The 104,308-nt window shown below is 36.2% G+C and overlaps 3 protein-coding genes across 3 annotated transcripts; all 3 read right to left on the bottom strand.

Annotated features, from left to right (window-relative positions):
- Positions 1-9,152: 9,152 nt before the first annotated feature.
- TMEM174 (transmembrane protein 174) lies at positions 9,153-11,246 on the bottom strand. Its single transcript, XM_070934550.1, has 2 exons — positions 10,633-11,246; positions 9,153-9,255 (listed from the first exon to the last, which is right to left on the bottom strand). The coding sequence occupies exons 1-2, from the start codon at positions 11,244-11,246 to the stop codon at positions 9,153-9,155; spliced, it is 717 nt and encodes a 238-aa protein (XP_070790651.1).
- An 11,279-nt stretch (positions 11,247-22,525) lies between these two features.
- TMEM171 (transmembrane protein 171) lies at positions 22,526-25,444 on the bottom strand. Its single transcript, XM_070935818.1, has 3 exons — positions 24,779-25,444; positions 23,721-23,862; positions 22,526-22,612 (listed from the first exon to the last, which is right to left on the bottom strand). Coding segments are annotated over exons 1-3 (771 nt in total). The 5' UTR covers positions 25,407-25,444; the 3' UTR covers positions 22,526-22,611.
- Positions 25,445-32,878: 7,434 nt separating this feature from the next.
- FCHO2 (FCH and mu domain containing endocytic adaptor 2) lies at positions 32,879-100,581 on the bottom strand. The gene is made up of 25 exons (XM_070938809.1): positions 100,473-100,581; positions 93,013-93,104; positions 82,750-82,824; positions 81,937-82,078; positions 81,699-81,851; positions 80,232-80,336; positions 79,735-79,833; positions 77,467-77,563; positions 70,222-70,266; positions 67,815-67,887; positions 66,593-66,617; positions 65,092-65,149; positions 64,144-64,322; positions 61,426-61,450; positions 58,537-58,579; positions 52,023-52,117; positions 49,917-50,020; positions 49,696-49,825; positions 48,155-48,266; positions 47,149-47,304; positions 43,565-43,697; positions 39,835-40,034; positions 37,572-37,636; positions 36,386-36,550; positions 32,879-35,754 (listed from the first exon to the last, which is right to left on the bottom strand). Exons 1-25 carry the CDS (start codon positions 100,503-100,505, stop codon positions 35,732-35,734), a joined length of 2,427 nt encoding a protein of 808 aa, XP_070794910.1. The 5' UTR covers positions 100,506-100,581; the 3' UTR covers positions 32,879-35,731.
- Positions 100,582-104,308: the final 3,727 nt, after the last annotated feature.

Below are 104,308 nucleotides of genomic sequence, written 5' to 3'. Positions count from 1 at the left end.
GCAGGCGAACAGAATGAGTAGCAGATGAAGTGAGACATCTTCAGGCATCAAGAGGAGGAAGAAGAGAGGCACCCTGGAGGCAACCAGCCCATAATAGGTCCCACACTCTCCTGGCCTGATATTGACAAAGCCTCACCCACACTCCCAATTCCATCCATTTCAGCCCACTAAGTCCTAGTGAGGATACTCCCAGGAAGCACCTTTAGAAACAGCCACTTCCCTGAAGAAAGTGGGCAAATCACGTGGATGTTTGGAAAGGAGTCCTTGGCTTTTGTGAATTTCTTATTTGGACTTTTTCTTTGAGGTTTTTGTCTACTCCATGTTCACTGGGGAATTCTGGGAAGGTGTGAAGTCCACACATCTTAAAGTTGCCAAATTTGAAAAGCACTGCTTTAAAATAACAACAGTAACAGGATAAAGAGGTTTTCCATGCAAAGCACATACCAAGCAAATGACTGCTGTTCCAAAATACCAAATGCATCACAAATATTGGTTGTTTGGAAATCTTGGCAAGTGGAGAGGAGACAAAAACAGATATTCTGATTTAGGTAGAGGAGGCATCAAATATCAAAACATGTCCCTAAATTTAGGCCAAAGAAAGATTAAATAATCCATTATTAATATTTATATTGAAGAAAGGAAGTTTGAAAATGTAAAAACCCAAGATGTTTAGGATCAATAAAAGCAAATCGATACTTTAGCAGAGAAGTCTTGAATTAATCAAAATGCTTTCTATCAAAATTTGTGCAGGACAGCCCCAAGAAAAATGATGGCTAACATCTGAGATTACACATCCCAAAACATTTTCCAACTATTGCTCTCACGAAATAACATATTCAATTTTTAGATGCTCTTTGAGTGTTTTTTTTTTGTTTATGGGAAGATCTTTTTTTTAAAAAAAGAAAAAGCTATATATGCACTGGATGAAATTCATAAAATATTAGAATCAGATGATCCTTCCTTTTAAAGAAGGACTATAGATTCTTCCAAATTTTGAGTTGAGTATCTAGTCATTTTGGACCAATTCTGTCATTTCATGAGTAGAAATATAGCAACGCAAACTGAACTAGGATTGCACAATTGAAGCTTTTGAAAACAGGGAATGTTCCCTGTATTTGCACAAACATTAGACTAAAATGTACATGACAACTCTGTGGTTTGGTGATTGGATACATGCTACTGAACACATGAACCACAAACTACTCATCCATATATTAGCTTAGTATGAATCCACTTCTTTCTTGTGCTTTAGTATGTCTTACGAACAGAAATTTGAATTGAATAAACCATGGTTCAGTAATCAAGGAGCTATTGTGTGAAACAAACTGCACTCCAACACCCCTGAATATTTAGCTTCGATCCCATCCTCACTGGAAATGGCTCATCATAATTAATTTTGCTGCAAATATCATCTAATAATGTTACATATTTTTAAAACTGAATTACATGTATAAAATCCTCTTTATGACCAACTTTTTGCCATTTTAAACTGTACAAAATACAAATATAAGGAATAATAGGTATGGATAATACAATGACATTACAAAATTATGAATTACAATTAATCTTTTAAAAAGAAAAAGTTTGTTAGGGTAATATAAGGAAAATGAAAAAAAATTAAATATATATTAAAAAGTTAAAATCACCATTATTAAAAACTACTTCCTTACAAATTGTGCACTTCCTTCCCATTATACCCTGGCTGTTGATTGCAACCAAAATATTAGGAAATATTTTTGATTTCTATTTGAATCCTTTAGTTTGATTTTTCTTTCTCCCTAAAAATCATGCTCTAGATGTCTCACATTTGTCTTTTGATGTGGTACATGATACATAAGGGATCATTCTTGTTTTAAACTTCTGTTATGAATATATTTTGTTACTTTCACCATTACTGGATATTCTCCAAAGTTTCTAGCCTGATGTGGTCGGTGAAATAACTCTTTTCCAACTTTTTGCCAAATTTGTTCTTGCAGCCATCAACATGTAATTTAATAAATCATATATATTTTTGTCTTTATATTCTGGAACAATCCTAGTAAAAATATTTGAGGTTTCAATTCAAATTGTGTGTGTGTGTGTGTGTGTGTGTGTGTATCTCCAATGTTTTTATATTTACTTTAAAAAAAATTGGTAGAATTATCTACCATCTGTAAAACATTTTTACCCATTTTCCCCTAGGTTATAACTTGGGGTAAATGTTATTTTTTAAAAAAAACATCTTCCAATTGTTGTACCACTCTTGCTTCTTTAAAAACTTGCATCCCCTTTATCATGCAAACTTTGACTTGCTCTGTCTCTATATATTTAATAACAGCTTATAGATTTATTCAGATATGCGATCTTCATTCTGTATGAATATTTCAAATTCCGCACTTTTCTTCAAGTCCCTCCTTTCTCAAGGTCACTTTTTTATTTTTAATAATTTGTAAGCATCTCAATTATGATACATTCTTAACCTCACCGTGTCATTCTTGCTGTTGTACCATTAAACTATTTCTGCACTCTTAGTACGCCATATCGGGATACTAATTACACCTGTTGTAATTATCCCTGCAAGCATCCGAAGGTGAGGCTAGTGATTCATCTTAAGGAGTTCCATGGTTTCGTCGAACTTCGTCTTATAATATGTCCTGTCAGATTTCCGGAGTTCTCCAGTCTTGGGCAGGAACGAGTGCGGCGACTCTCCAGCATTGCACAAAACTACCCAACTTCTCCCAGGCGTCAGTGGTTTTAAGGAGCACCGCTGCAAATAACCGAAGGGTGCTTAAAGCAGCGGCAACTTCGCCTCTGGCCGGATCCGCTAAGATGGCCGGGGCAGGGCAAGCAAACGAGGCGTACCGCCCACGCCCACCAGCGACCCTTCGCTCCCCGGCCCCCGAGACGGCATCTGGGGGAGCCTATGGCAAAAGTGATGGGGCTAGGATCAGCCAGATGGAAAGGCACTGGGCAGAGAGGGCCTCCCCCCCCCACCTCTGCCTGAGAGAGGCGACCAGCGCCGAGCCCCTAATCACCGCTAGTTTCGGCCACCGAATTGCCTGCGAAACGTCGGTCCGGAGAACGAGGAGGGCCGGCGGGAAGGAACAACGCACGCGCACATGCATCTGCGGGGTTCCGGTTTCTTTGTAGGCAAATGCAGATCAGATGGGGACCGTGGATTCATCAAAACGAAATTACACTCTGCAGCTTAATGTATACAATGGCATGCGAGCTTCATTAGGAGAGCCACATCCGATTTGGGGAGCGGGAGGTGAAGCCAGCTGGATCGCAGATTAATACATGGAGCAGCAGAGCCGCCCTTTTTCTTTTTCCTCTCTCCCCTTACCTCTTCGCAAATAGGACACTCTGAATCTGTTTACCGGAAAGAATTCCATCTGTAAATTGTCAGAGGCTAATTGAATTGAGGAGATAGGCCTAGAAATTGGATATGGGGTCTTTCCGGGAACCAGAATGGAGGTGGAAGCTGATGGTTCACTCCTATCGAATAAATCAGTGTTCTTCTTTTAAAACCTGCAAAGTCTCACTTGCTAAACGTTATTCTGATGATTTCCCAAAGCCATGTGTTTTTGCCAATACATTACATTTTGTAAACTTACCCTTTGCTATCATTGTGGTTCAGGAATCTCAGCTTAGCCTACAATTTTGAATTTCTTGGTATTTATCACCTCAGTATTAACCATGATAAGACAATATTATTAAGATCAAAGTTATTGGATTATCACGGAGACACCTACAAGGAATAGTGTTGAAAAGATCAGTAGACAACATGTGTTCGCATAACATGTTCTTTTTTCTTTCTACCCTAGAGCTAAAATCTGCTGCATCTTTAACTGATGAGTAAATTCTATTAACTTAATGGGATTTAGTTCTGAAGTAAACATGTGCATATATATATGTTGCACAAATGTAAACAGAGGGGAAAAAATCTAATTGTTTTGTTCTGAATATACTGCAGGGGGTATGGCTGGCAGGCAATGCTTGACGATATCCTACATTGCATATATGCCCATATCGCTCAGGAAATACACACTGTATATACTGTAATAGTGAATTCTCGCTACTGCAGTATAATGTGTATTGTAAACTGTCATATAACGTGCATTGTTATTGCTTAGTGGCAGCCATTCAGACAAGCCCTAGCAGAACAGAGAGGGAGAAGACAGAAGCAGATGATGCTATGGGCCTTACTGAGGCTTCTCTGCCTTTCGCCCTCCACAGCTGCCACCTAGTGGCATCCATCAGGCTGCTGAATTCTTTCTCTCAATTCTTGTTAAAGAATTTGTAACTTGAGGAATGAGGGCCTGAAGGCTTTTCTTTGTGGAAGAATGGTTTGTGTGGGGATTCAAAAGGATGGCCTATCTTGGCCTCCTTATGGACGGGTTTAGCACGCTTCAGGAATAGCAGCACCATTGAATAACGTGATGTGAGAACACTGGCGCAGTAAACCCCTGTCCGAAAGAAGCTGTTGGATTACCATGCAAAACAGTTCTGCCAGGCCAAAGCAAATTGGCAGGCACCATTTGAATACAGGTTTAGCGTTATCCCAGAAGTGGGTTAGAGCTGTCCCAAAGCCCCCCAAACAACAACTGATATGTATGGGGAGGGTGTGACCTAAAGAAGCACCTTGCTGTCTCTCCATTGTACTTGGTTGCATACTAGTAAGGAGGAAAAGCTCCACTTGGAGTCCCATTCTTGATGTGAATGTATACAAAGGATACTCATACCACTCACATATAACAAAACTACCATCTCAAACAGTGATGGTCATAATCCTAATCTGTTGGAAAACAGTGTGTGTTTTCAAGACAAAACGAGCCAGTCTTATCATTAGGACAGGCCAGCAAAAATTCATGTGGAGAAGAAATATAGAGAAAAAGAGAAAGGGAAAAGTGATATAGAAACACTGGAGAATAGACCTGTGCCATTTCAAGGACAATGCAGCATTCCTTAAGGTAGTATGCTACCATCAGCTATAATGGACAGTGATGCCATGGGTATTAAAGGATATGTTGCCAGGATCTGCACAGGGGATTGAGAGGAATCATATTGTACTTTGCTTTAAATCAGTAATTCTCAACCTTGACATGTTGGCTGTGGAATTCTGGGAGTTGAAGTCGACCCATCTTAAAGTTGCCAAGTTTGAGAAACACTGCTTTGAGCAAGAAGATATAACTTGGCCTGGCCATGTAATGTTTACAGTAATATTATTTTAGACTTTTCATCTTCCATGTTCTATACCTACAATTCCTAGGGAATTGCTATGATCCCTGACCACTGTCTTATGACTTTAGAAATAGTGGTCTAAAACTGGCCTGCCTCCACTTCACATCAATATATCATTAATTATTCTTGGAATAAATTCAAGTGATTATTTTGTCAATTTGTTCTCTGGATGTTGTTTTGGGTTGGTTAATGTATGGCTTTTAGTATTGCCGAACAAGTAACATTCAAAAACATCGCATCGCTTCAAGTCATCTTAGCAACAATGCATGGATGAACTTGTGATATTTGATATGCTACAATCCAGATGTAGATTGCTTAATTGAGAATTAGGGCATCATGTAAGATACTTAAAACTTAAAGATGATGTCATTCGACTCACTGCTTCCCAGTCATTAACAATGCAGGAAAAAAGACAAAATTGAGTATTAATCCTATCAACACTTGTGAATGCTGTTTGTCTACATGGAAAGGGATCTAGTCCTATAAAATGAAGCAAATTTTCACTGATGTACTTTCCAAAGTTTTTACTTAGCAGTAAAATCTGTAGAAGATTAAGATGATGTTTTCAATTTACTACATATTCTGGCAAATGGTTGCTAAATAAAATATAAAACCAGTTGGTTCCTTTCTGCCTAGGCTGCAAGCCATTTCCTCCCCCCAATCTGGTGCCCTCCAATCATAATGGGATTGCAAAATTCTGAAATTCTAAGATTCTCAGCCAGTAGGGTCTTCAGTGTTCTCCATATGAAGAACACTAAATTGATGAAAGTTGCTCTAAGTTCTCTGGCTTTACATGATGGGATCCTTTTAGAAATGCTGGATTCACATGTTTATTACAACTTTTGTCATCCTCTTGGGGGGGGGGAGGAAGAGCCCATGAAAGTACTTTGTGGATGTGAAGTATGTGTGTTTGGGGAGCAGTTTCCTTCTGTGGGACCAGTATGACTAAATACAGCAAAAGATTTTGAACTGTAATAACAAGAAGATTTTGTGGTAATCTCCTGACTATACAGAAAGTTAAAATCAGAGCCATATGCAACCAATCACACCAATGATGTATTACTTGTCTAATCATTAACTTAAAGTGCCATATAAGAATTTGTAATCCATAATAAATCATTTTGCAAGAATGATTCAATGTATTACTGACTAATGCAAAACAGGCTTCTTTTCACAGGCAGGGGTCTGCCAAATATTAAGGGGGTGCTGGGCAAAACAGAAGAGGAAAAAGAGGATTTGGGATCTTTAATGACATAAATTATAGCAATTGTAGAGCAACAATACATCAGTTGTGGTTTGAAGATTATTGGGTTTTAAATTTAGGAAGATGAAATAAACTAACTAGAGCTGTGCCAGGATTGCGGTGTCATTATGATTTGCAAATATGGATTCAGCTGTTTTTTAAATGCCTACAAATGGAAACTTTTGGTGACAGAATTTTGAATATTGGAATATTCCAGAATGCCAATGAAAAGAGAAAGAAAGCACAGGAAGAAGAGTTTCCAATCAGTTTGCTGAGTGTTTTCCTGCACAAAGTTTCATAGACTACTGTTAAAAAGAAAAACTGAGCAAACTGGTTTTATTTTAAAATTTAACTACATGCCAGTTGGCTTGTGATAATCTCTGTTCCACTTCACTATAAAGATAACAAGAGGCAGGAGATCAAGAAACCAAGGTGACATCTGGGTGCTGACAATGGCCTTAAAGATTAAATAAGTAAATAATAGGGAGCAATGAAAGAGACTGGACTCCATTGGTTCCTAATGTATGGTTCCCAGATGTTGGTGAATGGCAACTACTGGTAGCAGAAACATGGGCAATAGTTAAGAAAGATGGAAGATATAATGTAGTAACATCTGGAATGCTACAGACTATGGTGAACTATTCCTCAAGTATCTCTGTAAATACCACCTTCTGATCTGAGGTGAACTCCAACGATGAGAAGGTGAAATGCTCATACTTCTTAGGTGTTGGTACTTTTTTCTTTTACTGATCTCTGAATGCTTTTCATATTTGTTTGTTTCAACTCAGATTCTCTTTTTTTTACCCCCACACACTTGGCATACTTTGGTTTCTTTCACATTGAAATCTAAACTACACCCTGCCCCCACCTGCCCAACAGTGAAGTAACAAGAATGGGAGAAAACAGCCTCAACCCAAAATTAAACCCCAATGCCAATCCATCCCTAGGCACTCTGATCTAACCTTCAGCAACTTCACAAGACTTAAAACTTGGGGAAGAACCAGTATGGGATAGTGGTTAAGACACCAGGCTACAAACTGGAAGACTGTGAGTTCTTGTCCCTGTCTTAAGCACAAAGTCAACTTGGAAGGAGGCAATGGCAAACCAATTGTGAATAAGCTTGCTAAGAAAACTTCAGGGTCTTTTCCAGGCAGTCTCCAAGAATCAAACACAATTGAATAGAAGGGGGAGGGAACTGGATTCAGGATATAGAAGATGTTCAGCCTCTGTACCATCACCCATCTCTAGATAAGCCAGATATATAGCTCACGAATGAAGGAGAAAATACGTGTCCCAAGATAATTTTGCAGGATCCAATCTGGATCAGTCACTGGGACCGGAGATTTTTTCTTCCAAGCTTTTGGACTCGTGTGGAGCCCATCTTCAGATATATACAGCTTTTTCTTGCTATTTAAAATGTTATTTTAAAAATGAATGTTTCATCACCATCTTCCTAAATATTTCAGGTCTGGCTGAATCCTACAATAACACTGTTAGACTAATAAAGTGGCAAAGTAAAATGTATTTTTAAAAGTTTTATAAATATAAATTAGTGATATTTTGCCAGCAGCCCACATCCTTACATACACACACACACCCCTTTACACCCTTATGGGTGGTCTGGGTCTTCCTCAATCTGAGTCCTCTTATATTTAAATGGGGCTAAAACCTAGCATGCCTATATCCCTTAGAAGAATTCCCATCAAACTATAAGGCAAAATGCCAAACTTGCAAGAGAAATTTATCTGGAGCCCCACTTTGCAGTGCCTGGGCCTGACAATAATCCTTGACCACCCTGAACAATTCAGGTCTCATGTCCAAGGCTTGTGAAGCCAGGAAGTGAAGGAATTGTTACTTGGGAATAATAACCCTTCAACCCCATTTCTAAATAGCCCCTCTAATTAGCCAGTCCTTGAGATCCAGCAGCAGTGGCTAAGGTAAGTTTTGAAGACAGAAGCATGAAAATGTAGTCTTTGTTGAGCAGCTGCGGGGACAAATTTTCATTAGTCATCCTGATCTGCTTACTCAGCTCTTAATCTTCAACTTCTTTCTGCCTGCCTGATGTTCTGGACCTCTAGACAGAGCTTTTCTAATATCAGTCTGGCATTGATTGATGTACATTTTAAGTACAATTTTTAAAAGAATGCCTTTAACTTATGGGTTGTCTCTTGTTCTATCCTTCCATTTGGCTCAAGAATTGCTACAATAGTAATTGAACTTGTGAGTACTATCTTGTTTTTGATTCTCCATTTGCTGACTTGGTAACACCTAAAATAGAAAACAGTATCCCCACGTGCTCATTCCTGCTTCTTTATATCTTCTTGGGGTGAAAAGCACTGGTCATTCCTCAGACTATTGTTTTGTTTTTTAAAAAATCTGAATATCTTCAATAAAAACTGAATATCCATTTGCATATTATTCAAGAACCCAGGGGGTAGAGGGAGTAGGTGAACTGGAAAGGCTGGGTGATTTTAGAGATGGAATCAAATGCAAAATGTTACACACTTAGAAGGATTATGTCCACTTGCATTTAGTTCAGCTGCCTGATGAATGAACAACTGTTTTCAGCCAAAATAATTGTCAGTAAAATTCATGTATCTGGTTTATACTTATTAAAGTTAGGTAAGTATGTTGGTGGTCTTATCAAAGTAGACGCAGTCCTTATGGAGATATTAAGCAGGTCTGATTATGGCAAAGGTGGGAATAGCTTCTCATAAGGAGGAGGTAAGGAATCATTGCAAAGATCTTCATCCAATATCTCTTCAGGTTCCGCAAGACTGTTAATTGACCTAGAAATGTGATGGATGGATGAATGGGGAAAGAAGCATTTTATAAGATGCAACAACCAGCAAAAGAAACAAAGGAGATATGAATAAAAAGAGGTATTTTGAAACATAACACAAATGTATTTTGCCATCTAGAATGATGGGAACAGGCAGGGGGTCTTGGACATTTGTACTTAGGGCAGGTTTTATATGCATGTCCAAAATGTGCTTGCATTTCTCCCTGCAAAAGGCAAGGGAGAGACAAATGTGCACTTACTGTACAAAAGCTTGATGATGCAGAAAGGTCAATAGAGATTAGTGTGTCTCAGTATTGTTAACCTTATGCTTTTGTTTGAAAATGTGTTATTTAACAGCTGGTACCTTAGTTATTGCAGCAAATTCAATATATGACCAAACGTCAATTAAGTAGGATTCAGATCATATTGAAATACATTGTTGCACCATAAAATGAAAAGGTCCAACATATTATTATAAGAAAATTGGAGGATATAATTGTTTCGTGCGTAGAACGCAACCTTCTCTTTACTTTATATATTCCAAAGCTCCAAAAAATAAACTCTGGGTCCGAAACCCATGAAGATCAGGTTGTGATAATATATATCCAGTAATCCACTCCCTTTATTCTGATAAAATTATTATGCACATTAGCTGAAAAGAAAGTTCTTTCAAAGATACCCCAACTGAAGAGGAAATACTACTAAAAATTTTCAACTGCGCAAAAATGGATAGACTCACCTTGGAACTCAAGGATAAAAGCGAAACATTGTACTATAAAATCTGGGCAAAATTCTACGAATGGTTAGGTAAAAGGAGGATAGGCGAGACAAATGTGTAGTGTTAGATTAGAATTATATACGTTATTATAGAGAAATATATATGTGAATTGTATAGATAGGTATATGTAAGTATAGATACTGTATGTATAATTGTATAGGAATAAGGTATAAATGATTAATATTATACTATGTTTAAATAACATATAAGGTGTAAGGAATATATTATTATATCATCATTAGTATATTATATATTAACTTAAAGTGTTGGAAGATGCTTGGGACCAGTGATGTTATATCTATGTCCAATGTTTTTAATTTTGAATTACTAATAAAAAACTTTTTTTTAAAAAAAGAAAGTTCTTTCAAGATAAGAGAGAAATGTACTTGAGAAAAACACCAACACTTGGAAAATTAAAGCTGCATGTCAGTGAATTACTTAAGTGGAATAGCAATAAGCTGTGAAACTGAAGAGCTTCAGGCAATACTTTCACTTAAAGCAGTAACTGGAATTTTACCCAAGGAATGATACCAACTCTACTTCCTTAATACCTTTATCTGGGTCTTGTAGTTTTGCCCTAAAGTGTAATAATTCCAAATAACTTACCTTTCACTTATGGTGTCCACTGTAAGATAAGCAGAATAATTCTCTTCTAAAAAAGCTGAGCTGCCCATGGGAGTGACATTATCAGAATGAGGATGATTAAGAATAGGAATTATTGATGAGGAGCCAGGGAGAAATTCAGAATGGCTCAATACTTGCTGCCAATTGGCCAAATTGGTAGCAACCCTTTCCTGGGTTGGAGAAGGCAGGTAAGGAACCATTGCAGCTCCATGAAGAGTGATGGGCTGCCTAATTCCAGCATAAAGCCCATTATATGCTCTTTCAGTGCCAAGTGAGCTCTCTTCATTCTGGTTGCAAGCGTTGCAGGAGAATATTTTAAATTTGAACCCAGCAATCAGCAGAAATGTCACACCCATTAAAAACACAGTGGGCCCAAGCAATCGAGTCCATTCAAAGTGAATGACTCCTTCATATTTCACCCATCCAATCACAGTAAAGGTGATTCCTATAACCCCCAAAAAGATTCCAGAGAAAAGTAATGCTGCACCAGCTTTGTCATCCTCAGATGCAGGAATTTCAGAGTGATTTTGCTGGCAAGGAGAGATAGAAAACCCATTGGTAGAGATAGCTTCTGCAGTGTTGTGGTTTTGTTCCATTACACAGGAGACCAGTTCTGAAATAGTCTGGAAAAGGAGATGTTTATAAAAGTATTCCAGGCTGAATGTTCCTATTTGTTACACAAGAACTTTGTTTACATTAACATAGTTAAACTACTGCAGACTCTGGACTTTCTGGTCCTAAAGGGGCCCTTCACTTTATACTGTGTGTTATTCCAAGTTTGTCTTATCCTACCTGCCCTGTCTCCAGAGATAAATACTGACACATAACCTCAAGGTTACATCTAACCCAGGGTTGTCAAACTCGCGGCATCACATTGTCGACACATAACATATTGTGACATTTTCCCCCTTCGCTAAATTGGGGGTGGGCGTGGCCAGCACATGATACATCTGGCCCACAGGCCACGAGCTTGACACCCCTGATCTAACCTGTGCATCTAACCTACATCTAACCTAAAGGAAGTTCATACACAAATTACAACTACCCCCGCATCTTCAAAAGTAGAAAAGATACAACTGATAGTAGACCAGACGGGGTGAGGTAGGTAATAAATACCCTTCATACTTCGTTGTTATTACATTCTCACTTAGAGCAAAAATTCAAAACTAAATGGGAAGTTGCCTTGTCTTACCACTCTTCTCTTTGGCAATTTGTGTTATTAAATTTTGGATATCTTCTGTAGGGATTCTGGATTATTAGAAGTGGGAATAAGAATGTGATCACACCTCTACATTTTACAATGTTATCCACCTATCCTTGAGTCAACAGAAAACTATGCTGGTTTGGATTTTGCTATCTTATCCCAATCCTGACCCTATGACTTCTCTTCCCAGTTACTTCAGTCACCTGACTTCTTTTCAAAGTAGAGTGAGGAACTGTGTAATGAGTGAGGAACTGTTATCCACCTTAAGGCTGATCTTGGATGAAGTCAGAAGAGGAAAATATTACTTTAACAGAGGTACAGCTGAGAATGACTTAAGGCTATCATTCAGGGGTTGAGAATGAGATGAAGGCAACATCATAAAGACACAGTAAAAAAAAAAAAAAAGAGCATCTGTAGCAGGGAATATGACCTGGTCCTGCATTTTGGAATCATTTTAGGCAAGTCACATTTCTCCCTAGAATATAGTTATGATTAACAAAGAAATCCTATAAAGGATCTTGCCTAAAGGATTCTTTTCTTTAAAGAGTAGAGATCTGAGAAGTGATTTTTGATTTCTCCCAATTGGTAAGTCAGGTTTAAATAGGTAAATCAGGTTTACAGATGGGACGCTGTTTACAATCTAATTGAATATGCTTCCTATCAGATATGTAGGTCTTTTGAACTATTTTTCTTCCTTTGTGCTTCTTCCAAGTAATGTTCCCAGAGTCTTTGATTTGGTTTTTTATAAAATATGTGCCAAACAACATTGTCACAACTAAAATAAGCTGTTTATCTGGATATACTTTTATTTTTAAATCTCATACTACTTGCTTTAATAATTATAATACAGCCACCAGGATCTGTTTATGCTTACACCTCTTATTTCTTCTCTGTGCCTGAATCATAATTCTACTTAAAGTTTTAAGCTTATGATAGAAATTCAGGGATTAGCTTTTGGATCAAATAATATACCATTTCACAAACAAAAATAAGTCCTAACTGAAATAGATCTAATTTAGGCTTCTTCCTGAGCCAGCTTGTTTTGCATTAATGCCTTGCAGAAATCTAATTTGTAGCAGCAGATGAAGAAGACAGAATCATGGACATGGATATGGCTGTGTTACCAATATTCTGTCTCTAAAGTCCTGGATGAGCATAAATGAGTGACATAAATGAGCTGGAAACTGTTTCATAATCTGGCGAATGCATTTTTACATAGTAGCCTGAAAACTTGCTTCCAATTTGTCATATAACTTTTTAAAGAATTATTATGGGCTCCCAAAATATTAAATGATTTCTAACTGTTTCTTACAACAGCCTCTTTCAAAGGAGCTTGTAAAGGTAAACTCAAAATAAAGAAACTGGCTAAGCAAAATCAGATGATGTTCACAAAAACATCATCCTGGTGGTGCATAAACTGTGAATGCTTTGTGAGGACACTTGTAGATTGCTCCTGTGGCAGGCATCAAAGCAGAAATAACATTAAAAATAGTGTAAAAATCTTGTGTGTTCGGAAGTTATCACTCAACATTTTGCAAATTTTCAGGTAAGGGATTTTGGTGATTCCACAAGGTCTTAGCCACTGCACTTTTAAAAATGATTTTAATTTGAGAGAATCCAGAAATATCCTTGGGTGTATGGTGAGTTAACACGTGTGCCTGCCGATTCAATGTTATAAATCCTTGACTTAAATGGTAGTTCTCAAAAAGCTTTCAAAGACATTTGAGTAGTCACACTGAGGAAAAAGAGTAGAAATTGCAATTGCAGAATGTAAGTATCAGTCTGGGGCTAAATGAATAATGAGGGAAATGAGGGGGGGGAATCAAAATTCTTTATTGCCATCTAGAGGTTGCTTTTATTTTTTGTTTGGTCAAATTTGATTTGGTTACAAAGATCTGGACTCTTCTGCTGCCCAAAGCAGAATATCCTTGGATGCTAAGGGGTTGGAAGAGCTGGTGGTATGTTGGCACCAGACAACATGGCCAATAGGTGTGTATTGATCCCACCCTCTATGAGTCATTTGACCATGGCACCAACTGAATGGTCAGTAAAATATGTCAGGCTGTATCCACAGGTAAACAATTGTGACTTGTTAATTGCTTAATAGGGAAAGCCCTAATTTCAATTTGAAACAGTTTGGGATGACTTTAATCTGACTCAAATATAACCTGGAGTGAGAAGAAAACATTGTCATGAGGATACTGTAGGAAAAAAAGAGGTGATCAGATATACAGGTAGTCCTCGACTTATGACCACAATTGAGCCCAAACTTTATGTTGCCTTTCTTGTCACACTTCAGCTGTTAAGTTGCTAATATGATTGTTAAGTGAATCTTGCTTCCCCAATGACTTTGCTTGTCAGGTCACAAAAGGGGATCACATGATCCCAGGACACTGAAACTGTCATAAATATGAGTCAGTTGACAAGCATCTGAATTTTGATTGTTGTAATTCAAGGACTACCTGTATTCATGCTGTTGTTAATCAAAAGTGGGGAAAGATTCTTAGAATATAATGAGCCAAAGGAGGTGTTGAGTTGTTCTGCTTGTTCATCTTCACAGAGCATTTGGTATGATGATTCCTTTTTCTTTATTTTGAATACATTCATAAAAGTCATCTTCGTTGTTTATCATACTTTGCCAGCTTTTGCTCTTTCAGAGCCTTAATTTTTCTGACACAATTTCTAAAAATATAACTCTTCGAGGTAACCTATCCCTCTTTTCACTTCTGATGTCTTTTTGTTTTCAGATTTTCCCTAGACATTTTGTATAGCCAGTTGAGTGACTTTCTATGAACTTCCTCCCCACTTTCTTGTTAGAATGTGCAGTTGTGCCTTTTTAGGAACTCCCACTATTCTTTTCCTATTAACTTTTGCTACCATGGAGTGCTACTTTCTAGTATTGCTTAGATTGTCATTAACTTTTCTTTCAGTAAACTAACTCAGCTTTAAATTCCTTTCACATCAGGAATTTCAGTCGTGCTCCACTGTGTCCTGTTTAATGACTTTCTAATGGACATGTCTAGGCCTGCGGTTTTAATTCTTTATTAGAACTCAACTTCATATTGTCACGATTATGAAGGTAACAGATATTTCTTAACCCCAAATCTTTTCTGGTAATTTCTGATAAGAATATGAGTAAATAAAAAGTTTAGCAAAAGAAGTCAAGCTCATACAAGAGGCCAGGTGAAAAATAAACAACTGGTTGTACAATAATCACAATTCCTGTAAAATTAGTCATTACACAGTTGCAGGGCTGAAGCATTAACTCAATTTAGTTTTAACTTAGTATTTTTAGCCATTGTCTAAGTAGGCTATTTATCTAAGGACTATAAATACTTTGAACAGATACCGTTTATTAGTAAGTGGGCAGTTGTAGAGTCCACCTCAAAGCATTACAAATTATTAAAGCAGTACTTAAACAACTCATAAAGTTGCAATGGTTCAGTGTAACTTAAATTTAGGCTTCTCTGCCTGTCAAAGAATATGTTCCTATGATTGCAGATCTGGATCTGGGAAGCTGCTCTCTGCATCTTTTCACATAAGTAGCTGTATTATTACTCTACTAAAGTTGTTATTAATGCTACTATATGTTGCTATCTTGCAAAGGAGAACTGCCAGCATAGTTCTATACAGTCACATTTGACTACAAAAAGGGAAACTTTACCAAAAAGTGTGGCTTGTAAAAAAAAAAGAGATGGAAAAGAAAAATAAAGAGGGCAGTTATAATGCCTGGAGGTTATTTAAGTAATAATTCAACAATGTAAGAAAAGATGAGTAACAATAATAGAAGAAAGAAAGAACAGAGAAAGAGAAGGAATTAAAAGAGGATGAGGAGGAAAAGCATGGTGAAAAAATTAAAAGGAGAAATAAACAAGTTAGTGGGAGAAATGGTTGGACATTAGACAACAAAGAAATAAAAAGGATGATCATTGAGAAGGCAGAGAAAGCTATCAATTGTTTTAGTAGCTGTCTTTATTACAGAAGACATTATAATATACACAACTAACCCTGTATTGACTTTCTCAATACTAGAAGACACTGAGGAAACAAGAAAACAAATTAGGACCTAAAATAGAAGATCTTGATGGCATTCACCTGAAAGTTATTAAATAAAAGTAAAATTGCTGATTTTCAAGAAAAAATGTGCAGTTTGTCAATTAAATAAAGTTCAGTGCCAGAAAGCTGATAAGTAGTAATTGTTCAAAATGCCCATGTCCAAAGATAGTCCAGCAGATAGTTCAGTGCAATGATGGGTGAAGTGAGAGAACTCACATAGCATATTGAAAAATACCTTCCTGTTTCATTCCTGTCCTCTACCTCACTGACATATTAACCAGGCTCTTTTAAAAAACACACTGGTCACCACTCATCCAGGTCAGTACATCTTGGTTCAAAAATACCCCACCTGACAGATCAATAAATCTGAAGGAGGGTAGGAGGGAGTTCATATGGTTCATTGAGAGGTCTCATCCTGATTCATCGTCTGCCCCAGCACTTTCCAGCTAGTCAGTCAGCTGGACTATTTTGTTGGAACATATATTTATTCAGAAGACAAGTTTTACCAAGCTAATAAAAACAGAAATTGGCTTACTTTCCCTGTTTAAATCAATCTTCTGTGAAAAGACAGCTAATTCTATTTTTGGAGATAGTGGTAACTCTGTTGTTGTTGTTATTTTAAAGAAAAAGTTTACCACTCTTTTGAAAGACCATTAAAACATGTTTAAATCAGGTGTAAATTATCCCTGAAGAATGCTTGATTTGTCTATGTGAGGAGTTCATATAATTTCTTATTGGTGCTCTACCAAGTAATAGTCAGACATTACCTGTGCCTGATCAGACAAAACTAGGTGCTGATCTCTGAAACCAATGCCAAATTGGACTTGGAAGACAATGCCATGCAATCAGAGGGAAGAGGGCATGTCTACAACAGCTCAGGATGAAAAATCAAATCTGAATAGATTCTAGCCCCTGATCATTTCATCACTAACTTGTCTGATAAGATATAGCTGAATGTTTTTATGGCAAGGCTTGCATTAGCAGAAGAGGAAAAACACAGCTTTAAAGCCAACAGCTATTGGTTGAAAGCTGCCTCTGTTGTGGGCTAAAGATGAAAGACCTGCATAAGGAGACGTATCATCTAAAGACATTGGTGGAATGTAAAAACAACCCCCCCCCAAGATTCATTTCTTCGCATAGTGCATAATTATCTTGTGAAATTCTTCACCATGAGACATAGTGATAGACATTAACCTAAATGGCTCTAAAAGGCGACTGGCTACATTTGTGGAGGACAATGATTATGGTCTTGAAGATGTGTGCCATTTATTGGCTGATTTCAAGTGCTTGAGCAAGAAAATGGTGGGATAAGTGCCTATACTTCCATCCTTCAAAGTACAAGCTGTGCTGTATATTCAATACAGTATTACCAGCACCAATATTTTCGTAGCTTAGCCCGAACACAAGTCAATTCGAATTTACAATGTGCATTTATAGTGAATGCCAGACCTTTTCTAACATTTTAATATTACTTAAAACCTTTTAGAGGGGCAAAGTAGCACGAGTAAAACTAGATCCAATGATTATGCAAAACAAAAAATCAATTTCAAACCTTATGTTAAAAGAACAGCTTTACTTAATGTAGAATGAAAAAAATAATTGTCTTAAGAATCATTGGCCCCCACGGAGAGGGCTCGCAACTTGGGCGTCCTCCTGGATTCACGGCTGTCTTTAGAAGAGCACCTGACGGCCGTGACCGGGAGGATTTTTCATCAGGTTCGCCTGATTCGCCAGTTGCGTCCCTTTCTGGATCGGGACTCGTTACGCATGGTCACTCATGCCCTCGTCACCTCCCGCCTGGACTATTGCAATGCTCTCTACATGGGGCTCCCCTTGAGGAGCACCCGGAGGCTCCAACTGGCGCAGAGTGCGGCCGCGCGGGTGGTAATGGGAGCGACATGGCGCTCCCATGTAACACCTCTCCTGCGCGAGCTGCACTGGCTCCCGGTGGTCTTCCGGGTGCGCTTCAACGTTTTGGTTACCACCTTTAAAGCGCTCCATGGCTTAGGACCTGGTTATCTACGGGACCGCCTACTACCACCAATAGCCTCCCACCGGCCAGTACGCTCTCATAGAGAGGGACTCCTCCAGGTGCCGTCAGCCAAACAGTGTCGGCTGGCGACCCCTAGGGGGAGAGCCTTCTCTGTGGGGGCACCTACCGTCTGGAATGAGCTCCCCCCAGAGATATGGAGGATCCCGGATCTGCGCACCTTCCGCCGCGCTGTGAAGACCTTTTTATTCCATCAGGCGGGCTTGGCCTAATCTCTTCCCTTTTTTAAATATGTAAATTTTAATCTGTTTTTAAATTATTGGGGTGTTTTAATCTGTCTGGGCCAAAATGATTTAATTTGATTTTATCTGGTTTTTAAATTTTTTGTATCTATGTATTTTATTTTTTGGCTGTTCACCGCCCCGAGTCCTTCGGGAGTAGGGCGGTATACAAATCAAATAAACTAAAACTAAACTAAACTTAAGAGGGGAAAATAATGTTCTTCTATACCTGCTCTCAAATATAATATTTATGGCAGATTGTAATAAGCATTTTGTTAAAGATTTGTGACTCTGGAGATTCAAGAAGGGGAACAAAGAAAGAGTCAAGTTTTGTTGTTCATATAGTGTATGCACAGAAATTATTCATAAATATTAGATTTGGGACTTTTTCTGTAATGGTGAATAGGAATAATTGTTTTCCAAACAACATTTCAACAACATGAAATGTCCACTCCCCAAACCCTACAAAGCAGTCTGAAATTGGTTTACTGGGATATTTTCAATCTTGGAATATGGAGAACAGTTGAATAACACAAGCATTCAAAAATCAATGTTTTCAAATTCAAAACAATTCAAATTCAAAAATAAAACCAACCACTTCTTGTAAGAACCATTTAATCAGTCCCACCAAGGCCTTTATCTCTGCTCCATGAAGGGAAATGAATTATTTATGCCAATCCATATTTTCACTAAAAGCTGTATTTGCCTGCTTCCAAAGGGAAAACAAGTAAATCTGAGTATATGTAATAGCATAAAGCTGCTTGGCTACTACAGTCAATCATTATCCCTTGTTTAAAAATACCATTTTAAGGATATCATCATACGTTCTAACAATTTTGAAAACAAGTAATGTTCCTAATGCTTAATTCATAATGGTTATAGGTTCTAAAGATGACTGAAGAAGGGAATTGCAAACAAAATGCATAATTTTTAAAGTGCATAGAATTCATTGCAAGGTCAATTTTATTAGGACTAATAGATCTCATCTGCAAAAATCCAGATGATCACTAGACATAGAAAGCTAACTCAAGTGGTTAGTTTATCTATTCTTTGATTAGAGTTTGCAACCAAGACATGTTAGTCCTAAACTTCAAGGAAAATTTGGGAATAGGTTGGAATACACAGGGCACTCACATTATGTCCCAATAGCATATCCTTAAAGATGCTCCTGATATGAGCTCTGAAATATGCTTTTCTTTTCAACTTGAGATCATTGCACAGATCCACTCCTAATGTCATTACTGCTAACCCCAATAGCAAGGCAACCTTGAAGGTCCTGGAGGAGGATTTGAGGCTTAGGAGTCTGGAAGAAGAACAAGGCAAGTTTTTGAAGAACAAGGCAAGTTTTTTTCCAATTAGAAAAGTTTATCTACCAAGTATATATATTCACCTTTCAAAAATAAAGACTGCTTTCAGTCCAGCAGCATCATGCAGAAGAGGTCAAAACAGGCAAGATGGCATTAAATTGCTGCAATTAAAGCCCTATGCTTTCATAATACACACAGTATTGAAACACACGCAAAAGGGACAACTGGCATTTTGTTTGTTTTGACCTCCTCTGAATATGCCACTTTTCTTTCCTTCCCTTCCTTTTTTATAATGCGTTACAAAGCCAGAAATAAACTTGTTCATCAGCTGAACTCAACCAACTCCTTGGGAATATAGACCTGGCAGAGTCTTCTTAGAGAAATGCTTTGGGTTAAGTAGATGAGAAGCATTTTCACTGGAATTATTCTAAACACAATCCATATGCAGGCAGGAAGTTAAAAGAAAAACAGGAGCTTGAACTTCTCAGAAATGACAGTAATTATATAAATGTGTACGTTGTCTAGTATCATTTAATTTCTATTGGAATTTTTGTGAGATTACCTTTAGTCTAACCAGTACAGGATAAATGCTGGGCATCAAATGTACGTTAAGACAAAATACTGAATATAGTACTGTCTTCTTTTTATGCTTGTTTTTCCAAACTTTGTCCAAAAGAAGAGGGGTTTATACACACATATTCAATAATACTGTTTTTATTTGGTATGCACTGATATCTAAGCATAGTACAATACCTATTTTTCTCCATCACAGATACACAGCATTGAGCTTGGAATGAGTAAATGGCCCAAACTGCCCTCTAGATACTTTACTAGTTAGCTTCCACATATAATTCAAGTTGCCACTATATTATAGTTGTCACTATAAAGCCCTTTATACCTTGAGGCCTGGACGATACAATTTTTCCCATTTTTACCTGTCCAATAAGATCTGGCAGGATTGGCATGCTCTAGGTCCCTTTGGCAAAGCAGTATCATCTCATGGCATCCTGGAGTTGTTCTTACCTTTTAGAATAGCTTCTTAAATCAGCATATTGCATTACAGGAAAGCCTTGAGATAGTCCTGGGTCTTTTAGCAGACTCTGAGAGTGCACTTGTGACGTATGTTTGTACATTGTTGGTTTCCTGATGTGATTTATCTTTTTTATTGTTAGATTTCTTTTTAATATATTGGTATCATTGTACACTGCCTAGACTTGGTTTGGTAACCAAGGCAGCCAGTAATTCAATTAAATAAAGAAAAGAACTTTCATGGATGAACAGAATGGACTTGAATTTGACTTGAATCTCCCCACTCCTGGTCCAACTCCTTAATCTCCACATTATGGTTTCTTTCAAAATTATTCCTCATTACTACACTGAGGCCCTTAATTCTGGAAGGTGAAATGTGTCATTTGAGGCATCAAATGTTTAAGACACTATATGCCACTTTGCATCATGATATTTAATAAATTAAAATGTCACACTTATAGATACCTTCAGTATCTCATGTCTTCTGGGCCTTTACAGCAGGGAAAAAAGAGGAAAAAGACATGTAAACTTTTCAGAATTTTTTCTAGTCTAAGTTGAACCTAACAATTGTCAAGATAATAGTTGATTTGTTCTGAGTATTTAAATCTCATGCAGGGGTGTTTATGATGGTTCCTTTCTTGAATAATTCTTTAGAAATTGGGAGTTTACCACTTACAGGCATTCTGCCCTGGCTTTTGCTGCAGTATGGTTGGCCTCTGAAATGAAAGTGTGTGGCCTGTGGCTCATGAAGAGTGGGCCATCTACTACTACTAGTGGCACTAGCATATCCCAGCATTGTCAAGGATTGTCAGAGGTTCATACTTCTTTGCTGTCCTTTTTCTGTGCCCTCTGCTTACCTTTGAAGCATAGCACATTGAACCAAGAAGTCACAATATGTACCTGTTCCCTCACTTATTTCCTAATTCTCTATTGCTGCCAAGCCTATGAAATATCAATCTCTTCAAGAAGCACCACAGTGCACATCTTCCCACCACTGCTATCATCGCACATCTCTTCTTCCTTACCTTCCATAGAGGAATGTCTCTCTCCCTTTACTTGGCTGCTTGGTGAGCAGTCAGGTGACTTTTATGGCAGCAAAGCTTCCAACTCACTTGTTTGTCCCTCAGCAATCCTTTCTTGCTCACTCAGCAAATGAAGTTTCCAAAACGTCTGGAGGCTTCATACTTCCCTGACCTTTCTAACACCCATGAACTGCTGGATTATAACACCAGCAAATAAGCCTGTAAAACTACTGTGTTGTCCATTTTTTTTTCTCATTCTGTCTTCTTACTTCAGCAGGGCATTCAGCCAACTTCCTGGTTCCCCCCTTTTTTCCCTTTTTTACTCAAGATGTCAAAGTATCTTTCAGCATATCCTCTGGATTTCAAGCAGCCTCCATGAAATTGAGCTGCTGCTACTGCTACTATCCCTGCCGTAGGAACAATAAGAAAAATGGATGTGCAAGTTAACAGATATACATTTGTTGTAGAAGTGGCCTGGATGGCAAAGTATCTTACAGGTAAGGGTACAATTTATTTTACACTAACAATCACTAACGTTTCCTTTGTCTTGTAGGAAATAAATGTAGCCACTTGTTTCTGGGCAAACCCATTTCCCCCCATTCATGTTCCAGCCACTTTCTTTGTAAAACCCCCAAAATATTCTATATGTCTGGAGGAAGCCTTTGACTTGAAAAAGGTTGCACATTCCTAATGTACAACCTACTGTTCTCTTTAATGGGTTGAGGAAATGCAGGTGTAGCTTTTTTCATTCTTCTTTCATCTTATTTTTATCTGGAATTCCTGTAGTTTTTTCTTTTCTTGTCTTTGTTTATACCTGTTCCTTCCCCTGTCTTTCTGCTTCAGCTCTGAATATTTCTTATAGTTGGTGATAAGCAGATGGTAATGGATTAGCTGAGTATGGAAGGGAGAGGAAGACAAGACACATTCATTATTTACAGCTGCTTCTTTTGCCTTGTAATTCTGAGATGACTCAGAGGAATGACAATGAACTGATTAAGTTTTAAAAGGCAAACTGTTTTCTGATACAGTGGAACTCATTCTCTCTGTAGGCCTGTTGTTCACAACTCAATACTCTGCAAAAACAATAACAAAATTAAAATGTTAGACATAGACATATTACATATTTCATCTAAGATGGTTAATGCTGATGACAATAATACTAACAAGTATAAAACTTTATAATAATACAATCAATATAACAATAGTGTAAACATTATGTACTTATTGTTAAGAGCAGTGAGAAATATATGAGAAGTTAGTGAAAATCTACCTAGGATCTTATAATTTGGATTGTTATACAATGTAGGTGGTTGGACTTGATGGTCTAAATCAATGGCTCCCAGCCTTTTGGGCACCAGGGACTGGTTGCATGGAGGGAGATTTTTCTGCGGATTGGAGGGGTCGTGGTTTCGTGTGCTGCCTGCATCCTGCGGATGGGGCCTTGTTTGTGCAGCCCAGTTTCTGGCATGCTGTGGCCCGATGTCAGTCCACAGCCTGGGGGTTGTGAACCCCTGTTCTAAATGGCACCTTCCAACTCTATGATTATATACACTATATGATAGAATTACATCTGGCACAGATATTGTCATTTTAACACTTCCTTTTTCTAGTATGCAAAGACTAAATATAATTTTACACCTGATACATTTGTCTATATAGATCTTCATCTATAATTAATTATAATTAATTAGATGTCTTTTTTCCAAGTAAACTTCACTTATACTCATACTTTTCAGGAAGGTCACGACAGTCTTGTATGCTGGTGCTTATTTGATTTAGTTTTGCCTATATATAACCGTAAAATATTAAGCCCAAACCAGACATGATGTGAGAGATCCATTAATAGATACTTCAATTATTTTAAAAACTTGAAAGCAGGTGCACTTAATAAAGAATTAATAAAGAATCAAGGTTGGAGTAGTAGAGGAAGGTAGTTACTCTGTGCTAAGTGGGATTATCTTTCTATCGTTACATGACTAATAGCTGATTTAGATATAGATAATAAAAATAGGAATTAATAATTACTGTTCACACCAACCTAATTCCAAGTCTCTCAATGGCTTCTTTTAGTTGTTAGGGGGAAAAGTGTGCAAGTCTATTTAGGAATCTCCCAAGTCATGCCTCATTTGTTGCTTATTTTTAAAAGTTAAGTATCTAAAATTAAAAGCAGAATACCCTTACCAATTAATAAAAATACTGTGATATGGTGGAGGATTTTCGTTTAAAATAAGTTCGCTTGTTACCAAGCTAGGAGTTATGGTTTGTGATGAACAATCAGAAAAATAAGGTGGTGGTGGTGGAGGAAAAACCATTACAGTATCACCTGCAAAAGAAAGGGAATGCTTTAAAACCAACATCTTCTGCAGATTTCTTTGGAGCAGTAAATAAGAGAACCATGCTTCCAAAGTATATTTCACTAGAAATTCAACATGAGTTGGAATGTTTAATTTATATCTTTAAACTAATTTCAGTTTTTCAATATAATTACAGTATATTTTATAATGTACAGGCAGTCCTTGATTTATGGCCACAACTCAGTCCAAAAGTTCCATTGCTAACCAGAGCAGTTAAGCAGTTGAGTTGCACCCCATTTTACAACTCTATTTGCCACAATTGTTAAGCAAATCACTGCAGTTGTTAAGTGAATCATGTGGTCATTAAACAAATCTGATTTCTCCCATTGGCTTTACTTGTCAGAAGCTGGCTGGGAATGGTGATCACATGACTCTGGGACACTGCAGCTGCCATAAATATGTGCCAGCTGCAAGAGCCTAAATGAAACCCATTCATAAGTCACTTTTTTTCAGTGCTATTCTAACTTCGAATGGTCACTAAATGAATAGTTGTAAATTGAGGACTACCTGTATTGAATATGGTTGAAATACAATATAACTGAATACAATTGAAATAAAAATGTTCTACCCCCAAGACATACAAAAATATTTATATAAAAGTATTATGTTTACTTATGTCTTTCAAACTTTTAACCAATATATTCACTTACTCAAACTCAATTAATGGTATCCTGGAAAATGGCAAATCTCTCTGACATTTGTGAATCCTTTGTTTACTTATTTGTATCCCACTGTTTTATCCCTTTCTTTTCTTCTTTTTTCTTCCCTGTTTATATACTTTCTCTAAAATTACTAATAAAACATATTAGAAGGAAGGGAGAGGCATGATATCTATGGTTGCCTTCTAATAACTGATAAAAATATCTGGCTGGTTTATTTACTTACCTACTGTAACTTGAAATGATTCAGAGTTCAGTTGTTCTTCACTGACCGAAGATTCTTGGATGAGGTTTAAATTTTGTTTCTTTTTAATGTGAGCTATTACAAAGAAACATAATCCAATAAGCACAATTAAAGGGCCCATAGTTTGAACAGAATGAAACCCACAGTCCTGGAGTTCAATGCCAGATGTATTGCTATGGTTAAACTGCTGATAGCGCCATCCTGGACTGCATCCCGGAATCCATATGCCAAGGACACTAATGAGCATCCCACTTGTTAAAAATAAAAACCCAAAGACGAGGAACTGAGCAAACTGACAATTTCCTCGACAAAAAACAAATCCATATACTTGATCGTCTTGCAATTGCACATCTCTGAGATAATCTTTGGCTCTCGATTGTGCCAAAATTATACAAACTAGTCCAACAACTGCAAGCAGAGGCCCAATGATTTTGAAAGCTCCCTTACAGTCACCAAAGGCTCCACTTGGACATGTCTGCAAAACAAACATTGATAGCAAAAATCCAGCACATAACAATGTAATGCCAAAAACAAAAAGGAAAGAGATAAATTTCCTAGGATGTCCATTATCTCCTTCCATTCCAGATAGGGAGCGAGGAACTGAATACATTATTATTGTAATATGAAATCCTCCTTCAAACTGAAATAGAATCTGTTTTCTTCTATGAAGATCAGAATGACATAACTCTTTAGTAGGCCTGGAAATTAAAACAAAAAGATAAATATAATTAGGCCATAAAAGGAAAACACACTGATTATTCTTGCCATAGAACTGCAAAGTTGAAATAAGGTTAACTGTTCCTGCTTAGTTTGGTGGACACCAAAAATATTCCAGTGCAATATTATTAGGTCTAGAACAAAAACAAAGAACAGTCAGAAATATGAGATATGACAAAAGGAAGTCAGTGGAAATCTTTTGCACATTCTGGAAGTGAGTCTGCCTTTAATAACGACAGTAAAAGGAAGCTCAGATTAAAACAAGTTTTACAGTAAACAAGAACTTCCAAATCATTCCTTCCTTCCTTCCTAGTATCAGCACAAATAGGAAACACAGGGAGACTAAAACTACTTTTGCTGAGACCGTGTCAAACCTAAGGAAACAGGTCTACATTTCTTTATTGTTACAATGCCTACTTACAAGCATCTCACCAGACAGACTGCATTCTCTTGGGAATGGTGAGCTAAGGCTTCAGGGACTGTGGGAAAGATAAGGCCTGTGGTCATGGGTGAAATCCAGCAGGTTCTGACAGGTTCTGGAGACCGGTAGCGGAAATTTTGAGCTATTCGGAGAACCGGCAAATGCCACCTCTGGCTGGCCCCAGAGTGGAGTGGGAATGGAGATTTTGCAATATTCTTCCCCCAGGAGTGGGGAGGGAATGGGGATTTTGCGACATCTTTCCCCTGCCACGCCCACCAAGCCACACACATAGAACGGTAGTAAAAAAAATTGGATTTCACCATTGCCTATGCTGTTTTCTGCTCTGCAAGGACTCACACCTCCACACTCTTAAATGGAGATTCCACCACAAACTAGCTATTATCAGAATCTTTGAACTCTGATTTTTATTAGAAAATTATAAGGTAATCACACTGAAATCAATCCCAGAGAATTACTACAAGTATAAGCTCCCTTTTTATGACCCTATAGTTCCTATTCGAGTAGAGTCGGGGCGACTGGATGGAGCTAAGAATTTACTGATCAGATACCCTTCCTGACGCCTACATGGAGTTCGCAGAAAATATTGTTTCTTTGTGCTCTAGAACAAAACATTTGCCACTGTCTAGGATTGAACTCTCAACCTTCCGAGTGGCAAGTGAATGTCGTCATCAATATGCTAGCACGCTGCTCTTGCTACAAGAATAATATAGACTAATTAAGCAGATACACAATTAGAATGCAAGTAGGGAAAGAGACTTTTTAGACTGGAAGAGGAAACAATATAAATTAACCTAAATAAGAAATCAAAGAACATCATCTTAGTTGCTCCTATTAAAATAAATTGCAGGGACTTTGTTGTGTATTAGCCACAACACTAGTTAAATACAAATATCATACCTTTATGTTTTTCAAAATTTCTTGTATGATAAAGTCTTATTTGAGTCAAGCTTGCTAGCTTCTCATGTACTTTTCCTGACAGTTGTCTGGAAAAATTTGTCTGACAGTTCCTACATTCTGTGTTTTTGTTTTTACTTCCCATTTTACCTTACAGCTCTGACTATTTCCTGGTGGTCTATCATCCAGATCAGTCTGTCAGTCATTCAAGTACTAACCAATTAGATCCTACTTAGCTTTTAGCTTCTTCATTATTATTCTTACTCTTTGAGGCAACATTACATTTCATCAGTAATTACATTTTATCAATAATTCTCCATATAGATTTTAAACAGATCTATAAGCTCATATATGTGATGCACAGAGACTACAAAGAAGCAGATTTATTTCTCATTATTGTAAATTGTGGAATTGGGAACATGAAAAAAACCTTTAGCCTATCCCATTGTAGTAGTCTTCGACTGTAAGTTTTTGATCCATAAATAATGAGTTTTGTAGCTGAAATATCTGGAGATTGTCTTAAGGAAAACAAGACAGATTGAATTTTTTATTATATTCTTCCTTCTTTCAGAATAGAATTGACAGAACTTAATGAATTTGTCAGATTCTAATCACATTTATTTCTCATTAATCCTTTTTTAAGCAAAATTCATCCATAGAAAATATACATTCTTGCTGATTTTTTCTCATTCTGTATCCAATATGTATAATTGAGTTTACATATGCTGTATGCAATTATTTCTGAAATCATATCAACATTAACTATTTAGTTGGGAAGTATATTTTGAATTAGTGGGGTTTTTAAACTGTACCATATATAATTTTCAACAACTTAGAGATGGTTATACCTCATGTTAACTACCAAACTTGTTATAAATGGAGCTGTCCTTAAAAACTATCCAGAATCCAAAATTGTGAAAAAAGGCAGCAACAAGTTCCTAATAAGTGCAAGATACAGGACTATATAATTCATTGGTTTACAATTGTTTAGCCTACCGAAGTTAAAGCCCTGGTGCAATCAGATTAGTTTATAAGCTATGCAATTCTTTGAACATCTACTTAAAATTAAGTTTGGAGGCAAAGGACTGAAGCTTTAAACTATTAAAAAAGTAAAAATAACATAGACCTTCATCCAGTTTCTTCTAATCTAGACATTTTATATTTTTTCTGTATTTTGGTAACTGTTTAGTTCAAAGACAAAAACAAAGCATTAAAACATGGACCTTTTAATTACATTTATAAAATGGGTCTTTTCTGTATCAATCTTGTAGTGCAGCTACAAAGACAGATAGATACATGAATCAATCCACCAGCCTCTTTATTGAAAATTATGGACCATAATCTGCATGCTGATTCAATATCGATTAATAGATAGATGTTTCCAATTTACTAAGCTAAGGCTGAAAGTGAATGTCAGGCTGTGAATTACCCAGCCAATTTCTATACAACCTGGATAGCTTCACTTCTAGCTTAGCATTTTAATTGCAATACTATACTGGCTCTCCTACATATACATTCTATCATCCATCCATCCATCCATCCATCCATCCATCCATCCATCCACATTTTTATAATGCTTTCAGAATCAGGGAAAAAAAGAATACAAGCAATTCATGGTTGTGGAATTAACCAATGAACTTCTACGCTAGAAAAGCAACGTCTATGTTTATTATGAATTCTAAAAGTAAAATCATTGCACAAGTAATGTACAAGTACATTAATTAGCTTGAAGTTCTGTCAAAATGTCAAACATTCATAATAAAAGTTTGATAACATTCTCAAAATCATCACTATTTTAAAATTATTTTCAAGAAATTCACTGGAATGATGAAATGATCTGAAACATATCCACAATTTTAATGGTACTACACCTGTAGAAAGTATTACAGGAAGAGATTAGGTACATTAATGATGCGGAGGCCAGAGAGAAACCTTTCATGGGAGAAAGCCATTGCTTTATCTTGACTGTCACTTCATTCCTATATATATATGCTTATCCAGAAACAAGTCCAATGCAATTAACTCCCATGTAGGCAAGTACAAGATCACAGCTTAATTTAGCCAAGAACTAAAAATATGAAACACGATTATCACCAATGAATACCAACAAAATTAAAGCCAAGCTTTAAAAATCTTGTAGACTACAGTATAATGCCTATATACATTGTAATTGTATATAGGGTTTCAGTTTGTTTAAACTGTATGAAATATTAAAATGATGTGAGCCAAAGAACGTATGCAATACTCTGCAACATTAAACATTAAAAGTGATTTTGATTCCACCCCAAATAGAAAAAGGTTTAAATGACAGAAGGGATACTATACATTTCTATCTACAAATAAAGTAGAAGAACAGAATGTGTAGTTTTCAAAATATATAGTAAGTTAGGCTATAGAGTTGTATTATCATAACCAAACTATCTGCCTCTATCAGGGAGCTATCAATAGGATCAAGATGCTAACAGCCACTATGCAACTGTCATATATAGCAGAGCCAGTTATTTAATAACAGAGACTGAAACCGGGGACAAACAATTGTAGCAAGCAGTAATTTTATTCTTAAGAAATAGTGCATGAGCATATGCCATACTTTCCCTCTGATATCTGAAGCTATTCTTAACTAGTCATACTACAACATATATTTGTTTTACGCTGTCAGCAAAAAGAAGCCACTTAAGAGCAAATTCCTGTCAGCAGATATTTTTTGTAAAATTACTGCATACCTTTTTCTAGCCAGGTATATCAGAAGTATCAATCTAGGCTTGTAGGGCATACCGAACACCAACCACATTTTAGTCTATTATACCATGTGAATTTAGCACATATGTGCAAGGGGAACCTTTACGTCTTTACTGTTCAGTGTGTCATGGAAACTTATAAAACTGGGTTATTTTAATTAATCATGGCTAAGTTGATCAGGTAGAAATATCTGGAACACAACCTCTTGAATAATTTTAGGACAGTCATATCAGCTTTTTGGAATAAAATGAGGCATCTTGCAGTACTCTTGTTTTATCTACTCTATCCACTTCCAGTTTTGAAAGATTGGAATCCATTTCATGAGATGTATAAAGAGCAATCTATACCATCACAACAGGAGATCCAGCCTCTGAGTAAGAAAGGCAGCCTTGTGCCAAAAACACCACTGGAAGCAACAAAACATAAATACGTACACACACACTTGGCAGATAGCAGTAGTCCGAAGGCATAGGACAAGCAAGATACCACCGCATTCTGGAATGGTTGGATCACCATTTCAACATGAACATTTATTTGCAGGGAGCAGGATCTGCAAAATGGGATACTGTACGTTTTGAGGTGGGAATTTTTCCTCACTGGAATAACACTTGTGAACTAGGGCATCCCCCCCCCCCACACACACAGTGAAAAAAAGCATCCCCAATTTCTGGCGTTCCAATTCAAAAACCCCCACCAACCATATCACCAATCCCACTGACAAGTCAGCTGCTCTCCCTTTACCTGATGCTCTCCAAGCTGCCTTGGGCCAAAATTTCAATTTCCCTCACCCCTTCCCCTCTCCAGTCAGCATGCCCAATGGCTGTGATGGCTATAAGGACAAAGAGTTCGAGTGCAAACGCAATACTTGTGGAGCGGAGATAACCTGTTTGAAGACTAACTTGCACGTACGGAGTATACAAGCTCCTCAACCTTTCAAAGTAAAAAAACCAAAAGCAACAACAACAAAAACCACCCCGCCGGCTTTTCTTTTTATGGCGTAGGGAAAAGGATGGCGGCAGCGCGAAGAAGCCGCAATCAAGGAGTTTACTCCGACACCGGCTCCAGCATCGGCCTCGGTCTCAGTAAAAAATACTGAACGGGGTTCCCAGTATCCGAGGGGGAGAAGAAGAAACAAAAAAAAAGCGTCTCCGCACCAGCCGCCATTCCTGCCTGCAAAAGCCCAGCCGTTCGTTTCTCCCACCCTTCCTTCGCCGGAGGGGAGGCGCCCCAAGGCTGGAATTAAGAAGCCTGGCTAGGACTACCTTACACCGGAGAGACCCTTCTCCTTTCTCGGCGGGCTCTGCGTCGTGGGGTCCGGGAAGCTGGGCGCTTTCCTCTGGCCGCGAGTGCCGGTTTGCTGACGCCCGGAGTGACCTTGAGCCGCGACGCTCCCGCGGTTTTCCTCCCCGCTTGGGTCCTTCCTCCGCAGCCGCTACCGAATCTTTTTTTTCACCCCACCAGTCGAGTCCCAGAGGCCGCGCCGGGTGAGCAAATCGCGCGCGCCCTCTGGGGTGAAGGTCCTTTCCAAGCAGGCGGTGCTGAAGAGGGAGCCACGGAAATGCTAGAAACCGGCCTCTTCTTCTCCCTCCCTCTCTCTCTCCGGATGGGGAGGAAGGCAGGAAGGCGGCATTTTAAAGCGTGACGTGCACGAGCGGAGTTTGCAGGTGCAAGCTAGCAACTGCGTGCCCAGGAGAAAACTTTTAACAAGGTGCATCACTTCCCCCAGAAACAGCTTTCATATTTTTCGGATTTTGGGAGGGAGGAGGGGAGGCTAAAAACGTTCAGTATGTCCAGTGCAGAAGGAAAGAATTATGTAACAGAATATAAAAAACAAAAAAACCTTCCAACTTTTTTCTGCCTCGGGATAAAATTAAAGCTTTTTACAGTATTCAACACCAAACAACTTGGATAATTGCTGAATATTGGTTTCTTTGGACATTTTAGAAATATTAAATGTTGGTATGACAGATAACATACCGACAGATATTAGCTGTAATTGAGGCTGGAATGTCATTGTAACTATAGTTGAGGAATCCCAGGAGAAAATCCCAATGATAGCTCATTATAAGAGGAATATCTTCTTTGTTGTCTATGTGGGTCCCATGAAATTGCTTCTCTGCATGGAACTGAGGCCTAATTTAGGGGATTTTGTTATGCTTAAAATCATTCAAGCTGCAGGTGAAAATTCTACAGTTGTGCACAAGAGAAAAAATTCTTGGTTTACATAAATCAGAACTGAAAAATAGAGTGAAATATTTTGAGTTTGGATAGGAACACCAGACATGTATTTCATAAATATTAAAAAAAATCATTTGGAAGATGCTAATACTTGCAGATGTCTGTCTAATCACTGCAGGTCACTGATATAACTTTTATATCAGGCAAATAATAAATACGTAATTTTCTAATATGACAGCTATAGATAGATAAATTATTTAGCACTAAGTAAGTCTAGGGCATTTTCTGATGGAGGTTTTCAGGACAGCTACTGTCCCCCCAGTCATTCTCAAGAAAATTGTTTTGGGACTTTTATTTTTCATTCTGCTCTATTTTTTGGCAAACTGCAGTAAATTTTGTTTTGAACTGTGAACGATCCATCTTTCTACTGGAAGCAATTCTCCCCATACCTGTGGCTCAATTCACTCATTATCTAGAGGCCACTTTCTGCATCTTTAACAGAACTTCATATAATCCAGTCAACACAGCAAAATGCATCTATAGTTTCAGTAGTTGGAGAAAGATTCTTGATTGCGAAACTGCTCACATATTGTACTTTTGTATCAACTTCATGAATTGTACACTATTGTATTACAGTGAGTATTACAATGGAGGAAAAAACTATTGGGGAATTACAGTAATTAGTTTACATTTTAAAATGTATATTTTACTACATTATCTTCATAGCTGCACATCCAGTTGTTTTCCCAAATCACAGAGAAATACAAAAACGTTAAAAAAATTGAAGGTGGTGGGAGTTTAGCCATTTCTTTTTTTCTGTATATAATGGGGATGAGAGGACTTTTATTATTCCACAAACAACTAAAAGAAACAGGAACAGACTATTTTTTTTCTTACATTTTGATACTAGTAAACTGGAAAAAGAGCCTGTGAGCACTGATGTTGTCTGGTAGTAGTAAGCTCATAAACCTATAGCCGTAATAGTGCTCAAAAATATGTAGAAAAGGAACAAATTGTAATGGTGAAGCAGAATCAAATTATATTTTATCTGAAGACTGTCCATGGAATGCTTCTGCATAATGTATGAAATCATATAAACAGCAACAATCAGATTATTATATATTACATGTTTATTATAGGTGCAATTTTTAAAACATTTTTGTAAAAGATCAGATGTATTTACAATTTCTCTAAGATTTATATTGCTCTAATTTACAGTTTGTAGAACCTGCAGACCCTTCATATTTGAGCTTACAAATTCTCCCCAAGAGGCAGCTACAAAGGCGATATCTTTATAAACAAGCAAGGTCCAGCTTGCTACATGAAATTTCCACGAGATAGGTTTTATTTATATACATCTGTATCTATATTTAGATATAGATATTTTTTAAAAAAATTATAAAGTTGCATGGCTTCAAAATTATAACCTGCAGCATTTGTGAATATGTATTTGAGAACATTTGGTAGTAAGGCTAGAAGGTGCTGAAATTTAGCACTAATTTAGAAAGAATACATGATTAAAATGGAAGATAAAACAGACTGACTTTCAAAAGTTATTGAACTGTTCAGATAGTTGTTGATTGCATTAGCAGATTACGATTAAGAATCCATTAAAAGTCTGTACCATCTAAATTTAAGTTAAAAATTCCATCAAAATGTATTATTCTACAATATAAAAATTCACTGTATAGTACTCTAATGGAACCTTAGATTTTTATAAAACAAGGCAAATATGTAAAAACTAATTTTTGACTGCAATTCTATAATCAGTTATTAATCTATGAATTATTTATGCTTTTCAGTATTTGTGTTTATGTCTGAAAACAATTACAATTGGATTCATTTTTGGATAAAAATGTGAAACTGAAGAATTTTGAGTGAGAACCCAGAGTTGAAAATCAAAGATAAAGTGGCTTTTTTTTCTTAAGGAAAAAAAAATTAGTTGCCATTTCCCCCCATCCCAATAATGAGCCAAAGTATCTTGTACATTACAATGTCATAATGTAGTATCTTTCTGAGAGACATTTATATCGCAGTTAAAGAATGAATGTTGCTGGGCTGCTGAAGGTATATCTGCACATGAAGTGATGAAAAAAGTTTATTTCTTTTTAAAAGCAAAATAAAAATAAAAATAATCCATGTATCTTTAAAAATAAGACGACCACATCTGATTCCCCCCCCCATCACTGATTTTTCTCTCCACTTTTTGTAGGAGATTAATGGTCTCACAAAAGGGAGGAAAAGATATCCCATTTATCCTAGGTAATGGTATTCATTACTTTGATGTCAATAGAACAGAATACATCTAACTTTATTTTTAGTGTGCTAAAGATTCAAAATTTAGTGACTATATAGAACACTGATATATTAATCCACTATTTTATTAGAGTATTATCCACTTAGTTAGTGATTTTCATGTATGCTTTTGTTAGGAACTAGAATTTGAAAAAATATTTAATCTCTGGTGCTGTTGACCATATAATTCACCCACCCTAATAACTTTTGACTTTTACATTTAATCTTTTAAAGGCATATAGATAAGTTCTAAAAACAGGATTTGTATTAAACTTATCTAAATGGGTCACTTTCTTTGTATTAGGGCTATTACCTGCTTCTTTATTTGTGGTAAAAAACATTTATTGAAATTATCAATAATTATTTTTGTCTTACTCAAAATAGACTTTTAAAACAACATTGCTGCTCATAAGCAACACTTTAAATCCATTGTATATGTTTGAAAGCATGTGAAATTTAGCTTTTGTAGCTAGAAGAGGAAATTCTACACTTTTCAGAAGTGTAGAATTTTTTTATTATTTTAAAATTTAACTCACTTTCAGGATTTTACACATCTTTGGTAATATTTTAAATGTTGATACTATATGGTAACTGACAAAAGTTAAAAGGTTTCTTTTGTAATGGCTGCATTTATTGCATTTAACCCAACAGAAGTTATTTTAAAGGCTATTTTCTGTTTTGATTTCCAAATGCCAGGTTATATCCAATTGTGCCTATCTTCCAGTGAAAGAGATTGTAGTGTGCTGGTTGGCTTCTCCTTCCCACTTTAAATGCCTCATGACCCCACAAAATTAGCATCAGAAGTCCTGAAGAGCTTCTCTAGCAAATTTGAGGGGTACATGGAAGATAGAACACAATTGATTCTTCCATTCTGTAAGCATAAGATTACTGCCTTCAAGTTTACTAATTGGAAGATCTAGATAGTGAAAACAAGAAATGAGAAGTACATAAACATTTGACAGGCACAGCTTTGAAAAGGCACAAACATTACACATTTCATATAAAAATAAATAATCTACAGCATTAATTAAAATTACAACTCCCATCATGTTAACTAATGGCAGAAGTAAATAACTCTGTTGTACATTGCAATTAAAAAAAACCCATTGCACTTTACATTAAAAACCATCTATTATAAAACACTGGTCATTTAATTATGTATGATATATGGAAATAAAGTTATTTTTATAGATAATCTCTAATAAGATATGACACATGAATATACAAGTGTGAAAACAAAAAATACTTTGCCACTGTTTTGTTTAATGGAATGGCAATATTGAAAATTGAAAAATATACTTCAGTAATATTTATAGAAAGTTAAAATATAGTTTTGTTTAAGGTATCACAAAGCATCACACACTTTAAATACCACACATAACTGCTATTTGGCTCCGAAGCTACATTACTACTAAGTATTTCAGTATCTTGTTTCCCAGTATTGCAACTGATTTTCTATATTGTTGGAGTTCATTTCAGTGCTATTTCAAAACAGAATATTTTTAAAACTGACTTATTTTCAAAAGTGCATTTTGTTGGGTATAAACTCCAAAAACTATGTAATGTGTTTTCAAAAATTAATGCATGTTAAAATAGTGTTGGAAAGATAGTAAGAGAATGAATAAACTTCTTATTCATTGGAAAATAACCTAGTTTTCTTAACAGGCTCTTCAGCAATCTGCCATATATCGTCCTGAAAGACATAAAAAGTTCCAGTTAGTATCTCAATAAAAAACATTAATAGAAAAGTAATTTTTTAAACTAGGCTTCCACATGTTTTGCTATCCTGGGCTGTTTACTTCAGTTCTCATAGTGATGATCCCCGACCTTCCTTCTAAAATTAGGATTTCATGAATTGCATGAATCCTCCCACTTCCTCCCAGGCTCCAAGGATGGAAGAATCCTTGGAACTGATTGGTTGCACCCAAGGAACCTGGTGTGCTTTATCATGCAAAGCCCTTTGTTGCCCTTACACATAGAGTTTTCCTAGGTGTAGAACTGTTGCATGAAGCAGAAGAATGGGCAGAAAAGACTACTTACTACCTGTATTACACACAAGACACACATGAACATGTTTTAATCAAGATGCAAAATTAGCATTTTTTCAAAGTAGAACAATTTTAACAACCTTGTTCCACACCACCCAGTGTCACTTTTTTATGCAGTGGGTGGCCTTATAAATTTGATAAACTGATAACAGGATTATAGAACTGCAAACACCTATTACAAAAAGTTTTACACTTATGATTCTATATCACCAATGATTGTCAGACATTACAAATTAGCTCTATAGGTTATCCTTAGAAAAACATTATCCTTCTTACCAGCGGCAAACCTCTTCTTAATCAGGGAAAGCCGATAGCCAGTGCCTACTAATTCAACATCTACTCCAGAAAGGGTGCTTCCCTCACTGATAAATTGCACTGCAAGTGTTGTTGGCTTACTGGGTCCTTCAGAAAGGTCAAATTTAGCTCTGAGAGAGCCAGAGCCTATTCAGGAGGAAAAAGAGAGAGAAATAATAAAGAAGTCTGCTTATTAGCATAAGTACTACAATACAATTGATCTTTGATTATTGATAATACATTAAAAAAAATCCATAAAAACTTCTCCAGTAACATTTCTTTTCACGTTGAAAGTGCCTCAAAATTCTTCATTATAATTTGCTGCAAAACACTAACACAATCAGCCAATTTTATTACAGCGACATAACAGTGGATGATATTTAGTACAGTGTTCTTATAAATAGATGATATTGTGAGAACTACCCTTAAAATATATTGTCGTTTTACAATAATTTTTTTATTTACTTGGCTATTCAATTGACTGGAATAATTTCATATATTTCCTATTGAATCTCATGTTTCTATTAGCATATGTATTAATTACATTAGCATATATATCAAGACTTGTTCTTGAATCTTTTAAAATATGTAAGAACTAGTTATACCAAGCTTTATTGTGGCTCATGCATACATACAAACATACACATACAAGTGTATAGCAGTAGATCAATCTGGTATAAATTTCAGATCAAAACTGACATACAAAAATGTCTGGTTGATCTACACACACCTATATCACATGCTTAAGAAGATCTCATTTCAATATGATGAACCAAAGCATATGTTTCATTTTAAATTGACCATAGTTTAAATTACTTCATTTTTTTCTTGTGTTTTTAAGGCTATTCTGTATTGAGACAGATTGACAAAACTTATCTTTCTGCAACTCAATATAGTATACACTCATAATTTATTATGCTGTAATGACAAAAATAGATAAGGCTCAATGTCAGTTTTGATATATAAATTTTCTAAATAAAATAAAATATTGCAAAATATGATAGTGTTGATGAAAAAATCCATTATAAAACTATTTTTGGGGAGAAAAATAATTATTTATATTTCCATATATCAGAATATATGCTGTTCATTTTTAATTGTTTTTTTTTCAAAATACCAGTGATAGTTTTCTAATCTATAATAGTTAACTTAAAACATTTCTTCTTACCGCCATTTTCTGATTTTTCTGAAATACTAGCTAATTTCCACAAAGCTTTCATCTGCTCTGAGTTCCTATAAGAAAAAAAAATCATATATTGGCAGTTCTCCATACTGCTACTCTGCATCTATTCTCTTAGGCAAGTTTTCAAGTTATTAAAAATATAATTCAAGTATGCATCAGACTTCAGCCTCAAACAGATTTTAGATATTCCCCCTGGAAGAGACAGTCCTTAATGTCACCTAGGAGCCAAGCTATTCATGGCTTTATGAGTGATAACAAGCCTCTAAATTAGGTTCAGAAATTAACTGGCAGCCTATGAGGCAACCAAATAACTGGTGATACATGACAAATACAGTTCTAATATCCTAACTGCTATATTGTGCACTAATATTGTTTCCAATATATGGTCAAAGGCAGCCCAATATTGATATAGATGGTAATGTGGGTATAGGTCTTACAATTCCTATAGGACTGCAACAGGTGCATCACTTTAGCTGAATGAGGAATACTTTGGCCATGGCTTTTATGTGTTGTCTCAATAGGAGCCATGAGTCTAAGGTAATCCCTAAATTGTGGACTTGCTCCTTCAGAGAGTAATGATCCCTTCTAGAGAAATCACTAGGGTAGCCAGTGAACTGAGATATTTTTGCACGAACAGGAATTCTGTCTTGCTTGAATGGAATTTAAAATTGCTTTGGCCCATCCAGGACCTTGCAACCTCCAGATACTAATTCAAGGTTTCCAAAGCATCTCTGGCTAAGGCCAGGGTGCTGATATATAATTCACTACCATCAGCATACTGTTGGCATTTCAACCCAAACTAGTGGAAGATCTTTTCTGGCAGCTTCATACAAATGTTAAAGCCTAAAGGCACACAACACTGGAATAATTGTAAATCATAAACAAGTGTTTTGCACAAGATACACAGGAACCGAGATCGTTTAGGACAGGAGTGTCAAACTGGATTTCTTTGAGGGCCAGATCAGCATTGTAGTTCTTCGCGGTCTGGCCAGGGGGGAAGGGAGGGATGCCTCCTGTAGCACCCTGAAGACCAAAATGGGGGACACTCCCCGTGCCCCATTTTGGCTGCCAGAAACACCGTGGGCCAGTCCTTTGCTATTTTCAGGCCGGCCCCGCGGGCTAGATTTAAGAACCCCATGGGCTGAATTCAGGCACGGGCCTTGAGTTTGACACCCCTGGTTTAGGACAAGCCCATGGGTGCCATGGAATCTTAATCACCTTTATACTCATCCAATGACAATGAAGTTATAGACTCCAGTAGTAACAGCATAGAAATCTCTACCAACAGTCCTATGATAAGATTCAAGAATTTAAAAAGAACTATTGCTGGGTGTTGGATACTACACTAGCAGTTATCTCAACTTGTCCTTACAGTTCAGTGCCACATAAAGATACTTTCATTCATTGAAAAGAATGAGAATGGGGAAGGAATTATCAAATTGTTAAAGGGGAGGGAGGGGGAGGAACTTTCCAAAAAGACTACACAGTCCTGAGAAAAAAGCATGTGAAAATAACTCAAAATAGCCCAGGTAGGCTTTCAATATTCTGTTTTCTATCCTACAACAATTTTAAAAAGGTTACTGGAATCCCTGCGATGCCTGTTTCTTGACCATGCCTAGGTCAAAAGACTGACACCAATCTTGAAAATCTGTCAAAGCTTTTTTCTCAGGACTGTGTAGTCTCAAACTTTCCCCCTCCCCCACAGGTTTGCTTATTTCTTCTTCCTCATTTCCAAGGCCAGGTCTATATTATTCTGCATCCATGTACCACTACAGTAGTGCATCTCATCATGCAAAGAGCAATCATTCATGCCTAGACTTCTGCAAGACCTAAAATCCAGAAAATAAATCTCTGACAAGGCCAATACCCACCACTAGGTTTCAGTTTTACACACCAGATATGGTGGTTCGCATCAGGTAGGGTGGTATTAAAGTATTGTGAATGGATGAAGTCTTATTCCAGACAGATATAGTATCAACTAGAAGCAGCAGCTGACCAAAAATTCAACAATCCAGTAACCAGACCTCCTAGAAATGGACTGGCAGCAAATTCCTTTTTGTGCATCAACCAAGCTTCTGTAATACCTACCCCATCATAAAGTTCCCATTGGTCTCCCACCACTTCCCTCTTTCAGTTCCACGAGAACTGCTTCAAGCACCAATAATCAATGTATTTCAGAAATAGTTTTAGAAGACACGACAAGAATCTTAATATGAATTTAATGCAGTATCAATAATAAAAAAGTTACCATTTTGCTGGTGGAAGTGACTGCATGTTTATTACACCTCCATCAACAGGTACGATGACTTGTATATTGGATAACATACTTGGCATTGCCATAGATGCTGGGTTGTATTTGTAATCAACTCTTACATCAGTTGTGCTAGCATTACATTTCCAATATGTGGCAAGATTCAGAGGTGTAGACTGGATACCGTTTGACAATACCTTTGAAAATAATAAAATAACTACTTTTAGGATCAATCCTGAAAAATCTCATGCTTTCCAAAGTTCATTTTTCACTTCATACACTTTTGGTCTCTAAACAGCCAATTATTAATGTTAATTTCATAAAAATAGGGATTTTGAGATGTTTTCATTATTGGTATTAATAATTATTTAATTATAATTGTATAGTTAAATGCCCTAGGTTGGAATTACTTAACCTATGTTATGTAATAAGAAATTGTTAAATATTGTAAGCTTCAAAGATGGTTCTTTGGGGTCTAATCACTTTGATTGGCCTAGGAAATGATTAAACTAGGAACTAGTAAAGAGAAGTTGTGATTCTTCTTTTATTGATTCTGTTGAACCTATTGGATCTTCTCAGCAACAGTATTCTTAAACTATTGTTGATGCCCCCACCTGACCATCTAGCCTGGAAAGGGAGAATTCTGTTAGTTCTGCTTTTTCTTGAAGTGTTCAAAATATAGTTCTAAATAGCTACTGTTAAAAATTGAGTAGAAATGGAAAACAAAATGTCAAGATGAGTGCAGTTTTAATCAATATCTAATGAACATCTAATAAAACATCTAATGAAAAGGGATCTAACTGTTTTTATGGGGGCTGCACACATTCCATTCAAAAGATCAGATTCATAGACTGCAAAAATTCCTGTACTGTTTTGCTTTTGCTCCAAGTGCAGTTATGATTAAGAATGCTTTTGTCCAGCTGATACTGGTATACTAATTGATCCTTTTTATCTCCACAGATGCCTTGTTACTCAATAAGTATTACTCACAATTAGGACTATTGTGGATAGTCCTATTCTAGGACTACCTTTGAAAAATTCACCTAGTGAAAAATACAATTGCTTAAATTTTAACTGGACTCTGAGAATCTGACATCTTTCTTTCTTTCTAAGTAGTTTATTAATCATTTGCAGACTCAGTTCAAAATGTTGCTTATTTTTAAGACCCGGAATACCTAAAATAATGTGTGCCATATGACCACTGAAGTCAGCTGGAGGATTGTTTTGTGCATTCCGCTTCATGTTGAGGTGTAGTTAGGGCTAGGGTCAAATCTTCCATGCTGAGTTGTGTGCTATAACTAGACTTCGTTTTGTGACTTTTAATTAATTAGCCTTTGGTTTTCACCACAGGTTGTAACATCCCATCAGGCTAAGTGCTCCTTATTGTAAATACACCTCTGCTAATATTTGTTGAAATTGAACGAAGTAACATGGATAGATTTGGGATGCTGGAACCTTCTAGGGCTACATAAATATACAATACAATAAATATACAATGCAGATTGGAAAACCAGTATGGCGTCTATTGCTAATTTAGATTGGGTGTTGTGATCAATCAAGCAACTATGATTAGAGCGGTTTACTATTGTTGTTCATCAGTATCTGGATGACTACCTGTTTCAGACAATACCATATCCCTATATTCTTATTTCAGAAACTTTTAAATATTCTTCTGAATGTGGTTTTAAAACTGTGTATTGTGCAGATTGGCTAAGAGAGATTCTGTCCCTTCTTTTACATTATAGCTAAAAAATAATATTCTCATTAGTACAAACTACTGTATTTTTCTTATTTAGGGAATAAAAATCTTCCAAATTACATAGTACTCTATGTATACAGATGAGGCAGCAATTATATGCTAGCCTTTTTTTCAAACTCAGGCTTCCTTTTATGATTCAATCATTTTATGGTTCTTCCCTGAAGTTTAGGGGACATCCATCTTCTCCACAGTATGGAAATATTACTTCCCAAGCCATGACTGTGGAATATAAAGACATATTACATATGGGGGTGGGGGGGTGGGGGGGCAAGATCTGCTGATAAAGGAAGTCAAGAGACTGAGACATATGGAACATTTTAAGGTTAGTGCTGAGTTGGCACTCCCTCTAGCAGGAGCAGAAACGGCATGATGCTGATTTTTTTTGCCATGTCAGCCCATTCTCTTTTGTTAACAGCCCAGGGGCTAAGAGTAACAGGAAGAAAAGGGACAGTTTCCTTAGTAAATCTGAGTCCACAGCTGCCGCCAATGTTGGGAACTTGGAGGAATCAGCAAATAACTCGCCACCACTAATGAAGGTACGCTGCAGGCCAGAAGGCAGTGTAGCATAAAGGTACTTAAGGACTTTGAAGACCTTGCATGCTGCTTGCAAGGACTATGAAATACAAATCAGCAGGAGCGAGAACACGAAAGCATTTTGATGTTAGGGATTCCTAAGTATCTGCCCAGGAAACATCCAAGCATTCTTGCTACTTCTGGCAACATAAAATAACCCATGCTACTGATTAGCAACAATGCACCTGCACCCAAGCACAGTCTGAATATCTGAAGCAGAAGGTAAAGTGAGCAAACAGAATATTCCAAAAGTATCAGACATGATGTGATATATGGTGCTGATGACAGTTTTGGATGATAACTCATCAGTGTACTGGATAGCTCATTAGCCTACCTCTGGCTGCTTGCTCCTAATGACAGAATCCTGCTACCTACTTCAGCCTACAGATGGTATCTTTCTTCCGAAGGCTAGTAAGATGGTTACACCCAGAAGTCCAACATAAAAAGAGAACATGCAATGAGATGCTCTTCTCCAAAATCAACAACCATAGGAATCTTCAATAAGATTTTTAACTTTCTCTGCTGGTTAAGTTTTGGTTTTGGTTGATTAGCTGACCAGCTAGTTAAATAGCTTGATTCAGTTTTTAAAATAAATTTAAAAATGCAGACTCTATGTTAATCTGCTATGCCATTTTGGAATAGGCTTATTTCTGTAAGGCATTCAGCAATCTGATGGTGCTTTCACATACACAGTAGGAGGGGTAGGGTATACTGTATTTTTTGCAATAAGACGCATTGGACAGTAAGACATACATTAGCTTTAGAGGACGAAAACAAGAAAAAAAATTCTGCCTCTGCCTCCCAGCATCTGGCTAGCATCCTTGCAGCAAATAGCAAACAGCCTGGTCAGCTTCAGCACGTTATCGCAGCCCCAGCACGTGGCTTGTCAGGGCTCCGCTCCATTGCGCCCACCACCGGTCAACTGAACTGAGCTGCTGCCACCGGGAAACGCTGGAGACTTCACTGCCAAGTAGCTAACTGGCGGTTGGATCGGCCTCCCGGAATACTGCCAATCAGCTGTTCTAGATGGCAGGGATTGCCGTTGCCACGCCAATCGCCGCCAATCCCTGCCGCCTAGAACAGCTGATCAGCGGGATTCCGGGAAGCCGATCCAACCACTGATCAACTCTGCGGCAGTGAATGCTCCAGTGTTCCCCAGTGATGGTGAGTGGCGGCAGCGGTGACAGGCGGTGATGGCGAATGCCGCTGCCACATCAACCCCCTCCCCCGCCGTAATATTCGCTCTATAAGATGCGCAGACATTTCCACCCACTTTTTTTTGGGGGGGGGGAGAAGTATGTCTTATAGTGTGAAAAATGATAATTCATGCCAGCGAACAATACAATCTAGACTTGTTAAGATCTTAAACTCACAACACAAAAATACAAAAATTACCTGATACTTCAGAACTTCTACGTTGTAATAAGAAGCAGAAGGATTCTGCTCGGATAGCTTTTTGAGGTAGACTGTGACAGCTTGCATATCCATCCAAAAATCCCTTGTACTGGAATCACTTTGTGATGGATCACTGTGAACAAAATATAGGAATGAAAACATATATTTAAACTTTGTTTAAACATATATTTAAACATCTGTGTTACTAAGATTGAAAAGATTCCTGGCTGTAGATAACAATGTTCTCTTTTATTTTGAAGGAGCGTAAGAAATCACTTTTGAAAAAAATGGTTTCTTGAAACTACCAGAAGATATTTCTATCTTCCATCATTAAAAGCAAAACAATAAATGCAGAGACTCACAGAATTTATTTATGACAAGAGATCTTACTGCAGACCAGATGGAAAGCTAGTATGTTAACTGATGTCCAAGATTAGAAAGCTATTCAATGTCAGAAAAGAGAGGAAACAGATGGTAGCAGAATTGACTGATTTACATGAAATTTCAAGACCACTTTGGACAGAAAGATAATTTCTAGCATAATATATTTTTCTCTATGGGGTTGTAAATATGTGTTGGTCTAATCTCCTGATACTTGGGATGACATGACTGTCACCAAGAAATCTTTAAAGTCTATGGTCATGACATTGTGCAGTGGAACTGCTGGAAATGATAAATGATCTAAGCCAGTGTCTCCCCAACTTTTTCCTTCATTATCCAAAACTGTTTATCAAATGTTCCTTTTAACTAACGTAGGTAAAACACACTTTAAATCAATTTAAATGTCACTGTACTGATAGGATAATGGATTCATGTATCATTACCCAAAAAACCCTCCACTTTCACTCAATTTTGGGTAATTTACTTAGATTTGGGAAGCAGTGATATAAACTGTACAAGTTCCAAGGCTTTCAGTGCTGCACAGAGTTTTAGACAAATGATTGCAAGGATCAGTTCAGTCTTGAGGATTTTGGGTTTCATATGCCAATGTTCTCTCTATGATTTCTGAAGTTTAAGTGTACTCCAAATGTTTAATTAATAAGTAGAAAATGTCTTTCTTTGCTAAATTACTGTTATGTATGTCCAAAAAAGACAAAGAAAGCAAGTATCAATCTTCTCTTTCTCCAAGAACAGTATCTCAGAGATGAAGTTGAAGAACAGCTGAAAGCTAAGTTTATTTCTGACCTAAAATTGAAAGTAGCTAGACAGCAAAAGACTATACAGAGTTGCTCTAAAAGTTCTAGATCTGATTTGTAGCCTTTTAGAATGACTGACTGTATAAAGATAAAAACTGCAATTACCTATGTTAGAAATTCTGAGGAAAAACATGCCACAGATTTTGAAATAATGTTAAAATAAATTAAGACGTTCAAGATAAAATGACAGGATCCAGATTGGAGAAATAATTTACAATTTTGAAAATTTTTTACAGTGCTGAGCAAAATCAATCTTTAGAAGTCTTTATGAAGAAAGTTGCACATAAGATTTCTTCACTGCAGTTGCACTGCTGATCATGTGAGTTTGCATTTAGTATAGAAACTTAGTCCTGTGGAATCACATACCGCATTTCTGGTATGATTTTTTTTTTAAAAGATCTACAATCTTATTCTTCATTTATTTCTGCAAGTTGCATTTCAGGTCGCTATTCAGATTGTAGATTATTTTTCCAGAGCTATTTCCACAAATAATTCAGAAACACATGTTGTTTTTAACTAAACTTATTTTTCAGCAAAAACAAGAATATTGTACTTTTTTCCCCCCCGTGTATCTCTTAGATTTTGGACTAAAGAAGTTTTTGTTCTGGAAGCTGCAGTAATCAAAGTTTTTTCTTTTAAAAATTAGTTTTTCATTTTTAAAAATTTTATTCCTTATAAATATTTTCAGTTATAATTATTTTCCTTGGCCTACAGAAATTGTTTTTCCCTATGTGCAGTTTTATTTTGATTTTCAATTAAGGCATCTTCATTAAGTTCCTGAAATGTGAAATGCCTAGATGTCCTTATGCAAAGAGACAGACTTCCTAAATTAGGCAAAATAATTATGGTTAGAGTTTTTTTAAGCATAACAGATCCTTGTTAGACTGTAACACTGATCTAGCTAAAAGGAAGACAAATATGATAATATTGATGCCAAAGTAATATATGTTGCAATAAAGCAACAATCTCAAGGTAGAAACTGTAGTCTTTCTGTACAGAAACTGTAGACATCATTGAAGTCTAGAGTTTCCAAAATGAAGGAAAGGGGCAGAAGAGCAACCATGTGAAATTTCAGTCCTGACAAAATAATTTAGTCTCCAATTAGACAGAGACCCTCCTCCTCCTCTGATGCTGTAAAATAACAGGAGAACCTCCTTTTCATGGGAATGTGCTTTTTCATTTCTGAATCAAAGCTTCCTGAGAAAAATCAGCAGACATGAAAGAACAACAGAACTTAACTCAGAATCAAATAATGATAAGACCTATAGTCTTCTGAATGTTCAACTATTTGTATCTGCTGCTTCGAGAATAGATATGCTCAGTAAGGCATACATTACTCTTTCTTGTTGTCAAGGAGATAAAAGAGAAAGGCATTTTCTCCCACAAAAATATGTTAATAGTACACCATATGGTTATGATGACTGGCAATTTTAAAACAAAGTTCCACCCAATTTATGTCTCTCTTTGTTAATTGATGCCAGGTGTCCTGATGGGTAACACTTATATGGAGTTGCTTCAACCACACTAAAATTTAGGGAAAGTTGCTAAAAGATGAACATTATTCTCTCGTGCCTTGCCAATATCCTGAATTATCTGGAAAAAGTTTATAGATGTTGATATCTGCAAAGTAATCCAACTTTAAGTAAAACTGGTAGTTGTAGAATGGCTTCAAGATAATTGTCAAAATGTATTCTAACAAAAATGGGGCCATATGTAGTACATCGAAGCTGGTGGACCTTTAAACCTAACCCATTAACAGTTGTTCTGCTTAATGCCTAATTTCCTCAATTAATGACAGAGCAGATCAAGCTTCAGTAGCAAAGAAGAGCAAAAGTACTTCTTGAAGAAGTTATAAAATAAACTATGAATCAATGAGCAATAATGTTTCAGAACATTACAGCAACACTTAAGCATCTAATTTACATGGTTATAATTTTTTTTCACTATTTCCTTTTATGTTAGATATTTTTAAACTATAATCTGAGATCAGACATTACAATGTTCAATTTATTCTGTAATCCTCTCTAGACATATTTCAAATTGAACAGTAATAAGTATATCATAACATAACGTAATGTAACATAACATAACATAGCGTAACGTAACTTAACATAGTTTAGCATAGCATAGATGGATTTTATAAAAAAATCCATCTTGAAAGCTGGATTAACATTATTTAGAACAGTTTTCTGAAATGAAATACCTCTATAAAATTAAGTTAATTGTAATTAGTCACTATCATAAAATGATTTTTTATTAAATTATAAAACTTAAATGCAAGTAATATAAGGGTATTTATGAAAGAAGCATACTTTGCAAGTCAAGTAGAATGAAATCATAAAAAGATAATAAAAAGTATGGCTTTATAATAAATAAAAGATACTAAACCTGTACACAAGTTGCACATTTGGAAGAATCTGCTCTAGTTTGCTTGTGTTTTTTACCCTAAAGCAAAGCACAGCAGGAGATGGATTGCTAGTGAACACTTTAATAATCCCACTTGGGAATGAGACTGTCATATCACCAGTTATTTTCACAATACATCTAGAGAAAAATGTAAAAAGACAAATGTTACTTTTACAGCTATAATTATTGAAATCACAGTATTTGAAATGTACATATACTCATTTATACATTTAAACTGTAAACAAGTATTAGCTGCCATTTTTAAGTTATTGAGCTCAGTTGCCTGCCTTATCTTGTAGAATTCAGATGAAGCAAAATGGGGAGCCAATTTTCCTCACATAAATCTGCCCAGAACAACTTTGCTCTTATTTTCACGAAGTGCTGAGCATCCAAAGCATAGTTACCATCTTTGGAAATGCTCCCAATAGATTTCATACAAATGCCATTCCATACCTTTGGGGAAACTTGAAATTTTGAAACTTTAAGATGTGTAGACTTCAGCTTCCAGAATTCCCCAGCCAGCATGTTGGTTTAAATCCACAACTTAAAGTTGCCAAATTTGAAAAATAGTGGTGGAGACAGCCTATCCCATTCATTCCAACCAAGTACATACAAATACTACCTTAGTTATAGAAGACAAGGGTAAGTTCTGGTCAGAATTTGGAGGAATGGAATGATTAAGTTCCATAGAATGTACATTTTTCTTAAAGTCCAGTCCACAGTAAGTATATAAATAAAATGCATTTGATGTTTTGTTGAAAGAAGGGATTTTTAAAAAAGTAAACTTGAAAGGTCTATAACATAGTCCAGCAAGAGATGAAAATGTAACCAAAATGTAACTTGTTTTAAAATGTGATACAATTTACTATTTATTGAAATATATCAATAAGTATTGAAGTGTCAAAATTTGCTCAAAACTAAAAAGGAGACCTTATCTGCTTTTTAAATGCAAAATATGACATTCAAAATGAATTACTATTTTACTAACTTTGTGGGATCTGCTCCTTTGAAGTAGGCATTTACAGATTCAGTTAGGGCTATTGCAACAGGCAACGTATCTTGACTTCCTAGGCTGACAGGGCTAGGACCACGTGAAGTTCCTAGAATATATAATGTTATAGGCTTCAATTAAGCAATATTAACTTTGCAGTTGTTAACTCTAGTTACATTAAAAACCTTTGTTTTTAAATATTATGTATAAGATGATACAGAATTCTGATACCATTGATTAGTGCAGATACTCAAAGCAAAAATATTTTTAAATGTCATATCAAAGTTAGAGTTATTAAGTGCAATTATGAAAAAGAGCTTAGAATCAATTCCAACACCAAAGTAAGATCAGATCATAAGGGGAGAAATTATAAAAATATTTTTTCCCTCACAACAGTGTAAAAATGAAATGAGAAATGAAATGAAACAAATGAAATGCAGTGGTTCTCTGTGGATTTTTATTTATAAGTTCAGAAATGTGGACCTTATATGTGATGCAAATCTCACCTACTGTGAGTGCAAGTGATTGAACTGTTGAGAGCTTTGGTGTCTAGCTGCTCCTGAACAATACCGTGTCCATCTACAATACGGGTGTTTATAATCCAGTGATGGTAGAATGGACAGATTTGGTATGTATCATTGAGGTCTAGTTAGGTGGAGACAGAAAAATAGCACTGCCTGAAATCATTCTGGTTGGGTTTTAGGTCCTGCAATTCCTGTTTTGGAAAGTTGGGGAAAAAAAAAAAAAAAAAAAGCAGGCCTGTTACAGCAGGCATTTAGGCATTGCCTATCTTTTTGTTAGTAGGGATGCGGTGGCTCAGTGGCTAAGACACTGAGCTTGTCAATCGAAAGGTTGGCAGTTCAGCGGTTCGAATCCTTAGTGCCACATAACAGGGTGAGCTCCTGTTACTTGTCCCAGCTTCTGCCAACCTAGCAGTTTGAAAGCACATAAAAAAATGCAAGTAGAAAAATAGGGACCACTTTTGGTGGGAAGGGAACAGCGTTCCGTGAGCCTTTGGCGTTTAGTAATGCCGGCCACATGACCACGGAGATGTCTTCAGATAGCGCTGGCTCTTCGGCTTTGAAACAGAGATGAGCACTGCCCCCTAGAGTCAGGAATGACTAGCACATATTTGTGAGGGGAACCTCCACCTTTACCTTATTTTTTTGTTTGTTTTTAATTCTGGTGATAAGTTTTTGATTTTTGAGAGATTGATTGCATTGGGTAAATGGGTGCCTGCTTGGATGCTATATTATATATTCAGTTATAAACCACCTTGAGACAATGAAACTGGGTGGCATATAAAATTGTCATTTTAAATTGGGGCCAAATTAATATATATCCTTTTAATTGTTTTTAATGTTTGTATTGTATGTTTTTAGCTGGCTGTACACTGCCCTGAGTCCCTCGGGAGAAGGTGCGGTATATAAATTCGAAATAAAATAAAATAAAAATAAAATATACATTTTTGTAAATAATAATGTTTTTCCAGAAACTAAAAAAGATGTAAATGTTATCATGGCAGACTATAAACTTACCAACTGTGGGTGTATTTGTTGCACTTAGTGAAGCAGATGATGATAATGAGGAAGAACTCTCTGTTCGTGCCAAAGGGGCTGATGGAGGTGGACTGGAATTGGAGGTCAAAGGAGGGCTGAATGGTCTTGGCTAACAAACAAAATGTAAAAACATTAATTTATTATTCAAATTAACAATGTTATGATCAGAGATCATTAGGGTCAAGATGTAATGAACCTACAATTTCATTAATTCCACTGAGTTTCCCTGAAGTCAACTTTGGTCTAGAAGCTGGTCTTGGGGGAGGTACTAATGTTCCTGCTGAAAGAGGAGTTGTTGGTCTTCCTGGAAGGCAATTACAGAATATTAATGTATTTGTACAATGAATTAGTAAATAACAGCAAATTGTTCCAAAAATATTTAAATCTAAGATTTATTTAGCAGTATTTCAAGAGTCAGGAAACAGCTCAACTAAAAAATAGTTCAGCCATAGGTACCACACTACTGGAATTATATAACTATAAATTATTATCCAATGTATGCCATATGCTAATTATATAACTATAAATTATTATCTTATGAAATGTGAAAAATTCCCCTTATCTTGTTTATAGCTATTGTATATTCAAAGCATAATATAATAAGATTGTAGAAATAATTACTACTCAGTTAAATTATTGAGTTTTGAAATATAGAAAATATTTTGTTGTTGAAACTGGTAAAAAATATTACTTTAATACAGTGATTTTTCACTTCTTTAAAGAATATTGCACTATTAATTTTAACAATTAACACTAAGGAAATGTGGTGCCGGAGTGGCTTAATGACACTGGAACTGCTGGCCAGAAATGATCTGCACTCATGTGGTTCGAGCCCAGCTCCATTGAGACAGAGGGAGCTCTTGCTGCTTGATTCCTAGCTCTTGCCTACCCAGGAGTTTGAAAGCATGCAATATTGTGAGTAGATACTTGGGTACCACGTTGGTGGGAAAAACCTAGCTGCATTTGTGTGTGTGTGAAAGAGTAGAAGCAGAAATGGGACCTGGCCAGATGCGAAGCAATGCAACCTGAGGTGAGGTGCGACTGGCAGAGAAGCTTGGAAGAGACAGCAACCTGAATGCTGCTAGTCAGCTGGTGTAAGCTAGTTCGTTCCTTTGGTGCACCAAAGATAGGCATGGAAGTGCCAAACATAAAAAACTAGCAATTTTCGCTGTCAGGACTGCATTGTGTCAAGCATGTAGATTTCTCTGACAGATCTAGGACAACTCAGCATGACCAGCTCTGCGTGGCCTGCTCACCACCATCAAGTTCGCTCTGTCAACTCACCACCAAGTTGTTGCAGGACAACTCAACATAGCCAATTCGCCCCAGGGACAACTCTCCGCAGGTAGCTGGAGGAAAGAACCAAGTGGACAGAGTGCAGAGTGGCAGTGATGGTGGCCAGGGACTTCCCATTTTCACACCAGGCTGTTTGGTGGTGGCAGCAGTTTTTGGACCATTCGCCAGTATAGTGGGCAGGGTGGGTGGCAGGGAGGCTGGGCACGTTCCATTTTCATACCCCCTTTCATACCCCACTGCGGGCTGTTTAGCAGTGATGGTGTGTTTGGGCAGATTGGTGTTTGGGCCATTCAGCAGTGGGTGTGAAAATGGGACGTGCCAGTCCATTGCTTCCTTGCTATCTGCCCTGCCCACCGCTTAATGGCTCGTAACTCAGCACAGTGGCAGCAGTGGGTAGTGTGAAAAGGGGAAGCCCGCAGCCGCCGGTCTGGGCTGTAACCACCCACTTGCTCACCCACCAGCTTGGCTCTCCCTCTGCCTGGCCAAGCCAAGTTGTTTCATTCCATCCCTGACAATGTATGCCATATGCTAAATAAATAACAATTCACGTTATTTATTTCAATTCAATTCAATTCAAGTTTACTATGCATCTGAAATAGTGCTTGATAGCATTATGGCAGGGCTGTCAAACTCACGGCCCATGGGCCAGATGTGTCACGTGCTGGTCACACCCACGTCCCATTTAGCGAAGGGGAAAAAAGTCACGATACATCACATGACAATGCTGTGACAACGTGAGTTTGACACCCCTGCATTATGGCATGTGCAAGAGCTTTTATCAAAAGACAGCTTTGAAAAGACGGAATAGCATGTTTAGAAGTTATAGAAAGTGTAAAAAGATTCCTAGAGTTATCTTACTCTTCTAAATAACTATGCTATCATAAAAAAGGTAGAGATTTGAATGACTGTAATAGTATATTTTATAATACTTTTACATAGCACACATTGAGTATAATTGTTTATTTAAAAAAACAAGCATAATTTCAATTTTTCATTGATTAAAATGTTACCAGATGAAGAAGACGACATTGTTGAGGTCAGGGAAGATGAATCACCAGAATTTCTGAAGAGTGGATCCCATGCCAAGAGGTCATTGTTGCTTTTCCTAATGGACAAGACATTAGAAAATAAATTTAAATTATACATATATATAAAATGTATCTTACTACAATCAATCAAGCAATCAATCAATCAAAATGTTATCACAGTCATGGGCCAGCATAAAGAGGGTGGGATATAGTCATTAAAAAGCATATAGAATCAAAAACACACATCAAGAGTAAAACTAAAAGAAAAATAAACAAAAGATACCTTGATTAACAGAATCTAAAAGAAGGTGTAGAAGCTTTAGATGGGTGTAGAGAAGCATGAATAATTTATGGAAAGCTATATCCTTATAAGGGCACTGTAATGTGGCAGAACTAAATGTTTATTAAATTTAGTTTGTAGAGGCCCAAGTACAAGTAATTTATCAGACAAATTTTGAGTACTACTGCACAGAACCTGATAATGTGGTATATTGATCAGGGCTGGTATCTGAAAGCAACAGGGTGATGCAAAATTGCCCCATCCACCCTGGATCATCTTACTACAGTATGTGGTATAATTATAGTTGACAGTGCATGAATTCATTAACAACTAAAGAAATGTATTCTTAGTTAGCTGGTTAATATTATTATGATAAGTACAACTGAGTACAGTTTTAAGGCAATTAGAATAAAAATAAAAGTGAACATTATAAAATTATAACATTTAAGCAAATTCAAAATACACTGAAATAATTTACTGAATTGCTAAAATTCTTAAACAGGGATGTCAAACTGGATTCCTTCGAGCACTGGATCAGTATTGTAGTTCTCTTCTGCAGGCCGGCGGGGAGCGGGGGGGAGACAGGATGGATGGCTCCTGCAGCACTTTACCGGCCAAAATGAGGCACTCATTTTCAGCCACCCCAGCTTCCAGCAGCACTCTGCCGGCCAAAACCGGGCCGCATGGAGGCGTCCTCATGGCCTGGTTTTGGCCGGCAGAGTGCTGCAGAAGGCCAGGGAGGCTGAAAACAGGCTGTGCAGGGGCCGCCCTTTGTGGCCCATTTTGGCTGGCAGAGATACCACGGGCCAGTCCTTTGGTATTTCCAGGCTGGATTTAAGTGGCCTGCAGCAGGGGTGAAATGCTCCCGGTTCGGATGGTGGTTCAGAGAACCGGTAGCAAAAATCCCTGCCCCCACCCACCCATGCCCAGCTGAGCCGCACAATCGTCAGAGGCTTTTTTTTTTTACTTTTAAAAGCATTTTTTCTACAACCTCTTCCGATGAAAAAATGCTTTTAAAAGTAAAAAAAAAAAACCTCTGATAATCGCGCGGCTCAGCTGGGATCATCAGAGGCTTTTCAAAACATTTTTTCCTGCAACCTCTTGGCCGAAGAGGTGGTAAAAAAAATGCTTTGAAAAGTCTCGGACGATCCCAGCTGAGTTGCCTGATTGGCAGAGGCTTTTCAAAGCATTAGAAAAAATGCTTTGAAAAGTTTAAAAAAAAAAAGTTGGCCACGCCCACCGACACATTTACCCCAAGCCACGTCCACAGAACCGGTAGTAACAAATTTTACATTTCACCCCTGGCCTGCAGGCCTTGAGTTCTTAAACAACTTACTATGTAAAAACAAATCAATAAAATACTTTAAATTTTAATTCACATATAGCATTTGTTTTAGGTCTGTGCAACATCTGATTCTTGATCTGATCTGCCCTATAGAATTAACAGCTTCTTATATGGTACCTCTTGGAAGATAAGCATCAATAAATGAAGATAAATTTGTTAACTATAATTAATTGTTATTCAATATTGTTTTAAAATTCTGCCCTGAAATTAAATAGGATTCTAAATAGGAAAAACCAAATTATTTTGTGAAGAACAGCATACAGTTTTGAGCAGAACTTAGCTTCTCCTGAAAATCACATCTAAGATAACTGCCAAGAGAGGAAGAAGAAAATAGGGACCTGTTTTCCTATTATGTCTGGTTGTTTAGAGATCTAATTAAGTCTTAATGATAGTTTAAATACAATTGACAATATAAGAGGTCATATACTATTGATTTCCAAGGTATTTTAGCATAAATAATCTTGTATAAATATACCTTTGAACCTCCCTTCCAGAAAACATAAATGTAAGAATAGGAATCTTCCTAATTTCCTTAAAGAGATTTTTATTGGTCCAGTTCTCCAACTGGAACAGTCACTAACTGGGACTGCATCAGAGACAAGACAACTCACTATCTCTACTTTGAAGATTTTAATTGTGGCAATGATCTGCCTAGTATTATTGCAGATTGTGGATCAAAGGATAGTCCTTCTCATATATTGAGCTTTGAAGGAATAAAAATCTTGACTGTTCAGGCCAGATCCTTATTTAACATAATGCATGAAAAATAGGGTTTTAAAAAAATCACACATACTTATACACAGCTACAGTTACCCCTATCTAATCTAAACATTCTGTCCTCTTCAAAATGGCCTTTGATATATAGAGTGCGATCTTACAAATGATACGTAGATTCATTCCCTCCAAAAAAAAAGAGTGTTTCTCTTGGGTGCCCCAGAATTTTTAGTTTTTAAACAAAAATATAAATAAGCAGCCCTTTCTACAGAATACAATTTGCAGGCAAAAAGAATACATCCAACCAGTGATTGGTACTCCACAAGTACATTTTTCCTTCCAATGAAACTTCACACATGCAGTCAATGGGGGAAGCTGGCAGGAGTCCATAAATGGCAATCACAAGACATCACACTTAATGACTGTGTGGGATTTGCTTAACAACCACAACTGCTGTTGTAAGTCAGTGTGGCTATGTGACATCATGCTTTAGGACCATGTCACTTAATGATGGAATTCCCCATCCCAATTACCATTGTTAACTGAGGACTACTTGTAAAAGTTTCTGAAGCTTTCTGATTTAGCATTTATTTTGAGAACATGAATGAGAATATATTTGAGTATTATGAATCGCACACCTATTTCCAGAGTGAAACCATTAGGCTGACTGAGGGAACAAAGAGAGGAAGAGCCAAGGAAGGGGAAAGTTGCTGAATGATTATTGCTGTTGTTTCTCGACTGCTTATTGACTGGAACTTTTACTTCTACAGCTGCCTTGAATTGCAAGATGGACCTTTAAATTTAATAAAATAAAAAATATGATCCTAATTATAGAGAAGAACAATTTGAAGAAATAGAATTAATGCCCAATTTTGGAAGAAGTAATGATATAATCATGAAGTTAGATACTACAGGAAGAACAACTGGGACATAATTTTACTCTACAGCAGATTTCAGGAGAATCGATTTCAATAAATTACTAGGAAGATTTTCAACTAGAGAAATCCTCAATATAAGGGAATCCAAAGGGTTAGGAAATGTTCTCAAACACAGGTGTCCAACCTTTTGGCTTACCTGGGCTGCACTGAGTGAAGAGAAATTGTTTTCAGCTGCATATAAAATATATAATATAGTGAATGTATATAAATCACGGAATAATGTTAAAGGTTTATGATTCTGTGGGGCCACATTACTAGCTGTCCAGAGCCACATTCAGCCCATGCCTGCTCTTAAAATAAGAGCAGGCATAAGAACATGCCTGCTCTTAAAATAAGATATGGAAGCACATCATTCCAATGAGAAGAAAAACTTAAGAAACCATTGTGGGTGCTTAGAGATTTTTAATTTTTAATCGAGTTAAGAGTTAAATGGGGTATGTATAGGAAATGAAAGACGAATGATTGCAATCATCAAGAAGTATACCAGCATGTAACTAATATGAGTAGAATGCCCAAAAGAATTTTGGGAATTTGGGTTTGCCAGAGAAGATAAAAGCAACAAAAAAGGCTCATTTACCTCTGTCCATAGAAGTAAGAAGAAACAGGAAAGGTTGGGCCTGATGTTTGGAGAATATGGTAGGACAGCAAAGGAACAGGGAGAAAGTAGAGTTCCTCAGTTACTACTTTGCTTCAGTCTTCTTCGCAGAGAACTGAGTTCAAATGGATCTAAGCAGAACAACTGATACAAGGAATAAGTAAGTAAAGAGAAAATAAGCTACCTGGCTACCATGAACAATTTTAAGTTGCCAAGATCAGACCAGTTACACCTAAGAATGTTTAAAGAGGTTGAGATGTCATCTCTTCCTGACAGAGGTAAATGAGCCTTTTTTGTTGCTTCTATAATTGAAAGATCACAGAAGGCGGGCATTGTGGCAGAAGAATGGAGAAGGACAAATTGTGTCTTTAAAAAATGAGGGGGAGGCAGAAGGGAACAAAAGCAGGAACTGCAACTATGGACTGATCAGCAAAACACTGATTAACAGGCAAAGCTCTGGCAGGGACAATTAAGTAGCTAGTTTGTATATTTTTTAGAAAAGACTGGTTCGAAGGAAGCACCATGAATGTATCAAGAACAAATCACAGTGTACCTTAATTTCGAGAAATCAATAGCAAAATATGCTATCTTTAGTTGGACACAAAACTACCTGAAAAATTGTAACAACAACAGCCACAAACATTTATATCAATGTTTAAGTTGGAAGTGTTGGTCTTAGTTCTAGGTCATATATTGTTCAACATATTTTCGAAAGGCTTAGATGAAGGTTGCAGGCTCACAAGATAGACGGACAACAAACATTTTAAACAATATCAATTTTCAAGAAGATCTCAGCATATTGGAACAGTGAGCATAAACCAACAAAATGGATTTAGAGTCAAAGAGTCAAATGCAAAGTCCTTCCATTGAAAAAAGTTTACAAAAGTCAAAGACACAAGTAAAGGAATATAGGAAGCAATACATGCAAAAAAAAAAAGGATCTGAACATAAATGGAACATGATGTGACAAAGATACAAAAAGAAAACAAAGTTTAGGATGAATCAACAGATGCATAGTGCTAAGATCAAGATAAATCATTATTCTGGATTCTAAATGTGATTTTGTCATGCAGAAGATGAGGAAGAATTGTTCAGACTATCTCCAATAAACAGAACAAGAAACATGTTGAACTGTTAGAGACTGGACGTTGGTCTTACCTGATACGTCCGTTCTCTATGAGGAAGAAACTGTTGCAAATAGTTCTATTCTCAAACAAATTTTAGAAAGGAGCTATTTTCAGAGCTACTGGCTATTAAAGAAAAGCCAATAAAATGCCCTCATTTGACATAATAGAATAGAGAAAAATGCAAAAAAGCTCTAGACTAGGGGTGTCAAACTCGCATCGTCACGTGACGTATCGGGACTTCGCTAAACTGGGCATGGGTGTGGGCAGCATGTGACGCATCCAGTCCATGGGCCGAGAGTTTGAGACCCCTGCTCTAGACATTTGGAATTATGACATAAAAAGATTATGTCATTATGACATAAAAGGATTTTTTCTCTTTTTCATTAGTTTAACAAGCAAAAGTAATTAGAGATACTATGCTATGAGGACTTAAGGAAACCGAGTAGAAAAGATAAAGTCACACTTCCCTAAACAATGAAACTAGGGGTGCAATGCCACCAAAACTCTTAATTTATTTTTATAAAGAGCCAAGTACAGCTAGTCTTCGACTTACAAAAAATAGTTTAATGAGCATTCAAAGTTACAACAGCACTAAAAAAAAATTATTTATGACCCAGTTTTCACATTTATGTCCACTGTAGCATCCCTACAGTCACGTGATCAAACTTCTGGTGCTTGGCAACTGGCATGTATTTACAATGGTTGCAGTGTCCTGGGGTCATGAGATTGTCATTGCAATCTTCTTAGGGAGCTTCTGACAAGTCAATGGAGGAGCCAGATTCATTTAACATCTGCATGATTCACTTAACAACCATGCCACAAAAGTTCATAAAATGAGGCCTGACTCACTTAACAACTGTTTCGATTAGCAATGAAAATGTTGGGCTCAATTGTGATCATAAGTCAAGGACTACTTGTAGAGACATACATAAAGAACCATATGTATGATTGAATAATAATATTGCTGTCACAGGGCTCTAAGTGTATTTGAAAACAATGCTTGTAATTGTTTATAATAAAAGTTTGCTACCTTACAAAAGCAAAAAAATTATATTTTAAACAGTGTTAAGCTTATATTTTACACAGTGAAATGATTAATCACTATAACATAGCTAGTTATTTTTCATTGTATAATAATAATTATTATTATTCTGCTGGTATTGTAGATTCCTGTATTTCAGTACGAAAATGATAAACAAAGGTTTAAAAAAATAAATGTAAAATGTAACTCTATTTAAAATTACCAAATTCAGGTTACAAATGCTTTTTAAAAGTTAAACCAAAGTTAAACACATATATTTATTCCAATCTGAGCACAAATTAACAACAAAACAGAATGAAGGATTGAATTTTAAAAATGAAAAAAATAAAAACATGTTTCCTAATGTCTAAACTGTAATGTTAACTCAAGCTGTGAATGCTGCAAACTGGAAAAAATCTTGCGAAATAATATTCAATGCCTTTCAAATAAACATGAATATCAAATATGAAACTTACTCATTAGATGAAGCAGAAAACTTTGGTTTTGTTAACTCTTCACCTATTTAAAAAGATATACTTGTTAAAAATATATTTAACAATAATATATATTTAATATATTAAAATATAATATATTATATATTATAATATATAATAGTAAATTAACAAAATCAGCCAGGTTTTTATAAAAAGCACAATATCAATTGATAAAAGTGGAAACAAAAACTCACTCAAATGTTCAAGAAAAACTGATATGTACTACAATTTAAATTATTTGGTTTTGTCATATTTTGCTGTGATACGTTTCCTATCTAATACAAATTCTCACATGGGGGATATTCCAGGAACATGAAGGACAACATCAGATCCATAAGATCCATAAGACGATCCAACCGTCCTGTCGAAAGGCAGCCCCCAAAATTAAAGAATTTGGTTTTTTTCTTCTCCAGCAGATCTGATATTGTTTGATTACAATGTTAATGTAGTCATTTATAATTTACCCATTATGTGTCATAAATGCAGCATATGTATATAACTTCAGTGGAAGAAATGGGATATAAAACAATGCAATAAATAAATAAAAGTTGAAAAAAAACTTTACAGAACAGTTTTTCTGAAAGGCAATTTAAACGAAAGCTTTGACTTTTAGGTTGATAGATTCTGGATTTATATGCAACATGGGCAATCTTTCAAATCTGTATTGAATTAGTGATCACTCCTTGCTTACGTGAACAAAAACCTCTGGCTTTTCAGATATTGCTGAACAGCCCCAACAGTTCCTGAAGAAAGAATCAATTTCCTTGATATCCCAGGCCACATATCAAAATGGCAACAAATTGATTTTTAGTAATTAACAATAAAAGAATTAACACCTTGAAAAAGAAAAAGAATTGTCTTAAATTATTATGTTGAAATATTTTTCCCCTTGGAAATTCAACACATAAGTAGTATAGAAACTTTTGTAAGGAACAAGGTGTAAATGAGATGAGATGTAGCTTTCAGATATTTGAAATTTTAAAAAATGATCAGAAGTATGATATTTAATGAGAGGGTCATTTAGATTAAGTTTTCCTTTCCTTTTGTGCCATTTTTATTTTTTTCAACCTAAGAAAATGCTGGAAATAATGCTGGGCCAAATCTGACCAGGGGTTTTAGAAAAAAGAGAGGCATTGAGGAATGAACTGAAGTCTTGCCAAAACCTTCTCTGTAAGTCATTCCTTCAACCTTTCCTGATCAAATGACTCAGAGGGGATTATTAAAGGATTGTAAAATAAAAAAAATAAATAAATCTGTAAATCATGCCATATTTGCCTTTCTTACTTAACTATTGTTTTTAACTCAACAGAATGTTGGACATAGATTATAAAAGAGGCTCAACAAGTAGGGTAACTCTCCAAAACTAGAACAAAATGAAATAAAAATTGGTGTTATTGAAGAAACTAACAAAGGAAAGCTTGAGTTTGAAAATGGCTAGAGTTAAGAGTCTGAAAATGTGGTTATGGAGAAAGGCATTCCAGAATTTTTTTTCCCAAGCACTCTTATGGAAAAAATACAGTGATGATATGCTACTGGTTCACACCAGTTTGGGCGAACCGGTAGTGATAAAAGCTACCAGTTCGGGCAAACCGGTATTTCCAACGATCAGCTGTGCCACACGATTTATATTCGCTAGAAAGCAGGAAATCCTACTTTCTAGCAAATCTAAATCCCGTGGCACAGCTGTTCCCCCCCGCTGTTCTACTTACCTTGTTAAGCCTCCTTTTTTCGCACGCATGCGTTTCGTGTGCACTGCGCATACGTGCATGTGCTTTTGGTGCGCACTGAACATGTGCGGGCAGCAAATCAGTGGCAATCCGCGGAGGATTTCACCACTGGAAAAATAGTTGGGCATGACTTGGAATACTGGTGATTCATCCATTAAACCCCTTCTGTCCTGATCATTAACTCAGAACAGAGCATATGCACCCTGCCTCATGTTTCTTAACACACATGTAGAAAACATTGCATGAATAGAATTAAACACATTCATATACACAATATACACAGGCATCATGCATGCAAAGCATACCGCTTAATTCCTGAGGATTCTATATCTATTATATCTATATCTACTGTATATCAATATACAGTATCTCTCTCTCTCTCTCTTTCACACACACACACACACACACACACACACACACACACACACCCCATATAGATGCAACAAGCTACTTAATTACTTAAGAGGGGAAAAATTGTGATCATAAATCAAAGACTACTTGTAGAGACATACATAAAGAACCATATGTGTGATTGAATAATAATATTGCTGTCACAGGGCTCTAAGTGTATTTGAAAACAATGCTTGTAATTGTTTATAATAAAAGTTTGCTACCTTACAAAAGCAAAAAAAAATATATTTATTTTAAACAGTGTTAAGCTTATATTTTACACAGTGGAATAATTACCTGTGGCTAGCAAAGTAGGCCTAGTGCCTATGGGGACACAGCAGGCAGGAAGGGGTGGAAATATGCAGGGGGCATGTTGCAGTTCTATGCATTCAGTCATAAGGGCGAACAACCATTAGGGTGCTGCAACATGTAACTTTGAAGTACTTTGTGGGGAGGGGGGTTTGTAACTTTTAACTGTTGCTAAATGAACTGCCATAACTTTAGGACTGCCTATAACTATATTTTGAGTAAGTGGCAAAAGATATATCCTTTTAAAGTTACTCATGTTGGGGGGAAAAACCTGTGTTGAGTACTCTCAATACAGAAGGGAACTCAATTATCCTGCACTCACATTATACATACATTTGCATACATACAAAAACTTGGTTTACACAAATCTATTTTCATAAAAAAGGACATTTAATCTGATATAAACGTAAGAAAAAAGTCACTGATAGTCACCAGACAAACTTACTAGATGCATTCCGGTTCATTTGTGCCTAAATGTACAGTAATTGAAAAAACAAATTTTAGTAAACATATATTATTTTCTTTGTAAATTAAGGGAAAAGTTGAAGGCAGGAAATATTCCAAAGGCAATCTCAAATATTAGCTTTAGCAAAATGAATGACGCATATAAATAAAATATATAGGATAAATGTTTAGGCTCTTAAGTTTGGAACATCAGATGGCATCATTACCTCACAATTGTTTTATGCAATAAAATCATCCCATCTTGGTTGCTTAACATTACTACAAAAGTCCTCCACTTTTTTTTAACTGAGTTAGTGAAGCTGGCAAATATTATTTCTAAGTAATAAAAATAATAAATGCAACTATGGATGATTTTAAAAAATCAGCTGGCACTCTATACTGAAAGCCAATTTTCTAAACCTGCTGTAAAAAATGTGCACTTAACAAATGTGAAACTAAAAACGTGGAAAAGATAAAACAAATCATAATAGCAGCTTATATAAAGTTGATATACAAATTCACTCCCTTGGTATGAGATATGAATTACTGAATTGCCAGTTAAAAATGAATAGTGATTACTGGAACCATTTTGCCTAAGGTTAGGTGTCTGTCATAACGACTCCAAAAGCTGTCTTGGAAATGCAGCTTGTAAACAAGCCCCATCCTAGTTTTGACTTGGCAAAGACCTGGGACATTTTATTTTTTTAGGCTTAAACTTATAAGGAACAAGTTTTCAGCTCTAAGGTAAAAAGAATGGCAGAATTCATTGTTCAAATCATATTGATCTTAAAGAAACATCAGGATGGTCACAGATTAGTGCTTTTACACAGATGTTACATTCCATCTTTTATAGGTTTACGACTGGGAAGGTAATACACCATGGTAGAACATTGATATTATCAAGAAAATTAGCTTCTTTACAGCTCCTAAAACACTTCTGGCTGTTGTAAAATACTGCATCCTTTCCATGATCCCATGATCCCATTTCAGGCTTGGCAACCAGCTTATACTTAAAACTGGTTGTAGTGTCCCATAGACATTTGACCCTGATGTGCAACATTTTTTGCTGATTTCCAGTGTTTTTTGCTGGTTTCTGGGATGTATTTTGACTTATGACTTGATTCACTTAATGACTGCTTTAAAAACAGTCATAAAATCAAGGCCAGTCACATGGGTGCCTGATTTATGACCTTCATGGCTTATGATCGAAATTGTGGTCCCAATTGTGATTGTAAGTCAAGGACTATCTGTGAATCAAATCCTGTTCTTATGGTGTGAGGCTAATTAGATTCCACGTTTGAAAAATGTTGATAAAAGATTACACTAGGATTTCATTGGTTGTCTTATTATTAATTTATTATTACCAGGACAAATAATTTTACAATTTTCATGGCATAAAACTAACTGGCAGCTTCGAGTGAACTGTGTATTACAGAACATCATAGTATATAAAATCCATTACAATATTCTAGCTACAATTCCTTATCAAGCCGTATGATACTGCTAATTAAATATGATTTAATACTTACAGGACTATGTCTCTGTTAGCATAGAAAATAAAATAAGGAAAACATAATTACACACAATTTTGTACATGCTATATGTACAAAAGGATATTCTTTTATAATTTTCAAGGCTGAAGCATCAAACCACAGTGTTAATAAAGTTTTAAAATAATCCTGTTATTTTGATGGGAAATATTTCTTTAAAAAAAATCCACTGACCTAATAGTAGCACTTTTTGTTTGATTGCATTTTGTAACTGTTCTTTAACGAAATGTTCAAAGTTGCAATTATATATCCTAGAGTAAATTTGGGCATCTAGAGTCTACACTATCGTGATGTTCCCACAATTTATATAAAGTTGAAAGTTGTAATAAAGTAGTCAGCACCATTTAACACAACAATATTGGAGTTTTATGGAGTTTTGAATATATGTTGTATATACTGTAAACCTCTGGGACTCCTTGATTAGGTTGTTTATAAATATTCAACAATTAAGATAAATAAATAAATTGGAATCTATGGACTATTCTGGAACATCTTTCATTTCTTTTCCCTGGGAGAAATAGATATCTGGGAGAGCTTCCCATACTTGCAACAGAACAAAAGCCAATGGATAATGGGAGTGAAATATTGGATGATAGAATGATTTTGCTTCCTTGACACAAATTCAAATTGGGAAAAGATTTGCTGTTATTCAGGATCATCCCTACAAAATGTAGGCTATTCTGTAACTGGCTATACTGAAGAAAACCTTTGTTTCTCATATTTTAGATATAAAATAAATAAAGGAGCCCAACAAAAAACCAAGAAAATGTCTAGCTCTTATATGTCACAAGTAGTTTAAATCTCTCTAGCTGAACATAATTAAAGCATCTGACTTCAAAATACAAATGATGCCAGTTTGAACTAAATGACTACATGTTTATGATATAGGGCTACACAAATCTGTAGAAAATAGGTTTAAAACAGTACAGCTAACCTACTCAGCTGTACTGTTTCTTTCTTTGATGTTGTTTTTCTGACTGCTGTTTTGTATTCATATATGTTCCTTGAATGTAACATTAATTGCTCCATTCCTTCTCTAAAAAATCTTAATAAAACATTCTAAAATATACTAAAAGTTATGCCAAATGAGTTAACGTTCCTATGAAAGTATTAACTATGGTATATTTTCCTATTACTATATACTAAATAGCCTATAAAAGTTTACTTACAGATATAGCTGGTGAAAGTGTGATGTTTCCTATTGATTCTTTTAATTCATCCAAAGAAGGCACTGTATAATGAGAACTAGAGTCTGAATGCACGGGTTTGATTTCCACACGGAACTTTCTGGGTTCATCATCTTCAGAGTCAGAATCACTTGAGGAATAAAAGTGGTTTTCTTTGGCATGTTATTTGCAGTTAAGGAAAAGGTTGATTGATCGATTAATGCAAGGTTCCCAAACACCACTAATGACAAATGTATCCCAATCCACTGAATGAATAAAACTGATAATTCACTGGGGTTAGAGCTGAGGAATAAATTAATATACTCCTTTTATTTAATAAATTGTAGTCCATATATCATGGAAAAGAAAGGATGTCTTATTGCCTTATACCAGTTTTCCATAAAACTCATCATAAAATACTGCAGCTTACGAAAGACTACCAGGTTGTAAGTTGCTTTTGGCACTCTCACAGTCAATGAAGCTGCACTGAGATAGCAGTACAGCATATCTCTTCTGTCCCTTCCAGCCTAGCACTGGGTATCCCTCCCAATACTCTTGCAATTTCTGCTTCCTCACAGCGGTCTCTAATAGCTGTCTCTGCAGAACAAGGATCAGAATTCTGCATAATACCCTTCTCCCTCCAGACATTATCACCCTTTCTTTTGAAAGGAAAAGTAATGTGCTAAAAAGAAGGGGGGGGGAGGAGAGAAAAGGGTGGTGGAACTGTTCTGTTGTTCTCTGTTCAGAACACTTATGTATCAAAACGACCAGCTTGTGAGGAAAACTTCATTATTTTGCAATCAGCACTCCTTCCCGGGGGTTGAGATCCATACTCTGAGAATACCGAGTTACTGGTAATTAATATTGTATCCAACTACTGCAGACAGAATGATTTATAACATCATTTAATGCTTTATATAACAAAATACGAAGTATAATGACAACAAAGGATATTCTGACAATCTTTAGGTTTAATGCTATACCCCTCATCATCGACATCTGGAATGTTCTGGAAGGAAAAATAACTTATTTTAAAATATGTTTCAGTGGAACACATACTCGATAGAAACAGCTAAAATACTACATGGAAAACAGTTAAAATGCTATATATATAAAGACTATATGAAAACAGTTAACTAATTTAGGCTGAAAAGTCTTGACTGAAGACACCATTATCAAAGCAGAAATAGTGAGGGATAAGTACAACTGTCAAAATTAACCTTCGTAGCTTGGAAGCAACAATCTTTGCAGCATATCCATGACCTTTAACTGCCTCTTTAAGGCCTCATCCCGTTGCTTAATATCCTGGCAATTATATAATTTTTCTTACGAAAGTAATTATTTTATTTATTTTATTTGTTAAATTTATTTGACACCATTCTTGCAATGGCACTATTCTAGGCAGCTTACAATAATAAAAAGGAAGAAAAATGAAAAAAGTGCAAACAGAAATAAAATAGAATAAACAAACCATGACAAAGGAACACAACGAGAATAATAATCAAAAGGATGGGCAAAAGGATGGATGGGTGGAATGGAGTGTGTGTGTGTGTGTGGGGGGAGAATAGAGTCTGCCATCAATCTAGCAGCCATCTCCAGCACGGAATTCCCTCATCTGGTCCTCAGGCCAACTGGAAGAACCAAATAATAAGAGTAAGATCTTTAAAATAAGAGGGCAGTGCCAGGGACACAGTCATTAGTGCAGCTCCTTGTAGGTTAGCCACCAAAGACAATCATCCTTTGATTTATGACTTGCAGGAAGAGGATAATCTTGACAAAAGTTATGTAAAATGTTTGAACATCAGAACATTCTTACTTTTCTTCTTGGAAGCTGGCTAGGAAGGTCGCAAATAATGTCCACATGACCCCAACATCTGTCATAAATACATGCCGATTGCCAAGCACCAGAATGTTGATAGGGTGCTGTGGGGACTCTGTGACGGTCATAACATTCTTTTTTCTTATATTTTTTATACTTTCTTAGTATTCTTTTTTCTTTAAGTTTGTATTACTTTTTATTATAATAATCAAAATCCTTAATAAAAAATATATGCAAAAAAAAGAAAGAAAACGTCTGCCTATCTGCCATCTTGAGTTAAATTCTGATAAATGGCCAAAAATAGTTAGAAAGAAAACAGATGATAAAACTGACACTTGCTTGAAACTGTTTTATTATAACTGAAATTATTCATATACACCAAAGATGCTTTTTCAAGAGGCAACTGGACTTTCTAGGTTTTTTTCGAAGATGTTTCACTCTGAAGAAGCTTCTTGGATGAGAAACGAAATGTCTTTAAAGAAAAACCAGAAAGTCCAGTTGCCTCTTGAAGAAGCACCTTTGGGACAACCATGACCTGGATGAATGAGAATTTCCATTGACATCATTCATTCATTCATACACTAATACACACACACACACACACACACACACACACAATTCATATATACTTACTACTGAATCTGCATCTGGACATTCTCTATAATAAAAACAACACACCAATAAATCAGGTAATTGTTATAAATATATGAATTGTGTAACTTTATTTTGCTATATACATAACCTCTATCATCTTAGAAAACAATGAGTATATATTTTATTTAGACTGTCAATTTCAATCAAAATTCTTAAAATTACATATATATAAAGGCAATATTAGCATGCTTAATGTAGTAGATACAGATATAAATCATCTAGTAATGAAATATGAGAGGATTTGAAGTCTTGCTGGCATTAACATTGTTCCATTTCCTATTATTCTGTTATAAGTGGATAGGGGCTCTTAGACAAGTGAATTCCATAATTTTAATGTCACACTTTTTTTAACCATTTAGTATGTTTTAGAAAATGGTAAAAGATACTTAAAATATATACAGTTGATCAAAACTTTATTTTATACAGGATAAAGTGTTATTCAAATGGTATGTGGATTAATCTTAAATTGCTCGGAAAGCGTATGTGCTTCTTTTATTGTTGGAACTACAATACTGGCACTGACAGTCAGTTTAAAATGGCACTTACACTAATACAAAAGGAGATTGGAGTGTAATGCAGTGCTGTGAGATGCCTAAGACACTTCATTAATCACTATTACACAGAGTTATGACTAAAACTTAAGATAAAACAAATGGGTTAGCAAACTATCCTTTGGTTTTTATGATCGATCAAATTCCCTTTTTTTCTCCTTGACAACTAACTGCATTCCTTAGGATGGATAAAATATACATTTTGAGCCCCATAAACAAAGTTCTCAGCTCTAGGAGGATTATTGTGGGAATACATACCATGTTTCCCCGAAAATAAGACCCTGTCTTATATTTTTTTGAACCCTGAAATAAGCGCTTGGCCTTATTGCCATGCGCTCAAAATTCCGACTGGGCTTATTATCAGGGGATGTCTTATTTAGGGGGAAACAGGGTATAGTTTGAACTGGAAAGCGATCTTGCATAAAATAATATATAAGCCTATGTGTAGAAAATGTATGTGTGAAATTAATTCATTAATGCTCCTGTCAAAAATGATATTTTCCAAGTTTAGAAGAGTATAAGTAAAAAGGACTATTTCTAAAAGTCTTTAAAAGCAAAAGCTCTTGACATTTTACAGTAAGAATTATAAAATAATTTTTGTGCTTTTATTATAACATTATTTTTTATATTTTTGTTTGAAACATACTTACATAGATTCTGGATCTTTTTCCTTCTTAATAATCCCTGACAATCCAAAATGCTTTCTTTTTCTTGGCTTTATTCCTGCAAGTAAATTATTATTATTAGATAGAAATTAAAAAGTACATTATTCAGCATACATTGAAATAATGCACACATGTAGCAAATATGAAGATAATTTATTTCATGAGATTACCATATGTAGCCAGCACTACCAATAAATTGGAATACTTATACATTGGACTACTTAGTCCATTAAAATTAAAACATTTAATGTTTTTATTCTTCAACATGGCTCTGAATCAAGATTTCTGCTTATATCCGGGATACTCAAACATTGCGTTTGCCATGAGCCCCTAAAATTTCAAATGACTTGTGTGACATGTGTCATCTTTGTTAAATCTGTCAAGTTAAATTCAACTTGATCTGCTTGGTCAAGTTGAATGGCAGCTTATCCAGGCAAATACAGTGCAATCCCCACATGTTAATATTTGCTCACAAACTTTTCAGGGAATCAAAACCCATTATTAGGTCTGGGGATTAGCCCTCTCAATATTGTTCTGGTTCTGATCAAAAGGAAACTGAGTTAAGTGATATCAATAGGCTTTGAGTTAGGCTGGCTGGAGCCCCTTGTCAGGTGCATGACATGTTGTTGATCAGATTTGCCACTTTTGTTATTCTTATATGTTTTGCACTTTTTTGGTTTTTGTTTTTTTTTGCTGTCTGCTGTCCAGAACCAATTGTAATTGGATGGCATCGACACTGAATAAACAACAATAATAATAAATTAATGTTAACACCATCCTAGCATGTACTTAACTTTCCTATTTTGTTAAACAGCTCATACATCAAGGTTATTATCTAAGGCAGGGGTGTCAAACTCAAGGCCCGGGGGCCGGATCTGGCCTGCAGAGTGCTTAGATCTGGCCCGTGGGCCTGCCCTGCAAATAGCGAAGGACCGGCCCATGGTGCATCTGCCAACAAAAACGGAGCTTGGGAGAGCCATGTACACCCCGCCCGGGCTCCGTTTTCGACCACAATGGCCTCCTGCAGCCCTCTGCCAACAAAAATGGAGCTCGGGGAGACTGCACGAGACTCGCCCGGACTCCGTTTTCAGCTGCGACAGCCTCCTTCAGCCCTCTGCCAGCAAAAACAGAGCCTGGCTCAGTTTTCACTGGCAGAGGGCTGCAGAAGGCCGTCGCGGCCAAAAACGGAGCCTTGGTGATGTCGAGCTGGCAACGCCCACCCTGGCAACACCCCCAGCCACATACATACACCATGGCCCCCCAAGGTCAAACACAACCCTGATGTGGCCCTCAATGAAATTGAGTTTGACATCCCTGATCTAAGGTATAGCCTGGTGATTCAATGCTCCTTGAAATGCAGACAGTCTTACAGCAAGCAGAGTGAGCAGTCCCACAAGCTATTTTTTCCAATCCTTCATAGGCAGCTGAACATTGCTTCTGTGAAGCAACAGGAAGAGTATGATGGTGACCCTAATAATCAGCCTTGCTATTTGACTTAAAGATAGTAGCTTGTCCAGATCAATTCTACTGACAAAAATCATTTTACTGGAGTAACCAAAGTGATTTCTGTTCAAATAGAACACAGGTGTCAAACTCACGGTGTCACATTGCCATCACGTGATGTTTTGTGATGTTTTTCCCATTTGCAGAGCTAGGGTGGGAGTGGCCTGTGCATGATGCATCTGGCCCGCGGGCCGCTAGTTTGACACCCCTGAAATGGAAGATGTGTTTCACAAAAGATAAATAGGGCTTTCTTTTGTTATAAAAGGGGCTTATAACCTGCTAAAAAGCACATTTAAAAAAGACATATATAAGGTATGGAAGGAGAAAGATATAACAAAGTTAAGTTCAATAAAATAGACTGAATATGTAAGCATGATATAAGGAAAATTTCTGTCCCACTCCCAGACAAGTAGAATAAATGATGCAAAGATGGATTTGCAACCTAAGAAGATAATTTAAAAAAAAAACTACCTACTTTAAGTTAATAATAAATCAGCAGAGAATCTCAGGATGCTAAAAAAAAAATTGTAGGTAATTTTTGCAGATAATTCTCTGGAGAATTAAGTGTTCTGTACTTATTTGAAAATGGACAGATACAAAAAATTTAAAAATTGAAGATACTTATGGGAATACTGAAAAGCTGTTTGCTTCTTATTCAGAAAAAAAATAATTATGAGAATATTTTTGTTGCTTCTCATATGACCATATAAAGCAATCTGTGGCTCACAACTGATCATGTTAAATAGAAAAAGACATAATATGTTCATCTTCAGGTATTTCACTTAATATTTTAACATAGAATATACAATGATTACAAAAAGAACCTGTATTGGATGTTTGAAATCATTGTACATGTTTTAAATCATTTTTACAATGAAGAAAAACTTACCCTCAACTGCACTGGCTGTATTACATTCTTCAAATTCAATTAGTCCTGAAAACAAGAGAAAAATGATACTCTTTAATTAATTCTTTTGTGTTATACAGTAGTATATTATTGCTTGTCCATAAGATGCAAAATAGCATAGTGGTAATAGCATAGCTATTTTGGAGAGGAATTCCTGTTTGTAGGAAGGACATACTTAAGGATCAAAAATAGCACCTGTATGTGTATGTACATACAGAAACACACACACACACACACACATGCAAGCTCTTGTGTCAAGGTTAGAGAGACCAAAGATCAGGGGAAATCTCAGAGACAGTCTGAGCCAGATCTTGGTAATAACAGAACAGAATAGAGCTGGAAGGCATGTATTAGCTTAACATTTAGTTCCCATTTCCCCCCCCCCAAAAAAAGGGGGGGGGTGAATGGATCCAGGAAACTACAGACTTATCAGTCTTACATCAATCAATATCTGGGAAGATTCTGGAAAAGATAACCTAGCAATGAATCTGCGAACACCTAGAGGCAAGCAAAGTCATAACGAAAAGCCAACATGGGTTTGTCAAAAACAGATCATGCCAGACAAATCTTATTGCATTCTTTAACAAAATTAGTGGATCAGAAATATGCTGTCGATATAATTTACTTGGACTTCAGTAAGCCATCTGATAAAGTGGACCATAACCTACTACTTGATAAAATAGAAAAATGTGGATTAGACAGCATCACCAGATAGATTGGTAATTGGCTGACCAACTGCACTCAACGTATGTGTAGTCCTCAATGTTTTTATGTACTCTGAGAGCATATGCACCAAGACAAATTCCTTGTGTGACCAATCAAACTTGGCCAATAAAGATTCTGTTCTGTTCTGTTCTGTTCTGTTCTGTTCTGTTCTGTTCTGTTCTGTTCTATTCTATTCTATTCTATTCTATTCTATTCTATTCTATTCTATTCTATTCTATTCTATTCTATTCTATTCTATTCTATTCTATTCTATTCTATTCTATTCTATTCTATTCTATTCTATGGAACTGCAACTACATGGAGGGAAGTATGCAGTGGATTACCCAAAGGCTCTATTTTAGGCCCAGCACTCTTCAATTTCCATCAATGATTTAGATGAGTGGGTAGATGGGGAACTCATCAAATTTGGAGATGTCTCCATGTTCAATCCACTACCATAGAAATGGTATTTTATCATCTAAAACCTAAGGCCAAGATCACCAGTGATCCTTCTGAAGAAACTTTTTTTTTCTGCTTGTACTTATGAGAAGCCCCAGAATTCACCTCATTGAATCAACAGAAAAGTATAATCAGATCATCCCACAATTAATACATTTATAACAACATTTATAACAGTTACTGACATTATATATGTGTGTAAAAGAATATTATACAATTTTTAAAGAATTAAGATAGCTAGGCTGCTGAGAAGAGTCATTGAATACATAACTCTGTAAAGATTTAAAAAGATAAAGACACTCTTCAAACTGAGACTCCTGGTGACTACATAAGACAGATCAATGTTGTTTTTTGCATTAATATTAAGGATGCCATCATCTTCTGAATATTCTTCCTACTTCTGAGTTGTCTACAGCCCTAGGATTCCTTGGTAGTCTTCCATTCAAGTACTAACCACAGACCCAACTTTACTTAGCTTCCAAGAAGGGACAAGGTTGGCCACATGCTGCCATCTATTGAACGCTCAGATAAATTTACACAACTCCAAACTGATTCCCCAGTTGAGTTCAATCATTAAATTCATTAAATTTAATTAAAAATCATTAAATTCAATCATATGTATAAACAAAAGTAGCTTTGTCATTTAAATGGTGAAAATTAGATGGCTACAGTATAATATAGATTTTCAAGAGGATAAACAAATACAAATTAAGTCACTGACCCATCATCATCATTATCATCATCCACCTAAATAGGAACCTTCTAATTATTTTAAATATGGGGACAGAGCCAAATCTATTTTGAGGTTCTTACGGTATGTTTTGTTTTACAACAGAAATGTTCAACACTAAAGGAACAATAAGAAGTCTTGAACATTCACAGATCTCATAAGTCACCTGTCACTTAATCAGTAACAGCTCTGAAACAGTTTGGTTTGAGAATGGGGTCATGGCAGGTCAATTTATACAATTGAAATACTCAGTTCAAATTAGACCAGTTGGAACATGTATCAAATATGTAAATAGAAAAAGAAAGAATATAATGGATGCTGAAAAAATGTAATTGGTGAACTGTTCTTGAATATTCTTAAAATGTATCAATAATAGAAAAAACTGTAGGCTTTCAAAACAATCACAAATCAAAGTGAAATACATTAAGCAAATATCAACCTGTAGGACTATTTTCAAAAGCAACCCCTACTTAAAAATAACATAAGTACTAAACTACTTCTTCATACATAAGAAAACTGAATGGCTGGTTTTAGAGTAAAACAAAAGATTCCCTGCCCAGCCCCCATCTCCTAGTAGGAAGTCATGCGTGAAAGGAGGACAATTTTCTCAAAACTACATATGCCTCACATGCTGCTTCAAAACCGCAAAGCTTTGCGTGTCTGGCTCAGTGCCAGTTGACAGCTCAGCTGGAAATCAATGCATATTCTATCCCTCTTGCAACATGTCACTTTTGAATTGTTTCTGCAGTAGAAAGTTTATTCAACCTCTTTCTCAAATGCAGTGGACCGACCATCATTCTGCTATTTAATCATAGTCGAACAAGTTATTTTTTTGACAGCACTAAAGCCAGAGTGCAGTTCCTAATGAACAGCTTGATACAAGTGGAATTTCAACTGTTTTAGTCTCAATTAATTTTGCTGTCAAAACAAATGACTGTTCCTAGTGTTTAGATGTAAAAGCTCAATCACAAAGGTTAATTTTGCATTATAAACACATACACAATCTTTCTGTTACTAACTCGTCATGCCACTTCATATTTAACCTTCAATACAAATATTGAAAACTGAAATTAAGAGAAATATTGCTAAATAAAAACCAAAACCACTGCTAAATGTACAATTATTCAATGTATAGTGTTCATATAATCATTATATAATTAGTTATTGAAAAAGTTAGCATATGAACAATATCATTTATATCATAAAATATTTAATAATGTATGAAAAGACAAAGGATCCTAACCATACTGTAAATTTGTTAACTTTTCTTCAGACTTTTTCTTTTGGTTTTCATTATTTTAGAAACCTAAAAAGTCATGTTCAGTTTATATAATTCCTTAATTTAAAAAAATTATCTACAAAAAAGGTTTCAGAGAGCTTATGAGTTATATTAGTCAATAGGTTGCAAAAATACTTTTGGGAAGTAACAAAAATATTTTTGCAGTAAAAACATGCACCGAACTTGAGCAAAGTAGGATACTATTTTCACAACATGCAGCCTACTGCATGATTTTCATAACATGCAGCCTTCTGAACACTCTCATGTGGCTTGTGGATTTTTTTAAAAAATTCAACAAATCTACTGTTGCCAAATGTCACCACTAGGACAAAATGTCACCATCACAGCCTAATTTTCCAAGCTATCTTTGTCCTAGAAAATCATATACCAACAGGTGCCTCCAACATCTCAAGGCTTCATTAACATTGCTAGCTGATCAGCGTGCCAGATATTCCTTTATGGCCCACTATTATTTTTAATATATTAATGTGGCCTTTTCCTTCTACCAGTTCAGCCTGCTCTAATGTGCTTTAGATGAGAAAATATGTCTTATTAAAAATACGTTTTTATCCTATACAGCCCCCACTCCAAGAAATTGAATTTAAACTGGAATTGTTTAGATCAGTCCATTAGCATTTCACTTCTAGCTGCCAGCTTCAAAATAAAGCCCCCCACCCCATATCACCACCACCCAGTGTTCCTTAGTACCTACTGGTTTTGAAACACTCTCCATGAATTATTAGATCTATCTATTCTGCCTACATCTACTCGACTTACAGCCAGTCATTTAACCTAAGCCTACTTATGACCCAGTTCCAAAACTCTGATGGCTGGCCTTCCCCTTCCCCCAGTCAAGTTGGGCGCTTGGCAACCAGCCTGCAATTACAGTTGTTTGCTGTGTCCTGCAATCATAGGACAAAATAGCAAGCAACAAGTTCACCTGTTCAACAAGTTCCTGTTCACCTCCGGACCTTCCGTAAAGCCCTGGAGACATTTTTATTTCATCAAGTCGGCCTAGCCTAAATGTTTTTTTAATTGGGATTTTAAATTTTATGGATTTGGGGTTTTAAATTGGGTAGCCAATGATTTAATTCTTTTAATTATCTTAACTTTTGCATTTGTATGTTTTTTAATTTTGGCTGTTCACCGCCCTGAGTCCCTTCTGGGAGAAGGGCGGTATACAAATTAAATAAATAAATAAATAAATAAATAAGATTGTCACAAAAAAGGTCGTAAAATTGAGCCAATTATGTGGGTGACATGATTTATAACTGTCATGACTGATGATCATGATGGGCAGGCTTCATTACGGTTGTAATTTAAGGATTACCTGTATTTATATGTGGGGGACAAGAATTCAAGGTAGAATGTATTCAGTCTCAACATAATATAGAGATATAAATGTGATGCAGTTTTATTAAACTTTGAAAGTTGACACTAGCTTTGACTAACTTTGATAATCAATAATAAATTAACTTGCAAAGTGTACACTTTTGAGAGCAGGCAACAGAATTTCATTTTTAATGTGTGCCAGGGTGCCCACAGGGAAAAAATGACAATAAAGGTTATCTTATCTTTAGAATAACAGAGTTGGAAGGGACCTTAGAGGTCTTCTAGTCCAACCCTGCTTAGGCAAGAAACCCTACACCACTTCAGACAAATGGTTATCTAATCTCTTCTTAAAAACTTACAACTTCTGGAGGCAAGTTGTTCCACTGATTAATTGTTCTGACTGTCAGGAAATTTCTCCTTAGTTCTAAATTGCTTCTCTCCTTGATTAGTTTCTACCCATTGCTTCTTGTTCTACCCTCAGGTGCTTTGGAGAATAGTTTGACTCCCTCTTCTTTGTGGCAACTTCTGAGATATCGGAACACTGCTATCGTGTTACCCCTAGCACTTCTTTTCATAAGACTAGACATATCCAGTTCCAGCAACCGTTATTTATATGTTTTATCCTTGAGTCCCCTAATAATCTTTGTTGCTCTTCTCTGCACTCTTTCTAGAGCCTCAACATCTTTTTTACATCGTGGCGACCAAAACTGGATGCAGTATTCCAAGTGTGGCCTTACCACAGCATTATAAAGTGGTATTAACACTTCATGTGATCTGATTCTATCCCTCTGAATATGCAGCTTAGAACTGTGTTGGCTTTTTTGGCAGCTGCAGTACACTGCTGGCTCATATTTAAGTGATTGTCCACTAGGACTCCAAGGTCCCTCTCACAGTTACTACTATTGAGCAAGGTACCATATATACTGTACCTGTGGATTTTTTAAAATTTATTTTTATACTGTTTTTAAGAGTAACCATGTTGTTTTTCCCTGCTCTGCTTTGGAAACCTCTCAGCTATTTTCCTCTCAGAGTTGTACCATGGGAGTAGGCTGAAAGGACTCTTCTTTCACAGCCGTGCCAAAGTACTTCTGGGCTGGGCATATTCAGTTTAATTTGACGGCAGCACTGAGGGCAATATAGTAGTGAGTAATAAAGCTAAAGTTGCTTGGCACAGAGGCATGCTTTGCCTGGAAAATACCACAGAAGAGTACCACCTGCCTTTGACAGCCTACTAAAAACTTCATACTGAAGGTCTTCTACAATGGACAGCTCTGCTAAGCACTATAAACAATTTCACAGCATGTGCCAGTGCATGCTAAAAATGTTGGATTGCTTTTGTGCACATGGCAAGCACAATCCCAAAACTGACGAGCTCACAAATACCTGGACCAAGATAACTGAAAAATGTCTTCCCCTGAAGTAGAGGGTCAAGCAATTGAAGGCTATCTGAATTGCTTTGTTGAAACAAATCAAGTAACCTCTATAAGGTTATATGCGAAGGAAAGAAGGAAGGAAGGAAGGAAGGAAGGAAGGAAGGAAGGAAGGAAGGAAGGAAGGAAGGAAGGAAGGAAGGAAAGAAGGAAGACAGGCAGGCAGGCATACTTTGAGTCTATTTTTCTACACAATAAATTTTAGGAACTCATTAGTTTCCAGATTCAATAAAATATGTTTAAATTAAAGAACATACAGTGGATTTTTAAATTAAATCTAAATGTTAATTTTATCTGGCCTGGATATAGGTACATTAAAAGTTGATCTTAAGACTGAGCCAATTTCATTTGAGGTAAATTGAATTAAAGGAGGATTGTCAGTGTACAAAGTATCAAGTTCAACTGTTTCTTAAAAATGAATTTTAACTGTTTAGCAATCCCTAAATTTTATTTTTTAAGTAGAATTATACACATGTAGAAAGTATATTTTATTTGTTCATTCAATTTATGTCTGCCCATCTGAAATACATGACTCTCAATGATTTACAACACTTAAAAGACTACATAAAACAGTTAGTTTAGTGTAGTGGTTAAGGCATACTGCTTCCAAAATTTTGCCAAGTAAACTGTAAGGATTAGCCCAGGTAGTCACCTGAATCAACACTGACTTGCAGGTCCTGAATGAATGAATGAATGAATGAATGAATGAATGAATGAATGAATGAATGAATGAATCAATCAATCAATCAATCAATCAATCAGAATGACTAAATAAACAAAACTCCCTTTTAATGACCATTTAGCCCCTATTTTTGTATAGAGTCGGGATGAATGGATGGATCTAAGCATTTACTAGCCAGATGTCCTTCCTGACAATTCACCGCCCCGAGTCCTTCGGGAGAGGGGGCGGTATAAAAATTTAATAAATAAATAAATAAATAAAATAAACATGGAGTTTGCAGCAGACATTCTTTCTTTGCGTCCTAGGAGAGAAACATCTAACACTACCTAGGATTGAAACTCTCAATCTTCCGAGTGGGGGGTGAGAGTCTTCACCACTAGACCACCACACTGCTTGAATGAATGAACAAAGGGTGTTATAAAAACCATATAACATCAGCAGCAGTCAAGTTTAAGAAACCAACAACTACAATCAATATAACCATTGAACAGATTTCTATTGTGCATCTGGATCAAAGCTGAATGGCAAAACCTTGTCTTCAATGGCCTTAAGAAAGCTATTTAAAAAAGAGTTACCAGTATATGAAAAAAAGAACCAAACAAAAACTCACCAGGTCTGTCTTTGCCTGTGCCTTTTAACTCAGCAAATTTTTGTATCAGACTTTCAACTGTTGTGTTTGCCATGTTATTTCTAAATTCTTCATGGACCTTTCAGGAAAAAAATAGTTCAGCTGAAGATTATTGAGCAATTTTAACACTGCAGAAGTTTAAAGATGAAAGAGAAAGGCTTTATAGCAGGTGTGTCCAACCCACAGCCCATGGGCTGCATGCAGCCCTGGACAGGTAGTAATGGGGCCCCACAAGATAATAATGAATATAAAAACATAAAGGACATGTTATTTAGATATATTAACTATATTATATATATTTATATGTAGCCCAAGACAGTTCTTCTTCACTCAATGCAGCCCAGGCAAGCTAAAAGGTTATAGTAATGAAATATGAAGGATTTATTCAGAGAAATGGTCTCTCCAAATATTCTGAATTTAAGATATTTTGATTTCAGTTTCTGTGAAAGACAGAGCCAGGCAACTTCATTCTCCATTTTTAAAAATATATTATTTTTTTTTTGATCATTAACTTTTGTTTTCTCTTCTAAATTTGAGAGATGGCCTCCATTCTGTATCTTTTTCTGTATCCTTGCTCTTTAACTGACCATATTTTTCAGACTATAAGACGCACCGGAGAATAAGACGTACCAAGATTTCGAAGAGGTAAACAAGAAAAAAAAAGTTTTTCCCCCTCCCTGGCCCCCCAGAGCACTTTGCAGGCCTCCCAAACCCTCTGTGCATCCCATTTTTGCGAAAAACAGGCCCGTTTTTTTTTGCAAAAATGGGGTGTGCAGAGGGCTTGGGAGGCCTGCAGAGTGCTCCTGGGGGCTGGGGAGGGCAAAAATGCGACACGTGGAGGGTTTGGGAAGCGAAAAAGGGGCATGCAGATGGTTTGAGAGCCCTGCAGAGTGCTCCTGGAGGCTGAGGAAGGCAAAAACATGACATGTTGGGGGTTTGGGAAGCCAAAAACAGGCTCGTTTTTCACAAAAACAGGGCATGCAGAGGGTTTGGGAGGCCTGCAGAGTGCTTCTGGGGGCTGGGGAGGGCAAAACATGATGCCCTCCCCAGCCCCCAGGAGCACTCTGGTGGGGTTGGGAGATCAAAAATGGGCCCATTTTTTGCAAAAATGGGGCATACAGAGGGTTTGGGAGGCCTGCAGAGTGCTCCTGGGGGCTGGGGAGGGCAAAAATGTCATTTTTGCAAAAACAGGCCTTTTTTGGCCTCCCAACCACCTCCCCCGCCACGGTTGCATTTTTGCCCTCCCCAGCCCCCAGGAGCACTCTGCAGGCCTCCCAAACCCTCTGTGCATCCTGTTTTTGTGAAAAATGGGCTTGTTTTTGGCTAAAACTGGACACGCGGGGTGGGGTTTCGGGAGGCCAAAAATGGCTACATTCGGTGTATAAGACACAGCAACATTTCCATCCTCTTTTACGGTGGAAAAAAGAGCGTCTTATACTCCGAAAAGTATGGTAATTCAAATGGTTTTTTTCCAGTTATTTTTCTCTTCATCTGTATAAACCTTTTTGATTTCTCCTTTTGTGGAGGTCAACATTTTTCAATTTATGTAAGTACTCTTGAATATTTTATATAATTGGGAACTTTTTTCTTGACATGGAAATCTTCCAAGAATTCTAAAAATGCTGTAGTATTTGATAGAAGTAATTTTTTAGCCCAAGTATTTATAAAAGTTAATTTAGCTAACTAGATATGGGTTAAATATGTTTTTGCTTATTTGTCACTGTAGTGTTATAATTAATATGAGGCAGCAGCTTCATTTCCCATGTTTGAATGATTGTATGATGAAAGTTTATTTTATGCCATATTTTCACTTATAGATAGAAAATTTCCCAGTGATCCAAAGGAAAGAATCACATGCTGGCTTCTGTCTCAGATGTTCTCTAAATATGATCAAGAAGCAATCACTAGTATTGCAACAACCAGAAATATAAAAAATTAATTATGCCTTTGAGAAAAATGAATTATTCACATTTTACTATTATTTATTGATAAAATATTTACTCCATATGTAAACTTTTTTCTTCTTATTCTAGATACAAAAATATTTAAATTTAAAATGTTTGTACATTGTATGATAAAAATATAATACAATATATTATAATGCAATATTTAAAAATTGCATACTTATCCCATTAAATCTTCCGAAATCATTTCAAACAAATATTAAGTACAAACCTTGATAAGATGGCAGTTCAGATATGAGACTCTTCAATTCAGAGTATGATTAATGAAACACAATCAATGACTCACCTCTCCAATCTGTAAATGAATTTCATTTATTGTACTTGAAAAACATTCTATAATTTCCTTCATATGGAAGAGATGCATTTCTTCAATATCTTGAAATTTCTGTAATAAAAAAATATTTTAATTTAATGTCAATGAAAAAGGTTTATGTTCAACAATTCTTCTCAAAAAGAACATTAATACATATAAAGAACAACCTGCCCAGATTTAAACATGTCCCCAGGGCTAGCATTTATGTGCAAACATTTTCTCTGAAACCCGATTACAAATAGTATTTATTCAACCTGGATTTTGTATTCTCTTCTATCAGACTCCTTGCAAAATGCTACAAAATAAAAAGGAGGAAAACTGTAAGGATGGAATAAAAATTAACCAAGGTTCTAGCTATTTTATATATATTGGGTAGGGTTCAGATTTAGATATGTTTAAAACAGACATTCTGATTCAGTGAATTTGCTTCATGATAACTTTCAATTTAACAAATTGGAGATGAAGCTTACCTGGGAAGTTTCATTCATCTTTTGTTCAAACTCAGATTTTGCTACAGCATATTTTTCTACATATAATTTGTACATTTCAGTAGCTTTCTTGGATTTTACTGCTGCCTAGACAAATCAGAGGGAGAAGGTATTTTATCATAAATTTAGTTCTGGCTGGTTTTGGGAGCAGAATTAGCCAGGATTGGTTAAGAGTCCTTGCTAATGCATAGGGATCCTAGAATTATAGATTACTCTGGGAGGTAAAAACAAAACAAAACAACATTCTGGAAGAAGGCAGTGACAAGCAACATCTGTATTATTACCAAGAAAAATACATTTGACAGTTGAGTTCAAGCAACCCTTTATTTTTCCTTACTAGTATTCAGTGGCTCTCAAAGTAAATATCAATTCTTACCATACATAACTCATAAAAAATTAACAGAATATCTAATATTTTAATAAAATATATAAAACAACTTTTTTCCCTGTAATAGTTTTATTATAACATATGTGAGAAAATGATTGTTCAATCTATTTTTTTTATTCCCATTAAAAATCTGTACTCTCAAATAGAAATAGGACAGCCCCACAGTTTAGGAAAAATATAAGTACTGAGGGTGAAGTAACTTCTGTTCCTCTTTTGGATTTCAGATGAACAATGGCCCCAAATAAAATACGCATTTCTAGAATTTGTCAAAGCTGAACAATTTATTTATTTATTTTTTAAAGATTCAAATTATGAATTACTGGCTACTTTGAGCTACCCTTAAAACGACGCTATAGTGCTCTACAGCATCGTTTTAAGGATAGCTCAAAGTAGCCAGTAATCCATAATTTGAATACCAGAACAACTAGACACAAGAACAGTTTTTTCCTGATCACCATCACCCTGCTAAACAAATAATTCCCTCAACACTGTCAAACTATTTATTAAGTCTGCATTACTATTAATCTTCTCATCATTCCCATCACCCATCTCCTTCCACTTATGACTGTATGACTGTAACTTTGTTGCTTGGATCCTTACGATTTATATTAATATTGATTCCTTATTGCTTATTTGTACCCTATGACTATTAAGTGTTATACCTTATGATTCTTGATGAACGTATCTTTTCTTTTATGTACAGTGAGAGCATATGCACCAAAGACAAATTCCTTGTGTGTCTAATCACACTTGGCCAATAAAAAATTATATTCTATTCTTTAAGACAATTGACTTATACAGTCCCCAGAATTGATAGTATACACTTTCAGGATACCACAACAAAATGTTTAAGTCAATGTTAAAAAAAATGTTAAAAACCTTTTGGGGAATAAAGTAGCAAAAATGATACATTTTGGCTTAAATGTTTGCTAATGTACAACTATTCCAGTAAGCAAACAACATGTCACACTTATCACTAATATTGTCTCACCTAGAAAAAAAAATCTGTAATTTTTCAGGCTGAAAAATGCAAAAACAAAAGAAAGGCTTAAAAAAGTTACCTTGTCTATTTCTCTCTGTGTTGCACCTTCTTTTTTCAAACGTTCTTGTTCCACACATTTTGAATTATAGTTTTCTTTTGCTTTTTGCAGTGCTTGGGTAATACTCTGAAAATTTTGAACTGCTTCCAAAGTCCCAGAAACTTCTTCCTTAGTCTGTTAAATGTCATACAGGTGTTAAATCCCACCAATTCACTATTTTATGTAAAACAATTAAAGAAAAATTAGGAATATATATAACCTTTTTATGAGCTTTTATTTGTTCATCTCCATATTTCTGCACTTCTTTTATTAGTTCTTGCAGCTTTCGAACAAGTTCTAGATGACAGCATGCTAGTTTTTCTGTTGATGATTTGAAAACATCCCAGACTGGTGCAAATGTCCTAAGAAGAAGTGAAAATGACAGTAGTTCAGTACCAAAATCATGTGAAAGGTAATATATTATGCAATGTTTTCCTACACTGTAGCATGTATTTTTAAAAAGATTCCTATTTAATTATTCCAGAAGCAAATATTGTGCTTACAGTTAGCCACCTAAATGTGGATAAGGTTAGAGTTGGATCTAACTCTCAAGAGTCAAGTATAATTGTCATACTTACTGCAATTCAATATAAATGAATACTCTGATCTTATTATTAAACTGAAAAAAAGTATCATTCACAGGATTTTCAAATGTCTTTACATTTATAGAACAGAATCCACAATAGTTACATGACTTAAATTCAGCAGTCTGTTATGGATATTGTAGAACTGATGTTGAAAGGCTTTCAAGTAGAGTTAAGGAAAGCAAGATCAACCTCAAGAATAGAGTCAGAATTTTTTTTTATTGTGAAACTTAGCATTGTATTCCTAGCAAGAATTCTAGCACTTGTAGATTCTGTTTCTTCCAGGTTTTCAGACAAGCACTATAATGCTGAAATTTCAAATATTAATGGGATTATTTTGAGAAAAACCGAAAAGCCACCCCAATGCTTTCAATCGGCCTTTCAATTATTTCTGATATTAAAACACAATCTGAATCAAGCTGTATTGCTATTAGACTCCATCAACTTACCCAATCTGTGAATAGTTACTTGCTGATTTGGCGAGCTTTGTCATTGACCTTGAATAGGCCTCCTCTATTGTAGCCCTATTAAGAAAAAAGAACAACCTTGTTTTGTTTGCTCAACAAAGTGCAACATCTATATTGTTCTTAGAATAATTAATTAAAACAGTAGTCACTAATTATATTAGTCCAACTCTTAATTGAGCTCAGTTAGAGGTAGTTTGGAGTAGTGGTTAAAGCATAAAAGCTAGAAACTCGAAGACTATGAGTTCTAGTTCTGCATGAGACAGTCAGCTGAGTAACCTTGGGCCACTCACTTTTTTTCTCAGTTCTAGATAGGAGGCAATGACAAATCACTTCTGCAAAAACCTTATCAAGAAAACTGCAGGGTCTTGTCCAGACAGTCTCTGAGAATCATACACGAATGGAAGAAAAAAGAGATCAACATCTCCACAACTATAAACTTTCCAAAGTACTAACATGCTAGAATAGTGTCATGGGCATGGAAAAAAACTCAGTTCTTTCCTTTAATGTGTAAAGAAAAGAAGCTTTGTCCTAGAATTTGAATGTTAAAAAAATTCATTTGCTTGCAAACAAAACACCAATCCAGGTTTTTTCTTCTAATCTCTGTTATTATGTCATCACGATTTTTCATCATAAAATTAGACTTAGTTTGTATTATTATGGTTGGTCACATAGTCAGCCAGATTATTTAGACTGGATTTGGCATTTTTATCCACCTAGCGAATTCTTCCCAAAGACCTGGGATAGGCAGATGTTTATTAATATTAAAGGTATTATCAGAGAATGTGAGGTATTCCAAGTAAATCTGCCTCTTACATTGACTGATGGTGATTTTGTCAATGCCAACAGTATTCAAATAGTGCTTCAGATATTTTGGGATTGAATACCAATGTTACTATTGGTACTGTCTTTACTTTCTTTGCCACAGTTGTCCTTCTATTTGCAGATCTTTATATTTTGTGATTTTCTCATTCTTTCTTCGTCTTTTTATGTTCACAACAATTGCCATTTTTTTAGCTTGTGTTGACCTTCATACTGGCTGAGTTCTTCCTAAAAACCTAGTATGCCATAATCTATTGGCATGGTACATGTGCATATCCAAGCAAATCAATTTCCATCTGTCAATTGCAAATCCAAGTGGCTTTTTGCAAGATGGAAATTTTGTCAATACACTAATTTTCTAAATGCAATCCAAGATTTTTTGTTATGCAGGGTAGGGATGGGGAAGAAGGGTAGGCTTTTTGAGAGGGGGAGGGGGAGGCAGGAGATCTGTGCACTGCTGAGCCTAGCTGGTCAAGGCTTTCTGGCCCCCTCAGTTGCAGTGTTCCCATAGTCTTGCCAGGTGCCCAAATTTCAGTCACATGAGCACAAGTATGCTGTAATGGTTGGAATTTCAGGCACAGTTTGAAAGTCCCTGCATTCAGGGCCATCATAATTTTGAATGGTCACTAAATAAGTGGTCATAAGGTGAGAACTACCTCATCATTTATATGTTGAAAATTATACCACCTCTTTTTTAAAAATTCCACAAAAACTTATTAATGAGTTTAAGCAGTAAGTAATAAAAACTGATAAAAGTACAAATATTCTTGCAATCCACTAAAGGATTTCAGCTCCCCTTGCACATAGAGGGGAAATTCTTTGGCAATCTACAAATTTTCAGAATTTCAGCTCTGTTTCTGCAGCTCACAGAAGGATATCAGCTTCCCTTCATCCTATTGACTGAGTCATTCTTTCTGCAGTCCGCTCTATGTTTAACAACCATCTCCTAATTCACAATTTGAAGATATGTTTCTTTTTTCTCACTGTCCATCTTTCACAACCATATGTAAGATTATTGTTTAAAGAATTCTGATCTTTCTGAATGGAATCTAAGATTGACATTCCCTCTTCATACTGAACATTTACCTGGATATTTTAAACTTAGGTTTTTACTTTAGCAAGTACTTAAGCTAAGTCTTCTTTCTTTTCGGCTAATAAAATATTATAATTTGCATATCTCTAATTCTTATGCTTTCAACCTCCAATATTGATTCCAGCTTTCATTTCCTCCATTCCCATATTTTTTTATAATATGTTCACTGTCTCATTCTTTACCCTAAAGGGGCTTTTACACATAATGAAATTTAAACTACGAAAATGTTGAAACTGGGAATAAGAGAATATTCCAATAGCAAACAGTAAACAAAACACCCATTGTACTGGCTCCAAACCTCATGAGGCAAAGAAATAAACAACACTGCTAGTTTGATAGCTAATCATTGTCCAAAGATAGAGGGCTGACTGATTCAATCTCTACTCCCTTCCCCCCCCCCCATGTGTGTGTGTGTGTGTATTCATCCATTTATCCTCCTACCCATTCATCTTAAACTTCATGAAGTAATACTGGCAGACTCCTCTTGAAAAAAAATTCAGACTGCCTTTTCTACCACCATAAGACTTTTTTCACATAGATTTTTTTTGGACTCCATCAGTCTTCTGAAACGGTTCTGAGGCTCATCTATCAGATATTGCCTGGTCAAAGATAGCAGCACGGAAAGTATGTAGATGATTTGATTATTTGTACTTGCAGCTAAGAGAAGCATCTGGAACATGTAAAGCATGTAATGGAAAGTCTCCACAAAGCTTATCTAATTCTTAACCTCTAGGTGTGCCCTTGGTTTCCAAGAAACAAAATACCTGGGATTTAGAATGGATACCCTTGTTAGACCAGATTCATTACTATAAAATAGGGGTGATTCATCTGGCTAGATTTCCTGAAATAAAGAAGTGAAAACCTTCTTAACTTTAATTTGGAGTTATTATAGATCATTCCCATAACTGTCTACCTTAAGGTGCAAATCCTTATATAGGGTTCCCAAACTTTCTCAGTTCACCACACTCTTAGTATTACAGCAATTCTTTCATGGGGCCCTTAGGCCAAATGAAACAGCTAACAGTTCTTTTTGTTAAACTGCTAGGTCAAAAGCATAAGTATTTATAACCTAACAACTGTTTCAAAAAATAGTACACATAAATTGAATTTTTTTTAAAAAAAAAATCATTCTTAAATAACCACAATTAATTAGTAATGGATGTACTTATTGTTTCCCATTCTCAAACCTGGAATTGCACTGAACATCACCACCTTCATTTCCTGTTCAACATTGATTTTTGTCACAACAGTCACTGAAAATCTAGCTTCACAAAAATATGACATTGCCAAACCTTGCTTTAAGGTCATAAAAAATTAAAATATCCCACAGCTGCCCCTGTGGTTTGTTACAATGCTCCAAGGCACTGTGCTGCAATTTAGGAATCACACTCTTATAAATTTAATAATTAATATGAATAGTTCAGTCGACAGAGGAATATTAAAAGGCATTTAAGTATGTGAAAAGTACATTGTGTAGAGACTCTGGGTTGAAAGGTTCCAGATTTAATTTACCTTTTGTTTTACAAATAGATGTAAAACAAAAGATGGGCCAAGTGCAGCATTCATTACTCAGGCTGTGATATTGAAAATTCTGTCGAAACATTTAAGGGAAATTATACCCTTCAGAGATCATATATGTTACCATCAATGTGTGAAATAGGCATTTTATAGAATGCCTAGGAAATCTACAGAATGAAGTTGAAGGTTCATTCACTGAGCTTGTGGGTTGGTTTCCGAACATTTCGTTACTGGGCTAGGTAACATCTTCAGTGGAGTTTAGGAAATGTCAGTGTCAGTGTTCCTCTGTTTATAAGGGTTTCGTGTGGTCAGTAGGTCTTGTGATAGGTCAGATGTGGGTATGTCAAAGTGAGGGTCTTGTGATGGGTGTGAGTCATCGGTGAGAGTCTGACACTGATATCCCTTAAACTCTGCTGAAGATTTTACCTAGCCTAATAATGAAACATTCGGAAACCAACCCACAAGCTCAGAGAATGAACCTTCACCCTCATCCTACCCCAGAACTACAGATATTCACCACTACTGCAAATCTACAGAATGCTAAAAATGGGACCCTCTTTAACTCTTAATGTTTCACCATTTCCTAGGCATTCTATGTAATGCCAAAAGGCAAACTGGCAAAGTAGAAAATACTCCTGATAAAATGCCATTCTAGCCTTCTTTGTTGCAACAAGTAGGTCAAGCTCATCTTTCTTGGGTTTTTTTTCAGTAAAAAAGTCCTGTACTTTATTTTGCATTTCATCTTTTCTTCTTTTATTTTCATATACATCTTTTCAATAAAGAATTAGGGTTATGGTTAACCTTAATCCTACCTCTAACCCTAACCTTTTTCATGACTCTCTTTTCATACTTTTTCTAAATACTTCTTGCCATTCTGCATAATGCCTAGATATTGCACACAATATCTAGGGAAAATATATGGCATATTAAAATAACACAATTTCATACTTTGCCTAAAACACCATACAATGCCAGCTTTTCACACATTGTCAGTAACATATACAACAGAGAAAGAGTCTATAGAAGCTCTGCAATGGTCGATTCAAGTGGAAGGGTTTCAAAAGTAAAGTCTCCATTAAATATGGCTTGCTCAAGTTACAGATGCTATTCCAAATACAACTCTAAAAAGAAAACAGTTGGAGCTGATAGTTATTTATGTACTATCCAGTTGTGCCGATTTCTGTATTAGAAAATTCTAATTTTACTTACACAATGTTATTTGAGAGAGAGGAATTCTTCAGTACTATCTAAATAATTAATATAAAAGTCTATGACTCCATTTTTGCAAATATTAAAAAAATATATCCATTTATGAAACATTCTTGAGACCATGGTATGATGGAAAGTTCTTAGTACTTATACTAATTTCTTGTACACTGGAATTTAATTAAAGATTACTAGTCTATACTTGCCTTTTGTTTGGACTTTCAAAATTCTTTGCAACTATGGAAGCAGGTATGTTGGCCTACATCAGTGTCTTTATTATACAGGTATATTTTTAACTAACTCATTTCAGTTCTCATCAATTGCTTTCAAGTCAGTTTTGACTCCTGGAGACTATTGGGACAAATTCCTGCCAATTTCCCTAGCAAGATTTCAGAAGTGGTTTGCCACTGAGAGAATGTGACTGAACCAAGACCACCCAGCTAGCTTTGTAGCTAAAGCGGGACTAAAATTCACGGTCTCCAGTTTCTAGCCTGATGCCTTAACAATTATACCAAACTGGTTCTCTCAAATATTTAAATATACAGTATTATATGAAAATCCATTCTTATAAAAGAGATAAAGGTGCTGACAATATTACAACTGAAACCATAAGAGACAGAGAACATCGTTTCAGAAAGATATTTTACAGGGAAATAATCTTCCCTCTACCCTATTGGTTATCTCCTGTCTTACGAACTGCAATAGTTTGGAGAATGCCAACATATTCTACTGTGATATGTCCACTGTTTTTATATCCGAAAGTCCAATGATAGAAGACTGAATGTCTCATTAAGAGTAATCAGGCATTCAGTGAGTCTTAAATAGTCATTATGAAATATCTCATGGCAGAGACCTAAATTATATTTTTACAAAACCTGTTGACAAAACCTGTTCAGTGTTTACAATTTAGCAGAAAAGAGCACAGAGATTACAAAAAGGAGAAATCAGTAGACAGTCACGTGGCTCGGCTTGTTTTGAAGAGATGGAAATCAGTTTCTGTTGAGACCTATTCTCTTGATTCACCTCAAATTTCTTATTTGGCATTAGTGTTTCAACATTTAGCAAACAATAACTGTGAAATAAATTATTCAAGTAGTCCTTGACTTACAATTGGTTGCTTAATGACTGTTCAACGTTACAACAGATTCTCCAAAAGGCACTTACGACCCAGAATCTAAGTTCTAATGTATGGTGACACAATCACATTTCAGGCATTTGGCAACCAGTCCACATTTGTGGCCATTTACAACATCCGGCAATTCACATGATTGCTAAATTACATTCTTTTTCTGGAAATCAACATTTTATTCTGGTTTCTAGCAAAAAATGCCCATTGGAGACAATGGGTTCACTTAACTGATACAAAAAAATTCATAAATTCAGGTTGGTCATCTAGGTGCTTCAACTTACAACTGCCACGACATAAAATGCAAATTCTGGACTCCATTATGTAAGTCAAGAATTACCGTATTTTTCGGTCTATAAAACGCTCTTCCCCCCCACCCAAAAGTGGGTGGAAATGTCTGTGCGTCAAATAGAGCGAATGTTGCCGAAGCCCCGCCCACCCACCGGCCCCCATCCTTCGGCCTCAGTCTTCCAGCAATTTGCCTCCTTGCAGCAAACAGCAAACAGCTTTGTCAGCTTCAGCACAACCTGATTTAGAACGAGCAGTTGATTGGCAGTTGGATTGGCCTCCTGGAATATCGCCAATCAGCTGTTCCAGGCTGCGGGGATCACTGCCGCTGCTGCCAGCAGTGATGGCAATCACCAGGAAGCAAATTACTGGGAGGCAGAGACAGATTTTTTTTTCTTGTTTTCCTCCCCAAAAGCTAGGTGTGTCTTATGGTCCAGAGCGTCTTATAGTGTAAAAAATACGGTACCTGTATATATTTGAATTCTCTACATTTTCTATAATGATTTAACAAAAAACAAGCAATACTGAAACATTCCATTATTTCCCACCTGTGTTGATTTTTACTGATATCTTTAAAATAAAAAATATTAACAGCATGTGTGTATGTGTATATCTCCATATTTTATTATTATACATTTAATTATTCCACTTATCTGTGTTTTATGAATCTTTTGAAGAAATAAATGTTGTAAAATATATTAAAGTAAATGAAATGTGGATTAATAAACTAAGAAACAAACCAAGCACCAAAACTGCTAAGACTTTAATCTAATGTTATGCCAAATATTTCTAAAACAAAATTTAAACACATAAAATATATAGGAATCTAGTAATGAAAAAATGTTTCAAATAATATTTTCTTGTAGCTTGTTATTTTAAGTCCAAGCTTTATTGTTTCATTAATGCTGCAATCTTTCACATTTTTACTTGGGAAGAACCCACTTAATTAAATAGGCCTTATATTTTAGCTTACATGTTTAAAATTGTACTGCGAGATTGCTAATCTTAATATAAAATAATGGACAAATCATTAAGATACAGGCACTATTTCTACAATAAGCTTCAGAGGGCCAATGAGGACAGAGTTAAGCATATTAATTACTTAAATATCTACACTATCTATCTTAAGTGACTTGGGCAGTTTACAACATCATAAAATCATATAAATGCAAGAATAAAAGCACAAATTAAAAACAGAATTAAAGCAGGTTAAAACTTCCAAGTAAATATAAAAATCAAGGTACAAAATTCAAATGGCTAGGAGTTTAATAAAACAGCCGAAGTGTCCTCAGCCATCCCCAAGGCTGCATTATATTTTTAGATTCCTGTGTTAAGTGGCAACCTCAGATATTAAGTGGGGCCTTGTTTCGCCTCTGAGAGTACAATGTTCCATAAGATGGGGGTAGCAGCTAAGAAAGTCATCCTTCCAGATCCTGTTGAATGTTGTAAGAACATCACAAATAAGTTATGGGTTTAGTCAATTTAGACAATGTTACATGTAAACCCAAAAAGAACCAGTTCATCCTGCAATGAAACATCTCTAGCCTTAGTTGACCTAATTTGCATATCTAGTTATCCAAGAGAAAAAGCTGGAATGAGAAAAGGCCCTAATCACCATTGGGAATGCAATGCTCATATCCTGGTGGTAGGCAAAGTCGTAGGCAATGACTTTGTTTTCCCAACTCACTGGATGACAGAGAATGAAACACTCCCTGCTCATTAGATTGTAGAAATATCACTTAGAAGTATTTATATCCAGTAATGAAATAAAATGGTTAAACCACATTAAAGTAGGGTCCCTCACTATAATGTAACAAAATGAACTCACACACTTCCAAAGATGAAGAAATAGCAACATTTGGAGAGAATAGCCACAATTCACAAGAATGCAAAACATTCTCAAGCTCATGGACTCTGAACTTGGGTGATAGTTGTTGTTGTTGTTTAAAAAAAATCATAGTGACTATATTGTTCTTTTCCATGTGTTAGTAGATTCTGTGAAGATTGGGGTGGGAACAACTTGCATTAATAATATTAATGTGAATTTTTAAAAAAGCATTTAAAAAAATAGAAAAGAAAAGCATGCCAATAGTTGCCAATCTCATCTAAAAAGGTCAACCTGTCCCCAAAAAGCCCCATTCATCAAATGGGTAAAAGAAGGGGTTCTATAGTTCTATGACACAATGCCAGAAAAAAAACTCACTCTCCACAAGGCAAATGGAGGAGCCTTGGTGGCACAGTGGACTAAGTGCTGTTAAAGTACTACTTAGCTGCCAACTGCCTGCAATTACTGCAAGTTCAAATCTCACCAGGCTCAAGGTTGACTCAGCCTTCCATCCTTTCGAGGTAGGTAAAATGAGGACCCGGATTGTGGGGGCAATAAGCTGACTTTGTATAAAAAAGAACAACACTTAGGGGGGGCGAAAGCCCTACTAAGCAGGTATATACAAAAGTATGAAGGCTATTGCTTAATGCATTGTAGGCTGCCCTGAGTCTCCGGAAAAGGGAGACATATAAATCGAACTAATAAATAAATAAATAAATAAATAAATGCTTCACCTAGCCAACCAGAGGAAATTTAGCTACACATAGCCTGACTTCAAGGAACAATCCTCTGCCAGCATTAGCATTCAGATTCCAGAAAACACCAGAACCGTGTGATAACTCCCTCGTAATAACCAACCATATGTGAAATAGGAACCACATCTTGTCTTAATCTATGCAGACCACATCAGGTTGGGGTGCCCACTCAGGTCAAGTATAGGAAGGATTCCCTCCTATTCATAGCAGAGAAAAATGGGGGAAAGCCTTGGAAAGAGTTAAGACCACCTCTCATGTCAAAATTCAACAGACACAAGCAAGATGAAACCCATGATGCAGGTCAGAGATGTCATCATGTATTACAGTGGTATCTTAAATCATTGCATAGCTCAAACAGCTGGCCACCAGCTCAAATGCTTCTACTCCCAGTTGAGTAGAAGCATTTGAGAAGATGCATGCATGACAGGCATAGATTATGCAGGAGTCTTGTGTCTGATGTCCTATTTACTGGGCATGTGTTCCTTTTTTAACATTTTCTTCCAACACTTCCAGCCTGTCTTATGTTTATTGTTGGAACTCTTACGTTTTGGGATGGCCGAGTCATTTGGTGTAATTTTATGCTTTCATTAAAGGCTTTATTTTTCTTGCAAGGCACAAAACAGGTAAGCATATTATCCCACAGACTATTTCTGGATGCTGGCCTTAATTGGTGGAATATTGGGAAAATAGTGTAATTCTGCAGAAGGGTGGCTATCTGTAGAGATTATACCTAAAGGAAGAGAGAAGTGAGTTCATCTTGATTGGGATTAGTGCTTGAAGTGCTGATTCCTTTCTTTTTTTTCTTTTCTATATCCCATTTTCCACCCATTCCTGCCTGTCTAGCCATTGGTGTGATATCATGAAGTCTCGCCAATACTTCCTATGCAGAGACTCATGAGGTACTACCGTAGGAACTTTCTGCTTGCTGTGGATAGGACCTCACTAACTCATGTGATTCATAGAGTTATATTTATTTTATTTTTTTACAAATCACATTTATATGGCTACCCATCTCACAAAAAACTACTCTGGTGGTGTACATCAAATAATCAGCAAATATATACAAGTAATCATTATAAAAATTTTAAAATAATTTCTAAAAATAAAAATCACCATAAAAATTAAAATATACAAACCTCAGTGAGAGTAAAAAGCGAAGCCATCTAAAAATATATATCTATATTTAGAGAAATATATAGATATCATGCACATATTTGCAATAAAAATCTGAAAATTTTAACTCAATATGATTGCAAACTGACTCACTAGCAAAGAAACTAGATTAGTAAATGAAAGGTGAACTATGTCATGGAAACAGGACCATAAATTAATTTCTAGAAAGGTTTAAAATAATACATTAAACAATAGAATTATTAATTAAATAATATATAATTGTGTTAACACAATATGAAACACAATGAGAAGTATTTAAAGAAAAAAACACAAAACTATTCCTGGAACCTGATGTGTATATTTCAACAACCAGAATTTTCTGCCAGCATTGTTGTTACGGAATATTTAGAAGTTGGTCTGGAAAATATCCAAATTAAGCATAGCTGTTTTAAGGAATGTGCTTTCAATTTTTGCATAAATCAAGATTAAAAAGGTCACTTACCTTTCTCTTATAAAATCTGCTAGTTCCTTTGTAGATGTATGGCCATGTTTCATATTATGATAAAGGACATCAAAGCCATTATTCCTTTCACCCTAGATTAAAATAAAAACATCACAGTTCAGATAAGGCACAAAACAAATAATTAAAATCATTAAATAAACTGGCTGCAAAACCAGAATGAAGTAGTCCTCCAAGACCTGATCATTGTTTCTAGGTAATTGTATTCATCCAATATTTAAAAAAAGGCAAAGTTCCAATGACAGAAAATTGTCTGTACTTAAGTGATTTTGGGGGTCATTGGGGATCAAGTGATTTCTTGATCTCACACAACCCCATCAAGTTCTCATGTAGTGAGAGAAGAATAATTTAGGAAACTTATATTTTAAATATGCATTTTTAAAAATAAACATAGCTTTATTAATATGCATTAAATAAGATTAAATTTACAGGCTCCACTTTTTAATAAAGATACAACCAGCACCTAGTTATTTTCCCACTTCATATATACACCCATCAAATTATCTAACCAATTACTTATTCACACAATATACTATAAGTCAAACTTAAGATAATGAATGCTTCATGAAGACTGGTTGGTTTGCTCAATGTTCAGAACACTGAAGCCTTTTCATAGAGAAGTCTCTAGTAAATCAAGATGAAGAAAATGAAAATTATGATATGCCATGAAAGATAAAATGTATTCATTTATTTTACCATGAAACAGTTATTTATTATTTCACTTTGACTACTAGGCTATGGAGATAGATGCAGGATGACTGTTGAAGTAATGGCAGCAGTTTTAATGTATGACAGATGGTCCTTCTGCAGAAAGTAATGACAAGCAATGAAGCTGTTAGGTCTACTAAAGACCCACTAAATGTGAAAATGCCAAAAGTAGGCAGAAGTACTTTCACACAGACTTCACCAGAGCTGAATCTTAGATATTTAAGGTAAAGGTAAAAGTTCCCCTCACACGTATGTGCTAGTCGTTCCCAACTCTAGGGGCAGTGCTCATCTTCGTTTCAAAGCCAAAGAGCCAACGCTGTCCGAAGACGTCTCCGTGGTCATGTGGCCAGCATGACTAAATGCCAAAGGCGCAAAGAACGCTGTTACCTTCCCACCAAAGGTGGTCCCTATTTTTCTACTTGCATTTTTTACATGCTTTTGAACTGCTAGATTGGCAGAAGCTGGGACAAGTAACAGGACCTCACCCTGTTACATGGCCCTAGGGATTCAAACCGCTGAACTGCCGACCTTTCAATCGACAAGCTCAGCGTCTTAGCCACTGAGCCACCTGCTTTTTATTTATTCTACCAGTGTCCCCTTATTAAGATCTTCCCTTTGTCTCAGGAGTCCAAACTGGGAAAGGCCATCCCAGCTTGGGCTTATTCTTCCTCAATTGCCATGTCTCAATTGCCATGTCCCTCAAGTGCATTCTTTTCAGCAAAAAAAAAAAGCTTTTTTTAAAAAAAAAAAAGTTGCTATGCCATGTTAGCTATAGATATATTTATGCAGAGATCATTAAGACCAGAAAATTATTTCAAAGATTCCTCCAGGATAATAAGGTTGAGAAAGGTGGGCTACAGGTTAAGAAGAAACAGGACAGGGCAAGTTGAGGAATGGCTGTACTCACAACCACATTCTGAGGCCATAACTAGGGCCCATTCTTCCCCACTTGCCTCTTCCCACTACCACTGCTGATGTTCCTCACTATTAGGTGGCTAGCACTCCAAGGGAGGATCTATATTGTACTACCTAGCTGAGTTCAGTAAATTGCACAGTCACTCTAAATGCATGTTTATTTGATTGTTCAGGACCACTAATGAGCAGGCAAGCCTTTTCTGTCTCAGTCTTCATCTAGTTTGTTCTTGCTTTTCTCCTTTTGCATGAAGACAGATTCAAAGAATTAAGCAGTTCCATTTTCTCCCTGTTACCCATCACCTTCTTGCCATTTTCTTCCCATTAGTGGAGTGATCATTTCCTTGACTTTTTTCCTGTTTCTTACTTACAGAAAAAACTTTTTAAAATTACTTTTGGCATTTGTTTTTAGTTCATTCTGAGCCTTAGCCTTCCTGACTCTGTCCTTGCAGATTTGGATTATTTCCTGGTATTCTGTTTTGATTATGTGGCCCTCTTTTCATTTTTTACATTTGTCCTTTTTACCTCTCAGTTTATCAGAGAGTTCTTTATGCAACCATGCTGGTTTCATCTAGGATCTCTTGTTTTTCTTTCTTTGTGGTATTGTGTTAGATTGCGCAATATATAATCTCATTTTCAGTGTTTCTTTAGAATCCTGAATAGTTTTCTCTTTAGAATTTCCATCCATGGAATCGTTCTTTCAATTTGTTGAAGTCAATTTTTTAAAGTTTAAGACCTTAAGACTTGTTTGCTTACTTGTGCTTATATTATGTATAATTCCAGTTCAATATTGTCACTCTCTCCCCAATAACTTCAATCTGACCTTCTAGTTCCTTTCTCTATTTTTTAAATGATAAAGTCTTCAGCAACCTATTTGAACAGAAACACTTTGAAACTGAACTCGATGTAGTCTTTGAGAATCATATATATAACACAAACTAAATAAATGCAAACTTAATGAATCTTTATCACCCAATTATTTGCTTCATCAGTTTAGTTAAATCTGATCCTACCATGGAAATGAAAGTAGCTGTGTAAGCAATAACAAGAAAACAGCATTATCGAGTGACAAGAGCATTTCCATACTGAAATTCTTAGTACAAAACAGGAAACATATTACAGGAACTCCTTGTTTTGTTCATATACTAAATATATCCAAAGATCTGCAGAATAGGTAGAACATATTATCTTCTTTTCCCAAAGTATCTGAATTTATAGATACTTAACCTGACAGCAATACTTTTATACAGAAAAATGAAACAATTCAGTTTTTGTACTAACAAGATAGAAACATGGTCTTTTGTAGATATATTACCATGAATAAATTTGCTACATTGCCTTGGGAAACAAGTTAGAAAATAGTAAAATTACAAATAATATTCAATGTTCATATATCTAATACAAACTATAACAAAAAGATTTGTCCTAGAAAGAGAAATGTAACAGTTTAAAAGCATTTGTATCCATTATGGATCATTTTCCATGCATATCACAGCCAATATATAGAGATAATATAGGGATAATAAACATACTTATCATTATTGATATGCAATGAGATAGAACAAATTTAGACTATAGTATAAAGTGTAAAGACCTGAGATTAAATACAATTTATCCATATAATGCTTTCTGTATAGAGCAGGGGGGACAAACTGAAGGCCCGTGGGGGCCTTAGATCTGGCCGGTGGGGCCGCCCTGGAAACAGTGAAGGACTGGCCCATGGTGCCTCTGCAGCTAAAATGGGCTCCCAAGCTGTTTTTGGCTGCCATGGCCTCCTGCAACCCTCTGCCAGTGAAAATGGAGCTCGGGAGGGCCGGATGCTTCCCTTATTTCATTCCTATAGCAGAAAACAGTTGCTTGTTCAAATTTCAGAAAATCCTATATAGCAGGGAGACAGTCCATGCATCAAATGTTTTTTCTGCCTCAAGATTTTATAAAAATAGATAATATAAATAATATGTCCACAAAAACTATGTTTCATTTACAGGAAAAATGATATGCAGCATTAATATAGGGTTTCTCCCTCCTTTGATGGTTACTCAGGATTCTATCATTAAGACAGGTCAGTAAAACTGGAATCCTCAGGGAATTTCAGCTGTAACAGTAAGAACCTCTATCATAAGGAGATACTAAACAGATTCCCTTATAACTTGGCTAAAATGATTCTAACTTAAATCTTTTTCTCAATAAAAATATAAAATGGTCAACGTATTATTTAACTATTTTTTGAAAAACGAATGAACATTCACAACCCAAAGGAACAATCTCCAAAATTACTGGAATTGAATAGGATGATGCCCTGCCCTCTAGGCTTAAAAGAAGAAGAGATACAGATTTAGGAAAACAAAAAGATGAAATGGCAAACACTTTGGAAATCAGATGGCTTTTTATCAGCTTCCATACAAGGGAAGTGGTGGAAATTAATTGTTAGTATTTAATTCCAATCAATAGAGTACAAATATCATGTAATTACTCATGAGAAAGTCAACTACCATTCTTGAAAAAGTTACCAATAAAATTTGATTAATTTCACAGAGAAATGAATCACATTTTTATCAGATGTGGATAATTATATAAACTATCCTTATAATAACTCTTTTAATAAATGTAGCAATATATGAAAACTATGACTGAATGCTCATATATATTAATTTTGCATGTTATTGTGTCTTATTTGTTTCTTGCTTTAAGAATGAAAAAAAATCCCACATCATTTAAAAATTCAGAAAATCTAAAAGGAGGAAAATTCTTCTTTAAAAAACTACACGTGAACCACATTAGCTTGATGGAATCCTTACACTGTAATATTAATGTTGTTGAGCTGAGTCCTGGGTTACCCTAGCCTGCCTATATTATTTTAAAGTATAATATATGTCAACATAGCTTATTCTGGAACAATGACAACCTATTTAAACTTAGTGCATCACTTCCTATTTATTCACTCACAAGCAAGAAAGGAAACAAAATGTGTTGTAAGTTGTAAAGTATTAAAGTTTAATATCTACACAGCAAAAACCTTTCATTGTGCTAACTTTTCAAATGTCCAAGAATGTTTTAAGCAATTCAATTTATAGTTCACTAGAAGAGCTAGAGCTAGATCAGAGGTATCAAACTGGATTTCTTCGAGTGCAGGATCAACATTGTAGTTCTCCTCCGCAGCCCCCCCCCCACCGTTTTGGCTGCCAGAGGCACCACGGGCCGGTCCTTTGCTATTTCCAGGCTGGCTCCATGGGCCAAATTTAAGTACCCCGTGGGCCGGAGCTTTGAGTTTGACATCCCTGATCTAGATTATTTCACATTTCCAACTGTCAAGTCAATCTCCTTCATCCTTTCCCTGTTCCTTTGATTTAATTTACTTGGTACATCAATACTGGACTTTACACTGAATTTCTTCCAGTAGTTTTAAAGTTTGCTTTCTTCCTTGTTGCTAATTATTCTGTTTTCTGTTTGCTTTGTGTTTTAGGCAGACCTAATTACTTCCGTCAAGCTCATCCAAATAATTCACAAAAATGATGAATGCCACAAGGATTAAGAAGACACTTTTGCTATCAAGATCTGCCTCTAAAATAACACAAACATTAATGAACACTTGTTTATATGACTGCAATCTGCTGTGGACTGAAATATGAGTATCAGGATTATAAGATTAAAAATAAGGACTGTTTCAAGTCAAAGTTGGCTTATGGTGAGAATCTAGAAATGATTGTTGTTTTTAGCAATAATACAAATATGCCACTGTTTACTTCCAGAATTATGAAGGATTTTGATGTTGTTGCTGAAATTGCAAATAATAATACTGAAAATTCCTAGCCAACTGCCCATCCAATATAAACTAAGTAATCAGTAGCTTATATTGTAGGTAATGGTTTTGAGGTAAAACTTGAATTAAGAGCATTCCTGAGAAATATGTATTGTTTACTAAGAACAAGCAGAAAAAATGTTTTACATATTATTGACTATGCTTTCAAATATCACTCTACAGAAAGTTGCTGTTCTTGCCAAATCAAAAGTAGTTACAAAAAAAAGGGGGGAGGGGAGAGGGGTCCATATTCATCAAGCAAAAACATAATAAATGATGGTGAATAGGTGGAGTATTTTCACAGATTCTGGATTCTGGAAAAAGGAAGTCACTTCATTATATAAGTAATTGCAGAATGACCACAAATGTTGCAATGAGCATGAATAAAGCTACCTTCTCTCAAAGACAGTACCCTTAAGTACTGTTCATAGCAGCAGCAGTCATTTTGTGCATACTAACTTTTGCATCAGTATGACAAAATAGAAAGATAGCCAAGTTACAGTTGTCAGGAGTGTACCTCATTGATTTCAATGGGAGTAGTTTCTGAATAAACATAATTATGTAATATATCTGAGAATGTAAAAATAATTCCCATGATGGAAGTTATCTTAAGGATCTTCAAACCTCAACTACATAGATACACACATACACACACACACACACACACACATACATTATATACATATGAAAGATAAAATGGTTTATTTTTCCCATTTGCAATATAATTACCCACCTGCCTATTTAAATATAAATTTCATAAATTTCTTTTGGTTTAATGGGTTTCGTTCTATTTGCAACCTTAATCAGTATTAGCCCAGGACAGTTTTAAACAACTGTTTTCAAGAAAAGCAAATCCAATTGACAACTAAACTTACATAGTCCTTTTGAAATTCTGCAGAGACATTCCATTATAATTTTTAAGATAGTAATTAACACTAAACCAGTGTTAATGTCTATGTTAACAGCCTGTTCATAGTTTTAAGATTATGGCTTGCCCAACTAATAACTACTTGTAGGGTTTCCTCCTAAATTTTAAAGTCAGGGAGAGAGAGAGGGGGAAAAATGCATACCCTTAATAGTTTCCCTCCCTGGCCAGTATGCACATACAAATAAGCATGGAGTCTGGTAAATGTACAATTTCCTAAAACTGCAGGATCAACTTGCCTTTATTTCTGAAATGCCACTAATCCTTCTTAATGCGCAATTCAAGCAGCCAAGGTACATAACAATACATTCTCAACTGATAACTTCAGCTTGCCGTTCGTTTCCTTTGTTTTCTGGCTTTGTCTTAAAGTCACTTCTTTCAAAAACACTCACTCTCTCTCACACACACAAATGATAAATGGAAGGGAAAGAAGCGAGAAGGGCAATACGAACTAAGAACTACGGAGTGGTTTGTCATCGCCCCAAAGCCTTAAGGGAAAATATCAGTGGCATTTTAGAAATCCTGGGGAGGAGAGAGATTCCTGAATCAAACTTCCAGGGAGCGAAGCTCTCGTGTTTCCTTCGCAGGAGCGCAGGAAGGAAAAGTAAACAATCCCATCCCCGCCAGGCCGAGTCGCCTCTTAAGACCGTCCTCGCTGACCGCGGTGCCCAAACCTCCAGCTGACCAAGAGAGCGGATGGGAGGGCGACCGAGCAGGTGCTCTCTCTCCTTCCCCCGGACCACGACCCTCGGGGGACCCGAGTCCTGCAAGGAAAGTGGCTTGGGAGGGAAGGCGTCCCTGGCGCTGCCCTTTTCAGCCCCGGTCGGTCCGCCGCACCCGCAACGTTTCCCGGGACGCTCCCGCGAAGTTCCTGGGCAAACGAACAAAAAGCCTCGGTTCGCCGGCACAGCAACCGACCCAACGGCAGGCCCCAACCCCGGTCCCAAGTGGCGCAGGGGCCGCGAAGGGGCACCGCCGGCTCCGGCTCACCCAGCCGCCTGCTCCAATTCTCGCCGCTTTCCCTGCTTATTGTAGTGACAGACTCTGCCCCTCCAAGCCAACAAAAGACTGCCCCCTCCCGAGCAAAGCAGCCCCTACCCAAAAACTTTCCACGAAGTACTCCATGACCATCTCGCCGCTTCGGCCCGGCTCCTTCCGTCACCGGGGGCCTCTCTCGGAAAGAGGAAACAGTCTCGGAACGCCGCCCTTTCCCTCACGGCACAACCGAGACGGCCTCCGCCCGCCGAACTCCCGTCTCCTGTGAATCCAGGCAGGCAGGCAGGCGCATGCGCAGGCGCCAGATGGCCGGTCAAGGCGCAGGCACCAAAGTTCGAAACAACATAGAGGCTGGAACGCGCCTGCCCGCCTTCCCTTCGGGAAGGGATTGAGCAGGCGCGCTAGAGCGGGAGGGAGTGTGGAAGGGAAAGGCCGAGAGCCTCGGAGTGTACCAGTATTATGATCTTTGTTTTTTGTTTTGGGGGGTGGGTGAGTTGCGAGGCCGCAGGATCCTTCTAGGATGGATGTAAAAGGCGGGATAGAACCCAAACATTCAACCCGCCCCCCCCCCCCAAAGTCAAGCTGATTCCTTGTTAGTGGGTTACAGGTATAAACCTGGCTGTAGCCTTTTCAAACATTGCCTGCTAACAAGATACACTGTCGTTTCCTGATTTGTAGTTCACTTTGTTTGAAGACCTAAAGATAGTTGTGTGTGTGAATTTAGTGGTCATTATTTACTAGGTTGGTGGTGATGCAGAGGATGAACACAACTCACATGATTATGTTAATGGAAAACATATAATATTCACCTTATTGTATTTAACAAAATTTGACCAGAATCTATTCCCCACCAGCCAGCCAGAGCTGAAGAAGCTTCTTGGATGAGAACCGAAACGTCTTCAAAGTAAAACCCAGCAAGTCCAGTTGCCTCTTGAAAAGCACCTTTGGGACAACCATCACCTGAATGACTGAAAATCTCCAGAGACATTTGACCAGAGTTCTGACATTGTTTTTTTTCCCTTTGTAATACAGGTAGTCCTTGACTTACAACCATAATTGAGCCCAAAATATCTGTTGCTAAGTGAGACATGTGTTAAGTGACTTTTGCCCCATTTTATGACCTTCCCACCATTGTTAAGTGAATCACTGCTATTGTTAAATTAATAACTCGGTTATTAAGTGAATCTCCATTGACTTTGCTTATCAGAAGGCCGCAAAAGAGAATCACATAATTATGGGACATTGCAATTGTCAGTTGCCAAGAGTCTGAATTATGATCATACAACTATGGGGATGCTGTAATGGCCGTAAGAGTGAAAAATGGTTATAAGTCACTTGTTTCAGTACTGTCTTAACTTTGAACTGTTACTAAATGAACTGTTGTAAGCTGAGAACTACCTGTACATGTTTTTTGCTCAGTTTCTTCATCTTTTCATTTGTATAAAAAAGAATATCACAAGTCATTTTGAATGATCAAGGCACCATTAGTTCTGGATTAATACTGAGCATGATTTTTGCAATTTCTCCATAAAGTGCAACATCCTGACAGTATCCCTAACCCTAACAAAGTTGTTATACTTAATTTTGTCTTGTGGATAAAAACACCAGTAAATTGCAGTAAATAGAAGCTGATTTCTAAGTATTTTTTCAGGATCATGCTCTGTATTTCAAATAAAATTCAAGGAAGTGTTTAGTTAAAATCAGCTAACTACTCTGATGTATATAGATTGCATTTACATGTGTGGTTCAGTATTGGGTTGAGTAAACCACAACATGAACACAACCATAAAGTCTACATTGATTGTAAAGACTTCAAGATCTGTGTAAAGCAGCCTTTTCCAACTTAACTTTCTGCTATGTTGAAACTGCAATTTCCAGGATTTCCTAACCTGCAGATGCTATACAGGTAGTCCTCATTTAGCTACTGCAGTTGGGACCAGCAAAGTGGCCATTAAAGAAATTGCAACTATGCATACAATCTTACTTCATCTTCCCTTTGCTTTACAGAATTGTGAAAGTTGTAAAAGCAAGGATTAAGTTACTTTATCACCAACATGGTAACTGAATGGTTGCCAAATGAGGGACACATTAAATGAGGGTCAACTACAGTATTTAGGACAATGGTTAGCAATTCCATACTATTTAGATCTCTGGAGCAGTAAAGGTTTCAGTTGATTTCCAAGTACTATGACAAAAATATCCACTAAAAGAATGTTCTCTGTGATTGGGAAATTTCTATTTAATTCCTGTTTTCCAGCACTTCCTGGGGACAGTACTTTAGGGGAATACCCCTTTACAAAACTCAATAGGAGAGAACAATTATACATCATTTATTTTGCAAAAGCAGATTAGGGTTGGTTAAGCAAAGGTAAAAAATTAAACTGCACACCTGCCCTTTACTGAGAGAAGGCAGCTGAAATGATCACATTTCAATTATACCATATATGGTTGGAGCAGAGATTAAACAAACACCTTACTGAGAGTCAATTTTGCAGGATTTGTTGATTATTCTGTTGGTTTTCCTCTTGGTACAAGCCACAGGCTATTAAGCCACGAGGGAGGGCAGAGATGGAGAAACCTTCAATTATTTTTAGGGTAGAAGTATGCCTGTGTTCAACAAGGATTTTTGTTATTTGGTTAGGAATACTGTATCTGGAATAACACTGATATCAAAGGATACACAACAATCCTTTTGGCCCTAAATTGGAAGCTCTGAAAAATACATGTTTTATAGAAAGTGTTTTATGCTTAGTAGTTTTGTGCTGGTTCTTCTCCTTGCCATATGAGGTTTCCTTGGTCTCAGTTTATAATTTTAATAAGACATACTCATCACTGTCTTTGTCTTTTGAGTAGGCAATATTAGACAATGTACAAAAAAGGAGAAATAGACAAAGTTGTAAGATAAAAAGAAATGCAGATAGTTCTTGACTTACAAAATAATGAAACAAATATTTTTAAAAAGCCTGGATTAGCTAATTGAAGGGGGGGGAGAGATGTTCTTTACCATATTGCCCTTTTTGCTTTTTTATGCAAAATCATAAATAGTACATGCTTTTCAAGAGTGAGTGGTTTATTCCAGAATATATTTTTCTTAATTAAGATGAAGAGCCTGTTTACTAAGATGCAATCTTTTCATATCACATTAACACAAAGCTTGTATCTTTTGTCAGATATCTTTTATATCTCGTTTCCCACATTTTGTTATTTCATAAAATGAAGATTTCTTCAGTCTCCTACAAACTTACCAACAAAATTGCCAATGAGCTGTCACTCATAAATATAGAATGCTGTAACTGTTTCCTGTACCTCTCATTCACTCTCTGGTTGTCAACTGTACTTGTTCTTTATTTCTATACTATACTTTTTTAAGTCATTATTTGCTCTAAAACTACTTCCACCATTTGGAAATTAGTATAGTCACAGATACATTCTTGCTTTCATTGAAATCTAGATTTTGCCTCTAACATGACTGCTGGTTTCTATAGATCTTTGTCTTCTACAAATCTGAGGCCAAGTCATAAGATTCTTGGGTTTTTTGTCAAATCATGCTAGAGTTTGCTAGCATGAGTTTGCTTTTCCACCCAACTTTATTACTCTATTTTAAATTTTTTGACAAGTTCTATTCTCTTTTATATTTCATTATGCTTTAGTAGATATACATTTTAATCCATTATCTTCCTGCGTAAAGCCATTACCTCCCATTTAAAAAAAATCTCATGTTGCACATCTGCATTTCCTTCACACTACACAAAGAAACATGCTCTACCACTAAAATAAGTTTTAGAATAAGCAACTATTTTTACAATTAGTGAAATATCATGCTGATTGTAAAATAATTGCAGTCAACATTGAGCTTAGAATTTTTTTTGTTGGAAAGAAACATTTTAATACTATCTCATTCTTGTATCATCTTGTAGGACGACACCATACCCCACAGA

This window comes from Pituophis catenifer, unplaced genomic scaffold (assembly GCF_029215685.1).
Source record: "Pituophis catenifer annectens isolate HBS135680 unplaced genomic scaffold, rPitCat1.0.hap2 SCAF_2, whole genome shotgun sequence".
Taxonomy (NCBI): Eukaryota; Metazoa; Chordata; class Lepidosauria; order Squamata; family Colubridae; genus Pituophis; species Pituophis catenifer.
This window is presented reverse-complemented; position numbering and strand designations above follow the sequence as displayed.

Coding starts and splice junctions, on each gene's coding strand:
- FCHO2 (XM_070938809.1), bottom strand. CDS start 100,505: ATGGTCATGGAGTACTTCGTGGAAAGTTTTTGG. Junction 80,337..81,698: donor CACAGAGAGAAATAGACAAG/GTAACTTTTTTA, acceptor TGATTTGTCTAG/GCAGCAGTAAAATCCAAGAA. Junction 77,564..79,734: donor TTCATTTACAGATTGGAGAG/GTGAGTCATTGA, acceptor TTTTCCTGAAAG/GTCCATGAAGAATTTAGAAA.
- TMEM171 (XM_070935818.1), bottom strand. CDS start 25,406: ATGTATTCAGTTCCTCGCTCCCTATCTGGAATGGAAGGAGATAATGGA. Junction 23,863..24,778: donor ATCATTTCAAGTTACAGTAG/GTAAGTAAATAA, acceptor TTTCTTTTGCAG/GTGATACTGTAATGGTTTTT.
- TMEM174 (XM_070934550.1), bottom strand. CDS start 11,246: ATGGAACAAAACCACAACACTGCAGAAGCTATCTCTACCAATGGGTTT. Junction 9,256..10,632: donor GTGGACACCATAAGTGAAAG/GTAAGTTATTTG, acceptor TCACATTTCTAG/GTCAATTAACAGTCTTGCGG.